This window comes from Colossoma macropomum, unplaced genomic scaffold, assembly GCF_904425465.1.
Source record: "Colossoma macropomum unplaced genomic scaffold, Colossoma_macropomum, whole genome shotgun sequence".
Taxonomy (NCBI): domain Eukaryota; kingdom Metazoa; phylum Chordata; class Actinopteri; order Characiformes; family Serrasalmidae; genus Colossoma; species Colossoma macropomum.
This window is the reverse complement of record NW_023494785.1, coordinates 14,029,081-14,173,259: the sequence shown is the minus strand read 5'-3', so window position 1 is coordinate 14,173,259 and position 144,179 is coordinate 14,029,081. Positions and strand designations below refer to the sequence as shown.

The window sequence follows — 144,179 nt, the reverse complement described above, 5'->3', positions numbered from 1 at the left end:
GGTTCTGTAACTCAAAGCTCTCCGCGCCTCCCCTTTCTCATTACGGCAGGAGGACACGCGGTGCCCACGCACCTCTGCTGAACGCTCATAGGTCAGTGACGACACAAACAACGTGCCAGGCCAATCAGAACGTCTGTCAAGAAATCGAGCACGCTGTGCACGCGATGTTCACATGCAGGCCCAACATGCAGGTAGCTACCTCATGTTCAAAGAAGGCCGAGTGTGTGGCTTAAGAAGTTGCTAAATAGCCCATATAACCGCTGGGGCTCTTTCACTGTTTACCACACTTCCACAGAAGCAACAGAGACAAAAACAAAGCTAGCACCAAAACAACTGATGAAGTTATAAGAGCTTTAAGAGACGTTACACGGGCAGTGAGGCTCAAGTTTAGCAGCGAGAAGAGAAGCAAATTTGAGAGAGCAGCTAACCTAACGGTTAAATCGTGATAATATTTCACCTGCAAGGATGGTTGTGCTGACAAAGAAGCCCAAGACTTTCGAGATTGAGTTCCGTGATCCCACCAAGGCTTTTTACCGCAGTGGGGATAAGGTGGCTGGCAGAGTGGTCTTGGAGGTGTCGGAGGTGACCATAATCAAGGCTGTGAGACTGTATGGAATCGGCTGCGCCAAAGTGGAGTACCACAAAGGAAAGCAGCGCTGCAGGGATGAAGTAGAGTACCTGAGATATGAAGATGTTCTTCACCTTGACCAGCAGCCCACAGGTGAGCGGGCGACAGTGCTTGGCTACGTTGTTGCACTTTACTACAACATCATGATAATTGTTACTCAATTCATATCCCAGTTTTGACTGATCCATTTCTGCAGTGATGCCTGACTGCACTAGATCTGCAATGGTTGACTAACAAGGTTTAATTATTGTCTGCCTTTCAGACTTGGATGGCTCAGTTACTCTCAGACCTGGAAATAAGTATGAATACATGTTTGGATTCGAGCTTCCCCAGTCAGGGTGAGCATCTTAACATACTACAAAGTAAACAAAGCATATCTGTAAATATTTGCCTGTCATTTTCTGAATCAGATGTATATATGATGTATTTATTTTTATTTTCACAGGCAGTTGGTGTCCTCATATAAAGGCAAGTTTGGATCCATTCAGTATTATGTCAAAGCAGTGATGGAGCGGCCCTCCCAGTCAGATGTGGAGAGCAAGAAGTACTTTCAAGTGGAGGAGCCAGTTGATGTTAACACGCTCGAGCTCTCGGTAAGACAGCATAGTCAGTAGTATCCATAGCTCACTTCATTAAAATTCATCTGTAGTAGGCAATGCCTTGTGAAAAAGGCAAAAGAGGGGAAATAGATCATCCTGATTTGCCCGATCCTTCCCTTCTCAGTCTCCAGCCACTGGTGCGAAGGAGAAGAGGCTGACCTGCATGTTCATTCCTGATGGCAGTGTATCCATCACAGCAAAGATCAACCGCAAGGGCTTCTGCGAAGGAGAGGACATCTGCATCAATGCCAAATTTGAAAACACCTGCTCTCGCATCATCATTCCCAAAGCTGCCATCATAGGTACACACACGTACCTGGCCAACGGCCGCAAAAAGGTGTTCCGAGAGAAGATCTCTGCTGTCAGGGGTGATCATATCATCTCTGGCATGTGTGACGTGTGGCAGCGCAAGAGCATTCGTGTGCCCAAACTGAAACCCACTGTCCTTGGCTGCAACATCATCCACCTGGACTACACTCTGATGGTGAGCTCAAGCACGTAACTGTTAGAGCCATTTCACAAGATCACAAATCTAAACTCTTTGAAATAAAGGTTCCTAAGTTATTCTCAGCTTGGACGTATGGTTACAAACCTTTATAAATAAAACATTTACATTATGGGGAGGATGCTGAAACTTTTAAGAAGGTTCTTAACACTTACAAGACACCATTCATCCATTGAAAGGCTGTTTAGGGAAACAAAAATGATTCTTATCCACCTTTATTTTTAAGAATGTATCTCTTAATATACTCTGTGTCTCTTATGTGCTTCAGATTTATGTGCACATCCCGGGCAGTGAGAAGCTGATCTTGGAGCTTCCCCTGGTCATTGGGACCATCCCCTACAATGGCCTCGACAGCCGCACCAGTAGCATGTGCAGCCAGGAGTGCAGTGCGGCCTCCAGCAGTGTGGTATCCATGCCCTCTGCACCTCCAAGTTACAGCGAGATCCCCCGGCATGGCCGCCTGGACAGCCCCCTCACCCCACTCCTGGATGACTATGATGAAGATGACTGCCCCATCTTCATGAATGTTGGAGAATACTATCACACACCCCCTCCTGCCTATACTGAGGTACGCAGATCTAGTCACGTATTAATTTGGCTTAGCTCATAAGGAATCCAGAAGCGAGTTGGCACAGGCAAAGGCTTACCCTTTCCCCCTCTTCTCTTGTGTTCCAGGTGGACGAGGACTGCAATGACAGTGGCATTAACGTTCAGTTGTGCTAAACAGCTGCAGTTGCAAGAACTTTAGAAGGAGATGATGAGACCTGAAGCCAGACTGCAAAAATGTTTTCTACTTTATCATCAGATGGGCAGAGATCTATGTACTGGGAAGTGCTTTGGTGTTACCAGTGAATGTTGTCACACATCACAGTTTGTCAGGCTATAAACGAAAAACAGAGGATGCTTTCACATTTAGGGGAATTAGCCCCTTTCAGAACAACATTAGACTGAATACACAGTCTGTTTTCTTTCTTATATCTGGGGTATCCTCAGTGTTAGAGATCTGAGAGTTTTTCAGATAGAAGTTGACCTTTGCCATATTGGTGTAATGTTAAGCCTGCCTTTATAGTCATTCCAGATCAGAATGTAAAAGAATGAAAGGAGAATGTAGTACATTTTCAGTTTAACTTGCCAGATTAGATTTAAAGGACAGCTTTTGCACTTTCTCACTTTAGCATACAACTTTGTATCAGAGTAAATGGTTTGTTTTGGTTTTTGTTTGTTGTGAAAATCTATAACTAATTATTCTTTGTGTATGTGAAACAACAAGTTTAAGTTGTTCTAATAGTTTGATTTACTTTCGTTCTAGAAATTGTATTTAGTTATAATGCACTTGAGCACAGAATATCTGAATTTTTTTGTTTAGTTATTTGACAGAATTTGAAATTGTGATTAAGAAATTTTGTATGTTTTTTTTTAATTAAACTTTAAGGGCACATTGTAAGTTCATAAATAAAACTGAACAAAACATTCTCTAAATGTGTGTTTTATACTAATTGTAAGACTGCACGCTCATTCATAGTCTTCAGGGACAGTCGAGGTGGTACTGTTCTCTTAAAAGCAAAAGACATAAGTATTCACTGACCCATTTAACGAAGTCGAGACATCACTTTAGTTTTAGTTTCAAGCTTCTGAATTCATTACATTAGGCTTGCCTACATCTTGGTCAGTTCGTGCTGCTTTATGGGAAGTAATATCAGAGGAGAGAATCTGTCTGCCCCGATGTTATGTGAGTAGGTTCGTGGGCAGAGTGCTTAAGTAGGATAGGGCTACTGCAATGTAGGGGAAAGGTCAGCAATAGGATATAAAAAAGTACCCATGACTCAAAGCCATGGCACCCAGTATTACTAAATGGGCACCCCCTGAGTATCATAAGCTATTCAGAAACTGTTGACTGCTATTGACCGATGGGTTTACTATCTGCCAGCAACGTGGTTGGCACCAGGGTGATTAGCCTTATATCCATTTGGGCACACTAAAATAGTGATTGGAACAACAACAAGAACACAGTCAATGTTAGGTACAATATATGGGTTCTTTTCTCTCTTATCTAGTCAAATAATAGCTAATATATTGTAATTTTTAAACTGGCAATAAAGCCAAACTAACCCAATATCTGTGTTAAATACATTTAATATATAGGTCTCTACTCTATTAACAACTGAGATGGTATTGGATACAGTTGAAGGTCGTCCAAAATCTACTGTTCTTATCTGACAGTGTGTTGTAATGTCAAATTTGCTGCAGTCATGTTATCTTAATGTTAAAAGTCATATTTAACTATCTACACAAAAAAGGAATACATTGAAAACATCTATATTTCACTGACAATTTTGAATATCCTGACAATATATAACAATATATTTCATTTGAACTTGGGCTATTTGTTCATCTTCACTCTCTGCACACTTCTTTAGCTCTTGAGTAATTCAAAGAAGGATTTAAGGGTCTTGGTTTTGCCAGGGACACCAGGGAACGTGCAAAGTTGCAGGCAAAGTACGGAACAGGCTTCAGAAGGCATACGAGCATGAGGGCATGCATGCATTACAGCACATGTGAATCGTGTCAAGGGCAAACTCAGTAAGACTACAGCCATCAAATCAGAAACACGACACTGTTGTTTACTCTAATGACTTAATGATTAACTTTGATGGTTATAAGTGTTTGTAATACAAGTTTAAGTTGTTCTTATAGTTTATTTGCTTTCGTTCTAGACGTTGTATTTAGTCATGATGCACCTGAGCACAGAATCTCTTAAATTTGTCTGTTTAGTTCAGTTATTTGAACTAGAAAATTGTTATCAAGAATTTTTGTATATCTTTTTTATTCAGCCCTAAGGGCATGGTATAAGTTTATAAATAAAACTGAAATGAAAACTTTATATGTGTGTTTAATGCTAATTATAAGGGGGCACACATTAAAATGGCAAGTATATATACTGTGTAATCACTCATTCATAGTCTTCAAGGACAGTTGAGGTGGTACTGCTCTCTTAAAATGAAAGGACATAAGTATTCATTGCCGCATCTAATAAAGTCCAGGCATCATTTTAGTTTTAGTTTCAAGCGTTTTAATTCATTGCACTAGACTTGCCTACATCTTGGTTAGCATATGCTGTTTTATAGGAAGTAATATCAGAGGAGAGAATCTGCCTGCCTTGATGACATGCGAGTAAGTTCCCAGGCAGAGTGCTTGAGTGGGATAGGGCTACTGCAATGTAGGGGAAAAGTCAGCAACAGGATATAAAAAAGTACCCATGACACAAAGCCATGGCACCCAATATTATTAAATGGGCACCTGTTTTGTATCACAAGCTATTCAGATACTGTTGACTGCTATTGACTGATGCCCAATAACATGGTTGGCACAAAGGTGATGAGCCTTTAACCTATTTGGGCACACTAAATGAGTGAGTGGAACAAAAACAAGAACACAATGGGTGCTAGACACAATATATGGGCTTTTGCTCCCTTAATCAAATAATCACTATAATATTGTGCATTTTCAACCTGCAATTAAGCCAAACTAACACAATATCTGTGTTAAATACATATAGTATGTGGCTCCTTGCTAGTTAACAACTGAGATGGTCATCCAAAATCTACTGTTCTTATCTGACAATGTCAGTATTGTAGTGTCAAATTTGCTGCAGTCACCTTATCTTAAAATAGTCATATTTAGCCACCTACACAAAAAATGCACTAAAAACAAATCACTATATATTCTATTAACCCTTTTCAATATACTGACAATATATAACAATATGTTTCCTTTTCACATGGGCAATTTGTTCATCTTCACTCTCTGCACACTTCATTAGTTCTTGAGTAATTCAAAGAAAGCGTTTAGTGCCTTGGTTTTGCCAGGGACACCAGGGAACGTGCAAAGTTGCAGGAAAAGTATGGAACAGGCTTCAGAAGGCATACGTGGATCAAGGCATGCATGCATTACAGCACATGTGAATCACGTCAAGGGCAAACTCAGCAAGTCTGCAGCCATCAAATCAGAAACCCGATGCTGTTGTTTATCCGTTCAGCAGCTGTCTCCCTAAACAGAGAGCCTATCTGAAAAAGGAGCAGGATGTATCTTCTCTCCCTCACTCGCTTTCTCCTTTTCTAGCTCTCTTCAACCTACAGCTCCCTCCAATTTTAGCAGCAACCATGGACCAAGCCAAGTAGGAATATGTCAACTCCCAGCCTCACCGTGCTGCACCTAGAGCCTTTCAGATGATTACAAGCATCTAACTCCACTGCATGCAATGCAGTTAAGAAAAACAGCCAGTGGTCAGTCTACAATAGACCTGTGTGGAGACTTGGAAGCAGCTCTGAATCTGCACTGACATTTGGGGCACCGAGGTCGCTATGTTTGCTGAGCCATTCAAACCCAAATGTCAAGCAGGCACTCTCTATGCTGAAGCACAGCCTAACACCCTTCATACAGACACATGCGCACACACACACATGCATACATAGAAAACCACATGGCATGGTCTGTTACTTATTTCAAAGAGATAAGCTACATTATATTCATTGTGCTGAAGCATTTTTAAGCTGACAGTCATATTAAAAAATTCACACATCAGATATTATTTGTGATTACGTAAACCCCACATTGTTTCAGAGGCTGCAGTCTTGCATGTCCTTCACTGACAACACCCCCAGACAGACTGATTGGCATGGTGGGTTCCTCCTTGCCCATGACTGGCTTGGAGCGAGTATCACGCAGGCAATGTTTGGTTGATGACCTGTTTCATGTGCTCAGTGCATGATCTGATTCATAATCGTCTTGTTTGTTGTGGACAATGAAGGGTTGATAACAGCAAGGACCATGGGTAAGTACCAAAAAAATTCCAATTACATATCAATCTAAATACCAATTTGTTGTAGAATTAGAAAATGTTAAGGTATATATATATATATATATATATATATTATGTATGTTATGTATGTATGTATGTATGTATGTATGTACAAACACAGACATCCGACATACATAGAACATACGCTGACATACATACAGATGTACGTTTCTGGAATGTTCTAATTAAAACTGTTACTTTCATCATGGCCATTTCACCCAGGCTGCTGGTCTCTGACTGTGTCTCAGGGAGAATGGCCTTCTCTTTTACTGACAGCTGAAAGCTGCTGCTGAAAACTAACCACAGCCTGGCGTGCATGCTGTAACGTCAGGCAAGAATGAACTGTTCCTGCAAGCTGCTGTCTGTGGGGGGTCACTGACAACTCAACTAGCCCTCTGATTGAAAGGGACAGCAAAGCTTTGAAAATTGCAGCAAACACAGAGTGAACAACAGCCAGTGATTACACAGAATGGTAAAAATATCGTGAAGATCATTACTGTGACCTGTACAGTCGAATACTTTTAAGGTACTGAACTTTTGAAGTACTGGGCCCAAATGTCTAGGCTTTCACACAAAGGCCATGCAGTTTTTTCTCATATAGTTCATTTTTATTTTTCTGCCACTACAGATTTACAAATGACACATTTTTAAACAATTTCAATGAATTCTGACCAGTAAGGCTGGAAGATACCACTCTGATCTTTAACCTTTAAAGCTCAGCTCATACAGTCGATACTGTACTGGCAGGCGGGAAATGATCTCAGCTTTGCTGAGGCATTTTGACTGGCCTCCAGTGCAGCAGGTCCTGGTCAGTCAGTGTCAGTGTGCTGAGACCTCTGTTCTAAATATCTTTCCCCTGCTTAGGGAATCAGCCAACGTGATGCTTTATATCGTGATTCAGCAAGTACGAACCACTTACAGAATGTCTGTCAGCTACCAGAAGGCTTCTAGATTAAAATCAACCCAAGATATCCTCAAATCCAGATGTAAGTGAAGTGGAAAATTGATTAGATAATTGCAGACAATAGACTGGGCCTCATCGCTCAGATTTATCTAATGTTCTTGTTCGTGTGTTGATTGATTCTGCTGATGCACCACCAGTCTGAGTTGTGTGTGAGCTTTTACAGGACAGGTTATGTATGTTCAACTCCTGTTTCAGGCTGGAGTGGTTATGTGACTCTCCTTACTGTAACATCGAGCAGTTGGTGACACTGGCTTGGCATCCATCTCTATTTATATATATATATATATATATATATATATATATATATATATATGTAAACATATGTATTTCCATTAAAAAACAAACAAACAAAACAAAACAAAAACAACAACAAAAACAACCTTTGCTTATACAGTCTTTCACAATTACATTGTTGGCTTATAGGTAAAATGCATAAAGTAAGCCATAAGGTTAAAAAGGTGCCTAAAGGGTTCTTTGGAGCAGTGCCATAAAAGAACCATTTTTGGTTCCCTAAAAACCTTTCAATGTATGGTTCTTTTGTAAATGTAGACATGCATGTACAGTCATAGGTAAAAGTTTGATGTTCTGTTGATTTTCTGAGTGAAAATAGGTTAACACATCCTCTACAGAGAGTATACGTCTTCACATTTTAATGCACAATTACTATTTATTTGCAGAATTTGACATATCGGAAAATGACATGCTGTGGCCTGTGCAAAAGTAATGGCATCTTTATATTTTAGGTTTTCTTATTTCCCCAATATGTTCAATTTGGCAACTAAATAGAGATTGTGCACTGAGGGGGTGTTCAAACAAAGTTTATCACATGAAAAGTGATATATCATAGGAGCACAAGGTCTCTCGTTTATCACTTAACAAGAGAAATAAAGAAAGCACCGTGAAAACTGAAAAAATATGTTTGGAAAATCACTGGAATTTTCCTTTAAGAAGGTCAGTTGCCAAACAGGTTCTAGATATTAACTCTTTATTGTACTTTGGAGTTTGTACCTCACATATACCTGCTTAACACCTACACTTAAAGAACAGTAAAAGAAAGTGTTACCAGCTTATTTAGTTACACTGAGTTGTGTATTGGTATCATTAGCGCTTTGTTAAAATGAGGAGAAAGAGAGATGGGAGCTAAATTAATACATCTAGCTTGAGATAAACAATTACAACTAAATGCATTTAATACAACATGTGTATTGAACATGCCCATATATTAGATTATTATGTTTTCCTAAATTCTGCATTGTTTAATTCAAGCCTCTTTGATATCTGAATGGACTAGACAAGAACAATCTGCCTCACAGGCGCAAAAATATGATCTGCATCTGCATATCACAGAAAGGAATCTACGTATCAGGCACCAAAGCAAAGACTGTTTCTGCATTAAAAGGGTGTGTGTAGTTTAGTAGTTCTGGACACAGTGTTCAAGAGCAAACATCAATTACTGAATAGAAAAACACAGGCTGTTTGAAGGGGACAGACTGGAAAGGAGTGGAGAGTGTCATGAGGCCTTGGATTGCTTTTGTTTTCAGCACACGACCACTGTTCCTCTCTCAGACGTGCCCAGCGCTGAATCTTAATTAAAGGGGATGAAAGACAAAGTGCAGCACTTGTTCCCCTCAGCTGGAATTACCAACCTGCTAAGCGTGGATATGTGTGTGTCTGCATGTGTCTGCTTATTTACTTCACCCCAAGAGGATTCTCTTGTCACTCAAGAGGTCATTTAGTGTTATTGAAATACAGCATGTGTCCTCGTGCATTTGATTGGTTTTACTCCTGAAGAAAAATATGGAAATATCAGTAGTGCCTGGTGTACCTCCAGGAGCATATTGCATTATCTACCTCATGCATAATCTCACAAGCATCTCCTGAAAAATGAAAAACATAATGGCTTAATAGAAAAACTTAATTTAGACTTTTTCACTGTACTGTACATAGCATGATTACAGTTTGTACTGAATGCTAGCTCATATCGTATCCTATTCTCTACTAGATGAGTTCAAAGATATTTGATTGAGCTAAGGTGCAAATTGTAGTGTTACTTTTAATTAACACCACAGGGATTTTGCAGTACTGGTGCTGAAGGACCTACTGGGAGACAGTTTTAGACACCTACGTGCTGCATTTGGGCTCTGAGTTAGCACCTGCTGTACCAGTCGCAGGCTCATGTATCAGTATTTGTGCTGGGGATTCAGACCAGATGCTGAGAAAGCACCAGGGGACATATTCATTAACAAACTGCTCCAGGACCGGTTTGTTCTTTTGCACATAATGACTCAGATAGGCATCAGCAAAGCACCAGTGATAGTTTGGATAATACCCACAGGCTCTAAGGCTTTATAAGGAGTTACGCGCATTAAGAGAAAAGCAGGTCTTAGTACAGATAAGTTATTAAGCGTAACATTGGGATGGAACAGTTATCAGTGACAGTATGGCAACCCCAGGTGTGTGGGCTTTTAAAATAGAGGTAAAGAAAATGCTGAAGAAACTGTGGTGGAATTCCAGTGCAAACTGGAGATAATAAAAGTACTGACAGAATACATACTACTGGAGAGCACCACCGAGGTGTCGTATTATCACATGCGTCATTCCCAGGCTATTTGAAACTGCCCCAAATTCCAGAAATCGGTTTTGAGTCCTAGGTGTCTCGTTAAGCTTGTTATCATTCTGTCAGGCAGTGATGAACATGCTTGAGAAAGAAACTGTAGACTTGCACTGATTCAGCTGTCTTCCTCTTTTCCTCCAGCTGCCACACCCTCTGGCCCTCCCCCGGCTCCTGTTCCACGGCTGCCGTCCTCCACTGGATAAGTTTCACCACTTCCCTGAATAAAAACTCTTAGCCTATTCCTGGAACAACTAATACCTCTAAAAAAGTTTCATTTAGGATTGAGCTTTCAGGTTGTCCCATAGGAGAGCCTTGTTGGGGCCATGTGTGTCACATTTAAAGGGCCCATATACAACATTTTGTGCATTTTATTTTTCCCCCTGGGGTCCACTTATAATATTTGTGTAGGTTTATGTAGCAAAAACAGTCATAATTCATTTTACATGAGCATTTTTATTCCTTATAATTAAACAGGCCGTTTTTGTTACTGTCCCTGTAGGACTGAGGCACATAAATGAGCTCTGTTCTGCCTAGCAATCCTGCATTTGTGCCTCATTCAAAAAGCACCCCAGATGGTAACGCTCCTTATAACTTCAGTGTGAATAGGTGGGGCTTAACTACTGCAGGCAGTTATTTGTAAATGAGATGGTTCTTGGACATCACAGAAACAGTGAATTTGCTACTTAGTTTCCATATACGGACTGCATGGACTGAGGAGCAAACAGTATACTGTGAAACTTTGACAATGTTTACATACACCAAATAATTTTATCAGAAAAAAGCAATGAAAATTTAATTTTGTATGATATTGGCCCTTGAGGAATAACATTGCAGACTTAACTTTTTCAAAGGTGTAATGACAAGATGCAGTTGAGCGGCAAGCACATTAAAACAAGCAGGGCTCAAACTTAATGGCCTTGTTTGGTGTCACACACACACACACACACACACACAAATAATTTGCAAGCTTTTGTTACGGATGTGAGACATCTCACAGTATGACCACAGGCCATAACTAAATTCTCTTTATATGTCGTCATATTGTATACTCAGCTGTGGGCCTACAGACTCCAGACATCCCTAAAACCTAAATCTTAGGCTTATGGTTCAGTAACTATTATAAATTATTCAGTAACGTCTGTGGAACCAATATGTTCATAATAATACATAACAATAAGTTATGTAGTAATGAGTGTGGACCACATACAGACCCTCAGGATTTGAGGGGTTAATGGTAATGTTAAACGTTCTCTTTTCAAAGACTGTCCCTATATGAGCCATATATTGTGTATATCATAAAGTGTGAAGTATAATGTATAAACTATAAGTCTTTTGTACAGCTTATATCCTGCCCTATTAAAGAGGAATTCCACTGACTCTTCAAATTCATTATTAAATGGTTAAAATGTAAACAAAGTCATCCAGTGGTTTGATGTGAGATGTTCCATTTTACAGAAACTTAATGAGTCACAATTGTTCAGAGTGGTGGTGAAAGGAATCAGATGGTCAAAGCATGTGATACCTCTAAAAGTTACACCACAAAAACAGACAGAAACACCACAAAAACGTATTACATGAAATGGTTATGCAAATTTTGGCAAACTTATGGCACAGAGGTACAAGAAAAACAAAACAGAATTTTTTTCAGATTTATCAATATCTTACCACAAATGACGTTACATATAAAAACTCAGAAAACTTGCCTGTGGTTTTGGATAGGAAATAAAATGGCTATTTTTGTGTTGTGGACATCTTGACTCCCGGTTCCTATCTCCAGCACTATAAAGAAAGTCTCAGTTGGTAAGTTTCTCTGTATTGCACAACAAACCACTCTGAATTTTTTTTAACAACTCAACAATTACATTATACAGAAACTTCGGAAATTCAATGTAATTTCTCTTTAATATCTAGAGATGTCAACAGTGGTGAACTGACAACAGTAGTTTGCCATAGATGGTTTCAGTTGCAAATCAAGAGAGAAAAAGGTCAGAAGCTATCCTGTTTTCAGACAGATAACATGAATAATGACTGTTTAAAGATGGTCAAAGTCAGTCAAGGTTAGGCTTATGAAATATGTTGACACACAACTTACTGCCACTGAATGCCAAGCTTAATCAAGCAATTCCAGGTACATTTTAAGGACTACCTCAGACTCACCTTAGTTGAGTCAAAGAACAGTCACCATGAAATAAGTATTGGCAATTACTCATTTGCAAAAAAATAAAAAACAACAGTTTCTAGAAATTTAAAGGTAAGCAAATTTATGTCTGGCAGCATTTTTGGTTACAGAACATAGAAGATATTGTGGCATCTGCCATGGGACACACTGCTGTGAGGAGCTTAGTGGGTAAGGCCATGCAAAGCGGCTCTTAGGGAACACCATGCTCTCAGTTTGGAAAGGAACTGCTCTTGTTGCTGTTGCTGATGTTGTTATCAGAGTAGTTGTGTTGCTTAGTGTAAACTGTGTCCGAAGAGAGTGGCCTTTGCGGTTAACTAGCGGTTAGAAGTGCCTACCCTCCTTGAATGTCCTCCTGCATTACCCCCTCCCTGCATTTCATAACTTGGTTAACGCTGAGCTGGGCATTTCTTGCGGCCATTAAAATACCTGTTCAAAACAGAAGAGCATTTGTCTGTATGTGCAATGTTTTCTACATCTTCTTCTATGCAAATACTACATTGGTGTCAGAAATGGGATATAGCCACTGAGCTGGAAGAAATTGAGGTGTGCACCAACAAACTCAAAGGTGGACGCTGAAGAGGACAGGCGGTATCGAGTGCTATGCCTGCTCCCTCACTGATGGCTTCAATCAGCTGATAGTGAGGTGGCTGGCTGGGGAAGACGGCAAAGGAAACAGCGTGGCAAGACTTGGCAGTGGAGCCAAGCTGGAGCCCGGCGAAAGGGAGATGCTTAACGTGCTTCAACAATGAGGACACCTAGGAGCTGTACTCCGCACAACTGAAAGTGGTCACCTGACATCACTGCTGGACAGCACGATGCAGCTGTGTCTGGCACTTGAGTGGAAAGCACTACAGGAGCTTGTGAATCTGACGCTGGAACAACATGACCAAGTGGTGTTGACCGCATCCCTCCAGCAACGCTTTAGGCAGACACCAGCAGTGTGGCTGCTCCCTGGGAGTCAGAAGCTGAAAGGAGAGTGGAGAAGCATGCTGGTGGCGGAGCTGAGCATGATGGTTCGGCAGGCATACCCATGTTCTAGAAACCTGCACAGGAGGAGTTGGCATTGAAACACTTCCTGAACACACAGCTGCCAGAGGATCTGAGAGAGAGGAATCGGCTCCTGGTCGTGCCGTTGGATGGATCCCCGAGGGCCATGGGCAGCGCACATGAGCAGCACCCTTGCTGGCATCGACGACACAGTGGGCAAAGGAAAAAGCAGAAAGCAGCTGAGAGGAGTGCTGCTGCTGCTGCCGTCACTCCTGTAGCACCAGACTTGATGCTGTGAGCTGCAAGGAGTTCTACCATGCCCAGGCATAGAACACAGGTCTCAGACTCTCCGCTCCAGCGCAGTGTTGGAGATGCTCACGGAGCTGGTGCTTGGCTGCCTGCCAGGGTCAGAGCACCTAAAGCGGGGTACACAGAGGAGCTGCTGCACCAAGAACATGGCCCTGAGAGAGGACTGGGGGTGCCTGTTGCCGGTTGTGTGGCTGGGACACTGGACGGCCCAGGACTCCATGTGGCCCAGAAACTTTGCTTGGGCTGTTTGGGCTGACAAACGACCCTTGAATGGGGGTGCTGTGTGGTGTCTGCAACGGGCCATGTTGCCGTGAGGAGCTTAGGGGGTGTGACGCAAAGCGGCTCTTGGGGGCGACATGTACACATTTTAGAAGGAGACTATTGTTTTTGTTGTTGACGATGTTATCAGTGTAGTTGTGTTGCTTGATTTAAGTTGTATCCAAGATTAGGGCTTTTTCAGTTAACCAGTGGTTAGAAGTGTCTACCCTCCTTGAATGTCATATCCTCCTGAATTACTCCCTCCCTTTGTTTTCGTGCTGTGGTTAATGCTGTTCTGGTCATTGCTTGCTGCCATTGGGGTGCCTTTTCAAAATAAAAGAGCATTTGCCCATTTGAGCGATATTTTCCAACAATATACTGTGGTCTCAAGATGGACATTTGTCAATAAAAGTCTAGTGGAGGTAGTAAGTGCAACTGTCATGGCAAAGCTATGGGCAACTATATATCTTCTGAAATACTGTGGATCATCTTACCAGACATAGCCGAGATGGTCTTTCTGCCATTAGTACTTTTAACTATCGTCAGACACCACCTACCTGCCATTCAAAAGAACTGCTCTTACAGAAAGACTTACGTTTAACAGTGCTCAGAAAACTAACTAAAACTAGCATCTCAAAGGGGAATTCTGGCAGCATATTTGTAGCCATTTCATGTAATAACTTTCTTTGATGTAGCTTCAAGGGGTATTAAACTCTTCAGACATCTGGTTCCTATCACCACCAATGTGAACAGTTCTGACCTGATAAATTTCTCTGAAACAGAGCATTTCACATTATACCACGGAATGATTTTATTTACATCTTAACCTTTTAATTAAGCAGATATTTTTTAAAAATCAGTGAAATTCCCCTTTAAAGAATCTGCCATTGTTTGCAGCCGTTTTTACATCACATAAAAATGATCATACTCACAGTCACTTGTTTAAGACTAGTTAATTTATTGTGCTTACTGTTACTGAGACAAAAGTGTCTTTCACTAAAACCACTACATATAACAATAATACAACCTCTATAATACTTTGAAGTAACTGGAGTGCTGGTGATGCAAATGGAACACGTAATCAATGCAGACCACCAAATCAAAACACTACCTCACTAAAATGTAAAAACAAACAAAAAACATTAAAACATTCAAATGTATAAAATGTGCACATTCATTGTTTGTAACACAATAAATGAATACAACAAAATAATATGACTATTGAGAAATATGTTGCTATTTATAAGAAACAGATAAACTTCAAAAAAAAAAAAACCCAACTGGGTGTTAAAAGTCTACAAATAGTAATACAAAACTGACAACAGGTGTATGTCTCTCATTTTTTTCTTCTTATTTTACAAAATGTAATGCAAAATTAATCTGAAAATGACAATTGTACTTGGACATTGTTCAAACTTGTTGCCATAATTCAGTAATTTGTTAGTAACATACTTTATGTCATCGCTGTAGAAACTTAACCTTGTCTCTCGAAAATGGTAACTTTCCAGGAGACTTAACTTTTAATGTAAGTTTATGTAACACAATTTTGTTCCAAGTAATTTTTAATTTCCTTGTCCATTTGTCACAAAAACGCAACGTATTTGGCAGCTGGCGTTTTCAAATCATGTAAATAAATAGAAAGGGTAAAAATGAAAATACAAGGTTTTGTTCTGACAGCGACAATATGCTTGATTCAATCAAGGCAAGGAGTTTCCATTATATTTTCAATTAAACCTAACCCATTACATTTATAATGTGTTTTTCATTGGCCAGTTGAGTAAAATCAATGAAGTGAAAAGAGCTGATTAAATTTTAAGGTGTATTAGGATTCGTACCTCTCCGGCTTAAAGTTGTACTTCTATTACAAAAGCAGTCTTATAAATCTACTCTGTTCACCTCTTAGTAAAGAGGGGCCTGGATTACACACACAGCTGCCAAATAAAACAGTCAACCATTCAAATGTGCTTAATGTGGGGAGGACTCGAACATCCTCAGCTTAACTTCTGGTAGCTGCCCGCAGTTCTCCAGTTCAGTATCAGTAAATAGCCTCATCCATATTGTCGTCGCTGTCTGCACCAAAATCTTCACCGTTGTCAAAATATGACATTATATAGTCTGTCTCCTGTTATTTGAACACAAACACACCACACATACAAGGAAGAAGTCAGAGTAAGAACACGTCAAGTGTAAGCCCCACCTACAAATTAGAGCTAAAAGAAATCTTACCTCCTCAAACTCTTCCTCATCATACTCCTCCTCACCCTCTGCCTCTTCTTCCTCTGTTTTTTTCTTCTCACCCTCCTCTTCATCAGAACTCACCTCCTCCTCTTTTTTCTCCAATGTCTGATGGATGAAAACATACATCTGTCTTAGAGAATTACTGAATGATCTGAAGCAAGGACAGATCTGTAACAAGTCTAAATAGTTAGTTTTATTGCAATACAGTACAGTGCAAAAGTCAGGTACCACTCTTCATGTATTTAATTTCCACTGTCATGGAGGTATTTCTGAGGGAATTAACTATAGGATAATCGACATGCATAAAGAACTGAGAGGAAACAAGTGAACACAACTGGAGTTCTAAAATAATGAAAAGAAAGAGACAAAATGGGACTTCTAACAACCTGCAAGATCTAGTAGACCACCAAAACTGTCACCATCAGATAAACAGTACTTAAAGCTTTTATCTTTGAGAGAGAGGAGAAATTCAAGCTCCACTCTTGCTTCAGATCTGAAAAAATCCACAGGTTTTTCTGTCCATCCTTCCACTGTGAGAAGAACAACTCAACACTATGAGTCTGACATGCAGCTGTCAAGAAGACGTTACCGAGAAAGGAAAATAGACAAATAAGAAGAAAATTTGCAAAACAAAGAAGCTGCTGGTGTTCCCAATGGACTGTCAACTCTAGATTAAATAAAGGGTCTACCTGGTTTACCTTTGCACAGTACTGTATATAATATACTATTGTACACAGTGCACACAAGGAGAATAAAATTCTACCTCCAACTTGCGGATGATCTCCTCTTTATCCACCCGTGGCTGCTTGCTGTGTTTGGCAACAACTGGGTTCTCTGAAAATCAGGCATTTCCTCATAGTAAGACTGACAAGGCTTAATTAAAAGTAGAGTACAGAAAGGAACTAATTGTGCTTCATTGGATTAACTAAGCACACTCAACCACAATAATCTAGGAAAATACAACTGATACTGTTTCTTTTTCAAAAGTCGCATAGCTTTAAAATAAATATGTTGCTTTCTTCAATGCTGCAGCTTTATGCCGCTCATCACTCTCCTTCCCGCTGCATCTTTCATCCATCTATCCACAGCCTTTCATTTTGGAGGTGCGTGTAATAGCGCAGAGTGCTGTCTTCCTGAATTTCCCCTGAGACAGCAATGAGTCAGAGCCTACTTTCACCACTTAAGGACTAGAAGGCAGGCCGCCTCTTCCATGCGCTCTAATTTATGCCATTTACCCTCTTTTAAGACGTGTGGCTACAGAAAGGCCTGAGTGCTGCAAGAGCACACACAGCTGCAGTGAAAGGCAACTTGTAGTTGATGCCACTAACAAGGAGCGGCACTTTGCTTTTCAAAGAAGTGCATTTAAAGCCTGACATTATTTCTCTCTAAAAGCTCTGCACGCATATTTTATCCTCCCCGGCCTGTGAGGCTGAAGCAGAGGCATGGCTCTCCCACAGAGTCAATGTGGTGTTTCGCTGTGGTTTCTCTGTGTGGAGTGGCTGTAGATTAAGGCCTCGCTCCCTCTGGGAAGAGGAGGCAGCGGGGCTGCTAATCAGCACATATTGGCCGTGCGGAAAAGCTTATCTGGACTGATCTGCGGCTCACTCACTCTCACTCATAGGCCTCTTCGCCCGCACACGCAGCTCTTTCGGAAAACGCCTCCAGTCTAGAATAGAAGGACAGCAATAATTACTTAAACAACTCTCAATAAATATCTGAGTTATGTTATTGCAATTAATGGGGTATGGAAAGCTACAAACAAATCTAATAAAAAAAAGTTACTGATTGTTTTTTTATTTTTACATTTACATGCAAAAGTTAGAAAATCAACAAAACATATAATATGACCAGGGGTGACCAACCCCTGATCAAATTACATGTTTTGTTGATTTTCTAAGTGTAAATAAATTAGCACATCGTCTACAGAGAACACACCTCTGCACATTTTAATGCACAATTACTTTTTATGTGCAGAATTTAACATACTGGAAAAAAACATAAAATGTGGCCTGTAAAAAAAGTTATGGTACATTTTATATTTTATTTTTCCAATGTGTTAAACTCTGTAAACATAAAGAAACCGTGCACTAAAATTTGCAGACAAATGCCATGAAACCTTTTTACCTGTAGAAGATTTGTTAGCTAACTTATCAACAAAATCAACAAAACATGTCATTTGACTAGGGGTGCTCAAACTTCTGCACACGATTGTAGTCTAGTGGTGTGAGAAAACAATGTTTTCCTCCAGTGACCAAACTGATCTGGGAAAAAAACATCACTTTCACTTTGGACTGTTTGGGGAATAGTGGGCCTACATAAACAGGCTTCTGCTGAGTTAGGCCATTTACAGTAAGGACATTTGATTACGTACTCAATAAATTTGCCAATATCCCTCATACTTGAGGTGAAAAATTAAGTTGTGGTTGATGAAAAACATTCTAATCCTGTTTCTGACATACAATACAGCACAGTACAGTACTGTACAGAAAACATTTCTTATAGCAAATGTTTTAAACTGGGTGTGGAAATATCTAGGCACCTCACAATTCAATTCATCTTCGATTAAAGATGCAATCATAAAACAATTCTATGCATGTTAATTTTTGTTTTCTGTAGCCTACGGTTTAATTTTTCCCCCACATTTGTCTATCTTTACAAGTAGTGTCAGCTTAGCTGAATGTGAATGTAGCCCACACATGGCACATTCGTCTACAAGCACATTATGTACAATATTACCTGTAGTGTTTATTTTTCATCAGAAAAAACTGCTTAAGCATGTATTAAATTCCAGTTTTGATGTTTTGTGCAGAATCTTTCCAAGAATCTTTTATTTTTCCCCACTCTACTGCAGACTGATGTTCATCCAGCTCAAAATATCTATTACTGCACTACATCTTGTCACTTGAATCACACAAATCTGAATGGACGTCTGCTGTAGAGAGCTCTGCAGCTAAAGCCTCTCCCCAGCTCCAGCTGTCTGATTGACCACCACGAGCCACTGTGGAACCCGGTTCTTCCGCTGCTGTCTCAGCCTGTCACTTCTAATTTGCCTGACACTATCATTTCAGGCTCTCCATGCTGCCACATCGTGGGTTTAATTAGTGTGCCAAGAACCAATCCTGACTTCATGGTAATTTGTCATTCAATTAATGCTGTTGATTCAGTCTCGGAAGCTCCACAGGAGTGATGATCTAATGGAACAGACCTCGCTCACATCTCTTAATAAAACTCCTGATTGAGTTCCAGTCCAACAGTCAGTCCAGTCCTATCTTATTAGCATTCTGAAATCTATTCAAAACAAATAAGCAAATAAATACATAAACAGGTAAAACACTTACCTGGGCTCCATTCAGTCGTACTGTCGGACGGGTCAGTATTCTGATATTTGTCAGAGTAACGCTCCACATCTAGCAAAAATAAATATACAAATAAATGATTAGCAATCTAATATAAACAGAAGTATACACAGAATATACATTTGTGAAATAATACACTTCGAATTTATGCATACAGGACTGCTTATTGAAAAAAATCATTGCAACAATTTTTTTATTACTTATTAAAATAAACATTATTTGTTTCTCAACAAGCAACATGTCACCAACAAGCAGTGAATTTAAGTTGAAAGTCCAGATTCTAAACTTTCAATCGATAACCAGTCGTGTTTTTGAGTAAAAAGTTTCAAAACAAGAAACTTTTTTATTTTAAATTGAATTTGATGAAAAGTCATTGTTGACCATAAAAGTCCTGTTCTGCAGAACAAAAAAATATCCTTTTACGCTTTTTTGCCACATTTTTGTCATTTTTTTTTAAACAGAAACAAATGGAAGACAAAAATGCAGAAGACAAAAATGCAGACCTTGTCCTGTCAATACAGAATGCAAATTGAATTTAAAAATGTAATTGATTGTGTAACTTATGTAATTAAATAAGAAATTACATAATTGCATTTGAACTGTATAGCAAAATGAAAACAATAACTTTTAAGAGTTAAGAATTCAGAGCTGATTATAAACATAAGATGAACATAAATCCTCTGTTCAAATATATTATAAATTCAGTAATTATATTATAAAAAAATACTACTTTGGACAAACAATATATATTATGTTTGTCTGATAGACAATGCACCTAAATATGCCCCCGAGCTTGTAAGTGAGACTCCTGTTTGTGTGTCATAGTTTACTCCAAAGCTTAATCACTAATGATAAGTGATATAATGCTGAGTAAAAAGAGCCTGTGACCTTTCTTTGGCGCAGCAGGCCGTACATAGAAAGGCAGAGTCTTCATGGCTGCTCTGAACTCCTGCTTCAGAGCTAGCATGTACTCTGCCTCCTCTCCTGTCTGCAAGGGCACTGGCTTATGCTCCAAGGGCTTTGAATTTGAAACAACAAGACAAAGAGAACAGTCAATTAACCATAACAGTCATTACCTCATGTCACAAATATCCAAACACATTTGTTATAGTTATAGTATATTACCACATACAGATGTTTCGCAGATTGCTGAACACACAATTAATGTCTGCAGTAGATAATAATATATCTTCAGTTTGCATAAACATGGCAGTTACAAAGACATTTTTTTAATCACTAGTGAACACTAAATATACGTATATACTGAATATATTGTTGCTGTCTTGAATCTCCAAAAAAGTAATTTACAGAAGACGAAAAAACCTTCTTAACTTTCAAAGTAATTAACTAACATCATTAACCAACAAGGAATTTTCAAACTGCATAAAAAAATTTAAAATGCCAAAAAAGGAGGTGTACGGAGCTCAACAGTAGCAAAAAACCTGTTAAATGGTAGTTGTGGGTGATGATAAAAACCTTTTCAACTGTTCCAACAAATAAAAAAAACACATATATTTTTGTGGTGCCCACAAAAAGAAGGACATACCAGCTTTAGCTAACATGGTTTAGCACAAAAATCAAACAAAGGTAAGCCTATAGAACTTTAATGTCAGGTTATACTTTACTAAGAAGTAGATGTAAATGTCTGATGACAAGATTGAAGGCAAAACCAGCCTGAAACTCTTGAAACCATCAAGAACTATAAATGGCCACATTACAGGCCTGGCAGAGACATCATGGAAGATACCCAGTGCTTGGTGATATCTATGGATCATGTACTTCAGGCAAAACTCAACCACACAGGATAGTACTAAACATGAAAACAGCTTTACTTAAAATTATATTAATCTGTCCAGTCTCCTAAGCTCGTTAAAAATAGCAATTCAGAAAAAAATAGGAACACTATTTTAAGAAATAACTTTCTAAAACAAGAGTATCACTTTCCCCAACAACAGAATAGTAAAATTCATTGTAAGGAACAGGTTCCTCAACAGCTTTATCAAAACACCAGTTTAAAATATTAAGTCATTAACTGCGAAAACCCATATTTCATTCGTTCATGAGTGTGACAACATGCTTTGCTTAAAAACGACTCATGGTGATCACACTGCTGTTACAATGCTGTCATATCTCAAAACACTTTACATCTGAAAAAAGAGGGCTCAGATCTAAAATTGGATCATGCTTCAGTTTATACCAGTTGTGGCATTCCTCACTTTCAGTTCTGGGTTTCCACACTGTTACACTTTGCCCAATTTAAGTCAATTCAATGATTTTTGACACACTGCACTGAAATAAATCCAACTGAACAGGACATAATTATGCTCTGTTTTTTTTAAGTAAGTGTTCTCCAAGTACTATAAATACCCCCTATTTACTCAGAGAAACGTTAATTAAAAACATTAATATATATCGTCATATTGTCACCCAATGTAGTACAATGTAATGTAGTGCTATAATAAAGACATTTTTTCAGAGTCCGTGGTTAGCAAGACTGTTAGTGAACTGTACATTAAATGTAACTCACAGGAAACAGTTGTGTAGGCTGGACAGTTGAAGGTGGGAGATTCTCTCCTTTTCCTATTCCTACAGCCTCCATGCAGAAACTCAGCTGACCTCGTCCTCTTCCACGCCCTCGTCCAGCCATCGTCCAGGCATGTGAAGTTAATAGCAACAATGTGAGTCTTCTGGAAATGGACCAAAGAGATCATACAAAGGTGTAAACTGAGGCTATAACATATTTTAATAATGTTTAGCTAAAGATACTTTAGCTAAAAGTTTAAAGGGGAATTCAATCTATTTTTCACGATTTCTATATATAGGTTTGATGGGAAATGCTCGATTCTAGCGACACTGATAAGAAAGAGATGTCAGAATTATTTAATGCATCGGAGAAAGGTACAGGACATAGTTACGAATATGTTGGCTACATTGTTTTACACGCAGCAGATGTGCATGCAAAACCGCTGCCAAAAGAAACCATTTTTTCAGATTTACCATTTTCACATCAAAATTACATATAAAAGACATCTGTAGGTCAACTAGTTTTGGGGGGCATATAAAATGGCTATATTTGTGTTGTAGACATCACAACCCCAGGTTCCTGTCACCACCCCTAAAAAAATCTGAGTCTATATGTTCCTCTACAATGCAGTATTTTGCATCATAACTTTTGGAATTTCGGTGGAATTCCCCTTTAAAGTGCACTGTGGGTGGAAATCCAGGTCATTTAACCAACTGGAAGAATCACAGAGTAACTTTAGCCCTGTTCTGACAGGCTTAGCTTTCCATGGGGAGGTGGAGTAATGCAGTTTATATTCACAGCAAACAGTCGCATAATATCAAAAGTTTTTCTATAATTTTATATGTTCTGAGATGTACATGGGAGACAGTCCCTATTTGTGTTGTAGACATTGTTACACCTGGTTCCTGTCACCACCACTGTAACGACATGTGAGTTGATAAATACCATCTGAGCTGATAAATACTTGCTTGATTTTAGTCACAGAGAACACAAACAAACGCTTCTTCAAGCCTCAATACTTAAGAAACTCCTTTTTAACACAAATATGATAGCGTTTTTACCGACATGTCGATCCACACAAGAGTAATTTACCCTGAGTTTATTATTTCTAACCAAATGCCTGTTTACTGCAAGGTAAAATGCGACAGGTATTCTAACAGTTTGTCCTACCCGTTGAGTGGTCCTACTGAGCATGCGCATATCATTACTATAGCGTAGTAACTTAATGTTTCAAACGTTTCATTATGTTTTTAATGTTAATTCAGTACAGACTCAGCTTAATATTATTACTTACTCCCTGATAAGGTGATTTAGGCGATCAAAAAATATCCTAATTATTTTTTAAATGCTGATAACGTTTTCTGATAAGAAGATTTAGGCTATCAAACTGTCCTACCTATACATTTCAGTGATGGTAGCATTTTCTGACAGGGTAATTTAGGCCATCAGAATATCCTACCCACAGTTTTATGTAGCGCGCTACTTAAAATACGCGCTACGGTGAAGTACGGTGACGTCAGAACATCGGGATCTTTACTGAAGCGGGAGCGCGCATTCAGATGGGACTAAAATCACTGAAAAACAGCAGTTCAATTTACATTAAATTACCCCACCTCCTCAAGTTAAACAAATCCCGTCCGAACAGGGCTTTAGTCAACTGACCTTGCCCGCTGAACGCCAGTAGTAAAAACACAGAACTTGTTTGTTGCAAAGTTGTGACTTCCAGGAAAACGGTCAGCTCTAACTTTCACTGCTCCGACTGTGAGCTACGTCAACCAGCGGCATAGTTAATATGTACAAACTGCAATCAGAGCATCAGCGCTAGCTAGGTTAGCAAAACAGTCACATATCTTTCATTAAGCCACTCATTTCTGGTCCCACACAGCAGATCATTTCAACAATGAGGCGAAAAACAATCAAACGAACTAAAGAAGGCTAACCGAGCTAAGCGTCATGCTAACGTTACTGTACTGCCGCGACCCTGTTTAGTCGGGTGGGAAACAACAGTCGTCTTTAATTCACGCACTTCAGCCTCTATTTATCGCACGCCTATAATTACAATATTCAGCGAGGTTTCGGCTGAAGTTATGAAACGAAATTCCCCGCCAAACAGAATGTAAACAAATCCGTCTCCGTCTCGTTGCGTTCAAGAATGGCTTCCCTCTAGAAAACACCTTTGATAAATTAGAGTTCCTGAGTCGCTCCTCCAGCAATGCGTCAAGAATTGTAACAAGAAATAATACATAAAAATGCTTATTATTTTTGCTATTGATGTTGTTGTTGTACAGTTATACAGTTGTTATATCAGGGTAATTAAACATATCCTGACAATGTAGTAAGCATTGAGGATGCCCCAGCAAAATAGTTATCCTGGAAACACTATCACTGTTTGTGCTGCAGGTCAGGTGTCAAAGTGTTTATGATTAAATTGCTCCTCATTTATTTTATTTCATTACATATTCAACTCTGGGCTTGACGTTTCAACTAGAAGTGAGAAGTGAATACAGAGGCATCAAAACGTATTTAGACCACTTTAACCATTCAACCACTGGTAAACTTTAAAGAAATGCTTTAGGTTACTAGAGAAAAACATGTAACAAAAGGATTTTTGTTTCAAAGAGACACTTTTAGCACGACTGATAATAGCCTCTTTTTATGGAGAAAACCGGGAGAAGAATTCCAAACTGCTGTAAGAATAAGCTCTAAGAATACTGTAAAACACAGAGGTGGATATGTCAAAGTCTGGGGGCCGTTTGTGTTACAGTGGTGTCTGCGATCTTGTGTTCATTGATGGAATCATGAACTCAGAAGTGTACAAAGGCATTTTGGACAAAACTGTACAAGTCTGAAAATGAAACACACCAGTCGCCACTTAAAAGGATAATTTGCCAAAAATAAGATTATGTTGCATAGTCCGTTTAACCCCGTAAAATCCCAGGCTTATTTCACACTAAGACTTATTATTCAATAACTACTGACTTTAATGCAAACTTCTGAGCTATTCTTAGGTTATAGAAGTGTGTAATAAAACTTTGGGCCTGCTGGTGGGCCCTGGCCATTCAAAGGGTTAAAATAATGCCACTTTGGCTATTTGTTTCATAACACAATAAATGTAATACATTGTGTAGTTGCCCAAATACGTGTCCAAATATGTTTTGGGGCCACTGTATAACAGGTGATGGGACTGTTGCACTGTTAGACTGTAACACTTGTGTTCTGGTGTAAGAGAAATGCAACTGATTGATAGGTTACTTGTGTTTACTTGTAATTCATGAATGCTTTTACAGCTAAAAAAAGTTATTTAGTGCTGCAACAACACTTTTGGATTCTTTACCTTTAGACAAGTTAGAACAAGCTTTCACTTACAATGCTTACATTTAGAACAAGCTTATGATACACTATATGTCCAAAAGTATCCAGACACCTCTTCTAATTAGTAAATTCAGCTACTTTAAGATGCACTCATTGCTGATACAGGTGTTCCATTGCAGACACACAGCTTGTATAATCTCCATAGAAAAGCACTGACTATAGAATGTTTTGATTTTTATAAATAATCCATCACAGAGCAATGTTAAGACTCCTTTCCATATCCTGATTTCAGATTCAAGTCATGTGTCTTGATGCTGTGAAACAGTCCCAGAGGATCCAGCAGAGAGCAGGGAGGTGAATGTGAAACTTGTCCCATAGACAGTCACCTTTTTCAGAGCAGCTCACACTTGGAATTAATTACCTACACATATAAAGAATGTTATAGATACTACAAAATACTCTTTCAGCTAAATTTAAAATACTTAAACTTAAAAGACAATTTGATGTGTCACTGTAATCTATGGACTATTTTGACTTGCACCATGCATGATTGCACAAATTTACAAAACACCCTCTGAGTACAAGTTATTCATTTTTCAGGACATATTTTATAAAATAATCTGCTTGTATACAGAAGAGGGCAGTCAAAGGAAATGAGTTTAAAAAGCATAAGCTTTTTAAAAAAATTAGAATATACAGAAAAAATGGGACTCCTAACAACCATGCAAAACATGGCAGAGAGAGAAGAGAAAATCAAGCTCCACTCTGCTTCAGATCTGAAAAATCCACAGGTGTTTCTGTTCATCCTTCCACTGTGAGAAGAACAACTCAACACTATGAGTCTGAAAGGATGTGTAGCTGTCAAGAAGCCCTTACCAACAACAAACGGCAGACAAAGAATCAAACAAAGAAGCTGCTGGTGTTCTTAGAACAACTGACTGACCACCCCAGAGTCCAGACCGCAACATCATTGAATGTGTTTGGGATTACTTGGATTGTGAGAAGCAGAAAATGTAACCAACTTCTAAACAGAAAGCAAGTCTACTGAAGCAAATGGAAGCTGTAATAAAGGAAAAGGGTGGACACACTGAATATTGAAAAAAATATATTTAGTTATTGTTGTTGAAGCTGTTGAAAATATGTTTTCTACTTTTGTCCTGATACTGAAAAGCAATAACATGTACTTACTGGCCATTTTGGCTAGAGAAATTGATAAAAGGGTGGTCTCTGACTTTTGCACATTACTGTATATTTGGAGTTAAACATATGATTCTTTTACACATTGAGTTTCAGTTCCTGTTGTATTATTAGCTGATATTGTATTGATTAACTCATGCAACAAAGTTAAACCGTCTATAGACTCATATTCGTTGCATATTGATGAGCGTATTTATTGCACATTAATGAACCTCCAGGGAGTTGGTTACTGATGTTATTTTTTGTGAAGAAGCAGGTAGCGAGGGTGACTTACAGACCCTCTGTTAAGAATGCCTGATTGTAGGGCTTTGTGTTAGACCTCAGTGTGTCCTGCATTGCCCCGAGCCATTATTTGTATATTAAATACATGTCTTCATTATAATTGGTGTGTCAAAAATAGATATATGACTCCCATAATCCTTTTTAAAAAGCACTGATTTAGCATCTTTTCAGCTGGTAAATCTGGTCTGTCACTTCACTCTCTCTCTCTCTCTCTCTCTCTCTCTCTCTCTCTCCCTCTCTCAGCGGCATGTGCATGTCACCGTGGGAACGCTTCTGTCGGAATCCACAGAATGTGTTACCATAGAAACTGTGTTCCATAATAGCTACAGTCACTGAGTTAGTATTTATGCAGTCTGGGAATTGTATCGCACCCCTACTTTCTGTGAAGAGTGCCTCAATATTTATTTAGCTCGCAAATTATGAAAAGCAATATTTAAGATTTATGCTGAGCCAAGATGTGCTCTTCAGCAAGATGTTTAAGTGACAGCTGTGGTGCAAATAGTGCTGCAAATCTAAGTCTTGGAATGGTAGATTTTCTCCACAACCCAACCTCCCAACCCCTGCACGTCAGAGGAAAGTGCCAGAGCCAGGGTGGGGGGTCCCATTGCTTGCATATGGAGGTCAAGTGAGACAATCTAAAACCAGAAAAGGTGTATTTAATCTGTAATTTAAGCACAATTTCTAATTGTAGAAACAATGGCAACAACCAGCTCACATAGTTAAGTTTAAGCCTGTTTAGGCTACAGCGTTACACAATTCCATGTGATGAGCATCACATCACCTTGTATTTCTGCATAGCTGCGATGATAATACAATGACAGGCAGTGTACACTATATGTCCAAAAGTTTGTAGACACCTGCTTCTTCTGAAATCAAGGGTATTAATAGGGAGTCTTTCCCTCTTTGCTGCAGTAAGAGCCTCTAGTCTCCTGTGAACAGCTTTACACGTTGCTGTTTGATTGCACTCAGACTCAAGAGCATTAGTGAGATCAGGTACTGATGTTGGACGATTCATTCTGGATCACAAACACCACTTTATACCCATCTAGCCCATGATTGGCATCGGGCATGGTCACATTAGGCTCATGTGTGGCTGCTCCAGAGTGACCCATTCTATTGGCAATCCTTTTCCATGGAGATTATACAAGCTGTGTGTGCGCAGCTGAGCGCCTGTGCCACCTTAAAGCAACTGAATTCACTAACTGGATACTTTTGAGCATATCAGGTTTGGCTGAGAATAATAGCAGATCAAAAAGGTGCTAAATTTTCAGACATTGCCTGGAGTTTTTTTTATGTCAAACTGCATTGCATTTTTAATTGCACAAGCTAAACTGAGAAAGACCTGCAGATAAAACGCAGAGGCGCATCTGCACCGTTGAAGCATGCTGCATGTGGAGTCCGCGGAAGCCTTAAGACACTGTAAATGTGAAATGAGATGAGTGCTTGGCCCCCTCCGCACAGGTTGTGTCAGTGAGCAGCAGCAGCAGCAGTCTGGACGCCAGTCCTTCGCCTCCGTCCGTCCCAGCACACTCCCACTGTCTGCCCACCGGCCGCCCCCGCAGCGCCTGAGAAAACTCGTGGAGAGATGCGATGCGGGGGAAAGGGAAGGGGGACCGATTTAACGCGGAGCAGAGGCAGGCAGCAGGCTCTGCGCACAGCAGCACACGCATGCACTGGATCTCGGGGGCAGAAAGCAGCGCGCCATTGGAATTAATATAAGGGGAAACGCAGCGCAGCCACGGTAAGACTGAGATGTGCTGAGTGTAGAAAGTGGCTGTACCTTGCCTTGTGGAGGCTAAATGATTTCTCTCCGCGTGCCTTGCCGTGGATGTGGCGTGGAGGGGACGTTTTAAGAAACCTAGTTTGATTTTGCACTTATATAAGATGACCACAGTGGGTTGGATTATGAGCTGGTTTTGTGATTTTGATTGTGGTTTCTTGATTCTGTGACTTGAATCCACTTTTAGATTAGATATGAGCCACCAGGTGCTCCGGTTGCAGCAATATCCTTGTGAGATCTTCAGGCGTTTCTTTAATTTAATTCAGTTGTATAATCCCCCGCCCCCCATATCAGGTCTAGGGGTGAGCTAATGTTAGAAGTTTAAAGGACATGTGAATGTATTTCAGACCCTTCTTTTCTGCTCCTCAAGCACAGGAATGCTGGACTGGTCCGCAGGTGTCCTATATTTAGACTGCGTATATTTACTGCTATGGCGAGAAAGGGTTTATTTAGACTGCGCCTGGAAAAAGAAGGAAATTCAAACCAATCTTTCTGCTCATGCTGGCAACTGCAGCCCTGCACTGAGATTAGGAGGCTGGATCTGATGTTTCAAGTGATGGAATGTTTGCTGAGGTTACATAAGATTTCTGTCGAAAAACACAAAATCATAAAAAATCAGCAGTGCAAGCACAGAAGACGTTTTATTTCACTCAAAAACAACACAAATGCAGCAAGCAAGTTCATATCTGTGCGTCTCTTATGGCAACAAAAGCGTCTCCCTTGATGTCACGTTATAAGCTGCTGTCTACCTGCTTCTATGAATTAGGTCCTCTAACAGGCGTTTGTAACGTCATCGGATTATGACGAGAATCGTTCTGTTGTTTCTTCATTAATGAAGAGAAAGCCTACGTCACAGAGGCGGACTGACGTAGGAAATTGACACTAAATTTGACACCCTATGACTATAAATAGCACCCGAGCAAATGATTTATCCTGCTTACTCGTTCGTTTGTGGAGTTACGGCTGTTTAAGTGGTTGATTTATTATGAACCGTTTTGCACAGGTTCCCTTATTCAGCACCATGGACAGTGATGCTCATGTGAGCCAGAGGCCTGATAGAAAACAACGGCTACTGCTACCCATTCCATCCCTTCGAAATGCTGTAAAACACACACACACACACACACACACACACACACACACACACACACACAAACACACACACACCAGACAGATAGACCTACAGATGTCTATCGTTTTACTGACACAGCAAATCAGAAAAACACGACAAGGTACTCAACAACTGCTGAAAATAAAATAGGCAACAAATTAGAATGCAGGTATTTCCATTGTGTATTTTCAGAAATACGTTCCCAAAAAGCAGCTTTTATTGAATCATTTATGACCATTTCTGTTTACTTCTGTGATATAACCAGAAAAAAATGTGTGAGTGTTTAAACAGTTGAGCTGTTGGTATCTATAGCCATGTTTCTCCTGGCAAGGTTCACATCTTAGATTCTTGATTGTGAACATTTTAACTGATGGTCAGCCTGGTTTGGGTAGATGCATATGATTGTCTGAGACGACATATGCATCTACTTGTGCCACTGTAAGGTTCTGGGGTGTGAAGTTTGAATAGCAACTGTACACTGTGACTCCACAGTCACCAGCACCTCAAGATTACTGTGATGTTGCTGTTATTCCCCTTACAGTAATAATGTGTAATCTCCTGTATTTAGCCAGTGATTTGCTGTAAATTGGCATTTTTAAAAAATTGCCTTTAATTTACCAGACTTAAAATGTGTTAATTAAAAAAAATATTAATGACCATATTTATTAACCATGTTCTGCACTGGATATGCACAGAATATCTGAAATATGTATTTATAAATATGCAAATGCACATTTAACAGACATCGTAACTTGCTTACAATTTGCATGCACATGACCAATATCAATAAACAATAACATTTTGTCAACACCTCAGTGTTCAGACATTTAAGCAATAACAAAAATCTATCTTAAAACTTTAAAAGTCTTTAAAACACCAAAACTTGAATCATCACAATGAAAACACTTAAAAAGCATTTATTAAAAACTATTAAAAACACTCCATTTCTGTCATGCTCTGTAATGCTGTGTGATGCAGCTTAACATCAACCTCACAGTAATTTTCTGTGTTATTACAGAAAATATCTGAGTTGATTTCACAATAAGATACAGTGCTTCACCACAAAAAATTACTCTTAAATTTTGTGAAATCCTGGCAATAATTAACAGTGTATGTTTCATAATACACACGAGTACCTATTTAATGAGACACACATCCCAAACAGTGTTATCAGTATGTGAAATAAACATACAAGGTTACATCACATCAATTATTTTCAACTAAGTAGCTTTACTGGCACAAGCATGTTGTAGCTGTCATATGAAAAATATGTATCAGTATATGTTTTTCAGACTTATTTTTCTACATCATCTGTGCCCAGCATCTGTACTTTTGGACATTTAACATTTCATGATAAATGGACCAATAGAAATGTTCCAAAATGACCTTGAAAAAAATCTTGTTACATTAACCTACATAAAAAGTTAAGAACGTGTTTTCCTTCTCCTGTAAAGTTACCACTGAAAAGTTTTGGAGATACATAATTTTATTAGGACAACAATATTCATATATGCAATTATTTCAAAGTATTTAAGTGAGACAGTCAATAACTCTTTTACATCAACAAGGTTATTTTAAAAGAGTCAAATGACCTGTTCCTTTTAACATATATCTTCCTGATTTGGTTCCCTATTATACCTAAAATTGAAAATTGATTTACGGTGTATTTTCTACCTTATAGCTACTGATTTAACATTTAATACCAGTAACGTTTAGCTGATAGAAAATGCATTGACACTACTATACAAAAACATAATCAGAATGAACCCAATCTGCCAGCAGAGAAATAATAGAAATATTCTACTGTTTATAGATTGTAATGTCTAACTTGTACAGCATCAGCATCTATTTTTACTATTTTATGTCAAATTGCTGTAAAATCATTTACAGACAGTGATTTCAAGAAATTGAGGAGGAGAACAAGAAAAGACTTGAGATGATCTAAAGGAGGAAAGTTTGGCTTGAAGTCATAGGATGGCAGATATTCTTTGTTGATGGCCAAAATCCAATAAAGTCCTTTGAAAAGCTTTTAAGAAACAGGGAAGATGAAAAGGAGAAGAAGGATGACAGGGAAAATGTCCACATAGAATAATTGAACACACAGGTTTTGTAAAGAAACATCTAAGAGTGCTCCACAGTGCCACTGTCGCAGCTAATTTAACAGCTTCCAGAACTCTTTGCTGTGCTGGTTTTACATCCTGCAAAACCTAATGAACCACTCTGGAGGTAAAAAGGAGCTTCATTTATCGAGTACCCTTTAACCTCTGTAATGGCCGGGGCCTGCCGACAGGCCCAAAGTTTTATTACACACTTCTGTAACCTAAGAATAGCTCAACCAGTTTGCACTGAAGTCCCTGTAGTTACTGAATAGTAAGCCTTAGTATGTAACGAAGCTGTGATTTTAAGGGGTTAAACCTGAAATGTGATGTATAGTACTGTGAAAAAGTCCTTCATTTATTTTATATCCAGTCCAAATGACAATTAGTTACAAGTTATTCATTTTTTGGCATCAGGAAAAAAGCAGAAAACTTATATTTACACAGATTTTTTTTTTAAAATACACAGAAGCCTTAACAACTAAAAGGAAATCTTCTGTATTTAGTGTGTCCACTTTCAGGGAGACTCGATTTATATTTCTCAATTTATTTTGAAGTCCAGTTTTGGAAACTCTTGTTTTTCACCTATTTTCCGTTGATTTTTGCCACTGTCTCCTTTTCCTTGATGGCCACTTTGACTGTAAATTAATACTTAGTACTGTAAATATTTTTCTTTTTTCTTGCTGAAGAAGAAGTGCAGTGTGATTGGTGTATCAACAAAGCCATAGCCCTTTACATACCTGTGTGTCTCTCAATGCTGGAGAGAGGTACACTCTGTCCCCACCGGCATCTTTGCTCCCTTATAAACCAGCATTATGCCAGATGAAAGGACCCGACAGATATGACTGGGTCATAGGGGCAGAAGGCACAGGGCCGGCTTGGTTTCATCTAAACCAGTCGCATTAGCCTTTTACGCACTGGACACCGCGGCACAACAGAAGAGACTTCTGCAGTGGGAATTCATGGAGGAGCTCTAACGGTGGACACTGTTCTCACAGGCTACAGTGTAGCGCCTTTGAAGAGCAATACATATGCATGGAGCAGTGAGATCTAATGAGCCAAACAGCAGGCAGGAGACAGCCTCTGAGCTCTTTGTTAATTTCTAACAATGCGTCCACCTACGCATTCCAACTCCCCCACCAACCCCCAACCCTCAACTGCAGCACAGAGAACCGCCATCAGTCCAAGAGTCACATACACCCTCTTTCATAAGGTGTTGTGAGGGGGAAGTGAGAGAAGGGAAAGAAAAGCAAAAGCAAGACTGTACAGTGTCAAAGGAGAGGGAGGACTGAGTTTCAGAGTAAGGGTGAAGACTTAAGATTTATTACTGTTTTAATCATCTGTAGACCACAGAGAATTGCATAGGACTCTTCCAGCCAGTATGTTCCGCTTGTTATTTGCATCGCTCAATGCCATTTAATGAGCATGTCAATTAAATGTCAGAGATGTTCACAAGTTGATTCATGTTAGTCCAAGTAAAGTCTTGAGTCACTGGGGTTCAATTCCCTCTGGTCCAAGTCTGATTAGTCTCGAATCTCTGGTGTACGAGTCTGAGTTGAGTCTCAAGTAAGTTTTAGTACGTTTTGAGAGGAAGTTGCTTTATGCAAGTCCACTTAAAGATGCTGGGGTCTGAGTTGAGTCATGAGTCACTGGGGTTCAATTCCGACTTAAGTCTCAAGTCTTTAGGTCTGAGTGTAAATTGAGTCATGAGTCTCTGGGGTTTGAATGAGTCGAGCCTCAAGTCACTGTGGTCCGAGGCAAGTCTTGAATCTCTAGGGTGTGAGTTTGAGTCAAGTCTCCGGGGTCCAAGTCTGATTTGAGCCCCAAGTCTCTGAGGTGTGAGTCTAACTCGAGTCCCAAGCAAGTTTTAGTACATTTAGAAAAGGAATGTGGTCTGTAATTTACTAAAACATCACCTAGATGAGTTAAACTTCATCTATATTAGCTCTTGCTCTAACTAGCATACTTGCTGTCCATTTCAGGTTGTTGCCTTTAAACACAGTATTTACTTTCTGTAGCGCTTTGTTCTGCCCATCAGTTTGAAAGTTTTTCCATAATAAAAGGCTCATTAATTGAATCCGTATTAAACTGGACACTGCTGCAAGTTGCAGAAGGACGCCATCATAGTAATGACTGCGCTTGTCTGTAAGAATACACAAATAAGATTGGAAATGAAAGGTGTTAATCAATTACCGTATTAGGAATGGCAGTCTTAATTTAATCAGGTGCTCATGCTGAAATTTCATTAGTTTTGAGTCTGAGATGAGTCACAAGTCAGTCAACACGTGTGGCTAACTTGAGTCCCCATCTCTGTTAAAAGCAATAAGAAACCTCTCTGCAGGAGCTCTTCACTCCAACCAGTGGAAGTGCCTAGGTCTGTCTGATTTTGATTGATGTCAAACAGCTCACTACCACCTACTGAAACACACACACGCACACCCAGGTGAAACAGGGACAGAGTGAGCCTGAAGCACTGGCTGCGAGAGACAGAGAGAGAGAGAGAGGGAAAGAGAGAGAAAGAGAGAGGGAGCAGAGTGTCTTCTCTCCTGACTGGTCCAATTGGGCTAATTAATTATACTCGAACGAGCTCACCAGGACAAACATCAGAGCAGTAACATACACACTTCCATCCTTATCCAATATAACCCTGTGATACAGTGTGTTTACTAGACTGTGTTTTAGTAGAGCAGAGGATCAGCAGGTCCACTGGACAGAGTCATTACAGCTGAGAGCCTAGCAAGATTTCTGTCATCATTTAAACAAGCTCACTGAAAGAGAGAGAGAGAGAGAGAGAGAGAGAGAGAGAGAAAGCACTCACCCTCACAGAAAATAAAAGACAAGAGCAAGTCTAAATAGAGGTAACTGAGATTGCTAGATGAAATTGAATTGCTTCAGTGTGGACATCTAGTAAATGTTCTCACCAAAGCCTTTCACAATCCTGATCCGAGCTCTTTCTGGAGATGACTCATCCACAGAGAGTCTGCAACCAGAGAAAGACTTTCTCTAACCTCAGATTCTCATAAGGAAGGTTTTCTTAGCTCAGTGTTTGCATCTAAGAGGCACACAGTTGTTCCTCCACCTCTCTTTGTCTCTGTTTCTCTCTTTCTCTCTCTCTCTGCAGCATATCAGTATGCATAAAAGTGCTCCTCCAGCTTGCTGGGGTTGAGCATGGTGTGGAATCACAGGGAATGAGTAACGAGGAAGCTCAAGTTAGCAAAGCCCAGGTCTAGGGTCTCAGCCAGAGATCGGATCTGCCGAGTCTGGATCCACTCTGTGGGTGTGTGGGTGTGAGACAGAAGAAATGTCAGTGCAGGTACACAAACACACGCTTACACTCGCTCCGTCTTCTGCCAAAGCTCTTCTTCTCAGTCCCTAACAATGGTTGCCATGTACAGGCCCTGGCAGCAGAGCAAAGAAGGAAGCAAAGGAACGCCTGTTACCTCAGAGGCTTTGAACCAGGATGGGAAATGCTGGGTAAACAAGGTTCATCACGTCCGACAGAATCAATACAGAGGGGATCTGCAGTCCACTCAGAGTGGAAATTAAACAGAACAGTGAGGAGAAATCTTGTAGTACGAACGTCAAATGTAGCCTCTCTGCCGGTCCGCATTGGATAGTAGACTCCTTCACCCACTCTATCTCCATCTGCCAGGAGTGGAACAGAAAACGAGGAGATGAAGAGGTGCAGAAGGAGGACAGGGAGTGAGACAATGAATCAATCAATAATGTTTTTCTGTGCCAACCTGCTACCTTCAATATCCTTAGTTTGCTTCCCCTACCAAAAATTTCTTTCTGATCTGTTTTCTACCTTCTTCAATGGTTACTCATTTAACCTCTTGGCAAAAAATGGTTACTCATTTAGCACTCTTGGCAAAGAGGATTATAAACAGTATTAAAGTTTTGACCCCTCTTAACCCTCTTTGGTGCTGCAGAAAACCATTTTTGAAAGTTTATTTTAGAACCATATACAACAGGTTTCCATCGTGTAAAAGAACCATTTATGTATAAAAGTGGTTCTTTGAGTGGTCATGGTTATATTTATAACCATTGCCTTTATTAAAAATCCCTTGAAGAACAATTTTGTGAAGGTGTAATTGGCTTGAATACCTTTAGTTGATGTGGAACATTGTGAATATTTGTAGTTTGAATGAACCTAATCTGCTGGCAGAAACATAAATGGAAATATACTATTATTATTTAAATGGTAAAAGTTCTTAGAAGAGTCCAAATAACCTTTTTTTCCCTCTTTCTATGTCAAATTGCAAGGCAAGGCAAGTTTATTTATATAGCACCTTTCATGCACTGCTGTCATTCAAAGTGCTTTACAAATGCTACAAATTGCTACAAATGAATGTAAAGATAGTGATTTCCAGACTTTGGAGGAAAAAGAGAAGAAACTTGGTAAGAAACAAAGGAGGAAAACTGATGGCCAAAGTTCAATTAAGTCATTTAGGCTTAAGACACTAAGATGATGAAAAAGAGGTGGGACAGGGAGAATAATTTAATTTAACCATTTAATAGTAGAGAAACATAAAGGAATGGCCCTACTTCTCTGCAGAAGAATCTCAGAATCATAAATCAAAGGTGGAAACGTCTATAGATGTGAGACAGTAAAGAACTGGGCCACTGCCTCAGCCCATATGACAGCTTCCAGAATTCTTTTCTGTGTTGATGTATTTCTACACCCTGCAAAACCTGCAGACACCACTCCAGCACATACCTTTTAAGAAACACTTTTGAGTAATGAAGTGACAGGTGTACATAGGCGTGATTGTAAACTCACTGAGAGGATGGAGTTTCAGATTAATTGTATTGCATTGCACAGGTGGATCTCTCTGTGCCACTAGCAAGCAATGACATGGTGCCTCTCTCTCACCCTCTTTTTATCCGTCCCATTCCACTGTCCTCTTAATTGATTTCTTTGTGACAAGAGGTTGTGCTTTCTCCACATGGTCCCTGTGTAAATCTATCGGGCACTTACTTTGCTCGCATTGAATTTTAAATCAGTCTGAATAAAACCACACTATGAATAAATCCACACTAGTGGAACACCCCATGCCTCTGTATCTTTCTGTCTGTTTGTCTCTCTCTGTCCCCCTCTTAATTTCACTCCCTCCCTTCCACCCCGCAGTGCTGTTGTAGTAATGCCTTCCTAATTACCACATCAAGCTTGTGTGTGTGTGCAATGAGCATCTCTCTCTGCTTTCTGTTCCACAAACAAAGATTGATGGGAGACTCTCAGTGCTGTGCACGATTTGTGAATGCTGCCTTTATTGCTTTGATCATCATAATCAGTGCTTTGACTCACCCTACGGCCACAGACAACTGTTGGTTCATTGTCAGCTAATGCTGTGTATTAATGTGGCCATAGTAGAGGGAATATTGATAATGAAGGCAGAGTATATAACCGCATCACTGAAATTCTGCCTCCCAGAAGGCCCTGCAGGTGGGAAATGACTGCTCTTTTCTTTGTTTAACTACATAGTTTGGTATGCATGATTTTGCACTAAAATCTGAATGTTGTGTTACAGTTTTTGTTCTATATATATATATATATATATATTGTTTCTGAATTTGGAAACGGATTAAACTATACTAAGATTATTCAGTGTGTCCCTCTAAGTCATGCAAACTCATTTTTATGATTATAACCCCTTCAGATACCAACCAATGTTTCTACCTTACACAAGAAGTTTCTCCAAACCCCAAAGCACAAGTGCTATGTCATAGTAACATATTCCCATTACAATTGTGTTACATGTACAGAGCAAGAGATATTAGATACTGTAAGTCTCTGAGCCCTTGTGGAAAAGAGACTAAAACATCTAAATGGTGGCATCAATTTCCAGAACTTGACATTCCACAAATATTTAAGAGAGCAAAAAATGAATAAAATGTATTAAAGGTCCTGTACACAATGTTGAACAAGTTTTACTTTCAGCCTCAACATCTGCCATCGCCCTGTTAAGAAGAGAAATTTCTTGCTGATGTTTGACCATGAATGATCACCCTTTCTCATTTGATCAATGGAATTACAGCATTTTATGGACGGCATGTATTAAGCTATTCAATAATTCACAATTCTTGAAATGCCTCGAGTGCCACTGTTGCAAACCTCAGAGTGGAATGGGGTCTTTATCAATCCAGCATCTATTCTGCAAGGTTAAGGTCTATGCCAGAAGTCTTTTCATGGTACAAGAAATTCCATCCAATGTGTCATTTCAAGAGAAGTGTGTGTAAAGAGGATGGAGCCTCTGATCCTACTTCAAATAGTATTTTATACCCTGAGAATTGCATGGTGCCAGAGCTTCACTGAGCTGGATGAATGGCAGTGGTAAAAATGGTAGACCATACTTTCTTTATCACACTCTGCAGACTGCAAGGCTGTTATTTCAAAAATGAGTTTATAAGGCCTTTTTATCTGAGGACTCAAAATCGTATTATTCTCTCCTTTAGTGCCATGCCACAAGCAACTCAGAAAGAAGGAAGCTCTCCAAGCACAGGGACAAATCCAAACATCAAACTGCCTTTTGTAAAGCATTGTTTCTTTGTTTCTTTTGGATACAGGTTGTCCAGGACGGAGCTAAACATGTGCAGGCACTGAAGAAGAGGAAGGCGAGGGAGTAGTCGGCACCATGGGTGACGGAGGAGCCCTGCGTACGGAAGGGAATGCCCTGCTGAAGGCTGTGTTCCAGGGCAAGCTTCGGCTTGCGCGTCTGCTGCTGGAGGGGGGAGCGTACATCAACGAAGGCAACGAGCGAGGGGAGACACCCATTGTAGCAGCTTGCCTGGCTGGGTATGATGACCCACACACTCGTCAGAAGATGGTGCGGTATCTACTAGAAAAAGGTGCTGACCCGAATATCCCTGATAAATCAGGGAGGACTGCCTTGATGCATGCATGTGCAGAGCGTGCAGGCAAAGATGTGGTGTCATTGTTGCTGGAGAACGGAGCAGACCCAAGTCTTAAAGACTACTCTGGGTCCTCAGCTCTGATGCATGCCATCAACAGAGGTGACAGAGAAACACTACAGATTCTTCTAGATGCCTGCAAAGCCAAAGGCAAGGAGGTGATCATCATTACCACAGACACCTCCCCTTCGGGCACCAAGAAGACAAAGCAGTACCTGAACTCTCCACCTTCTCCAGGCGTGGTGGATAAACTCTCGCCTGCCTGCATGTCCCCATCAGAAGTCGAGATCCGCACTTCAAGCTCCCCCGCTGGAGAGGAGGAGGACGGCATCTTCAGTTTTGCTCTCACCTCTGCCCTACCACTACCTTCCAACAGACCACCAGGTGAGAGGAGACCACCACCACGTAAACTTCTCAAAAGGCTGAACTCAGAGCCCTGGGGCTTGGTGGCTCCGAGCGTACTGGCTGAGAGAGGAGAGCGAGTGGAGGGCGACCTAGCAGAGGAGGAGAAGGTTACATCCGAGATGAATGGCCTGTCAATCTCTGGTCCAGGCAGACCCCTGCTCTCACGCAGACACAGCATTGAGACACATGACCCCTGTTCCCCAAAGCTGATCGATCGCTCCTGTTCTGAAGACTGTGCGGCTCTATGTGGCTCCTCCTGGGCAGATAAAGTCCAGCAGCATCAGTCACTGTACCGCAGGAACACAGCACCCGAGTCACAAGAGAACGCCAGCCACCCTCCAGGGGGCACCCGTACTTTGCCTCACCCTAAACTCACCCGCATGGAGCACTACGAGTCAGACACACACCTGTGCCCTGAGTCCATCCCTGGATCTCCAGACTCTGGCCGTGTGTCCGTGGAGCGCCGCAAGTACAACGCTTCACCATTGTCATTGCTCACCAGCTCCTCCCGAGAATCACTGGAGAGTATCCCCAATTCTGTGTCTCCCATCACTATGAGGAGGAGGCCCCCGGGCCTGCTAGAGCGCAGAGGCTCAGGCACGCTTCTCTTGGACCACATCTCGCATACACGGCCTGGATTCCTCCCCCCACTCAATGTCAACCCCCAGCGGCCCATACCAGACATCCGGGCCAATGGAAAGCCCACCTCACCTGTGCACTCCGGCACCAAGATACTGCTACCTGTAGCCCCCTCATCACCAAAGCGTGGACTGGACTTCAAGATGAAAAAGAAGCTGTTGAGGAGGCACTCCATGCAGACGGAGCAGATGAAGCAGCTCTCCACCTTTCAGGAGATCCTGGCAGAGAAAGTTATGGAGGTCAATGGAGACTGAAGCTTATGGGAGAGTGTGAGAGATATATAACCTAAATACAGAGAGAGAAATTCACCTCAAAATCAGATCACAAGACATTGACAAATCAAAAATGCATAAACAATAATCTTAAATCGGACAATGCAATTTATAATGCTAATGCTTAAAATCAATGACACTGAACAGCCGACAATTGGCATTATTCAAATGATATGCTAATTCATATGGCTACTAGCTTCCATTCATTGCTTGCCACATTAACATATTCCTTTAAATCCACACCATTTTTATTTATTTTTGGTTTCTTATTTTTGATGACCAGTTCTTGTCATTTAAAATATTCATGTTTAAGCAAAATTCATTTTCATTTTTTACTTTCCAGGCATGAAAAGTGACAGCTGGGATGCACTGTACTGTCCAAAAGTCAGACACCATCCTTCATTTATTTAATTTCCAGTCAAAACGGCCATTAAGTACAAGTTATTAATTTTTCAGGAGATCTTTCTGAGGAGATTTGATATAAGAGAATCCGCTTATATAAGTTAGGGGAAAGTCAAAGGAAAATAAGTGTAAAAAAAGAGTTTCCAAAACTGAAGTTCAAAAAGTGATTAAAATACACAGACAAAATGTGTCTGTGCAAGACCTAGTAGACACCAAAATTGTCCCCATCAGATAAACAGTTTGTCAAGCTCCACTCTTGTTTCAGATCTGAAAAATTCACAGGTGTTTCTGTCTATCCTTCCACTGTGAAAAGACAACTCAACACTATGAGTCTGAAAGGATGTGTAGCTGTCAAGAAGCTGAGAAAAGACAAAAAATTACAAATCAAACAAAGAAGCTGCTGGAGTTCTCAGAACAGTGGACTGACCGCCCAGAGTCCAAACATTACTGAATGTGTTTGTGATTATTTGGAGTGTGAGAATACAACCAACTTCTAAGACTGGACTCAGGAAGTGTAGAAAATATCCCTAAAGATTTGAAAACTGAAAGCAAGTCTCCTTAAAATGAATGGAAGCTGTAATAAAGGCAAAGAGTGGACAGAAGAAATACAGAAAAAAATAATATTATATTTAGTTGAGGTTTTTGTGTTATTTTCTGTTATGAATATCTTGTACTTAACGGCCGTTTTGACTGGAAATAAATATAGGGTGGTCTCTGACTTTTGCAAAGTACTGTAGTTCCAACAAAATGTTAGCGAGGTGAATGCTGCAGGCAGATTGATGCAATATTCTCTGATGTGTCTCTACAAAAGCAGCACTAGCAAGTCACAGAGGAATTTAAGAATATATAGAATATAAGTGGAATTAAAATATAAGTATCTTTTCTAGGTGTGGAACGGCAGCATTCAGGTTTTGTTCCTAAAAACAATAAGCCTCATTCACCAACTGTTCTTAAGAAGAAACTTTTTCTTAAAACCCACTTATGCAGTTTTCATGAAGATTCTGACATTCACCAGTGTTTTCTTATTTGGGATTTGTTCTTAGGTAAGAACAGAATCTACACACACTCAAGAGCATGAAGGTGCAAACAGTTCTGCAGTTTAAGAACACGTCCTGAATCTGGTATACACCTTTTCTTACTTTTTCTTAGGACCTTTCTTAAGAACAAATTTAAGAAAAACTTATATTAGAAGATATTAGTGAATAAGGCTCAATATGATGTACCTGTTACTAGCAATGGACCTCATTCACCAACAGTTCTTAAGATGAAATTTCTTCTTAAAACCCACTTAGGCAGTTTTGACGAAGATTCTGACATTCACCAAGGTTTTCTTACCTGGGATTTGTTCTTAGGTATGAATAGAACCTATACACACACTCAAGAGAACAAAGGTGCAAACAATTCTGTGGTTTAAGAACATATAATGAATCTGGTGTAGACTTTTTCTTAGGCTCTTTCTCAAGAACAAATTTAAGAAAAAACTTAAGAAGGTATTGGTGAACGAGGCCCAATGGCAGTTTACTTCTTTTTCCTTCAAAATGGTTTTAGCCCATGACTAGTCACTTTGATGAGGCCTGTTTCTGACCATTTCTGCTTATTTGTTAAGAGTACAATCGTGACAGCTGAAAACGGAAACAAAAATCCACTGATTGAAACAACTGAACATTGCAGGGGTGGAGAACGGACGTTGTATGTATGGTTTTTAAATGAAAAAAAAATGAAGTGCAATTCTCAACTCAGAATCCCAAAGAAATTCCATGAAACCCATTCATGTTTACTGTACCAAAATGGGAGGGAGGGCATGGAGAACCTGAATGTGAAGGACACGGCTGCTGTGCCTTGTGTGCAGAAGAGGCAGAGTGCACATGTAGATAATGTACAGATTTCACAGGCAGCAAAACAACAATTTGTGTTTCAAGTATTTCGTGTGCAATATTCTGTGCTGCAAGATCTCTGGTTTCATATTATCGTGGTGAACGTTGGGTGATCATTATATTTGCAGCACGAAAAAGCAATCTGCAGTTCTGGGGAACATCGTGGCGTGCTGAAGAACAAAGTCACTGAAGGGAAACAGCAAAGTTTACCCTCGCAGAGAGAAAATACACTCATTTGAAATGAAATTAGTTTCAGTGTAGTGTTTGTCAGTGTAGAGAGGAAAACATATATACGAATAAACATAGTTTAACAAAGCTTAAAATGTGGTTGATAGTCTTGCTTCTGTTTTATTAAAGTTCAATTTCAGTGCTTTTAGTTAGTTAATTTATATCTGTGGATACAACTATATGTACTTTAACATGGAAAAAAACAGAGTAATATTTTTCTATGCCTGTGTGATGGAACCCATTTTTCATCATTTGTTTCCAACATTACAAACCAGAATGCATATCATTTCACTTGTAGTTGCTGAGGTGGAAATTATCTCTACTTTCAGTGTGGCAGTTTTGCCCAGAGAAGATCTTCCCATGATGTTTCAAAGAGAAAAAGGGACCATAAATATTGATTATGTTCTTTAATGAAAGTATTTTCCCACAGATAAATGTGTGATCAACCATTTAACCACAAACCATTGAAAGCCACCTATTTAAAATGTATCAGGTGATACTCTGTATTTCATTTGAAAATGATCTAATTTCTAACATCTCATTCATGTAGTATCTTACCACCCATGTAGGTCTTTCCTGATGCTCCACAGAGCAGTGAGTAGTTGCACTGAGTTTTATCTGTTTCTGGGTATGTTTATAAAAGAGAACACACAACCTGCTGTACAAAAAAAAGATCCCAGTAAACTTGTATTAAATTGTGCTCAGGTATGTTTGACCAGACCCAAAAGGAGGAGGAGGGTCTTTAGTTGTTTCAGTCGCAGTACCCAGAGGCCATGTGTCATGGCGTGCTGCTAAGTTGTGTGGGTGATAGGAATAGCATTACTGCACATCCAAGTGTCTTACTCTGCGTGTTTCAAAGGGATAGCAGTTACCGTTATCAACATCTAGTTAAATTGGTTCAATATTTATCGTAATTTTTGTATGTTAAGTGTGGTACACTGGTAAAAAATGTACTGAACTGAATACTTAATCGCTAAAAAAATTAGACTTTTGTGTTAGCAGTAAGCCGTCCTGGGTGGCAGGCAGTAGTGTCCGTGTAGTACTCTGCACAACACGATGGGAAACAGTCTTATATTCATATGAGACATTTATGGTGCTTTGAATAAAGGCATGACTAAACCAATATATTCGTCTCTTATGCAGTTATTTACCTTCACGTTATCTCAACAGACTCCATATTGAAATGTCACAGAGAATACTCTGACTGAGAGATAGAGAGATTATCTCAAAAAATCAACAAGAAGAGGAGACTAGGGGGGCTTTCATCATCTCACACCATCACAAACTCTGTCACAGCTTCAGAGAGCTTCATCTATCCTCTTGTTGTAAAGGCTATGGATCTGTCGACCCCCTGCTCTGCTCATCATGAGTGTGAGACTCAAAACCCTCCATACACAAGCCAGGAGTTTCTGCACATGCACACGCAGTGGGCCTAAGGGTTCAGCTCTGTCCTTGGTATAGTGCTCTATGTGTGCTGCACAGTGAGCAGTGCTGGCGTCATGCCCATGTAAGGGACTCTGGGCCTAAGCAGTTTTTCTTTACAAGAAAAAGCTAATTGCTGCTGTCATGTGCTGTGGTAACAAAAATGTTTCAAAGCTAATACATTTTGTCTTTCAAACAACAGACATTTCTTTTTGGTGACTTCCCCTGAATGTCATTAAATCCTCTGAGTTATGAGATCATCACATAGTCAAAATACAAATAATGCTACATACATGCTACAAGCAAGCTAACACTCTTGCACACTGAAATGATGTTGCATGAAAGTAAGTTTATTTACTTCAACGCTATTATATAAGACCCGCCTGGCTATTATACAATACACCTTAAAGGAGATTTTTCAAAATTTCTGCATAATTCTATCGCTGAGATGCAAACAGTGTCATTCGGAGTGGTTTAATATGAAGTGACGCATCATAGAGAAACATACCGACTCGGTACAGTGGTGGAGGTACGAATCAGGGGTTGCAATGTCTACAACACATTTTAATTATTATCTAAAAATGACCTGTGAACCTGTACGTGTCTTCTAAAGATGGTAAAATAGTGGTCTAAATCTAATGTACTGTTTTGCCTTACATCACCCTGCATCTACCACTCTGCTATGATTGTTTTTAAAATTACATTTCAGACCATTTAATCTTGAAACTGTCATAAAACAATGTCCCAGGTATCAGGGAAGGCATTCATAACCATTTTGTGTAATGACTTTCTGTGAGGGAGCTTTTAGAGGCACAACACTATGGATGTCTGGTTAGCATCACCATCACTGTGGACAATTCTGACTCTATGGGTTTCTCTAGAATGGGGCATTTCACATCAAACCACTCTAAATGATGTTGTTTATATCTTAACTATTTAATTATACTAAAGTTTGGAAAAAATCACAAGAATTCCTCTTTAACCACCACTTTTAACAAAGCCTGCTGGTTTATGTGGGCTGTTTTGGTGAGGTTGCCAGCTTGCATATAACAATATACACATTTAGTCTTAGTAATTCAATGATATATGGTATTCAGAGGAAAAAACAAAACATATTGGTTTTGCAATATTTGTGTTTGCCACAGAGTGTGATAAACAGGTGATGGGAAAAATACTTAGACCTGGCTTTCACTGTATGGACAAGTTGGTAACTACAAACTGATGGCATGACCCCAGAGGTCTATTACAGCCCTTTTTATATGTTCAGTGTTTTTGCGTGTCATCTGTATCAAATCAAATCAAATCAAATTTATTTGTATAGCGCTTTTTACAACTGATGTTGTCACAAAGCAGCTTCACAGAAATCCGTTTAGAACAAAGTTTCAACATGAAATGTAAATCCTCCAGGTGAGCAAGCCAGGGGCGACAGTGGCAAGGAAAAACTCCCTCAGTTGAGGAAGAAACCTTGGGAGGAACCAAGGCTCACATGGGGGGACCCATCCTCCTCTGGTCAAACTACGTACAAAATTATTATTCTACTAATATTAATAGTAATAGTAGTAATAGTTAGGAGACTTCAGTGTAGAGTGGGCAGCCAGTCCAAGGCAGGTGGCGGTGACTGGGTTGTGGGTAACTGGTCTGAAGCGGGTAGCCGGAGAGCTCTACAAACAATCATCCAGTAGTGTCCGGCCGGACAGGTGAGCAGTCGTTTTCTCGGAAGAAAGGTAGGGAAATGGAGTTAGTTTATTTCTGTATGGGTGTATGTATAGTAGTATGTAAAACATTTCCAGAGTGTGGCTAACGACTCCGGCAGATCTGACTATAACAGCTTAACTAAAAGGAGAGAACCAAAAGGGCACACAGACACGGGAGCACCCTGAAACAATCTGGCATTCCTCCGCTCCACCGTCCACAAACCTGAGTGATCGCGTGTGAGCGGCGGGACGACAGCACCAGCGTCTGTATCATTGAATAATGTAATAGTTTAATGCAATATCCTGAAATAATAATAATAATAATAATAATAATAATAATAAAAAAATAGAAGGCTCATTTTATAGCTCCAACATGTAACTCTGCATGTTACTGAGTGGCAAGGGCCCCAACCTTGCCACTCAGTAAAGTATTAGCAGTAGCAGTAATACAAACCAATTAGCATGCAGTAGCAGTAATGCCAACCAATCAGCGCTCAGTAGCATAGCGCTAGCATCCTATTGCCTGTTTGCTGTATAAAAATGCAGTTAGGGTTTACCAGTTTTATCTGCTTTTTGAGTGCAATACATCCTGTTTTCTAAAAAGGAAGGTAGGTTCTGGACAAGTGGTTAGAAATTACTTTAAATTTAAAAAAAACTTTAAATTAAATGTTTAGCTCCACTCACCCCCATTCATTGAGGACTCTCTCGTGGGCGCCCTCTGGCATTTTGCTGACATGTTTTTGATATAACGGGAGAAATATGAAGTGGCCAGGCTCCCATTAAACCAGCTCCGATTGTGGATTGAGCTCGTTTCTTGTGGTGGCGTTTGATGCACTAAAGTGTGCCCTCTTCTGGACACTCTGGTTACTGCGCACATACTGTAGAAAAGTGACACAAGGCTATCAGCCACAGTGAATGATTAGCCATTTAGGTATGTTGGCTGTGCTATAAAGTTGATAAATTGACAGACAAATATTGTGGCACAATAATAACAATGACAATTTATTTCAATATTTAAAAAAAAAGTTTCAAGTGCAAAAGCTCTCATTTTTTTCCACTGAGGGCTACATCCTAAACATAAGGATAAAGATCTCACCAGCTGAATCATCTGAACTCATATGTGGAGTCTCACATTCAACCTCAATCTTCAGTCATCTATTAGTTATTTATTCTACATGTTCACATCGTTACTGTGAATGAACTACTAAGAGTGCACTACTCTCATAACTCTGATATTTCTCTTTCCACGGCTAATCATGTACAAAAAATGAATATCTAACTTAAAACATCTGCCAAGAAATGGACGGGAAATTTCCAGTTGGGGAACTGGATTTATCTGAATTTCCTAAATCGACTGGAGTGAAATTTAACCTCAGCCGTGATGGCAGAAATATCCCACCCTTTCTGTTAGTTCAAAGCACTGAAGAGCTGAAGTGTTTCACCACTGAGCTGCATTAGATCAAAGATCTCAAAGAAAGGAAAAAAGCTTCTATCGATCAGTCAAAGAACCCAGTACTTTACATTTAAGAGGCAGTTAAAAAAGATAAAATTTAAAATGAGGTCAGTGAGCTAAGGAGAGTCCTCTCACCTGTTTACAATATAATAACTGTTTTAAAACAAATATAAACATATGAATTAGAATCAGTTCTATAGATGAAATGTTCCTCTGTGAAGAGAAATACACCTGGCCTTGTCCTTCTCTCATACTAGAATAGTTCTTTTTGTTAGATACACATATAAGAGGCATGAAAACCAACAGAGGGTGCAATACTGAAGTGGAGCATACCCCTCAAAATCCCCTATATTGATTTTTGCTGATTTTTAATCTAGGTTTGGATGCAATACAAGTATTCGGTATATGCATTCATACATGTTGCTGTTGAAAAGGGGACACAGTATCACTCTGAAAAAAAGACTATAGTTTCTACTTTAAAAGCATAATTTATATATGTTTTGTTTTGACAGTGTTGTCACAACTTGGTGTTGCATCATAAGATGTTGAGTTGTTGCTGCAAAGTGTTTAAGCTTTACACAGATGATTTCTAAGCAGTCTATAGTCTTATATCTATGATGAATATTCGAAGGAAATAAAAATCTTAAGTAATTTTTCTAAGAGTGATGAGGTCCAAAATCTACAGTATACTGATATAATGACCTGATACTGACCCATATGTTGCGCTTTAGATGCCATTAGGCTTGTCAACCATATACAGAATTTGTGCTGTTTTTTCCTCAATAGTGTTTTGTTTTCTTTTTGCTGTCGTAATTACTGTGAACTGTGTTGCTATTGTTCGTGTAGTACCACAATACAGAAATCTGTATTTATACCATGCTATATTTCGAAAAAGCAGTAGCCTATTGTGAATCCAAAACATGCACCAGTCAGCCACTTTATTCAGTACATCTGCTTGTATCTAAACTCACTGTCCATTTTATCAGGTCCATGTTGTAGTTCTACAATTACAGACTGTAGTCCATCTGTTTCTCTGCATACTTTGTCCCCTTTCACCCTGTTCTTTAATGGTCAGGGCCCTTCCGGACACCCACAGAGTGGGTATTATTTGGGTGGCGGATCATTCTCAGCCCTGCAGTGACACTGATGTGGTGGTGGTGTGTTGGTGTGTGTTGCACTGGTAGGAGTGGATCAGACACAGCAGTGCTGCTGGAGTTTTTAAACATCTCAGTGTCACTGCTGGACTGAGTAGCCTGGACATTCTCTAGTTCTTCATCAGTGGTCACAGGACAAAGGACTAGAGTATGACCAACACAAACTAGGCAGCAACAGACGAGTTACTGTCTCTGACCTTACATCTACAAGGTGGACCAACAATGTGTATCTAATAGAGTGGACAGCAGCACCTTTGTGTCTGATCCACTTTTATCCAGATAAGGTGAACTTTTTAAATGATTCACAGGTGGAGACCAGCTGTAATCCAACTGTATATTCATTAGGGCAATATCTGTTCTTTGGGTAAATTATAAGCTCCCATAGTGCAGGGGTTGAATACTTACGCAAACAGCAATTTTCAGTTAGTATTTTTTGTCAGAGAATATTTTCTTTATAAACCAATATCACTTCAAATTAATTAATTTTGAGGGTCAGTCTTTTGAAACCAAGCATAACACAGCACAGAATATCCAAGTGTCATTTAAAATCCAGACAAATCTGATTTATTTTATGGGGGTTGAATACTTTTGCAAGGCAATGCATAGTCTTAGCATTTCCCTTAGTATTTCCCTGAACCTGGAGCTCCCTCAGTAATCCCTGCCAGAAAAAACAGCATAGACCAGCATGATTGGTCACCAGCAAAACCAGTTGAATGCAAGCTACACACTGAACTTCACCAGCATATCGCTGCTGTTGAGACAAAAACCTCATATCTCCATTTTTGTCAATTTTCAGTTTCTGACAAAATCGGAAAGCACCAGTTGCCCTTTACATTGTCTGTCAATTTCACGATGAAGGGACCAAAAGAAATGGCCCAAAATGACTTGGAAAAAAGTCTGGTTCCACTGACTTACATTAAAAGTAAGTAGTTTTTTCCCTTCTCCTGTAAAGTTACCATTTTGGAGATACGAACTTTTGTTCTGACAGCAGCAATATGCTTGGAAGTCTGAGGTTCGGAAATCACTCTTGATCAGACCAAACTGCAGCTTAACACGGTTCTCAAAGTTCTTAGGTTCTGTAACCAGGTAACCAGAACTGTGTTGTTTGTTTGGCAGGGAGGTTAAACCCACACATGAATTAGTCTAATTTTTAAATTTATTACCTTGATTTTTTAAACCACTTGTTTAATAAATATATGGCAGTGCAAAATATTGCGCCCTAGATAAACTTCATGGCTATTCATGGAGGAATCCAGATCATTCCAAAAGGCTCCTCATGACAGTATAAGACCCAAAAATCCTGATTTCAGGCAATAAGCAATGAAGAAGTAGAGATGAAGGAAATTAAAATACACTAAGCTGTGTTCAGAATTGGATCACGTCTTGCAAGAGCCGAAGCATAAAACATTAAAACCGCATTTACAAAGCCACAGCTGATGCATTTCCTTTATTTGTCTTTATTGTAAGCTTATTTACTGAAATTATATGGAGCAACATTTGTCCTGCAAGAAAACAAGTCTATTTTCTTCACTCTGCTCAGTTTCCACATTCATCTTGCTATCCATAGCAAATATAGCATGTTGCTTTTGTAATGAGAAAACATACAAAAGAAAGTGAAGAGCAAGACCAGGTTGTAGCCCTGGGGTTGACTGATCATAAATGACCATTTCCAGAGAACAAACGTGAAAAAAGCACTGAGAGCATCTCCGACTGTCAGAGACAACAGAGTTTCATTGAGTTGTCTGAGCCTTCCTAAATCTCACAAACATACATTTTAAATGTACAACAACTTAATGTACAAAGGGTGGTGTGTTAACTTAAAAAGGACCAACTTTCAACAAAGACAATTCGGTGAACTATTGTGGCCGAGTCTTCTGATAGTTCAGCAACAGAAGGACCCAGGTGTATGAAGCACATATCACATAGTACAACCCATACAGAGGGGACAAAAATATATTTGAGAATGAATCAAAAAGAAAAATTGTAAATCTCATACATTTTGTGTAATACTACACAGGGATCACATGACAAAATGACACTCACAATATCAATGGCTTTTGGTTTCTCTATACAATGTACAAATGTGTTGATTTCATGTTTTGAGCCCCAGAGGCTGAAGAGGCATATTTACAATACATTATTAACAATGTCTTCCATGCAAATAAGTATTTTTAATACTTGTTATAAGCTGAATATTCATAAAACCTTGACCAGTAAAGATACAGGGGGCATTACTGACAAAAATGACTTAAATTTCTAGCAGTTGTTTTTTACAGGTATTTTGTAAGAAATTTTTTAAAAATCAGCTTTACAGATACGAATCTTTTTTTGTTTTTTTCAATTTCTTCTTCAGTCAACAAATGTACCTTGGGGCACATGGCAGATTAAAACACAAGTTTTCTTGGTAACATACTACAATGTACATATTTAACAAAAGAAAATAAGAGAAGAATCTTTATAAGAGAGAAATTGGAAATGAGTATTTGTCCACCATGGTGCACGGGCAAAGCAAAGTGTGAATTTCAATCAAATAAATAAAATCAACGTCTTCCCTGTGTCTCTCAATATTGCACTGGTCTCTTAAAGGGGCAGTGCATGAGAAATTCCTCTGTTCAGTCAAGTATACAATGAAGAGAGGAAAATCTGACAAACAGCACCTTTAAAATTCAAAATACTTACCATCCAAAAGTGATTTCACTTAGATATTATTTAACATCAAAGATGGACCGTCATCAACTTCATTTAATCTGATGAGAAACGTGACTGATTAATTTTAGAGATCACTGTAAAATGAACGATACACGACCAAATGATCTTACGTAAAGTGCGTGCATGTGTGTGACGAGAGGATGAGGAGTTACTGTGTGGCAGCTCAGAGGTCTCACAGACCCGGCTTATCCATGCTGGTTGAAAAAGAAAAAGAAGAAAAAAAATAATAATAAAAAAACGCAGAAACTGAAAGAGCCCTAAAAAGATGCTGCAAGCTGTTTCCACGAGAACCTTCACAGACCAGAACATTTACAAAAAGCCATCCAGTCTTTAGGAAATGGTGAATAGGTATTGCAGAGTCAGCTAAAAGTAGCCATGAAACCAAAAGCTCTCCATGTAAAGTGATATAATAAGGCTTCTTCATTTAAATTTCATCCCCTTAAAAACACTGATATTTGCTTTCAGGAAAAAAAAACGATGATCCATTTAAATTCATTCAATTCAGATTTACAAAAGTCTCAATGCACAAAGCCCAGGGATTCCCTCCCTCTCTCTTTGCACATGACCACCACACTCACACACACACACACATTCAGAACAGCAATGCTGAAATCAAAAACACGTCCGAACTGAAAAGCGCAAGAATGTACAAAACACGTCCACATGTGGAGTGGTGGTGGTGTGGAGGAGACCAAAAGGGGAAAGCAGTGTTGAGGAGAGTTTGCATACTTGCGGAGAGTGACTGGAGTCTCAGCACTTACAGTCACTGATTGTGTTACACAGAAAGATTAGCTGGTTAAGCAGACTGACAGGCACTGCATGCAACAGGGGACAGAGGAGTGTGTCTGTGTGTGCATGTGTGTGAGAGAGAGAGAGAGAGAGAGAGAGAGAGAGAGAGAGAGAGAGAGAGAGAGAGAGAGAGAGAGAGAGAAGAGAAAGAGAGAGAGAGAGAGAGAGTGAGTGAAAGACAGACAGAGAAAGAAAGAGAGAGAGGGAGGGAGAGAGAATGTTTGAGTGCATTTGTATGTGTGTTGGGGTTAGGCGTGAGGGTAAAACTTGTTTATTTCTGTCCAGTAATGGACTGAGATATAGAACGAGGGGGGATCATGTCCAGCAGGTACTCGCGCTGTCTATCTGCTAAACTCGACTTATGACCTCCAACAGTGCCTGGACTCAGGTATGCAATGTTCACTCCTACAGAGATAGATAGATAGATAGATAGATAGATAGAGAGATAGAGAGAGAGATAGACAGAAATAGACAGATACATAAAAGTAGAGACAGAGAGCAAAAGAGAGAGGAAAAAGGGCAGAGGAAAAAAAAAAGAAGGTGGAACAGAGGCATGGGGTAGACAGAGAGGAAAAGAAAGAAGACAGATAGACAGACAGAGTGACAGATATATAGAGAGAAGAGACAGACAGTTAGACAGAAGAAAGGGAGGTTGGGAGGTAGAGAGAGAGAGAGAGAGAGAGAGAGAGAGAGAGAAAGAAAGAGAGATTATTTGACACAAAGTCAGGCAAAACTTTGAGTAATCAACTCTAACAATTAAGTGCTATTAAATTCTACAAAATAAGTTTAGTTTTGGCAGCTGATTAACATACAGGTATAATTTTACATTAAGCTAAAACATTTGCTTTTAAATTGTATTTCTGTCAGCAGGTAAACACATGATTTCACTTATTAAGCTCATTTAACTCAGCAACAAAGATCATGCAAAGGACAACAAGCAAGTCTGAGATTCAGCAGCGTATTATTTCATCTAATTACAAGGGATTGAGTTGTACTGCTTAGTCTCTTGTGCAGACACTGTCCAATGTGACGATGCACAACATACTGACGTGCAAACACACACACACACACACACACACACACACACACACACACACACACACACACGCATGCACACATACCAGGGATGCTGTATAGCTGATGTCGGCTGTCGTGCTGTGCCCGGCTGCTGGAGCTCGAGCAGTGTTTGCTGGTCATGCCCATAATAGCAGTGGGCAGAGCGAGCTGGGAGGCCTGGGCAAAGTTGGACAGCACACCCCGTGCTGACCCGGAGCCTGCAGAGTTTGCACTGCGCTGCAGAGACACCTGGGACTGAGCAGCCTGTGACTGGGACGCCTGCGCGGCAACACACACAGAAAAAAGATCCTTCTTATTCAAAAAATACATAGATTAGGTGCACCTGATTTTACAATGCCGAGTTTTATCAATAAGCATAATCCGGGCTAGATAACAATGGAAAAAATAGATAATCTGAGCTTTGACAAATAATATTCCTCAAACATGGTCTTATATATGTGATTATTTATGTACGATTTCTTTAAAGCTAAATGTCTGCTTTAGTTTGCGTGTATCTACCTGTCTGATGGTGTGGTGCCTGATCATGGACTCAGCTTTGCTCACACTGGCTGCAGACACTGTGGGACTGGTGGACAGCGCAGCTTGCTGCTGCAACCGCTGCTCAATCTCCTATCAAACACACACAAACACACCCACAACAAACATATGCTTCATCACTGCAGTTGGATCAAAACCTTGTTTTTAAAGCATCTCTTACAGTAGGCCTTTGTATAGTATGTAGTAATGAGCTGTAGCTGATCAGGGCTTTATCATTACCTGCTCTTGCTGCAGAGCTTTCACAAAGGCATTCTTCAGCCTGTTGGTGTGCTCAGCTTTTAAAGCCCTCTTCTGATTGGATGTCATGCATGTCTCACAGAGGATGCGCCCACCCTTCTCCTGCTTCCAGTGAGGGGTGAAGTCAGTCTTACACTGAGCACAAACAAAGGGCTCCAAATGACCCAGTGACCCACGCAGCTTACCTACACACACGAACAGACACACATTTGTTATAACATATTAAAAATATTTAATAAAATTACCTTTTTAAACTACATTAACATACTACACATGACCTATACACCGATTAGGCATAACATTATGACCACCTCCTTGTTTCTACGCTCATTGTTCGTTTTATTAGTGCCACTTACTATATAGGTGCACTTTGTCCAAAAACAAAAATCAAAGGAAGGTGAAAGGTGCCTTGGACCATGGTCTGGACCAAAGAACAAAAATTTGGTCTGACCAAAAGAGGTGATAAAAATAATATGCAGTAGCACAAAATGTCAAATGTCAACTTGAGAAACACACAAATTGCTGAAATTTCTCTCTTATTTTCGGAGAGGATAAGAGAGAGGATCCGACAAGACGGGAGAACAATGCCATCTAAAGATACAGAAACAACGGCAACAGTATTAAATCTGTTCACGCTACCAACCGAACTAACACGCCAATGTCAGGTGCACGCTCCTCTACAAACCAATCATTGTGAAGTATCGGGAGACGCAGCCCACGTAGATGATGATGACAGGACATGGGTTTGTCATGCAAAGTTCTTTAGCGCACTCGCTAAACTGCAACGTGAAGCCAAACTAACCAGATCAAATATATACAATGTAATGAAAACATTAACCTTGGTTCAGACCGTGGTCCTGACTTTTAGACATGAAAACGCCCAATGACACCTTATGCATTTGGGCCATTTCAATTATCCTACAATTATAACCCTCACCCTGGCTGTCGAGGACACACTGTACAACCTCCTCCAGGCCCAGCAGGTAGATGAACTCAGAGTTGGCAGCTGAGGGAAGGAAGTGGAGGAGTGGCGCTGGTGGTTTGGGTGGTGGGATCTCGAGCAGTGTTTTCTCCAGCTGTTTGCGAAGGGCCAGTTTGGCTGCAGCCTGACTGCTGGCCACGTCCTGAAGAGATGTGGAGCTAGCACTGGCCAGCGAGGATGACCCCACGGCGCTCGCCATCCCAGATACGCCCACCGCCGGCATGTGCGCCAGGTTCATGTAGATGGAGGAGGAGCTGGAGCGCTGGGCCACAGACACCTGCTGACTAGACGCCTGTAAAGCACACACACATTAAATGTGTTAACTAGAGTTTGAAGTGCAAAATGTCTTGTGAACAGCTGTTGGAATCGTGTGAAAAGAAAAAAAAAAAAGACTGGAACAGTGTAACACACACTAATAGGGTTGTATAGTAACCCTCACACACTCCTTAAAGGGCTCACAGTCTGCATTTTCTGGTCATTTATTTGTCACCTTTCTTTATTTCTCAATTAAAAGTTTTTGATTACTGTGTCTTTAAAGGGGAATTCCACTGATTTTCTCAATTTCTGCTAAATTAAATCATCAAAACGTAAAAAGTCAAATTAAGTGATTGCGATAGGAACCAGATGTCCAAAGAGTCTAATGCCTCTGAAAGTAACATAACAGAAAGTTATTACATTAAACGGTTAGGAAGTCACTGCCTAATGTCTGAGACACTGTTTTACATCATTCGCTGGTGGTGTTGGATGGTAAATAAAATTGCCATATTTGCATTGACCTCTAAAAAGAATGCATTTTTACCATAAGAGATATGTCAGTTACTGGAAAAAGTGCCCTATAATTTTTATACATGCCAATTAATGTGTGTCAATTTCAGTCATTTTGTTCTATCATAAGAAGAAATAGTTTGTGGTGCAGACAGAAATTTAAACAAAGGCAGCAACCACAGGAGACCAGCTCAACAAAGCCCACAAAAGTCACAACACAATGGAATGCATGATATGCAGAATTGGAAGAAGGGTTTCATAGCAGCATGACAACGATGCACAAACAAAAGAAGTACCTGAGTCCCGACATGTTTTCTGCTCTCTGTGATATTGGGAAAGTGCTTTAACTAACTAGCCTAAGAAGAAAATGTCAGATCAGGAAAGTAACTTTAGGCTACATGTCAAAACAGAACGTCTCAGAAAGAGAGGAATATTTCAGTGATCTTAAGTACAGCGTAGTAAAATTAATGTCATAGTACATATTTAATAATTAAAAAGCTAAGGCTCCAGACTAACTCTGTCCAGTCCAAGGACAATAAATCAGTACAGGGGTTGTGGTCTCAGGACGATGAAGTTGTATATGTTAAAACTTAGAATCTGTAAAATATACAGTCATAAAATTAGCAATGTGCCAGTTTATGCCAGCCATAAACATAATACTGTTTAATGTAGAAACCCTTAGCCAGTGATGTATAAGATGTCAGCATTTAAGACCAACACAGAATCATGTAAACGGTGACAAAACTGGGAAATTAATGATAAAATGTGTGCTAGAACTGAGAAAACAGAAAATGTGTTAAGCTGAAAAAAAATAACAGCCAGTAACTGATAAATGAGGAAGTTATATAAAGTTACATGTTTTTGTATTTTTTCCAACCATCTTTCTGTTTCAGCAACTTATTATCTTACATTTGCCACTTAACATTTCATACAGAAGTACATGAATTTTAACTGAGAAATAAATATAAACAAAAGCCATTTATTTTTATATCTGTAATGATTCATTTTTTAAATCTTTTTTGTGCTATTATTTAAATGCATCAACTTAAACTTGAACATAATTATAAGATGATTATTCGAAAACTAGTAGACAGATTAAACAATTATAGAAATAGCAATTGCAGCCCTAGTTGTGACAAACAGACTGTTTCTGCAGCTTGGCTTTCATATATGGGCTGGAGAGTAAATGATACTTTAAGAAGGTTTTGCAGTGCATGAAACTGTTTTATTTTTAAAAACAAGGAAAATTCAGTATTCTTTGGTATAGGGCCCTTTAAAACACAAGCGCACACGCATACACTCTCTCATACACACACACACATGCACCGTACCTGCTGGTAGCCGACAGCACCGCTGATGTTGGCTGTGGGAGTGCTTATGCTGCTGGGTTTGGGCTGCACTCTGTGGCCCTGCAGCTGCCCTGGGCTTGGAGCAACCACACGCTGTGACATCATCATCTGGGGCACAGAGGCGGTGGCTGCAGACCGGATCACACTCTGACCCTGAGGAGAGCAAATCATCACACAAACACTACCGTATAATCCTGCTACACGTTGGTGATTTAAGACTGCAGTTTTACATGCAGCCACAAGATGGCAGTCATGCACTGTGCATTTCTGTTAATGTCTCAGAGACTCATTTCTTAGTCACCTGATTAGAAAAGGCTGCCTGTACTTACAGCCTCAAATCCAGCTCTCTTATAGGGCCACTGTAAAGGAGAGCTCAGCACTGGGGTAAAATGTAACATGGACTTTTTATTTAGTTAAACAGATTAAAACAGAATGTGCTGTTGCTGAGATTCAAGATGAAGACTTTACTGCACCATGAAAACAACTTTTTTTTCCCATTTTTCTTGTTATTACTTACTGAGATGCGAGTACAACTTACAGATTTCACACCTCTTTCACTTTAAGCACCCTCTTCGTGCCTGTTACCTAGTACAGCTTCCAGACGGTGGTGTTCATGGCATTCATACAGCGCTAGAATTAAGTAATCCATGCAAAACAATCATATCTACATATCCATTTAACATAAATGCAAAATAGTTATTTTTGAAAGTATGTTTGTGCACACTTTATTTACTTTATTCATATAATTTAAACAAACTATATTTTACAAATTTTTATTATATTAGAGCTTTTACTTTGCAAAGTTTAACAAAGCTGATCATATTTACTTTGATGCATATATTTCTACATATTTAGGTTTGTGTATTTAGAAAAGCTCATCTGGTTGAAACAACATAGAAATGTATCGGGTTAACTGCTTCTGCATCAATTAACCAGTTACAACCAGTCCTGACCACCCCTCGATCTGTTACAACTTCCCCTTCGGCAGGATTAACTATCGTTTGCACTTGGCCGTTTTCACTGAACTGTTCACAGAAGTTTAGAGTTTAGAGAGGTGCACTTTTTAAATAAAAATAATTAATAAAAATAATTAAACAATTACATAATTTAAGAAAAACACGCACATTCAGCAAAACCAAAATGTGTTAGGTTGTACCCTGCCCTATAGGTGTATCTGTCCATAATTTGTCACCCCTACCCCACTGATCACTGGTACGTTTCTGACCACAGCTGAGCACTGACCCAATATTACTGAAACTGACCACTGATTAAGGGCTTGATGATGGCAAAAAAAACACCTGTGCAGGGCAACACATGGACTACAGTCTATAAGTGGCCAGTGGGTTTGTGTTATATAGCACAGAAAGCCCTACAGGTTTGTGAGTGCAAGTTTTTGCTGTGTGTGTGCGTGTGTGTGTGTGCATGTGCGCTCCTGACCTGTGCAGCACGGAGGTGCTGGGGGTCCGTGCTATGATGTCTGTGACTCGCTCCAGTGGGCAGCTTGCTGCTGACATGGGAGCTGTGGGCTGAAGGGTGCACAGAGGATGAACTGCTCTGGACTACAGACACCTGGTGGAGAGAGGGGGCAGGAGAGAGGGAGAGAGAGAGAAAGACAGACAGACAGAAAGAGAAAAAGAGAGAGAGAGAGAGAGAGAGAGAGAGAGAGAGAGAGAGAGAGAGAGAGAGTGAGAGAGAGTGAGAGACAGACAGACAGACAGAAAGAGAGACAGACAGAAAGAGAGACAGAGAGAGAGAGAGCGAGAGAGAGCGAGAGAGAGAGAGAGAGAGAGAGAGAGAGAGAGAGAGAGAGAGACTGTCATGTAGACACAAGAAGGCAAAAGTGTGGAAACAGGCAATAATGTTTTGAAAAATTTATTAGAATTAGTCAATTTACCAGCAACCAACAAAACATAACATGTTTACTGACTGATCTACTTAGACCAAAAAAGCTTTCCGAGAATATTCAATTAGTTTCAAGTGATTATACGGGAAAAGCCTTTACAATCCTTGTTAAACAGTCAAAACAAAAAAAGTGTTCTGTTAACAGTCTCTTACAATGACCAGTTTGAAATGACTTAAATTCCTAATTGAAGTCCTCTGATTCAGTTAATCAAGCCTTCACAATGTGAGAAGCAGGTAGATTTGATTAGAGCTGCAGTAAAACTCTGCTAAAGAATCACAGTGAGCTAAACAACTGAAGAATCAGTTAGTTGTAGATTATTGCTGCAGATATGAAAAAGAACCCTGTTTATTTTTACAAAATTAAAATTCAAAGTTTTGGCCTGTAGTGCACGTTCACTGCTACATTCCAGTTACTGATTCTGACAGGTTTCAGGCTGTTTTTAGAAACGCACACCTACACGAATTTGCTGTGTTATCTCCAAATTTAAATGACTTGCACTCAGGATTAGAAACAAGCGCTTTGAAGCTTTTGTACCAAAATTACTGACTAAGCCTCCACAGGCACCACTGTTACATTCACAACCTCACCAGGCAGATTACTAAAGAGGTTCAGCTGAGCCCCAACATGGTTTGAAAGTTTATATAAGCAAGGGATAAATGCTGATAGCACCACCTCACATTAACTAAAGAAACAGGTTTAATATAGTTTAACAAATATAAACAAGTTCTACATGCATGTTCAGCAGTATAGCACAGGGCTAGACAGGTGCAGTATTATTTCTGTTTGAAAAATGTTTTATATCACACTTAATTGCTTGAAATAGCAACAGAAAGAACGTATTTTCCCAAAGCAGTAATAAGCATTAGTACAATATGTAGGATAAAATGGGGATCGGTCCAGTGTATCCCTAATTATATAAAATATAGGCTTGGATGGATTAAAGTCCAGAGAGCTTTTCTTTTAATCATGACGCATTTATCATGGTTATGAAATGGTTTAATATTTAATCATTTAAACTAGGAACGCAGGAAAAAGCACCCTAAAATTCACACTCATCAGTCAGTTCTGGGAAGCCTTTGTGTTTCAGTGGTAATATGAAGCACAAAGGCTTTCCAGAACTGAGAATGACCACCCAGAATTATTTCATGTTGCATTAATAGAAAGTTTTATATGACAAACCTTGAACAGGTTATATTGTTTATACATGCCATAAACATGGGGAGTTTGAGTGGGACAGGGTCCACTATTTTATCACTTAGTTTGAGTAGAGACATGTGTAATAACCATAACACTACATTGCTATACTTTATTTAAGCATATGCACATGCTGTTTCTCCAAATTGGGGAAACTCTAAATAACCAAACCTACACGTCCCACATTCTTGAGCTTCTAAAAATAAAGAATGCGGAATTGCTTGAATAAAAAATGTTCCGAGACTTAATAGGCGAGACTTGTGAACTATTGCAAATAAAAGACAGAGGGAGAGACAGAAAAAGAGAAAGAGAGTAACCTTGTGGGAGAGATTCTCCTTCTGTAGTTGAGATTGTCTGAGTTTCTTTAGCAGAACCAGGCGAGCCTCCTCCAGCCTCAGCTCCTCTCTCAAAGCCTTAATCACCCTCTGACGCTCAGCTACACTCTTACCCTGAAACACACACACAAACACACACGTTTTGATACAATGGAAGGACATTGATCAAATAATACATATATACAGTATGTCAAATGTATTATGTTATGGAACATAATATAACATGGGATAAATGGGGTATTATATTACGTATAATAAATACCTATGCTATAACAACGTAATGCATTTACGCAAATACCTATGTGTTATTTAAGCAAAAGTACACGAGAGTGTGTGTTCTTGCATTGTGTGGTTGCAGGCACCAAAGGCAAGTACTATAAATCATCACAGCCATGATGTTATCATGATAACACACCTCAAGAAAAAAGTAGTAGCCTTTTGCGTTACGGATAAACCCATAAAACCATCACAATACAAGGTTCTGCTCAACTTTTTAAATATTTGCCACATCAACCTGAATACTCCAGTCAGTCTGTAAAGCACTTTACAGCCCATCTTGTTTGCTGAATTGTACTCAGTTGCACTCAACAGTAATTGTACTGGGGCTAATGCAAGTTTGTTTAGCTGTTCTGCCGTCACAGAACAACTAACTGAAAAGTTTGCTTAGGATCAACGACAGGTTCAGAATTTAATGTAGACCAACTGGGCTGCAGGTTGGAAGTTATCTAATATATATTTATTTTCTGTTTTGTATGTGCTAAAAAATGTAGAAACTTAGTGATATTTAGCTACAGCATAAAGTGAGTTGTTACTTAGGAACCAGTGCTCAGCGGAATGATACACTTATTGTGGAAATAATGTTGTCAAAACAAACTTGTTGTATAAAATAATATATCGCACATGTACTATAGTCCTAACAATCTTAACTTCAGTAGTAATTGTAACGGACAAACGTACCCAACACTCAAAGATGAGAAATGCGGTGCTACATCTAAATACAGACTTTCCTTCTGCTGCCTCTTTACCTTGAACATGTCCAGGTTTACAGGCTTCACTCTTTCCTCTCTGCCGGCTCCTTTAGGGCTGGATGCCTCATTGTCAGACAGGACAATGACGTCAGGTGAGGGAGTGTGACGGTCTTTATCCACAACACTGTCATCATAAATATGATGTGAAGGTCAACAGTCTGCCACTGTCAAAACTATAGACACTATAGACACATTCACATACTTTTTTGGCAACAACGGTTTCTAGGTAATTACTAAACATAAAACATCGCATGACAGTTATGACATGACATGACAACAGGATTTAAACAAACAAACAAACCAAAACACTTACAAGCAATGAGTGAGCTGGATTTGACAAGGTGTAAGATTAACATTATCCTTATCTATACCTAGTATAAAAAAGCAGGGGTCAGTTTCTATGGTACAACTGAATATCCTTTCAAGCTTTATTTTAATACTATTCCAAAAAGAGACAATCATGGGGCAAGACCAAAACATGTAAGTATGTACCCACCTCTTTTTTGCATTTTACGCAAGCTGAAGATTTTAGGCAGTATAACTATAAACGACATATATATATATATATATATTTTCCCCCCCAGGTGGATAAAATTCAGCAAATAGCCTTGCAGTCTCGACAGACAAACACTGGCAGTACAATGGGTCAAACTGATGAGCTCAATGATTTTATACATGGCACTGTCATACAACACCGCCTCTGCCATAAGTCAGTTTGTGAAACGTCTGTCCTACTAGATCTGCCCCTGTCAACTGTAAGTGCTATTATTGTGAAATGGAAGCACCTAAGAGGGACAACAGCTTAGCCTCGAAGCGGTAGACCACGCAAACTCAGTGGGGCCGCTGAGTGCTGAAGCGCACAGTGCCTATTCTCTGTTGAATCACTTACTTAAGAGTTCCAAATGACCTCTGGAAGCAACATTAGCAAAAGAATTGCGTTTTAGGAGCTTCATGAAATGGGTTTCCATGGCCGAGCAGCTACACACAAGCCTAAGATCAAAATGCACAATGCCAAGCGTCAGATGGAGAGGTGTTAAGCACACCACCACTGGACTCTGGAGCAGTGGAAACGTATTCTGTGGTGTGGCGTATCACGCTTCTCTATCTGGCAGTCTGATGGACGAGTTTGGGTTTGGTGAATGCCAAGAGAACGTTATCTGCCTGACTGCATTGTGACAAGTGTAAAGTTTGGTGGAGGAGGGATAATGCTATGGGGTTGTTTTTCAGGGGTTGGCCTAGACCCCTTAGTTCCAGTGAAGGGAAATCTTAATACTTCAGCATAAGACATTTTGGGCAATTGTATGCTTCTAACTTTGTTTGGGGAAGACCGTTTTCTGTTCCAGCATGACTGAACCCCAGTGCACAAAGGAAGGTCCATAAAGGCATGGCTGGGTGAGTTTGGTGTGGAAGAACCTGACTGGCCTGCATAGAGCCCTGACCTCAACCCCATCAGACACCTTTGAGATAAACTAAAAACAGAGATTGTGAGCCAGGCCCTCTCATCCAACATCAGTGTCTGACCTTACAAATGCTCTTCTTGATAAATGGGCACAAATTCCCACAGACACACTCCAAAATCTTGTAGAAAGCGTCCCAGAAGAGTGGAAGCTGTTATAGCAGCAAAGGGGGGACCAACTCCTTATTAATGTCTATGGATTTGGAAGGGGGTGTACAAGTTTCTGTAGATGTAATATGTAGGATGTGTTTTATGCCCATCTGGGTTATAAAGTGAACTTGTTTTAAACTGCCAAAAGCAGAGAAATAAAACGGTTTAGTATTGATGTTGGTACTGGCCACAACAAGGTATTGGTCAACTATTGGTCATCATTACTGGCCCCCAAAGTTATAACAGTGCATGCCTACTCTGTATGTGTGTGGCTACACAAGATCAGTCTCTCTCTCTCTCACCTCCTCTTGGCACTCATGTCCACGGGCTCATCATTAACGTTCTCCTTGCCACTGCGGCCCATCAGAGAGTGAGCCATGGCCGGTGCTCTCAGGCTGCCATTCAGCTTCTCCTCATAGGCGGCATATCCCAGCGTCACATGGCTGCTGCCCCCCGCACCTCGCAGGTCTGCCAGCGCCCCCGAACTGCCCTCCAAACCGCCCAGGTCCTTACGCTTCAGCAGAGCCAACATCTTCAGCCGCTCCATGGCCTCATGGCCCTCCACCTTCAGCCTCTTGGGCAGAACATCATCCTGAACCCGGCTGCGCTCCTCCGCCGGCTCCAAGCCCCGCTTCAGCAGATTCAGCCGCAGTGCCTCCTCACTCATGCGATCCATCCTGGATGAGAACACACACACAGCAGTTAAAAACTTTTCCTACTGCCAAAAACAAAGTGTGATTTTTTTAATTGATTTAAGACCTATCATTTCATTTCTGTCTCCTATAAAAGCATGCTAACCTGTCACAAATTAAATTAGAGGCAGCTTTGTGGAAATTTAATAGATTCCAGAATATAGCTTGTTTCATCACTCCTTTGAGACACACTGTGTATTAGCAAAGTGGGTTTTATATTGCAGAAAATATGTGGTATACAGTGCAAATTCTTCACAGTAATACCTTCTCGCTCCTGGGATAATTAAATAATTTTTTCTCATCAAGAGGTAAGACTTTTATTTAATTCTTCACAAACAATAACAATGTAAACAAACAAATCTCAGCTTAAAGTGGAGGTTTTTTTTTTTAGATCATTTTCTTATCTCATGAACTTGCCCCATGAATTGTTAAGAACCAGAAATACCCCTCATGTATCTACTTATTTTTGGTTCCCTAGAGAAAATTTATATTATATTTTATTAAACGTACATTGCCTAAGAAATAGTTGATAGGTGATAAATTGAATTTGTGTATGAACTCTATGTATAGCATACATTAATGTGTTTTTTCTGTTTAAAAAACAATTATACTAACATATAATTACATACATATTGCATTTCATAACCTCATTGCCTCACCAGATAGGATAGTTGTAATAGTTCTACGTTTTATTTTCCATGGAAAATTTCTCTTATTGATCATGTCCCCACTATCAAATTTCCCACTATCTGGACTGATGAAGGATCATTTGAAATTCACGGGAGAATGAACAGGGAAGCTGATAATTTAGCTTAGATTTGTCTGCAGAAGCAAAGCTACCTCAGACAGCAGAATTAAAGTCTCAACAGTCATTCCTTCTGTCTGCTACTGGTATTGTGACAGAAGCTGCCATGTCTACTCTGAACCCCCTTGAGTCTGTCTACACCAGTGCGCTCACATTTGTTACTGATGACACGTCCCCTTATTCCCCACCACCAGGGTTGGGATTTAAGGGAACACAAATATTGAGAATACATATTCAGAATACAGAAATTAAGTATCTGTATTCAGCCAAGTTACATTTTGTAAAGTCAGTATTCAGAATACAGTTATCGTTTATATTTTAGGAGAACACTTTTAGAATACTTATCCACTAAAAAAATAAAATTTAATAAAAAAGCTCTTTTAAAATCAGCGCACGGTGTGTAGCAAATATGCTTGTTAGACAGACTCTAAAGAGGACCTCAATTAACGGCTTCTTTACAAACACTGAAGTTCCTGCTAAAGCCTGAGAAGACTGATAAATCGATGTGATGAGCCAGTTATTAATATCAGCGTTACTGAGCTCTTCTGAGGAAAGATCACATTAACAATCTCCTCAGAAGTGGACATGTTTGCAAGTGATGAGCTAAGCATTGGTGTTGTACTGGACTCATGAGGATTATGGGAGCAGTAGTGAACTGAAGCAGGCAATGAGAGAGAAAAAAAAATGTTGAGAATTTTTAATTCTCTAAACTTAAATAAAGAAAACTGCCAAACAGGAACAGGAATAGTGCGAATTAAGTGGAAAAAAGGCTTTTACCATGTACTTTAACTAAATATTTTATATGCATTTTAAATGAATTCTCAATACATTCGTTTTTATGTGTTATAATGGAATGTGTTCCTGAATACATTCAGGCCAGTGTTTTCAGTAATCAGTTATCACTACTTTTTCAAAATATTTTGCCCAACTCTGCTCACTACCGGACCCTGACTATACCCTGGTTTGGTATGTCCATTTTGTAAAGACAAAAATCCAGTTCACTTCCAGTTTTGTAAATCATATACAAATACTTCAAAACACTCAATCTTCAATACTGAGTAAAAAGGACTGAAGGACCTCAAAACAGGTGGGAATTGCACTTTATGGTTGCTGCTAAAATGCACAAAATAGAGCTAACAAATACTAGACAACACTGACATCCCTATTTGATGGAACAGAATGTGTACTGTGGATATTACAATGTTTATTCTTAAATAAATACCATATAATTAGCACTAGGCTTCCCCTTTTTGTGTAATCAGTTGTGGGGTTATCGGTCAACTAAGATTCTGTCAGTTTGATTAATTGCTTTATTTCCTTCTTTATTTATATATTTACTTATTTATTTTGATGAGTAAATTATAGCTAAAACTACATATTTCTACACATTGTTTGTATCATGTACCTAGTGCATCTTCATCAAGTCCAAGCGTTGTTTCACTGAACATACCACACATGCATCTGTCATGCAACACACTAGTTATTCAACAGCAAGGCAGGTGTAGGGAAAAATATGATGTACGTTTAGCCTCAAACTGCCACTGTCAATACATCCTAAGGATTATTATTCAGTAATTACAAGGAGAACAATGCAAACTGGCCAAGTTATAGGGGTGAGCAAAGCAGGTCTGGAACCACCAGCAGTTCTTGGAGTTTAAGAGGATAAAAACATGTTTTGTTTCAATGCCTTAAAATGTGCAACAAAGTATTCAATAACATACAAAGTGAAATGAAAGCTTACAGTTAAAGTGCAATCTAGGTTTAAGTCTTTTAATCCAGATGTTTTCCAATGATTATTAAATGATCTATTTTAGACAATTAAAAAAACCTTTAATCATACAACATACATGTTTTAACACAGAGATTATCTGGAGCAACAAACAAAACCTTCCTCTACTGGTTACACATTTGAAACTGTATCCCAAAAACTGTTTGTTTTCTATAAGCTGGTTTCGAGAATCTGGGGACAGTGAAGTCACTGACCTAATCAATAAACTCCTTCTCACTGCTGGAGCGCTAATCTAGTGTCCTGACTGCTGCTACACTCTGGTTCTGAAACCACACTGAGCTGAATGCCCAGTAATACAGGCTATTCTACAACCAGGTCACAAATCAAAGAATGTCTCTGGACATGACAGTGCCACCTCACTTTGAAGGAAGAACAGACATAAGGATAGAAGGATGAGACGATGGACAGAAAGATAAAAATGGTTGGATGGATGAATAATTCAAATTGTAGCGAAACTCCCTGTGGAGCAAAATCTCTCATATCTATAACACATGACCACATGTGAACTTTTCTGGTATCTCTTTCACTTGAGCTTTCATGCAGTGAGAACTGGAGTGCTTACAGAGGCAGTGTTTTACCAATGGAGGACTGCATACTGATCTACAGATTCTGAGACAGGAATAAAGGAATTGTTTGGTTAAAATAATCAAATTTGATACATTTTCTTCTTACTCTGAATGTACCCGATATAACAGGACATGTTTGGTGTCTGAAGTTTGCATCTCCGGTTTTGCACTGGAGCTACAAGGTTAATATAGTTAAGTAATGGAAGCATATGCCCCAGTAATTAATTAGCACTGTGCAATCTGTATTCCTAAATCACTGAGCACTTGCTTCAAACTGTGTAGAGCTGTTAAGTAAACTCAGACTGTATGTGGTTTCAGTGTATGACTATAAAATGTACATACTATAAAAAAACAAAACATACTATAAAAATGGACAGTTCAGGTCTTAAGATGACTCCTACTACTACATTTTTTACCAATGCGACATCGTTGTGACTAGTGCAAATCTAAAGAAGCAAATTTAAAGCACTAAAAGTGTCTTGGCAGATACACCGTATTTGGGAAAAGGGCAAAACTAGGACTCGGTATCAAAAGGCTTGTTCCAAAATATAAAATGCTGACTGGCTGTCAAAGTGACATTCTGTAAGGATGCAATTAATATGAGCACTTTATTCCAGAATTGTTATAGTCAGTACATACTTAGCACCTCACACTCAGAGACCTCTAAAGTTGTGTTGTGATTCTGTAGTCAGCATGGACTTCACTGGATACCCTGAACTGCAAGGTGGTTAAAGAGCTGATATATGAATATGTCTATAAGCAAGCTAACACTGCTATGCTCTAAATTGACATCATAAGACTGGCACAAAACAGGGGACTCTGTCAAGTCCAGTAGCTAAGTTTCTCTGGCAGTAGTAGACTACAGTTTAAGTAGCTGGAGTAGATCTTCATGCGCTGTCACTTGAGTGTGCAGGTGTGTTACCTGTTTTTCAGATAGCAGGAGGATAACAGGCCAGTGTTGGCCCACTGATGGCAAAGCTGGCGGCCCACTGGCTTTTTGCTCAGTGTTTTCTGGGTGGCCCAACGGTGATTAAGTGTGTTAGACAAAATGTCACTTTCCATCACTCATTTTCCACTCAGTCCAATTTACTGATTTTTCCTTCATTTCCTTTCGTCATCCTCTTTGAATAATGAAATAATTTTACCTGTAATTTCACAAAGGTTATACAAATGTAAACAATATAGCACAGTGTCAACAACATTTTCAACTAAATCAATTTATATTAGCCTATTTAATAATTATTTTTCTCTCAACTGTTTGTAATATTTGTCATATTTTATTTTCCATAACACACAAAATGTATCGGCTTTGAAACTTTTCCCCCAATCACAGGATTTGAAAGTGGCTATTTTCAAAAACACCATTCATTTTGCCTCATATAGAAAATCTGCTTAGATCCAGAGCTCCTAATATGGTCATTACACCAACTGCAGAATAGTGCACAACTTCTGGGGTGTATTTCTTGTTTAAGCCACTCCTACTTCTGATGTAAATGAAAGGAAAATATCAAAAATCATTATCTATCATTAAGGAATTAGTATATAAATCAAAATCAAAGTATCAGTTTTAGCACAAATATTTTTAACACTACCCAGCTCTAGACCAAACTGAATTTCTTGCTGAACTTTCATTTTAAATGGTAGATGCACTGCTGGTACATAGAGTTCTATGGAACCAGTTTAAAAGAATGTCCTCTAAGATACAGGATAAAAGGAAGAACCAATTCACATCAAAAGTAACCAATCAGAGCTGCCTTCAGTGTACATGCATGATGCATCCATCCTCAGAAACCCACTCCAAACGGTCCCTCCTCTTCCTCTTCTTCTTTTGAAATATGCATTCATTGCTTAGCTCATACCCAAATCAACGCACACTCTCACTTTTTTTTAGCCAATCAGGTTACTACTTTCCTGCCACACACACACACACACACACACACACACACACACACACAACTGCATCAACTGCATGCACACATGCGCGTGCACACACACAGCTCTGGGCGCTCAGCCAGTCAACATAGTCCTCACACGCCTCCAGCAGCTCTGGCACTGCGAAGAAAAGGAGGTGCTAAGATGGAGGGATGGTAAATGACAAGATCAGACACACAAACACACTCCTATGTACACAGCCACAGTCCATCACTTACAGCAGATCAGGACTCATTTTATACCAATTTCACCATCAAGGTATTATCATACCCAAGACATCTGAATGAGTAACACCTATAATGTGTTATGTGTATGTAATTTGTAATAATGCACAAACCTGATGTACTAGATCAGTATCGGCACCAATAATAACCTTATCAAATGGATCAGAGAGCGGTCAGATGTGACTTATGTCAAATACTTTCCCACTGTCATTAAAAAAAGTTAACGGTACAATCTGTAAAAAAAAAAAATAAATAAAAAAATCACAAACAGTGACAACAGAATTCATAATGGAGCATAAAGGAATTCATTACCCTGGATGAACAAGTTATCTGGTATTGAGGACACTTTATTTTGTGGTACAAACTATAACATACATACATACTGTAATAATTTTAGTAACTTTATTTTATATAAACTGTTTACTGTCAGCTTTTTTTGCAGTTTTCAGGTTTGACCAGGAATTGTTATTTGTCTGCTAGTGATGCCCTGAAATGACATCATGATACCTTAAGACAATTTCATAAATGACATGCAGAGATATTACATTTATATTAAATTAAATGAGATTTGATTAGTTGTAACAGTAAAAACGTTTTTATTCAATATTTCTCATAAATTGCTGCACTAATTCCAGTTAAACAGAACTCATTATGCTCTCTTTGTAATGAAGTGTGCAGTTGATAAGTGCTCTTTAAGTACTGATGATATACGCAGTATGCTCAGAAAAGCTTACTGTGACGGAATAGGACAATTTCTCACAACACTACTGTTTTGCTGTTGTATAGTGTCTATTCCAATATACTAAATGTGAGAAAAAATAGATATCATGATACTTATCATGCATCATAATAATATCTTGTGAATTGTAATATTACATTTTGCTCGCCCACATTACCAGACTTCAGTGGCACAAATCTGATTTTCTGCCTTGATGTGACATAGACTGATTTTTCCAGAGTTATGTGGACATGCAAATGTGATCTTTTGACTTTTGTTTGTAGTCCTAGATCAGACACACATCTGATTCATGGCCATATGGCCTTAATGAGAATGGCCGGATCAGAAGTCTTGTGGGTTTTATCACTGCACATATGCAGTCATTCAGCATTACCATGGCAGCAGTGCCTAACCTGAAGTCAGAGTCAGTAAATGCTGCAAAATCAACATATTTGACCCTTTCACCCCTTAGTTTTAGTTTAATAATGAACAGCCAAGTTATTTCACGTTATTGATTAGGATGTGTGCATGCAGGTTGTTTCTGGACACAGTTATATTCACATTAATTTCACATTAACACACTTAATAATTCAATCACAACTGGATTTCTGCAGTTATCTGATTACTCAAGTGCTGATGTCAACAGCATACACCTATTTCTTAGATTGGATTAAGGCCTCGAAATCCGCTCAGCTCAGTAATCGGGTGTTTCGTGCATGTGTGCCTTCACTTTGATTTCTTTCGGTTTTCTCAGTCTGTACATGTGTGAAAATAGCAAGCAGAGTTTAAGACCACACCCGTGAGATGGCAAAAACACACTTCTGCAGCGATGTTAAAACCAAATATTTGCTTGATGAAATGAAGAATTTGAATATACTTCATCTTCTAGATCAGGAGTGTCAAACTCTAAAAGAGCCGTATTAAAAAAAGTTCAACAAATTCGTGGGCCAGTGAACTTTTATGTTTATGTTTCATTATTTATATAATGTTTTGCTATAACATGAACTGGCCATGGTTTTTCATTGTATATATTCATAATGCTGAACGAATTTCTGACAAAATCTGATTTTCTGCAGTTATCAGACTATTAGGTGCACATAAACGCACTCAGTGACAGATCTGAGTCACAGATCAACACAAATGTGAATTATCAAATTACAAAAATCAGATCTTATCAATAAAAAAAAACAGAAGTGAGAAATGAGGTTTGTGATGTGAATGTAAACTTACTGTAAATGACGTTACTTTGCCGCTATGAAACACAAGTGCCTTAACAGATCACTGGCATTGGATGGTTATGTGGTGTCAGCCTGAATTCAGATATGGCCATCAAGAAAGAATAAAAAGGGATCGCTGCATGCCAAGTAACTCATCTGGGTTAGCGGAGGCTGGTCAGGAGGGAAAGGAGAAGGAAGAGACGTGCATGATGATTAAGCTTTAGCAGCCTGAATCACTTTACTAGTGGAGCGCCACACAAAGAAACATCTACACAGAAACCCAAGTCATGCCAGTGTGCGTGCGTGTGTGGATCCTTTGTTAGCCCAGACCACCCCCTCCCTCTACATGCACTCACTCACACGTTCACTTTCTGCTCTCTCGCTCTTTCTGTTACATACAGGCCTTCACATACATACACACTCTCACACACACACACACACACACACACACACACACAAACACACACATATAAGTGCAGTTTTAAAATGTTCTAAAAATGCCACCAGAGCAGAAAGATCTTCTCTGTCACTGGCACACACACATGTGTAGCGATACCTCCTCCTGCCCCTCCCCCCATCCCACAATCCTCTCTGCATCTGTCTGCCAATCAAAAGCGCTCGCTCTACTCTACTGGGCAGTTTGGACTCAATAAACCCAGCCCCCACCTCACTTACTATACAGAGTCTTACAGAACTACACACACACACACACACAAACACACACACACACACCGCCTCCAGCTACACACAGCAATGTTTCCAAATAAGCCGTTAGTGATCTGATGAAACTGTCGTTGCCTCTGTCCAATTCATTTATTCACATGACAGGAAATATTGTGAACGCTGAAAAAACACGCTCTGTTGAATTTCTCTGGAAATATCTGTGGTAGCTGAATCTGGGATGCTTCTGGAAGCAACCAGAAGTTGTTATAAGACTTATTCAACCTTGCACTCATTCCAGTGTCAGAGAAGTGTTAAAGAATGCAGGACAAATAAGTTTAATATGATTTTACGTCTCTTAAGGGGGGTTTTGTTGCCTAGTTAAAGTGAATTAAAAAAAAAACACCCTACAAAGAAGATAAACAATTATTTAGTGGTGCTCACTCCAGACTGTGCCACTTCACAGAGAGCTCCAGAGCCTTTAGAAATGACAAAAAGTAAAAGTTTAGTTTAACTAAAAAAAATAATGGAATTCATTTCCTTGGATTACCAACTGTTCTCTGTTCTTGGGGACATTGGATTTCATGGCATATACTGTATGGTTATTTTATGTAATGCATTTTATGGCCCTGCAATGGACTGGCGACCTGTCCAGGGTATTTCCTGCTTTCCACCCAATAACCACTGGGATAGGCTCCTCTGCGACTCAGAAGGATGAGTGGCTTAGATAATGTGTACCTGTGTTTTTATTTCGGTTGTGGTTTTCAACCCATTGTGTCCTGAATTACGGTTTCGGTCAAGGATTTTCATTATAGTTGATTACTAACAAAGTTAATAATTGTACACGATTTTTATATGTTTTACTAGGGGTGGGCAATAGGGCACAAATATATCATTTGAAAATTTGGAACAAAGACACACAAAAAAATACTACGAAAACTAAGAATACAGTGATTTTTATTTAATGTTTCAAATTCTGTGTTGCACAAAATCCAATTAAACAGCACTAACAATGCTCTCTTCGGAATGAAACATGCAGTCGGTGCCTTTAAGCACTGACGATATACACAATATGCTCAGTGAGGCAGACTGTGACTTAATCATTTGTAACGCTAGCAACAAAATATAATTATATTGTCCATCATAAGGACTTTTGTTTTGCAATGTGTCCATTCTATATCAAACCTCAGAAAAACAAAATGTTGTGATACATAAAATGTATCATCAAAATGTCATGATGTTATATTTTTGCCATATTGCGCACCACTAATAGTGTCTAACTTTCTGTACATGATGTTACATTGCTATATTGCACAAGAACCTTAATACACAGTGATGTGTCCAAAGAAGCTGTTAGTGATCTGATGAAACGGTCGCTGCCTCTGTCTGACTCATCTATTCATATTCGCATAATGGGAAAAAAACGCTGTTAAATTTCTTTGGCAATATCTGTGGTAGCTGGGTCTGTGATGCTTCTGAAAGCAACAAGACGCTTTGATAAGATTTATTTGACCTTGTACTCAATTTAGTTTCAGATAAGTGTTAAAGTAACGCAGGAGAAATAAGTTTAATATGACGTTAACCCCAAAACCCTAAAAGGTTTTGAATGAGTAGACAGAGTGTCAATAAAATGTTATCAAAGAAAATATCCTACAAAAGCAGCTATTTCAGGCAAGTTTATCCTGCTAAAGAAACCCTTACTTTTAGTGAATAAACAGAAATTCTGCTGACTAATATATGTGAGAGGCAAATATTGAATATGTCTACAACACAGAGAGTTTATTCGCCCTCTTGTGGTCATGGTTATTGATATCTAGGCTGAAATCAAAAATGCTTTTTCCACAGGCCAATACAGATTAAAGCTCATGATGCAGAGGGGCAAAGCTCACATAAAGAGCACAAAGTGTTATTGTAACGCAGACAAATCTGCTGAGAACTCACAAGGCCCTGGGACAATGTGACGAGAGAGAGAGAGAGAGAGAGAGAGAGAGAGAGAGAGAGAGAGAGATATAGAGAGAGAGAGAGAGAGAGAGAGAGAGAGAGAGAGAGAGAGAGAGAAGAGAGGGAGGGAGAGAGAGAGAGAGAGAGAGAGAGGAGAGAGAGAGAGAGAGAGAGAGAGAGAGAGAGGAGAGGGAGAGAGAGAGAGAGAGAGAGATCAAAACCACACTGTATGTCCAAAAGTTTGTAGACACTTGTTCACTCTTCAAGGATATTAACAGGAGTTTGTCCCCTTTTTCCTGCAACAACAGTCGGTACTCGTCTGTGAAGGCTTTACACTAGATGTTGGAACATCGCTGTGAGGATTTCACTGCATTCAGTCACAAGAGCATAAGTGAGGTCAGGTACTGATGCTGGAGGATTAGTTCTGGATCACTGAAATTACTGAAAGGAGGACCATCACTCCAGACACTGCTAGCTGTCTTGACGGAGTATGGTGACCTTATCCTCATGTGCGTCAGCTCCAGTCTCATTTCATTCGCAGTGCTTTTCTATAGAGATTGTACAATTGAATGCCCGTGTCAGCAATATAAGGAATGTCTGGATACTTTTGGACACACAGTGTATTTCTCAATTTACTTCACCAAAAAAGCATGTTGAACCAAATATTTTTTGTCCCAAGAGAGCCAGGACTCAAACAACTTAGATATAAGCAAAATGCTCAGATTTTAAACCATAATTGTTTCATTATTTATGAAAATCAGATTAATCTCTAGCAAGAAATACACGATTTTCATACTTTGCTAATCTTTAGTGGGTGCACTTTTGTTAAAGCACTTCACAGCTCTGGTGAGGTGGACCCTACAGACAGAGGTTTGATTCCCAGTCACATCATGTGCTGTGTTAATGGGCCCAAATGTTCAATCATCCATATTCTCACTACAAGAGAAAGACAGCAGGATCCCTCTCTTGCCCTTTGTTATATGACATACATTCATGCTGGGCACTTAACATTCTCCTATAAGCACACTGAAGCACTTCAGTGACGTGTGAATAGTAATGCATAAAGACTGAACAGATTGGTGGTTCTGCCATGCAACAGGGTTTACAATGAGAAAAAAAAAAACGGAGATAAAATGACAATGTTCAAAAATCAGTTTTCCAATGTAATTATATTGGTGATATGTACCTGTTTCTAGGTCCAAATGATTAAGCCTAAAACATCAAGGTTAACACTCCAAAATGTAGCACATCTCTCTTTCTTATGCAGCCACACGCTCACAAAATTTGTTGAGAGAAGCTTATCTAATCAACAAAAATAAAAAAAGAACAGCATTTATATTGAACTGCAGGACACAATATGTAACTTTCATGGCTATTGACCATTTGCAAAGTAATGACTGACACACCTCTCAATCACAGCCACTCTCAAAGCACTTTCTCCATCAAGTGAAGCAGAACAAACCTGCAGTGAGAACAACGGCAATAGTAAATGAATCAGAAATATTAGGCTAAAAGATAAATAGGTAAATAAAAACGGAGTATTTAATTCAAACAAACTATCCATCATCTGGAGCGTAGTGCTTTTTTATTTCTGAAGCTGAAAACATTCTGAATTAATCGATATGGAAGATCTCACTCACAGCTCAATGACAAAACTATCAACAGACAGACTTACGCTGGCTCTGAAGTAAGCTAATCTTTATCTGGGTTACTGTATGTAATAAAAATCAATTAAATATGATGTCTCACAAAAACACAACGTTGAAAATGTTTGAAACGTTCTCCTTTGTGTGCTCCAAAAATTTCCTTTGTACTACTGGCCTTTTCCAGATGCTACCAGGTGGCCTGAATTGTAAATAGACGGATACAATGACTAAGAAACTGAGGCACATTCATTGCATTAGGGAGGCGTCTACATGGACTTGGCTAGGGCTGAACGACTGTGAGAATATCTAATTGCGACTTTTTCTTATATTGCAATTTAAGTGCAACAGCGTTTTTTTCCACCAAGAAAATTAGTAAATCCATTTTATGGACTCGAATGCTGAATGTGGTCTAACAGACTGCCAGTTCTGGTGTTATTAGGTTACATTTCTCTAAGTGAAATGTAGAATAATGTAAGACAGAATTAAAGTTGCAGCTCTTGCCAATTGAAAATTCCGATTTCAATATAAAAATGATTTATCTGTTTAGCCACACACACAAACACATATGCGCACGCACACACACACACACACACACACACACACACACACACACACACACACACACAGGAACAGAGTGAGTGGGCAAGGCAGGGCTCTGGCAGAGGTCAACTTAGTCCCATAGTGCTCCTTTAAGCTGAGTTATATAACAAAGCAGCTCATGACATGGCCAAAGGAAAAAAATTCCACATCATACTGCACAAATACAGGAGAGAACAGCAAGTCACAGCTAAAGAGAGTGAAAGAGCTAAAACCTAAACAGCTCGATCGGACCCCCCTCCCCCAGAGGATCCACTCCTATTCTGCTCATTCAGATTCTACAACAAAACACAACTAGAGCCTGGAACCCACTGATGCTCCTCAAAACGCTTCATACATTCATTAACCTTTAACGCTGATAGTCAAGAGCTACACACGCTCTGCATGGGTGCCATTTCAGAAGCACACAATGCTGGAAGGTGAGCAAAAACAAAAAGCGCAAGGAGGGCACAGTGAATTCACTGTATTTTCTTTTTCTGCTGTATTTTTTCACTAAGAAGATCAGTACATTCATTTTTCAGATTTGAATGTCACATGGCTCACTTCACTGGCCTTGTACTGATGATAGAAAGCCTGAACCACAAGCATATCAGCACCAATTCTAAATCAAACCCAATCACACAGAGGGTGAAGGGGGCTGGTTAAGGAGAGGGGAGGAAGTGTAATCTAATCACATCTTACAATATGAACATGAATGGAGATCAAATTATAATACAAAAAATAAATAAATAAAAGAGGCCAGTCACCAAACCAAACTGGATCTGGCATGAGCACCAGAGCCTCCAACTGCTCTCATCACCATTCACTAACCCTCACCCACACTAAAGCAGCACAAAGTATTATCTGTTAATCATTATTGCAATATTTCAATACTAATATTGCAGAAGGCTTCAATATGCAAATGAACCCTCTAACATCACACATTTTTTTAGCGTGCTGTGAGAATTCTGACCAGGTCCAGATGACTTTATGTGGGCGTGTTGATGAATCAAGGCTTTAAAATGATCCAATAAACATTAAAACATTTGTATATAGGTAGCAGCACTGACTCCAGTTTCTGCCAGCTCAATATCTTTGGACTTTTTACACTCTATTTGCACTGGCTTAAGGATATGTTTCCACTTAGACAACAAAGCACTTCTGTAAGTCTTTCTGGATAAGAGCGTGCATTAGGGGTGGGCAATATAATATTTAGCATTATTGTGATAAACTGTCACAATCTTCTCTAAGAGTTTTGTGGATATGATCAGTACTTAAAGAACGCTGATCAACTGCTTGTAATTGCAAAGACAGCATAACTAGTCCTGTTTAATTGGATTTAGTTCTAGTATTCATAGTATTTTTAGTACTACTGTACCAGTTTTTCAAAAACAGAAAAAAAAACAAAATACCGTGATGAATCATGATGTCGCGTATTATGAATATGACTTTCATTTTCGTGAGGTTATATTCTTGCCATATTACTCATCCCTAGCACTCATCAAAAGCTGTAAATGTAAATGTAAACAACTGTGGTCAAAATAATGCAGGCCTACCTTTAATCATGTCAAAAAGTAAAAATAAACAATGCTTCATATTTGAACAAGCAGGTTTAGCAGGGAACTGGTCCCACTAGACAGACAGACTAAAAAACAAAGTGTACATCTGAAAACAGCAGCATAGCCAAACGCTAAGTTTTTTTTTAAGACAATAGCACAACTACAGCAATGTACCTTTCATCCGCAAGCGATAAGACAGACAACTTTTTTTCTCAGAGAGAAAATCCGAGGCATGGCATTGTGTGAAAATCACACATAAGAACTTTACAATTAGAACTTGCAGTAACTTGTAATGAGTGGTTAAAAATAACTTTAGAATACAGAACTTTCAGTAACCCATGATTGTATATGGTAACTGTCCAAAAAAACATGTATCTCCATTTTTTGTAGGAAAATAAAAACAGATATCATTTGAATGCAAATGATGAATGAACCAAAAGAAATGCTCCAAAAGTACCTGGAAAAAAATCTAATTTTTGCCTTCTCCTGTAAAGTTACTATTTTGTAGATATCTCTTTCCCCCTCAGAAAGCAACGACATTCATGTCATTTTTGTCAACTTTGTAGTTTTTGGTCACGTAACCATGAACACTTGGTTCAAGCCATGCTCCTTCAAAGACTATGTTTAATATGGTTATGGGCCGTTTACTTCATATACATGCTTTTGCCTGGACCCACCTCTCAATACTACGTTCCATGGTCCATACAAGGAACATTTTTTAGTGTCTCAGTGTTTTAACACAGAATTCAGCTGCTGTGTGCGCTCTTCGCGTATTTTACAATGGCTTGGAACAAGGCTCAGAACCAGAACTATCAATATTATATTTGATATTTTATTGGGTCAGGTCCTTGATTATAGTTTTGATAGTTAACAGTACAGTTACAGGTCAGAAGAATTTGCCAAAATTTGCATCCCTAATTCCAATGTATAGCAGGGTATATCAAAATTGCAACATAAATTAACATAATCACAATCTGGTACTTTTTTGATACAGTACTGCAATAACCCACACACACATTCAAACGCTTACGATGACAGAAGACTGACAGCCAGGAGAATAGGCAGGCTGCTAATTTGTGCAGAGAGGAGTCCAAAGCCTGTCTTCCACAGGCTGGAGTGGAGGATCTCGCCACTGTTCTCTCACACATACACCTCTCTCTGCTGTTGCCTACATCTGAGCAGGCAGACTTCCCCAGAGAGGATCTCACCTGGGGGCGAACCACAGAGAAAGATACTAAACAGATTTTTGCATGAAGAAGGGGAAGACGCTGAGGGTCGACCGAATTACAGAAAAGAGACAAGAAGAAGGGAACGGCCACGTAAAGCAGGCTGAAGCCGGATTACTATCATGAGCGAGAGAGAGCTGCTCGTCACGCAGCTTTGCGTGTCTCTCTCAGTACTACAACACTTAAGCACAGGTCTTCATCAAACAAGGCAACAACTCCGGCCCAGGGGTTGCCATGGCAACCGGTACGTCTATTTTTAGACAGTACCACTAATCAATTTAATTTCTGCGGTAGCCCAAGGCAAACACAGAGAGACTGGCCTTGGACAGAGAGAGCAAGAGAGAGGGAGAGTGGAGAGAGGGGGACAGGGAGGAAGATGACAGTGAGATGAAGAAAGCTAGAGCTATGAAAGGGTTAAGCTGAATGAAGAGAATTCCCTAAAACAAAAGCAGAGCTTTCTGTCCAAGACTCAGAGATGCAGGGTGCTGCGGAGGCCTAGGAAGCTGGGGGTGAAGGACAAGGCACTTGCCCGAAAACACATGACACCTAAACAGATGGATTGGCAAGTGTGCATATTAGGGCTGCACAATATAAGGTTTTGTAATTTCTATTCCGATATTGGCAGAAAGCTTCCATATGTAAATGAGGCCTCTAATCAATCACTAAATGCTTTATGGTGTCCTGTAAGCATTCTATAAAACTTTAGATGCCCAGTGAGTTTCTGCGGACATAATTTTATTCCAAAATAATGCAGGCCAACCTTTAATTAAGACAAATCAAAGATTAGCAGATACGGCTTTAATGTACTGTAAGTTTCAAAGTTGCAAAGTTGCAATATGAATTTCATCTATCATGCAACTTCTAGTGCAGGGGTGCCCAAACTTGAGCCGAGGGCCAAAAAGACAAAACAGCTAGCTTTTTAGCCTTGAGTTTTCACGTTATTGGTATATGTGGAAAAATTTGGAACATGAGCTTTCATAGTGTCAACGAATGTTGTATTCTTTAATGCTGAGACAATTACTTTACATATGAAGCAGACTGTTTTGTCTCTAAATTCCCTGAAATGGTATTGTTCACTCCAGTGGTCCCTAAACTCTCCCCTCGTCCATCTGCCTATTATGACCATTGTCCATTTTCTGTCATTTGCTCATAACTAGTAGGTTGTTGTTCCATCTGTGTTGTGAACAGAAGTGACTGTGGAGTGTTAAGGGTCAGTAAATTACTATTGTTTTAATAATAATAATAATAATAATAATAATAATAATAATAATAGACTATGTTTCGTTACAAGAACAATTTAAAAAAAAATCAAATCTCAAAAGAAAAAGTTAAATTGAAAACATTTTGTTCTCTCACTATGTGAGGGGGTGGGGGAGTCAGGGCAATGGTGAGGGTGTAACAATTCAAACAGTGCCTCAAAATTTAAAACTGTATTGCTGATACATCCTCAATCTCATATGAGAGTCTCTCCATGTCTTTCATGGGAACTACTGTCAACAATCAAAAATAGACGTCTGGGTGCATCCTATCAGAGTGGGCAGGGAGAGTGGAGGGGCTTATGTTATGTTATGCACACAGCTACACTCACATCCCTGGGCTTTTTCTAAATCAATGATGAACTCTCTAATTCTAGAGATTTTGAATTCTAGGATTATTTTGTTAGAGGTTGATGCAGCAGGCACTGAAAAAGTTCTGGGAACTTTTTTTTTAATCTGAGCCAGACCAGTTTGTGTAGTTTATAATTAGAGCTCCATATAATCATTTTTAACATTTTTAAAGCAGCACTACGTAAGGTTTTTTTGTTAAAACTGAAAGAAGTAGCTTTACTTTGTTGGAAAAAAAACACAATAAAATATGATGTGTGTGCGCTGTTGCGAGTCGCACTGTAAAGTCGAAGGTGTTGGGGGTTGGATTTTGTGGGAGTTTTTCTGATCACGTCATATCTTTACGTAATAATGTCACACGCACAGTCTCAAAAAGAAGGTCCAGCTCAATGATTAGGTATCAAATGCAAAAATCAACATTACACTGATGGAGTTATGATGACGACAGTAGATAATTCACTTACATCCTTCAAAGATATGTCCTTTACAAAGTTTTGACTGAGTTCTATTCAAATACTCTTTAAACGAGCTTGCAAACATCAGATTTATCTGCTAGCGAGGATCCAAGACACAACCTATGTTACAAAATGCTCTTCCACACACTGCGTGCTATTACACATTTCCACCAGAGAGGTCTCCAAATCCCCAAAACTTACATAGTGTAGCTTTAACACACAACCTATCGAAAATCAAACTGAACCTTGATCTCCTGAGTATGTGCACTGGTATGCCCATAGTGTGCATGCATGTAAGCTATGTGCATGAGGCAAACATTAACACATGAACATTACCACATGAACAAATGAGACTATTTCAGGCACCTTTTATTTTGGCTATATAAAAAATGTAGGTCTTTAGACACAAGTTTGAATCACCAACTTTGGCCTGTGGACCTCACTTTGGGCAGCCCTGTCCCACTGCATATGGGTGCTACAAAAGTCATTGTTGCCCCAGGTCACAGGTTTCAGCACCAATCTGGCTAACAAAGGCTACAAAAAGGTGCTCGAAAGATCTCTTTTTTAGCGAAATAAACAGTTGTTTGGCAAACTAACCGCGCAGCTCTGGTGTTGTTTGTGTGCAACAGCCTTGGGAAGCCTTGTCATTCTGGTGTGTAGCAGCGCATTAGGCAGGCCACTGTGGGCCTGGGCTCCAAAATGGGCCTCCTGTTTTCGATTAAGCGTGTGAGAGAGCGAGAGGGATTAGGACTGATCCCAGACACTGGAGGGGCGGGGGTGAAGAGGGTCATATGATCAACTGTAAGTTTACACTTGAGGTCTGCGTGCGTGTGTGCGTGTGCGTGCGCATGCACAGTAGAGGTGGAACAGCTGTATGTGTCCTGTATGAGCAATGATCAAATGTGGCACATTCCAATGACATGAGAGACTCTGGCTTTAAACCTCAGTTAAAGTAGGCAGAGGGAGAAAGGGAGAAAAGGGGGGGTGGGGGGAGAGCGAGAAAAATCCCTGCTGTCACTACGCTGCTTGTGTTCCTGTTCCTTTAAGACCCGCCATTCACTAGTCTTTGTCTTTTCATACCCATAGTGCCAAGCAGAGTCAAAAATGCACGGTCCAGTTCAAGCTGGTTTCTAACCTCAGGACACAGAATTATCCCTCGACATAGCCATTAGTGGTCAGCACATAACATACGCATGCACACAAACAAACACACACATATACACAAGTGCAAAAACACACACTTTCATACACATCTGTCTGGATGAGGCATAGAGCAAAAGAAAATCTGGAATGGGTACTTTAAGAAAAAACTCAGAGCTAAACTTCAGCCCTCAGGGCATCACACAGCTTAGACAGCAGCTTACACTTCCAGAAAAATAAAATAAAAACAACTACAGTCCGATATATTGGAAAAGATAGTTGGTTTTGATTTATAATTCATTCTAAATCAGTGCACAGCAAAAAAATCTCAACAACACAAAATCTAAGACTTCAAGGCAACCAAAAACCTCAAAGCACTTCACATATAGTTCCAAGGAAAATGGCATCTTAGGTTACACATTTGCTGATGTCAATCAAAGACATATATAGGCTGGATGCTATAAAACCATCAAGAAATCTATCGATGATCATTCAGCACTTCAGGTATTGTAAAGTATAGTTTCTCCTTATAAACTGTTCTCTTTACTGGTCTGTTTCACATAGAATTTAACATGACAACCCTTGTGCACAACATGCTATGCATAGCATACATTTATAACAAGACTTCTACTGTATAGTTTTCAAGCCTGCGTGTGGGGTTATTCTTCTGGGCTATGTATTGTATAACAAGGCAAGCATTCACATAATAAGATTATCCTGCAAGCGCCACTCATAGTCACCAAGTTCACCTAGAGCATTAGATTCACCATCCAACAGTCACACCCAGACATATCTCACTGGCATTTTGAAACAAAATGCTTTTTCAAACATAATAGCCTTTGTTCCAAACACTGTCATACTAACACCTGATAATAAAGATTGATGGATTCAACTAAATCCAACTAAAAAAATCAGCAAAGCCAGTGTACCATGTCTTGGTTAAGCAGCATTTACGAGTTCAAGTTCAAGTGGCTTTATTGTCATTATAGCTCAAGACCCCAGTGAACTCAACTTTGAAGTCAACTTTCAGTCCGTGTACAGGCTACTAGCGGAAATGAGTTTGTTAGATACTCAACCATTCAATTATCCTTACAAGTATATATAATGTTATGATTTCTTTTCAGTACTTGTTCAAGATCTACTTTACCATGGACACTCACTCCAGGATTTTATTGTGAAACAAGTTCAGAACGATTGAAAAGGCCAGTTTGGCTAATTCCTAAAGGCTGTAGAGGCAACCAGCCTAAAGAAACACTGGGCACTTCACTTGGTCTAAACATGGTTTGCAAGTATTCTTTCAAGTACACAATTATTTTACAAATTATTTATCTATTAAAGACTCAACCATCCAATTACTCCTACCAACATACATAATGTGATATGATTTCCTTGTATTAAATTTTTAAGACCTACTTTATTGTGAGTGCTCAGTCCAGACTTCCTAAAGTCTTGTAGAAGCGACCAGCCTGAACAGAGTCTGGGCTCTTCACTTGCAATGTAATCCTGGTCTAAAAACAGGTGGTTAAGGACTCAACTATCCAATTATCCTTTGAAACACAATCATTTCACATATTTCTTTCTCTTTTGTATTTTCTGGGTTCTTTTTTCCATGGACAAGATTACAGTGCAAGCCCAGAACAAGCTGTTCCTATGGAAGCAACCAGACTTAGAAAAACATCAGATGAACAGCCACATGTCAAATTCACTCTGTTAACTGAGGGAAGTCTGTTTGATGCAGGCTGAGATTGACCCACCACCAGGAAGATGAAGTGTAGTAAGTGCTTGGCAGTAGTAAGACTCAGATGGGTCTGCTGACTGTGGAAAAAACTCCGAATCCTTCCTTCCCCCTGGGCTTCAAACCTTTGGCCGGAATTCAGCTTCACATCTAGACCAACGCACACCTAACAGCAGGAAATTTTAACAACAACAAAAAAAGCAAAGTGAACTAAAAGTAAAGTGTCAAAGTGGCGCTAGTCGCTGTAAAAACGTGTCAAAATCCGTGCCAAGCCACTTTCTGCCCGTCTGCCTTCTTCCACGATCAACCCCACCATCACCATCGCAGTGATAAATAGGACATTACAAGGTAGCCATTTGCATGCTCTCGAAACAAGTTGAGGGTGAACACGTCTCCACTTACGTAAATGGCTGATGGTGTGATCTCTCTATTTCATCCCACAGCACTCAGCCGTGAGCTCTGCCATCCACAACTTAACGGCGACGCACATCGCAGCAAATCAAAGTTAAATTTACAGATATAATCACTCCCGGTTCGCCTGAAATACTAAAATTACGCACACACACCGCCGCTCGGCCGTGTTTACAGCGGGGCTACTGTACTTGCGCAGCAGGGAGACGGCTTTTTTCTCTCCAACCAATCTGGGTTTAACCCCAAGAGACACACGAAGAAACAATACAGCCCGATCTGAGCGCAGCGCAGCACAGGAGGATCAAAATCATCCGAGTGCCAGAAATTTGTTAGTGAAAAAACTTGCAAGCATAAAGAGAAGCACAAAAAACATCCAACATATACCATATTTGCATAAGCAGGCTGATGGTGCCTATTTACTTCAACAGGATTGTCAGCACCCCTCCATGCGATCTTTTAAGTAACTAAAGAAAAAAACCCTCACTGTATGGAAATATCCAGTTACGACGAGCTGTCGTGCGTTAGTGTAAGTGTTATCACGCCTTTCCGTCCGTCACTCTCTGGAAACAGCCCTCGTTATTCTTATTTTCCTTTTATTTACTCTGTATTTTTCTCTGTGTAGGGGTCGCCTCCACTCTGCCACTCTGCACGGGCCGCGACTGCATCCTCGGTCTCACCTTCCTCGCCTTCAGCCCGCAGGTTCCTCTCGCTCGGGTTGTGTGTGGGGATGCTGAGACGCTGCCGTTACCTCCGGCCACTCGCAGTCCCAGGCACCGGCGAGCCGCGCGGACACTCCGATTGGCCCCCGCCGAGCGCCAGGCCCCGCCCACCGTGCCGCCGATAGGCTGGAGCCGGTGACGCGCTCACGTCCCTGTTTGTTGTCGTCTCGGAGCGGAGGGGGAGGAGACAGGCGGAGGGTGGCGGAGGAAAGATGTGAATGGGGCTGGCGTGGATGGAGTGGTTGAAGGGAGAGTGGACGAAGCGTGGGTTTAGGACCCTGACCAACGCCTCAGCAGAGGTCAGCCTCACCAGGTTAGTGTTTCACTGTAAGTTGGTCTGCTGAGTTTCACTGGCTTTCACAAGAAGCCCCCCAAAAGAATGAATGGGGATCCAGGGGGTCACGAGGTACAACTCTGTTGTTAGCCCACATGAACTACACTTTGAAAAGTGCTTTAAAAAAGGGTCCCATATTATGGAAAATCAAAATTTCTTTGCTTTATGGAAATAAGGGTTTGAAACAGTGTATAAGTATTCTTTAACGTATAAAACTTAAGTGTTCACTCCACAATTCATACAGTCCAATTCTAGAAAAAAAACTGCCTTTTTCTATATACAAGTAGGTATGCACCAATACTGGAATTTGTTTGGGCAAGAATTGGGAACAGCTTATTGGAAATCAGCATTACAGAGAAATATAATGTGGTGTCTGCAGAGAAAACATGGAAATCTTAACTAACAAACGACAACAACAGCTGAGTGTGTGGCATACTTTCACCACGTCAAGGGTCAGCTGGTATGGCAGCCCACACAGTCCGAACAAAGTCTCTGAGGTGCACTGGAGCACATCGCCCCTACCACAGCCTCTCTGTGGCTGGGTTTTGGAATGTCCATTGTCCTGGTCAACACAACTGCCACAGGGCATGGTCTGCTGCAGGCGCCCCTAGTCCACTTTAAGGGCTGCGTCTTCTGACCCTGATAGACAGCAGAACTGCAGCTTCATGGGCGTTGACACCACCGGCGCACCAGAGCAGAGAGACAAGAGAGCTCTGCATCCTTCTCCTGAGCGTGGCAGGACTCATAGAACACTGCTTCAAGTCTGGCGCTACTGGGGATGACATCAGCAACAGCACTCCTCTTTGCCATCTTTAACTTAATCCGCCATCGACACTGGCGAGGGTGCTGTTTGTGTGTGCTGCCCCGACTCTCTGCCTCAGCTCCATCGCTAGCTGCTGTGACCAGCTACACTTGTCCTGCCAAGTCCAGCATTCCTTCCAAGTCCAACCCGAGAATGTACATGTCCTCTATAGGCATGAGCCAGAACTCATGCAGTCGGCTCAGGCCCCCCACCGCGACTAAGAGCTGCATCCTCCCTCAGACATTAGCTCGGCCACCGGTGATGAACTCTTGTTGGATGGTTGTTGCTTCCCAGTTAGAAAGTGTGCTGCTCGCAGTGCAAGGGAGCATGCCTGGACGTAGCAGCGACACCAGCAAGCCAGTCAATGAGAGCAGTGACGTGTATCACATCTATGCTGCACTTGACCCAAAGTCCGCGGCAGCAACCAATCTTCCTAGCTGCTTCTGTTTTCCAACCGGCTCATGTTGGCAGCACTGTCTGGTGCAGTGCCCCTCTTCCTGCATCACCGTCATACTAGTCGTGCCAGCGCTCAGCAGTCTCCACCTCGAGCTCCTCCGCCTTATAATGCTGTGTTGCTCACTGCAGCACTTCCATGCCAAGGATGAGTTCTGCCCTCTGCCTCAGCGACAGCTGCTTGGAGGCTGGTGGAGCTGTCCCACTTCTGACACCACTGTGGCATCAGCATAGAAGATGCCAAAAGATTGCACATACATGCAAATGCTCTTTTATTAAACAAGTACTTCAACAGGCAGCAAGAAATGCCTAGTGCTACTGAATAACATCAAGAATAGCAGGGAAGGTCACTGACAGCCATGTAATTTCACTTCATGGTAGACACTAAACCCACACCCCAACACTATAAAACAGTCAACACAGACATATCTTAACCTACCAACACTAACATTAACAAAACAGCAGCAACAAATGGCCTTTCATTAGAGGGGGAAAGGGTCGCATGGTGCAGCTTTGAAAACCACGGCCCTAGAGCCCCTTCTGTATACACATTTGTATGTATAGTGTATACTTACCATATAGATACACTTTGTAGTTGTACAATTACAGATTGTGGTCCATCTGTTTCCTTGCATACTTTGTTATCCCACTTTTATCCCATTCATCAATAATCAAGAGAATAGGATGAAGTGGGCTATTAAAGTATACAGAGAAACAGACTACAGTCCATAATTGTAGAACTACAAAGTGCATCTATCTGTTAAATGAAGGCAATAAATGCAGATACAATGTGCTCATTGAGTGTATGTGTGAACTTATATTAGAAATTTTGTTCCAAAAGTGACAACATATCAGTCTTAAAGGCACAGTAACACAGTCTGCTCTAAAAGATAAAACAGAGGTTGAAGAAAAAAAAAAGATTATGTAAAAATGAATGATTACGTACCACAAAGCCACACAAATGTTGTAAATGGACTAATAAAATTATCCTTCTGGGTCACGGGGGTTGCTGGAGCATATCCTAGCACTTATTGGGCAGAAGGCAGGAAACACCCTGGACAGGTCGCCAGTCCATCGCAGGGTAAACACAGACGTATGCAATCACACACACATTCACACCGAGGGGCAATTTAGCATGTTCAATTGGCCTGACTGCATGTCTTTGGACTGTGAGAGAAAACACAGACACAGGGAGAAAACTCCACACAGAAAGAACCCTGCTCACCCAGCATTACATAAACTGATCTGTTCATAATATTTTTATTACAACACAAATTAAGTATTTAACAAACAGGTTTAGAGAAAATTCCCTTTATTTTAAAATAGTTAGGCATAAGGAATACCAAAAGTTTTCGAGTAACACAGAGTGATGAAATGAGGAACAGAATGAAAAACACTTTGGAGGAAAAAGTGGACAGAAAATATTTACAGTAAAGACAATGTGATAGCAATACCGGATAACTATGAGAACACTTGTACTAGAAGTTACAAAACAAAAACACTGCAAGACATTAAGTCTACTAAAATGTTTAACACCAGTGTTCAACAGCACTGCCAAACAACTTTACACCAAACTGAAATGGAGCCACATAATTGCTGAGCAGCTATGCAATTAGTGCCGTGGAACTCAAAACCTGTTGATTAGCAGCTGAGTTGACTGCAGTGGCTGTAAAGCGTGGGTGTCTGAGCTGACTGCACACACAGTCAAGCTGCCCATCATACATCAACATCTAAGCCATTAGGAACAGGAACATGGCTCGGGGCTGGTTGGAAAAAGCACAGACCACTATAGAAAGTGTACCACTGAATTGTATATGTAGCTTAGGAGTACAGCTTTGCTAAGTGGAGGGACAATTCACCAATACTGCTGGACTGGAGTGTTATATAGACAACAGGGAGTGTTCGGTTTAAGTGCCAGCATTTAATAATGCACACAAAGCAATGAGGCTTATAATAAAGAAATGGAGTGATAAAATGAAACAAAAATATCAACACATTACATAAGTTATACAAAACACAAACAGTACAATAAAAATAGACATCTGACACTCAGATCAGGAAAAATACAAATATAGAAGATTGTCCTTTTGGTACAGTATAATGGCTATTAAAAGATACTCAACAATATCTGCTTAATTGATATAAAGATAGATAACAGAGTGTAGTGTCAAAGGGGTCCGTAAACAGAGGTATGATAACCCACACCTGGGATTTTATAAAATATACCCCTGCCAAGCTGCTGTAAGGGTCTTGTCCCTCTGAAATACAAAATGGTTGGATCAATGCCCAAGTAGAGCATAACCATAAAGAGAGACAAAAAGGCAGCTCACACATGTATACAAATGAGAGCTGTATTATTTCGATTATATTAGCCATTTTTGGCACGTTCAATTATAATCATGTAATAAACCAGTTAAGCTTTTCCTGTACCTAAAATCATTTCCCTTTTTTTCCCCCCACAAGCACCCAATAAAGTGCAATTCCCATTATATGAAATAAAGTTAAGCTATAAACTGTATTGTAGTTTCATTATAGTTATTGTAGTTTATGGTAGTAACTGTGAAGTGTTTGTGTATAGTGTTGGATGACCTGACCATGACTGTTCCACATCACTTTTTGAAGAATTTCTTATTGAGGAGAAAGATAAGGAGATTGACATTCACTTTGGCCTTATCAAACATCTTCATCACAGCAACACCTTCATACTGGAGCTGCAACAAGTCCTGCACGGCACACACACACACACACACACACACGCACACACACACACACACACACACACACACACACACACACACACACACACACACACCAATCTGTAAACTTTTTCAAAATAACAGTGCTTCTCAATACAGTGGAAAATACCACCCACTAAGTTAAGTGCAAAAATGTTTATGTAACATTACAAGCTAACAGTGAGTTCTCATGGTTAACAGTCAGAATATCACAAATGTTTGGATGAACAGTATTTTGTGCATAATTCTGGTAATTACCTGATATTTCAAGGGGAAGCGTTCCATGTCCACTCCCAAAAATCGAGCCTTAACCAGGAAGGTGCCTCCCTCCTCACTGGGTATAATGTCAAAGATCACATTCTTAAACCTGCACACAGGACAGAGTGAGAGACCGAGACAAAGAAAAACAGTGGTTTGAAATGTACACTAAACAAATACTCAAAGATCTTGAGGGCAGCACTCTTGCTCTGAGAGTGTGCTCATCTAGGATCAGGGGTCATACTGATCAAATCGGTCAGAGCAAAGATTTTGGCTTTTCCTGAGAGCTAATCCAAGATCTGCTTTTCCTATCTGATTTTATTTATCTAGACAGAGATTTACTGTGTAATGGGCAGGTCCTCTATCTCCAGCAAGACTCCTTTCTCATGAAGCCGGGCAGCGGTGTAGGTGAGTGTAGGCTGTTTGCTCTTCTTCCCTTTACTGTCTGCTGCCTTCTTCCCATTCACCTGACTGAGGACCAGAGGATACACTGAAATCAGCACAGATCTCTTCTCCTTACAAACTCACCATCTGTTATGCGTTTCTCTGCTTGTGGATTTCTTGATAATGGGTAGGACAGCGTCTGCATTACCTGGCAGTAAGGTTGCGCAGGCAGGTGGAGATGTATTGGCTGTAGTAGTCAACCTGCTCAGAGTGGAAGGAGCTCTTGCAGTGCAGGCTGTGCAGCGTTTGCTTGAGCTTCACCAGCTCAGCCTGGCGTCTCTGCCTGTACAGACGCTGGTGACGAATATCCTACAGAAGAAACAAGAGTGTGTAACTAGGGCTGTCAAGTAATAAAATAATTCATTCCAATTAATCATGTTATTTTGTGTACTTAATCGTGATTAATCACATTTGTCTTGTTTGCTCAAACTCTAAAAGAACAAAGACCTAACAGTGCACTTGGATGCAGCTATAAGTGAACAAAATAAGCTTCATCAGGATGTATTTATTGCTTCCAATAATTTAATAACATAACCTAAATGAAGCCCTAACCAAAGACACCCACAAAAATCTTTTATCTCTAATTCTTAGAAATAAAAGAATCTTTTATTTTTCACCCATGTTTTGCTGTATTTGTGAGGATATTTGGTAGCATAAAAATAGAGTGCACACCATCTACAGCTAGACACACTAATATGTTTATGCAACAGGGATATAAACCTTTCCTTTGAAAGGGAACATGAGCGTGTGTGTACCTTGGCGATGAGCTGCAGGATCTGAGTCTCAGAGTCTGGTGGGGTGAGCACTCCCAGAGCCTCCAGCCTCCTCAGGCTGCGCTGGATCTTACGCTTTTTCTCCTCCAGTGTCAGGTTGCTGTCGGCTATCAGAGACTGGTTCCTCTTCATTTTTTCTGGGGTGCGGGCATCCCGCTGTGCCCTACGGTGCATCATCCAGCCATGCTGCACCTCCTGAACACACACACACACACACACACACACACAGAATTAACATTTCTAAGCAATTCTGTCTTCTACTCACCTGTGTGCACTTAAAGTATGGAGGAAAAGAAAGGGAGAGTGAAACAAACAGAGGGAGGGCAGTAAGTTCACATCAGGTTCTGTATACCTGATCCTGGGAGACGGAGGATCGCAGAACCTCACTCAGTGTGTCGCCAGGCTGAGCTCTGATCACATCGATTATCAGCTGCTTGGTGCTAGAAAACAGGATTAAAAACAGCATATACTTGATACACTGTCAGCTTAAGAGCTGTCTACAGAACATCACCATCACGATTTGCAGCTTGTCTCTTCAACAAGACAGACAGCACTGACGTCCCCTCAGACTTACCTGAGCAGAATGCCTCGGGCGTCAGGTTTGTCATCTGAACTTTTAAAGATGTCGAACTTGCTGGTTAGGGTCAGGGACACTTCCATCTTATTGTAATGAGCCAAAGTTTGCTCCAGGTTTGGATCTGCAGAGTTGATAACCCCTTCACCTGTGTCACCATTCAAACAATAAATTAACAATTTACAAAAAACAAAAACTTAAAACAGAAGAATCCAATGTGATAAAGGAAAGTTATTAAAGGGTAATTCTGCTGTTTTTTTTTTAAAATGTTTGCATAATTAAACTGTTTAAGATATAAAAACAAAAAAAAGTCATTAAGAATGGTTTGCTGAGAGAATTCTAGAAAAAAACTAACCAAGTCAGAATTGTTCACAATGGTGGTGCTGTGATCCAAATGTCTTGAGTGTTTAATAAGCTATGTTGGGTTTTGTTTATCTGTTTATGCAAGAGTACATGCAGGATGTTGTATGGCAATATAGTAACAAAAGCCAACTTTATTTGGATTTCCCATTAATTTACCATATTATGAATATTACATATAAAACCCCGGGAGACGTGTAGGTTGACTGATCTTTTTGGACAGTAAATAAAATATTTGCACTTTAGACAATGTGACAGCTGGTTCATCACCACCACTGTAAAGAAATTTGAGGCAGCAAGTGTCTCTACAAAGCACCATTTCACATCAAACCACTTTGAATCTCTTTCATGACTTAATTATGCAGAAATCTGTGCCCTTTAAGTCACACAGCAAATTACATCCACAGTTTCAATGCCTATACACTTGAGCAGCAGATTCATCAGTTCTTTACATACAATAAACAGGAATCATAAATGTAATATGCACTGGCAGTGAAAGAACATTTTGAGATGTTAAAGAAGGTTAAACTATTCTGAGAACAGTGGCATGAGAATAAGGGTAGGTGGATATTTGGGGACAGACTGACCGACGAGGGCTTGGACAGAGGGCACCTTGCCTAGGTCCCTGAGCAGCAAGAGGAGAGGGTCATTTTGTTCAGGACACAGTGCTTCCTGGTGCTCCAGCAGCAGCTAAATACACACACACACACACACACACACAAAATTAAAGTTTCTAAATATTTGTAAAATTATAATAAGTTTATACAAGTTAACATGTAACACAGCAGAGACAGACAGACTGAGAATCACATCACAATACGCAAATAGAGAAGTGCATAAAATGTGAGAATAAAGAATAAGTAAGAAAGAGTCACACCTTGTGTGTGTTGATGAGCTCGCCAATAGAAATGTAGATAACAGGTTTGTTGAGAATGACCATCTCTGAATACTCATCAATGTTAAAGCGCTCCTCAGGCTCAGGAACATCACACACTGCATGCAGGAATTTCCTGTGAGAAGAGCGGAGAACCTCATTCAGCTGCTCCAGACACCAGGATCCCATGTAATCATATAAGTCATATTAGGAACATTTAATATGTGAATATAAGATTTCACTGTCAAGCTCTTCACCTGAACTTGGTGTGCGTGTGTGTGATGTAGTCATTGAGGGCGCGCAGGTGTGCAGAATCTCCATGGAAGTGCTTGTGTGCTGCACTGTGCTGCAGGATTCGAGCAACGGAGCCAAGAGTTCTCCGCTGGTCCGGCAGCAGAGTGGAACCCACCCCAAACTCCACCACATCAAAACCATCTGGAGCCACCACTGCTGGGTTCATGTAGCGGTAGTACACCAGATTACCTACAATCTGTCCACACCAACATTGATTAGGCACATTCGCACATGTTCACAACTCACCAAATAATTACCTTTAATGACAAACCCGTAATACAAAACCAGACTGTTTTCAAGTAGCAGTAAGCTTACTGGGAGGGTTGCTTACCTTGTACATCTCATCTGCACTGGCCTGAGGGAACTTCTCTTGCAGGGCATCTCTCAGAACCTTGGCAGTGTAGCGCAACCCATACCTAAACACATAGAATCATGAGTACTTCCTCATTACAGCCAATGGACTTTATCAGAAGGTTTTGGCTTTATCAGCAGTCTGATGAGATAAACATACGCGACTAAGCCACTCTCACATTTTGTAAAGCACCTTGAGCTACATTTCTATGTATGAAAAGTGCTATATAGAAATCTTATTTTTTCTTTATTACTATTACTATTCTTCTTCATCTTCTTTTTCTTATTATTATTATCATCATTGTTCCTACTATTGTAATCATCATCATCTTGTCTTGGATAGTTACATCAACTGCATCACTGAAGCTTTTTATTGTTATAGGTGTTTGAAAAAAATGTAGTCTAGATTCAGGTTTAGGCTTATATCTACACACACAGACACACAAACGAACACACACATACACACACACACAGGTTTATAAGTTAGGTTTATATATACATACGGCAGTTTATGGATGTTGCTGGTGATGGCATTGAGTATGCGGTCAGTCAGACTCTTCAGGTTAGTGATGGCGATGTTTAAACGCTGCTGTACCTCTGGGTGGCTCAGAGCCTGCTCTGCACTCACCTCATATGGCAGGGAGCTGGGTATACATACGTATAAAAATTATTAAATAAAATTACCACACAGACATGATGGCAACATCAACATGGTAACATTTGACAGATATCAAATACTAAACAAATACTCGTTCTCAAAGTCACCCTAATAAACAATATTTAAATTTTATAATTTGCCATAATTAAGTATTTATGTTACTACAAAAAATATCCAGTAGGCAGCAATAATGTATTAATATTGTATACTAGTGACAGTGCAAATGAACTGAAATCACCGGTGGTGTAAGGATAGCCTGCCAAGCAGTACTTAGATAAGGATCACTAACCTTATACTTGAGATAATGCATCAAACTTGTCATATCTCTGTTGTATACCAACCTCTTATCATAAATTTAGCATCAAGCATTTTTCTAATCATCTGATAATTTAAAATGCTTTCACATGTGTTTTCTTAGCTTCAACAGCCACATTGAAAGTGGTGAAATTTATCTATCTAAAAAGGTCTTTGCTGATTAAATGTATTGTAGTTTAGGCTACAATACTGTGGCCTCTGAATGCTAAATAGAGAAACAAATACCAACACAAAATGTCTCAATCATCCACTGGCCAACTTCAGAAGTTTAAAAAAAATAAATAAATTAGAATCAGAATTGGCCACAAAAATTCATGATCAGTGCACCCCTAGTGAATACTGTGTGTCATGCTCATCCAAATGTCATTTCTGTGCCTGCACCTGGTACTGACCTCTTGTGGCCGGTCTGGCTCTCAGTCTGGTTGATCCAGCTCTTGTAGATGTCCACAGGGTCAGTGCGGATACTGAGCGTGCGATCCTGCAGAACCTCACGCACTGCCGGCCCCAGGATATCCCTCAGTGCATTCTGGCCACGAGCGTGACGGTAGAAACTAACCAACATCTTTATGACTGTAGGGTTCCCTGTCACTACCTCCTGAGGCTGGTCCACCTTCAGTCTGTCAAATGCACACACATACATTCACTATGGTACATGTGGATTAACAGACCTCTAATACTCTAAACAGACCATTCAACTCAACCGTTCAACCAGTCACTCAATTTAATTAAGGCATTGCAGCAACTTCATGCTGATGTTAAATGAGATAGTAGGTGTGTGTGCGCGTAAGCTGTACTTGATCTCATGGCGCAGGGCTGCAGTAAAGAGCTGCAGCAGTAGGTAAGCCTCTCTACAGTCAGAGCCGTAGTTAAAGAGAGTGAAGATCACAGTTTCCATGAAACGTGTGCTCTTATTCTGTGGCATCAAGAAGATGAGCTGGGCCAGATATGAAGGCTGGGTCTAAAAGCCACACACAAACATTATCAGTGCATTTAGCCGAGACAAAAGCAGAAGATATTGACACATCTTGTCCAAGAAGAACTATATTCTGGAGATCCTTCTACAGTAAACACCTGCAAATACTTACTTATTAAGTTACGCTTTTCTAATACAAATATCTGAGTAAAGAATCATATCCAACAGCGAGAGGAGTAGCAGTACCTGCAGCAGGTAGAAGAGGTGTTGGTATGCCTCCAGTTTCTCTCGTTTGTCTTTGCTCAGAGACTTCAGGCCTTTGTGCTTCTCCAGGGCCATCATATCAGACAGCTCTTCTTTGTTCTTCTTGGTGAGTTTCTTATGGTGTGAAACCACCTCCTGCATCCCAAGAACCAGACCACACAGAACATATTACACAGAAGTGTCAGAAGAAGTTATAGTAGACAGACATACTGGAGCTGCAGGTAAGCATTGAGTTCATAGTTACAGTATTGTGATTTCACGATATTTTCCACTAATCAAACAAAAACGACATCACAACAAATAAACAAGGTTCCTTCTTAAACTTATTAATCCAAACCGAGAGTTGCTTTACTGTATAAATGCACTCTAGTAGCATCTACTGTTCAGTAAACACAGAATTAAGGATGAGTGAGGAGAAAAAAATTATTTTTAGGACAGGTTGTAGGACATCACAGAGGTGAGCACGGGTAAAATGTAATATGGATATTTCCTGTAGTTAAACAGATTCAAGTAAAACATGCTTTTAGTTTTATAATAGTGTTAGTGTATAGTATATAATAGTGTTACAAAGACCCTCAAAGTAAACAAATGGGAGAACTCCAATTATCCCATATTAATTCACAAGTTATATTTTTATGTACAAATACATCAAAAACGTGTTATAGATGTTATGTAACACATTTCAGTTTTATCATGCTGATGTTTCCTCTTCTACTTTGTAGTCAAACATGAATTTGCCTGTGACATACACTCTTTTCACTAATCAGACTTATTTTGATGCAGCTATTTTAATGTCTTTAGGTTGGGAAGCTCATCTGGTTCAAATATAGAATTGTATTGAATGAATTGTTTGCATCATTTTACCAGACTTCTTCTAACAACTAGCCTCACCCCCCTCTGAACATAGGACAAAGTTATACTATTTGCATACATGCCATTATTAGTGGAACTGTTCATAAATGGTAGATGCTGAAAAAATCTAATTTGTATCAGATGTTTAATGTTTGGATACAAAAAACATCAGCTTTGCTCAAATACTTTTAAAATTACTTAGTGAAAACCAAAAAGGCACTAGGTTGCACATAGCACTCCTTAACCAGTTTTCACTTTCATACCTGAACACCTGTCACTCCTAGCTGGCACCCTGGATAATTAATCTTATCTGGTAGGCAAAATTAGAACATGTCAGCAATCTAAAAGTGAACATCTCCCTGTATGGTTCCAACCTGCAGTGTAACACGGTTGCGGACCAATAAGCCAATCTTCAGGTCCATAAGGTCCAGGTCTGCCTCCAGCTGCCTGTTCGAGCGAATATTGCGCACCACCTCCTCTCGTAGGCGCAACAGCTCCCCCTCCTGGCGAATATCATTATCCCCTAGCTCCAACAAGTGGGCAAACTTGCGCACTACAGACAGAGGCGGAGTGCTGGAGTGCACTACACCCACAACAAATAATTAAAAAAAAAAATTTAATTAAAAACTGAAAAAATAAATGATCAAAATAAAGATCAGAAAGTTGTTGCAAAATGATGAACAAGATTTGTCCATTAAAAATAAAACAAAATCAAAGACCATACCCAGCATGTTATACTCTTCACGGGCTTTATTGGCTCTGAAGAAAGCTTGGATCCTTATAATGGCACCAACCTTGTAAATAAACACAACACACACCAGGATTGTTATATTTTCTCCCTGGACACAGGCTGATGGCTGACTCGTAAAACTGGATAAGACTTACATGTCTTCTGAAGTAGCGCAGGCGAGCTTGGTATTTCCTACGAGCCAGCCACATCTTAACTGTAGCCTGGATCTAAGAGAGAGTTACCAATCACATTATCAACTCCTCATGCAAAACAGAACTTCTACATACTTCGGAAAGTGAACTAAGCTCTTACCTTGACCACTGCTCTCCAGTTCTGATAGAGGTACTGCAGCCTCTCCCTATAGGCCCTCTGCTGCAAATACCTCCGCCAGTGAGACTGAAAAAGAAATAAGGATCAGTGCCTTTTATAAAACACCTGACTGGACAGCAAAATAAGCCGTCTTACTCCACAAATCCTATGGGACGACATTATGAGCAGCGTTCAACACATTGGTTTCATATCAATAAACTTGTTGCAGCACTGTACAAACAGTACAAAGTGATCTCACCTGAATAGTTATGATGGCAGGTAGTTGGGTGTTAAGGAAATGCAGACGTTCGGCAAGTTTCTGTCTGAGGAGGAAGCCACGTGCACGGGCCTGCAGCTGCAGCACCAGTGGCTCACTGGCTTGCCACTGCACCTCCCTACTGTGGGCCAGAGTTACACTACTGCACACTGCCTGCAAGGGGACAATTAGGAGGGGGTACATATAAACAGACAGTAACCAGAAATACCTCCATTTTAATCACCTACAAACAAATGAGATCTATCAGAAAAAGAGGGCTTATCTAAATATTGGAGAACGACACATCCTGACAAAGGTGCCTTAATTATTGATGGATGCAGTGTCCATGGTAATGGTCAGGGCAGATACCTGGATCTCTTCATGATTGAGAAAGATGCTGTTCTGGACAAAGCCCTGAGGTCTCTCCCAGAAGCCCTCCAGCTTCTGCAGATGGAAGTAGTAAGAGCTGCCGTCTTGAGTTTTAGTCCTCAGCCATGGACTTTTGTTATCACCTGGTCAGAAACAGATACAACTTGGACAATCACATAGTGTACTCTCAAGATCTAGGCTCCGGTAGTCTATTAGGAACTAGGGATGCACAAAGTGTGTCAATGTGTAATTTGCTATTAAACAGGGGAAACTAAAAATTTGGGAAATTATTGATCAGATATTAGAATTAGAATTATTATACTAAAATTATTATAATCAATAATATAGTGCCCTGTTTTAGCTCACATGCCGTGATGTGTAGTAAGTACAGTTTTTCATGTTATAGTGGATAACACCACGACCAAAAAACAAACTGTACATGACATTTATATTAATATATATTAAATCATTGTGATTAACAATTTAATTGTCTCTTCTTGCTCATCATATGCAACTGAAAGTATAAGCCTAAAGTGGTCAAATTAAGTGATTAGCTAGCTTGCTTATTAGCAATGTTTACGTAGCAGCTGACACTGGTTGTACTGTCAAAATTATACACTACATTGTTGTCTACAGTGACACAGAATCATATGTAATCAAGCAAAGCTACATTTAAGCAAAAGCACACTAATTTTGCTAAACTATATGCTAAAAACATTAGAATTAGATATTAAGTGAGAAATAAACATTACTCAGCATTGCCTTCTAAACATGTTAGAGCACCAAGCTGAAATGCATGATGCATCTCAATGACCACATTTACTCCTTTTTATTGACTTTTATTTGCTTCAGCTCAACGCACCCAATTAACATTTTGCTTGTTGCAGCTTAAAACAATTGTGAAATCTAGCAACTGCGGAGAATACTGCAGTCAGCATAAATTGTTGCAATTCTTTTAAATAATTGCAAGTATGTGACAATTATGACAGGTCTAAACAGAAGATTGGTGGTTCAACTTCCCATCCAGGCAAGAACACCTAGAGCAAGACTCCCTAAGCCTACTTTCACATTCTGTTGTAAGTCACTCTGTGTAAGAGTGTCTGCTAAATCTAAAATATTTACACAGTGAAATATTTACAGTAAAACAATATAAATGTTCTCAGCGATTCTCGAACTAGCTGTGTGCTGTCTATGTTAAATCAATAAATAGCTTTAACCTTTCTTACACTCACTGCACTTCATTTATGGATTACCGTCCAATGCAAAAAATGCTACATTACTGGTTATCAGTTTTAGTCACAACAAGTTAAATATCAGTTATTATTGTTCGCCCAGAAACTCCACATCATACTCTGTAAAAACAGTACAACAGCTCTGAAGAGGCACAGCAATATCATAGCCAAAAGTATTGGGACACACCTCCTAATTATTGAGTTCAGGTATTTCAGCCATACCCATTGCTAACGGGTGGATAAAATTAAGCACGCCACCACTGGGCTCTGGAGCAGCGGAAACATATTCTGTGTAGTGACTAATCACACTTCCCTATCTGGCAGTCTGACTGATGAGACTGAGTTTGGCAAATGGCAGGAGATCATTACCTGCCTGACAGCTCTATCTGAACTGTAAAGTTTGGTGGAGGATAATAGGATAATGCTATGGGGTTGTTTTTCAGGGGTTGGCCTAGACCCCATAGTTCCAGTGAAAGGAAATCTTAATGCTTCAGCATACCAAGACATTTTAGACAGTTCTATGCTTCCAACTTTGTGGGAAGGTTTTGGGAAAGGCCCTTTTCTGTTCCAGCATGACTGAGCCCCAGTGCACAAAGCAAGGTCCACAAAGGCATGGCTGGGTGAGTTTGGTGGCCTGACCCCAACCTCAAACACCTTTGGGATGAATTAGAGAGATTGCAAGCCAGGCCCTCTTGTACAACATCAGTGTCTGACCTCACTAACGTTCTTCTGGATGAATGGGCAAAAATTCCCACAAACTCTTGTGGAAAGCGTCCCAAAAAGTGGAAGCTGTTATAGCTACAAAGTGGGACCAATTCCATATTATTGCCTATGGATTTAGAATGGTATGTCATAAAAGCTCCTGTGGGTGTAATGTGCAGCTGTCCCAATACTTTTGTCCATATAGTGTATCACAGAGACACTGACCCTCCAAGGCTTTTGCACGGAGCAGGGAAGCCAGTTCCATCTGGTAACCATCTGTACACTCTGCCACCACACTCCGCAGCGCCACCTCGGGGAGACGTAGTACTCGCAGGGTCTGAGACGGTTTTCCTTCCTTAACTGCCTGATTGACAGCAGCCAGGCCAAGAGACACTGACAACATAAATCACACAGATAAACATCTTGGAGCCATATTTAAAGCCATACAAAGAGATATTTGTGTTCATGTAAATGGATGATCTGTCTAAATGAGTAATGCTTCAGTGTTAACATGTATGTGTATGGATATACTCACTCTTCAGTGCCCTCTGAGTGTCCTGGTTGGCCAGTCTCACACCCTCCTGAATGTCAGCTAACCACAGCTCTGCTGCAGGGTCCCGGCTCAGCTGCAGGTAAAAAAAAAATGCAATCTGTAATATTTTGTCAAGAAGTGATTTTTATACATTTAATATATTATACTTACTAATAAATTAAAGAGAATATGTTTGTTCACCAATGCACTGTTTCTATCTCCAAATTACTGAATACCACACCTCTGCTTTGTGTTTCTTGATACGGGTCAGCACGTCATGGTAGCGTTTGCCGTTTTGTGGTAGTACATCCTTCAGGCCACTAGAGGGCAGCAGCAATGCAGATAAAGTTTTCTGAGGATCATTGCGACAGAGTGCCTGGTTAATCAGTCCAATAGTCAAGATCTCTATAGAGAAAGAGAAAATACATCAGCTTAGTACAACACATCAATACCAAGAAAGAGAGGAAAAAAATGAGTGGAAAGTGCAAAGGCGGCATTCACTCACGGTCATGCTCCTCCTGAGCTGCGATATTGACACTGTTGAGTCCACTCTGCAACTCATTCCATGTCAAGAGAGCTCTGCCTGCCTTTCTCTTCAGCTCACACAACTCCTCAAAGTACCTGAGCAAAGAGATTACTCAATAGATAACCTATGTTCATCTACAAACATAATGCTCTTATGATAAATAACAGATACATACAATCTTCAGAAACTTGTCTTCAGACTAGAACATATGAGATGTAGTAAAATGAACTGGTCATTTGGCCATGGAGGGAAAAAAATAAACCTTCTCAGTATTGTAATTTAATGTCTGACCTCTGCATTAAGCTGTCATCGATGTCAGAGAGGCCAGCAGCAGGGCTGACGAGTGTGGCACAAAATGCTCCTACATCCTTAGCCTCCAGTGCCTGGTTAATCAGAGCCACTGCAGACAGCATCTCTACTGCTACAAACAGCTCCTCCTGCTGCAGCTCACCCTAAACATAACACAGCAAACTCAGCATGGGAATGAAATCTTCGTTTTTGTTTATGTAAAAAAAAAGAACTAAAATAAGCAAAAGAAAACTAAGAGGTAGTGCAATAAATAAAACATGTTTGCAGTCTCTCTGTGCCTTTGTTCTTCTAAACTCTCTAAATACTTCTATTAACACTACACACCTGATAAAACATCCTACTTACACTGTGTAAAAGCCAAAATAATGTAAGAATTAAAGGGGAATTCCAGAATTTTTTTACGCATGTCCACCAAAATTTCTGCATAATCCAATTCTTGAGACAAAGTCTGGTTTAATGTATGATGGTACACTGCAGAGAAATTTAGCTAATTAAATGTTTTTGTCTGCATGTCTGCACTGAACCAAGGGTTTCTGACGCAAATATAGCCAATGTATTTACTATCCAAACAAATTAAATATATCTTCTGAGTTGACCATGGTAAAATATTGGTAAGTTTATTAAAAAAAATGCTTGTACCTCTCTGCCCTATATGGATTATCTAAGGCATTGTGGCATAACTATATTTTGTAATAAGTTCATGCGAGGTAGTCTGTAGAGGCATTAAAACATTAAAACATCACCACCTCTGTGAGCAATACTGATGTTGAAGTTTCTCTAGAACAGCTCATTTCACATCAAACCAACCTGAAGAACTTTGTTAACAGCTTAATTTCATTATGAAAAAAATGTTTTGGTGGATTTTTTTCTTTAAGTACTAAAACTTAATAGCTTTTAGATTCTGTGCAAAGCACAACTGATAAAAGTCTATGAGCTATGATAACCACCTGAGGGCACTGCTGCTGCAGAGGGGAGAGCTCTCTCTGGTAAAGCTCAGCTGCGAAGGGATAGACATCTGGGAGGTGGGCATCTGGGTTCATTAGGGCACGCACCGTCTGACGTGCATCACCAAGCCGCAAAACCTCATTGATTTTGGACACCGCTTGCAGCACTGTACACACACACACACACGCACACACACACCATCAACTGTTGCTAGTTATACGCACTGAAAGACAACATTGATTAAGCTGCACTTGGGCTTGCACTGACTTGTTTGGGAGCGCTGAGCGTCCTCATTGGCCACACTGACACCTTCCTGCAGCTCATCTCTCTCCAGAGGGTCCACACAGCCAAGATCCTGTAAGAAAACACGCACATACGTATAGTGACACAAACTTTCATTAACACTCTTCTTTACAAGTGTCTCAACAACCTGGTGCCGACCAACCACAAAAAATGAATAGGTTATAATTATGTACAGCAACGGTCCTTCCAGTCTCCTTTCCTCTAAGCTCTAATTACAGCAGACAATTAGGGAAGCATACAGCACAACCTAATACAGGGTAAAATGTAACATTTTTATTTTATGTAGTTAAACAAGTTAACAAAGAATACCCTACTGTTTGCCTTCTAGGCTGAAGCAAATAACCAACTCACAGTGAGCTAGCCAGACTATAGTACAGCCTCCACATGACAGGGTTAGCTGTAATAGTGTTTACAACAATCTGCCCAACAAAAACAATGGGGGCAGTTAATTTCCCATTCATAAAAGAATTCATCAGTGTTTGAAACACTCTTTTTTAACCGTTTATATTTATTTTCATTCATATACAGTCTTAATCAGAAGTTTGAAAACCCCTGTTCGAATTGCTAGTTGATCTTTTAAGTAAAAGTAAGTTAAAACATCCTTTACAAAGAACGCATAATTTCTATTTGCCACAGGCCACATCTAATGTTTCCCTCCTTCAATACGTTAAATTCAGCCATTAAACAGTAATTGTGCATTGAATTGTGGAGAAGTAACTGTTACAACTAGCCCCTCATTTTTTTAGTAGCCTATACCAATAGAAATTTGTGAAAGTACCATTAAAGCTGAACATATTTTGAAGCAATATAAGAGTATAACTGAAGAATAGCAACAAACTCAGCTTTAAAAACTGGATCCAAACGAATTTTGGAACGTGTTGCAGAAATCATTTCACAACTGACCCAACTTTTTTCCTAAAATATTTAAAACAATTATTTAGCAAAGTCATGTTAGGATGTGGCCTGCACTCTCCTACTCAACGCAAAGAGAGTTCACGTTCTGCTTCAACTCTATAGAACCAAGACCAAATGTTCACGCTGCATGTAAAGGCCAGTTTCTCACCAGGGCTTTCTGTTCTCTGTCTGCTGCGAGCTGTACCAGGTACCAGTCAGCGTGGTCTCTGAGCAGCCCTCTGAGAGCCAGGCTGGGACTCTGCAGGGCCAAGATCAGAGCCAGAGGATCGCCACACTCTAGAGCCTCATCCACACGCTCCACAGCTGCTCGCACTACACACACACACAAACACACAAATATTAGGAATTGCACAGACATCTCACTACAATATAACAGAAACAGCACACATACACAAAGTGATTACATTCAGTAACTCACCATTAACTTTAGTGATGTTTTCTTGAATCTCACTCTGTGTCAGATACTCCTCATAAATGTCCTTCTCCATAGAACCATTCACCTGAACACATATCGATAATTAATTAGTATCACACTGATCTGGAAACTTTCAGTTTGGATAATGCTGATTGTAAAACTAAACAGAAGGCTCAGTCTCCCTCACTTTAGCAGATGCCTGGGCTGCTTTGTGAGTGCGAGCCTGGCGCAGCATCTCCTGATAGATGGCCATGAGAGGTTCCTGCAGGTTAGACAGCATGGCGTTGGGGTTACGCAGGGCCTGTGCTGTGTCCTCCACACAGCCCCGCTCCACTGCCTCATTAATGGCTATCACTGCTGCATGCACTGGACATAAGACAGGAACAGTAAGCCAAAAAGAGCAAAAACCATAACTGGTGCAAAACTTTAAGTAAATAAACTCTGCAGATGGATGGGGAAGAGAGCATTGCTATTTAATGACGGCCGAGTTATGCTAGTTCAGGAACTTCAGTACTTTAGTTCAACTTTACAAAAAAAAGACCATTTGGTTTATTTTAACTTGAGCTCCTCATCATTTACTGCTTATGCAATACATTTCCACACCTCCACAACTTTAGAACTTTAGTCTGTTGGAGAATATGCGGTTGGTAATGTTCACATTTGCCGGTCAGGTGAAGTGATCAGTGTTGTTATTGCAACAACCAACATAGGGCTGGAATTTTACTTTTTTGTCCAGAAAACCAAATTATTCCCAGGCACTCTGAGAGGCACCAAAATTTCCTAGTGACAAAAAAACTGCCTAATCTATATGCAAATAAACATTCACACAGACACCTGTAAAATCACCATTATGTTAAGCCTAGATTTTATGAGCCTTACCAGCAGCCTCGTCTACTGACATCTCATTGGCTAGGATTCCTCCGATCTTGCTGAAGGCTGGCATCTGGATACCGTATTTATCCAGTTCCAGTTTCATGTTGTTGATCTCCTCCTCTAGGGAGGGAAAAAAAGGGTGAAAGGTGCCATCAATATTGCCAAATAACATCTCTTCAGGCCAACTGAGCTCAAGAAAACAAGCTGTCTAATGAGTCTAACACTGAAAATAACAGATTTTACCAGTGAACTTGACTTTGCCGCACAAGTCATGGATCTGAGGAGCCAGACCCAAACGAAAGAGGTAGAGGCTAGACAGAAAAAATGACAGAAGAGAATAAAGTAAAATATATTGCAGTATAATTCTAAATAAATCTGCATTGTAATTCATTTTTGTAACTAACATTAATTAGAATCAAAAAAATTTTATATAGGTCTTGAACAGAACAGCAGGTACAGACCTGAGAGCATGAATACAGTAGACAGTTCGGGGCATATTCTTCTTGTCATAGATGTCTGTGGTTTCAGGATAGAAAATCTGGGAAAGAAAAACATAACATTTTTATTAAGGGTTGACAATATATTGATTATTATTTGCAGACATTATGAGGTGGATATTATCAGACACTCACTGACATTTATTTTCATACACATTTAGTCACTAATGGTGGGAATTATATTTTAAATATTTTAATTTTATTTCAAACAAATGAGTGGCATAATGGACAACAACACCACCTCACACAGAGAGACTAGGGTTTGATTCCTCATCCAGGTACAAACGCCACTGATATAGTACTAGGAGAGATTAAGCAAGACTTCCTAATGTTACTTTTGCACGCAACTGTGAATGGCTCTAGATAAAAGGGTCTGAAAAATAATGTAAAACATTTACATTGAATCAAAAAAATTCAGAATTATTCAATTATCAGTGGTGTAGCTAAAGTACAAGCTAATGTAAAGAGTTTTAACATGTCTTATAGTCACTGCACACACAATACATAGATCATTGTGTGAACTTGTTTTAAAATGCAAATAAAGTGAAATTATTGATTGTTGATGTCAATGTCAGCCACAAAAAAATTATCAGTGATTGTATTGGATCAGACATTCCATATTTTTTTGTATCGCTAATTCTTACATGACTGTATGAACCTGTAGTTTTCTATGTACTATGAAGTAAATGATGTACACTTCAAGTCAAAAAATTGGATACAGCTAAACGAATATCCATTTTTCACTATCTTAGACATTTTAACCTAAAGGCTTATGTTTGAATGAAACTGACAAACACAAACAATGACATTGATGCATATGTACTAAAGTATTTCCCAAACAAATGTAACATTTACATAAAAAAGAAATGTTTTTGAAATGTTCCCCAACAAGTTGTTTTCAGCAACAACAAGGCATCAGCATTTGTTTATCTTACGCAGTCCTTGGAAAAGCTTCCCAGATGGCTCCTCATGAAGCTGATTGATAGAATGTGTTTGTAAAACTGCGTCAAGAAAAAGGGGGGCAACCTTTCTAAAGTAATCTAAAATAAAAAGATAAACACTTGTGTCTCTGCATGATTCCATATGTCTTATTCCATATTTGTGATGTCTGTTATTCTAAAATAGTAAAAACAAAGAAAATCCTTCTGTGAGCAGGTGTGTCTAAGCTTTTGACTCATCCCATTTGAATATTCAATCAGTGAGAACATGCAGTCTCATTTTACCGAGGGTAGTCCGACCTCCACCATTGCATTCCTCCAGTGGTTGATGTTATCAGTGTGACGGAACTGCAGCCCCACCGCCTGTAGACACAAAGAGATAATGCTAATAAAACTGCATTTGTTTGAGTTTGTGGATAAGTAGGTATTCAAGTGCAATTCTCCATTCTTCAAGTCTTAGGGCCATTTGGTACCATTAGGACCTAAAACACCACTTCAACAGTAACGTAAATGTATATGTTACTTCGGTGGACTCGTCTTTCTGAGACAGACCTTGTAACGTTCCTGGTCAATATCATAAATCTTCTTGATAGAAACTACATTTGGAGCAAAGCAGTGGCCAAGCTTTGCTAACAGAACTCCATTCCTCAGTGCCTCCTCAAGCTCAGTTGGTGCTGGGAGTTCCTCATTCAAACAGGCCTCCATCCACCTAACATAAGGGTGAAAAATAAGTCAGTTACATTCAGAAAAAGCTGAAGTGGGGATAGAGATGTAAAGCAAGCAATGTAGTGGCAGGTCTTGTCTTTATTCTTAGGAAGAATATAGCTATAGTCGAGCGCTGTCTTGCCTCTTTGCTTCCTCCAACCGGCACAAATACTGGTATGCCACATTTTGGATGCGTTGCTCATCCATTTCTTCTGCAGTCAATCGTTCATCTTTAAAAGATGGGCAGTAGAAGCACATGGAGTATAAGTACACACAGCTTCACAACTAGGTGTCAATGCAAGACTAAAATCACTAACTACACAGCCCAAAAATCACTGAACAGTCAGCCCAAATCACTATGCTGTAATTTAATCACAACAGTAGTCAGTGATGTTTAGAGCTGGGCAATATGACAATATTTATCGCTATCATGACAAATTACACTACAATACACTTTTCTGAGCATACTGTGGACATCGTCTGTATTAAAAAACACTTACTAACTGCATGTTTGATTACAAGGATAGCATAATTAGTCAAGTTTAATTTTATTTACTGCATCACAGTGTGGTAAATGTTGAGTACAAATCATTGCGTTTATTTTTTTAAATGTAAGCTAACTTTGCCTGTTCTAACTTATGAGACACCAGAAAAAAATTAATATCGTGACGTACTGTGTATTGTAAAAAAAAACTTCTTTAAGTATCGTGATGACAATTTTTTTCATACCGCCCATAACGTTAAGATGTTTATTTTGATAAGAGATCTAACATAAGTTTGAGTATCGTTTTTCAGTGTAGAGAGGACGTTCGAAAGGTGCACGGTAAAACATAGTTTCAAACTAGAAGACATTATTTACTGTTTACATTACAGCGACTTAAACAGCTACTAAATCAGCTACTTACAGCCGGACCGGTGTTGAACCCCGGATTCTCCCATTTCTCCTCTGTTCTGATGTGGACCGAGCAAGTCTTATTTTCGAAAGGTCAGCTAGGTGAACTATAACACAGACACCTTTTCGAGACACAACGCAACGTTACGAATGCTAAAGTTAGCTTGCTAGCAGTACCCGTGAAACCAACAGCTACACCACAGACGCTATTAAAAGACAAGTTTAAACTAGTTCGCGTTAGTTAACGTTAGTTACGTAAAAATAACAAACGATGGTCTTCAAAATAAAGACTTAGTAGTTCGGCGCCGAACTGAGACGATGAAAGAGACCACCTGAATGGAAAAAACAACGCAGTGACTGAATGTTGAAGTGGCTGTTTACTCTTCGACAGGTTTGAATGTCCCGCCGCGATCCCATTGGCTATCAGCCGGCCACGCCTCAGACACGCCGTGCATTGTGGTTAATGTAGTACACCATTTTAAGCGCTGCTTCTGGGTAAACGGGCTAAAAAAAACAACAACGTAGTAATCTGGATTAGCAAAAAAACACATTAAGGGCGTAGTATATATTTTCCTTTATTGTTGCATTCGGTGTTCACTTTTTCTTTTTTGGTTCGCAATTGTGTCTCCATGGAAACTGAGGTAAACAATCCTACGGTCAGCAGAGCAGATGTCAGCACCTGTCATGAGGAGGTCCATCAGTGTCGAGCTGTTAGTCAGCCTGGCGACGAGTGTGTGTTCTCTAAAACTCACCTCACCTTTTTCGGCATTAGAGGAGGCTGTATCATAAACCGAGGAGTTCTGTGAAAATGCCAGAACTTACGAAAACAGTAAGTTGAAAAGTATAACGTTACCGTTACTTCATTTAGGTAGCTAGCTAACGTTAATGTACGCGCTAGCTAGCTAACCTAGATGTCGTTAGCCACAGCACCCGAGTGAATTAAACTTAAGGCTTCAATATCATCTTCAAAAGCCTCATGATTACAAGTAAAAAATAAAATGTAGTTTACTGGATAATATTTATTCCTGTGATGCAGAACCCCTTATGAATGCTTTGGCGACTGTGTGGGGAGTGATACCTAAGACTAGTGATAAAACATTCATTAGTGAAGTGTGAATCCTAGCAGCTATTCATGACCACAGTGTAGTTCGTATTAATACAATCTGACTAGGAACACTAGGATCATATACTGCTTTTTAAAGTGAAACCACTGTAAAGAATATGATAAATTTGGGCAAATGTATCATTCTGTCTTTGTATCATTCTCTTTTTAGCATTATGCATCTACACGACTGTAATCCATTGTTCCTGTCATGGCCTCTGATGGTTCGCCATCCCGAGATTCTCAAAAGAAGAAAAAGAAGACCAGTAGGAAAGGGAAGCGAGAAGATGCTGAGGATGCACAGGTCCAGGTGGACATAGAGAGTCTTACAGCATCTGGACACCATGCTCTACAGCAAGGAGACTACTCTGAGGCCCTTGAATACTTCAAGAAAGCTTTCAAAGCTGCTGTGGAGGTAAATAACACAGGGCAATTTGACAAACACAGAGCAGCGAATGAATAAATTAACCTCTTAACACTTGCAAGTTCCATGAAAACACAATTATACTGTGGTCTTGTGCTTTGCATTGGCAGTACTGTAAATGGTGTCCTTATTCCTCTTTCCTCAGCTCAAGGAGACAAAAGTGCAGCGGGCATGTGCCTTTAACCTTGGAGCAGCATATGTAGAGGCAGGTAAGCCCCAGAAAGGGCTAGATTTTCTCTCGCGAGCAGAGCCAGGTGAGAGAGGAGAGCGGGTCGCAGACCTGCAGTTCAATCTCGCAGCAGCCCACGAGGCTCTGAAGGACTACGCTCAGGCAGCCAGGCACTACCTGCAGGCTGCACAGCTTTACCGCTCACAGGGAGATGGGAGCAGTGAGGGGGACACCTGCATTAGACTGGCCCACTGTCACCTGTGCAGGAAGGTGAGTGCTACTGTTACAGAAAAGAAAGAGGATTTAGACTGTCATTATAACACGTACAAACCTTACACTCAATCTGAAATCAAAATTGACCTTTTTTAACTTGTCATTTCATGTCCCTGGTTGTCTGGTCATATTAAGAACAATTCATTATATTGCATAATTTAAAATGTTTGGTCAAAGTGGAATAACTTTTGCCTGCCTTTACGTCTTAGGAGTTTTAGTCATCATGCACCAGTGGATGGGAAAAAATAATATTAACCAATACTGCTCCCACCGCCCCTACATATCAGTAAGCAAAACCACTGAATTAAGAAATAAGTGGGGTGCACCCATATGGGAATTGTGGGCAGATGCCAATATCCAATATTTTTCTATGTACATATCAGCCAGTGCATAAACATTTATAAAATGCCACATCGGTGACTAGGAGTCCAAGAGATCATAAGTGGACTTGCTATCTGTAGATGGGTAGATGGACCTCCCTCTCCCAATCACTCAGCATGATGCTGGTCAACTCGGGCGTCTGTTAGCTAAGGTAACTGAATTGGTAGTAACCATTCTCCTCTGCTTGGTTAGCGGCAGTTCGAAAAAGATGCGGTGACGCTTCAGGTTACTTAGACAAAGCTCGTGCTAGCTTTCACTCTCTCAGTTTTGGTAGTATTGTGTAGTTGAGGGAGAACTAACTAACAGGTATAATTGGACATGACTAAAAATGGGAGAAAATGTGAAAGCATAGTAATCTCAGTAATCAGTAATCTCAAACAGTTTTGCTTATGTGGTTTCTGAGACTGCATGACATACTATTATCTATAAAAGTGGAACAAAGTCTAGATGAAATTCTGGCTACAAATTCAGTCTGCTACCACTGTTTGAGTACTTTTGCTAATTTTTATCGGTGACACTCATACAGGGTCAGAAACAACATAAGCAAGTCTGCTTGACATTATTAACCTCAAAGCAATTTGAGACAAGTGAAAGTTAGGTTGATGCCATCTCTGTATTCAGCATGTTTATTTTTCAATACCGTGGTGGCATCAACCATCTTTTATGGAGTGGTCTGCTGGGACAGCAGCATCTTAACTGCAGACAGGAAGAGACTTGACAGACTCATTAAGAGGGCTTGCTCTCTCCTGGGAAGTCCCCTAGACCCAGTGCAGGTGGTGGGAGACAGGAGCATGTTAGCCAGACTAGTATCCATGCTCGAGAACAGCTCCCACCCTGTGCATGAGACTCTGGCAGCACTAGGCAGCTCCTTCAGTGACAGGCTGCTTCACCCCAAGTGTGCGAAGGAGCGATAGCTATCGCAGGTTCTTCCTTCCTGCTGCTGTTAGACTGTACAACCAGCACTGCTCCCAGTAGAGCCCCCCACCCCCCCAGTTAAATCTCACCTACAGCATGTAAACTGTGAATTCATCACCATTTCCTGTGTGGAGTATAATCGATATTCCATGTGCAATATGTGTAAAATATCTCTATAGTGTAAAGATTTTCCTTTCTATTTGTAATGTTTATATTGTTAGTTTTATCACCATTCCCACATGTAATATAATCAATACTTCATGTGCAATACTCCATGTGCAATTTGGGTAAAATACCCTTACAGTATATATATGTACACACACACACACACACACACACACACATATACACATATACACTCACACCTAGGGGCAATTTAGCATATCCAATTGGCCTGACCGCATGCCTTTGGACTTTGGGAAGAAACCGTGGGGAAACCCACGCAGACACGGGGACAACATGCAAACTCAACACAGAAAGGACCCTGGTCGCCCAGCCAGGCCCTTCTTGCTGTGAGGCGACAGTGCTACCCGCTACGCCACCACCATATATATGTATTTTAATTATAAAATAATTATAAAATATATAATTATTTATGTGAAGGATAAAGTTTAGATTTTCTATCTTATATTTTTTATCTTTAATAGTATATATATCGTCTATCTAGTCACCTGTAACAAACTGTAACCTTGTTAAGTAATTGATAAGGTTAATTACTTTGTTAATTCTCTTCTTGTGACTTCTTTTCTTGAGTGCCTTGCTATCCCTTTGCTGCTGTAGCACTGTGAATTTCCCTGTTGTGGGACTAATAAAGGATTATCTTATCTTGTCAGTAGAATTCTAATTGTTTTTGTATAGGTAATTCCAGACTTAAATGACACCATGACGAATTTCTCTGCGTGTTGCAGGAGTGGGCCGAGGCAGCGGAGAGTTACCTGCGTGCAGCAGAAAGCTATAAGGTGGCAGGAAAATCAGCCTCTGCTGCCATCGCCCTGAAAGATGCTGGGAACCATATGCTGCAGTGTGACCACTTCACATCAGATGATGTCATCGCTGTGCTGACAGAGTGCTTGGAACTGAGCGCCAACATCACAGAGCAAGAAACACTTGGTGAAGTATAAAACGGCATGATGATTTAATCCTTTAATGCAAAGTCAAAAAGCAGCTATTTCTGTTTATTTAAATCCACTCTCTTCTTCTAATAAAATGATTTCTCTGACCTGTTTTCACAGTTTCTTGACCTGTAAAAACAAGATCTAACAAATCTAAAAAATCTTGATTTTTACCCATTTACTTGTTTGTGTCACAGACTACCATTTTGAGCAGCAAAAAAATTAATAGTAATATACTTCACACTTTAGTTTCTCTGTACTGTAACAAATTTAAATACAGTGAGGGACTTGACAGTGTGAATTCTGTTCTGAATGTGTGCTCACACTCACTTAGAAACTATTGTAGTGGATCCAACAAAAAGGCAGCATGGTGTTTCTTTTTCTTCTTTCTATTATATAGTGATAGAAAACAAGGTAGCACACAGAAAGTTCCAGTTGCACATGCTAACGTGGACATGCACACAGCCCAGCTACTCTAGGAGTACAGTTAAAGGTGACAAACCTTAAAGTTTCTGAATGTATCACTGACAATACATTAGGTAAGATTAATCTGAAAAGTAGAGATGCACATTATAGATAATTTAACATCTATATTTATCTATAACCTCAGTTCAGCACTTTTGGTGCACCAGTTATGAATGATAAAGGGAAATAATGCACGGTTACACTTCATGGAGTACTCTGTGATTATGTATAGTCAGTTTTTCATTACCAGTTAATTACCATTTATCCGATGATCACACAGTATGTACCGTACATGCAATATGTTGGAAATCACTTTTTATCAGGCTGTATAGGATACATGAAGTTACAGACAAGAATATTCCACATTGATATTATTTGTAAGCAGAGAACAAAACACCCCCATTACACCCATTGTACCATCACCCCTACTACATGAACGATTTAGAGGCTAACTAACTTAGTGCAGAGAGGTAGACTATGTGCTTCTGATGGATCGCTCTTGTCGCCAAGGGGTAAAATATTTGGAAAAATTTGATGCAGTCTAATCTGTGTGTAATCTTAAATTGGATATGATGATGTTAAAAATTGATTGAACATGTTAAAGAGGAATTCTACTGTGTTTTTTAAATTTCTACATTACTTAACCACTGACATGTAAGGAAAACATTCAGTGGCTTGATATGAAATGGTGCATTACAGAGAAACATACTGACTGATTTTATTAACTGTACAGAACGAACAATAAAACTACGCATGTCTTCTGAGTTTATATATGTAAAGTTGATGATGATAAAATAGTGGCCATGCCTGTATTAAAATAAATGGATTAACAAGACGCTTTAGGCAAAAACGTTTAGCACAAAACTATCATAAAAAAATGTCTCAGACATCAGGCAACATTTCATGTAATAACTTTCTGTGAGGGAGCATTTAAGGGTGAATGTCTGGTTACAATCACCACCACTGTAAACAATTCTGACTCTGAGTAAGTTTCTACATAATGATGCATTTAACCTCAAACTACTCTGAGTGACTTTGTCTTAATAATTGAATTATGGAGAAATTTTAAATTAGCACAATACTTCATGCAGGTGTCCCACATAATGCTTGGAAATCTTTGCCCCCAAGTTTTCCTACTGTATTGTTTTTAAAGCCATTTGGTTTTGATTTTATTTTAAGATGATCTGTTTGACATGTAGTATTTGTTCTCTGGGTTTTCCAGGTAAACTATATAATGCTGTGGGTCTGAGTTTCTCCCAGCTGAAGCTGTTTCCTGAGGCCACTGAGTGCTATGAGCTGGCTCTGCCGTTGGTCCACTCTACACCACGCAGGCTGGCTGTGGTGCTACAGAACCTGGGTGCGGTCCACAACATCCTGGCACAGTACCAGCAGTCCCTGGAATACCACAGAGAGGCAGCTGCTCTTCATGGTCAGCAAGTTAGAAACACCAGAACATCCGCAGTTTATGTGTGTCTAACAGAAGCACAGTATCCAGCTACCTCAGCCACTTCTCCATGTTCAGATATCCAGAATATATTTGATATTCAGATTTATTCTTTCTCTCTCTGAAGTACACACAAAAGCATGTAAACATTTTTTTTCCACACAAATTTAATGTGCTAATATGCTTTTTAAAAAATGAGTCACCTCTCCTGTAATAGCTCTAAGTGTGTGCTGTTATTGTGCTGCCCTGGTCAGCAGCAGCATCACTGAAAATCAAATGCGTAGCTGCTGGCCTTATGTCAGTCTCAGGGGAGATTGAGAAAAGGCTGATGGCAGCATCTCTCTCTCTCTCTCTCTCTCTCTCCCCCTCTCTGTTCTTTCACAGCAACGCATAGATACTCACGTAGCTCAGGCTGCTTTTACATCAGAGCTTCTCCAGACAGAGGCTGGTGTGTGGCATTAGATCCACTGCTGTGTTTTATTGCCGTGTCCCTCATGTTTTATGATAATCGTATAGGAGGAATGTGTTTGGGGAGCAGAGCATGTACGGCTGAGTGATGAGGGTGACAAGTTATACGAGTTACACCATCTTTTTCTGTGCAGTTTATGTAGGCCTATCCACAAGGGAATTTGTTTAATTCAGGCATAACTAAATAACTAAATGGTGAAGATCTAAACAAAGTCATTCAGAGTGGTTTGATTTAAAATGTAACATTCTAGAGAAACTTACTGAGTCAGACTTGTTTACAGTGGTGGTGATAGGAACCAGACACCTGAAAAGCTTAATGTCTAGAAAAGCTATCTAACAGAAAGTTATTACAGAAAATGGTGACTAATATGCTGCATGATACCTGGGACATAGTTTGTTGTTTGCTTTGAAATAAATTGTATGTTTAAAAATACATTTCTGGCACAGAGACACACCACCACTGTAAAAAAATTTGAGTCTGTAATTTTCTTTTTAATGCAGCATTTCACATCAAACCATTCTGAATGACTTGGTTTACATCTCAACAATTTAATTATACAGAAATAAAAAAAACACAGTTAAGTTCCCCTTCAATGCTCAACTGAAGCACAACAGATGACTCATGATCATGCATACTGATGCAGCAGCGGAGGTGGGTAGTACACTGTATATTTCATTGTTGCGATTAATTGTTACAATACACTTTTCTGAACATATTGTATCATCAGTAATTCTATAATACTGAACTACCTCATGCATCATAAAGACAGATTAAGACCAATTATAGAGAATCTGTACAACAACCACAGCTAGTAAATAGTGTATAGTAACTGCATAAGCTGTAGAGTGTTTGATTGGATGTTGAGCCATAATGCTACTGTTTATTCATGTTTTTTTTTTATCAAGCATTTCCTCCTGTCCCCTCTTAAATAGTTTATTTCTGCAAATACATAATATATAAATCATTGTACTCCTAGTTTTTTGTAGCCTATTTTAAATGTGCCACTGATGTTTTGCTGGTGCCTTCTGTCCATTCTAACTTCCATATATCTTCAAATATCACAGTGTTCTGTTTTTGCCTGATCTGATATTATTGTTTATGGTACTAGTTATCTGCGCCATGCTGTGTTGGCAGGATCACAGGGCAGCCGTCGGGCTCAGGGCCGCTGTTTCTGTAATCTTGGCTATGCTCTCAGCAAGCTGGGGGAGCTGGAGGAAGCCGGAGAGAGCTACCTACATGCTCAGCAAGCTTTTAAAGATAGTGGTATGTACCTTAATTTCTCAATATTTTCATTCAAAGTGAAGCTTCAGGACCACTATGTTAATGAAAATGAAGCTAATATGAAGTTATATAGTTAGGAGAGTGAGGAGCTGAAGTGTGGGCCCATATATAGGCCCTTTGGGCTGAAGAATAACCCACTTGCCAACTCTTCTCTATCCCTCTATCTTTCTCTCTTCTTCTACAGATGACTCCTCAGGGCAGTGGCAGGCATGTGAAGGTCTGGCTGGGATCAGAATGAGAATGAGAGAGCCAGAGAAAGCCATTATCTACTACAAACAGGCCCTAGCACTGCTCTCCAAATGCAAGGTTAGAGGCCTGCTCCCAAGCAGAGCTCATTAGAGTTTCATTAAAATACTCCTACCTGTGCATCCAGGTACAGTGGCCCCAGTAGAGTGTTTGGACACATTAATGATTTAACCATTGGTAAACTTAAATTAGTTTTTTTAGGTTACTTCATAAAATGTTTAATTACAAAATACTTGCTTTAGAGAGACACTTTTAGCGCAACAACAAACTGATGGTAGACTCTGGAAAAGAATTCTAACCAGACTGCACTAAGAGTACTGAAAAACATATAGCTGAAAACATCAAAGTCTGTTGCTGTTTTTCTTACAGTTGTGTGAGTGAACTTGATCATTGATAGGAACATAAACTTAGAAGTCTACAAAGGCATTATGGATGTAAAGTTGTCAAAGTCAGCAGAGAAACTGCTCAAACTATAAAATCAGCACCTGTTGCCTGTTGAAACAGTAGACAATTACAGTTTTGGAATGGTCTGTTTAAAATACTGGTCTGCTTAAAATTGCCACTTAGTTTGACATTGTATACCGTGAAAGTGAATACATTGTACCATGATATGAATGACATGAATTTTATCACATACCAGTGGATACCATTATGTTGTTTCATTGTGTAGCTAATGGTGGAAATACCAACAACATTTTTCACCATGAGCGCATCCTCAAAATTACATTTTTACCCTTTACTTTTTCTGATCTATTTAATATGAGTAGTCTAATTATTGAATTGGTCACTGTTTTTTGCCTCTAGGATGTCTCTAGCTCTGTGCAGGAACGTCTGGTCAATAAGCTGAGTGAAGCTTTGCAGCTGAAGCTGGCCGTGCAGCAGGTGAACTAATCGTCTGTGCTGGGGTTAACATACTGAGCTCTGTGGCTGTGTTGCTTTGGTCCAATTACAGCATAAGTTTAGCACTGAATCATCATTCTTGTCATAAAATGCCAAGTGCAGTGATATTTTGAAATGCCAGACTGGAGTCTGAACATTTCACTGCGTTGTAACATATTCCCATACAGAGAGCCCCCCCTGCACGACGAGCCATCCAGGAGAGAAGCTTCCACAGGCAGCAGCTACGGTAATACCACACAGCACTGATAATACTGCGTCTTATTTCCAGATGGAGTTTACTGTTCCTAAGATGACTCTTTATGTACTATTCCGGTGTGTTAAATGTAGGTGTTTGAAAATACCTCAGTGCATCATGATTCGTAGTCTGAAGATGGCTATACAAAACGTTAGAACTGATTATTATTGCTAATAATTCTGGGAAGTGTATGGTAGTTTTTGACCAGAATAAAATGAAAGCTATTTCCAAACATAAAAGTAAAAAACGGCTTGGTGTACAATTTTTATTGCCTGTATTTCATTACTGCGTAGATACCCCCTCCAGGCACGTTTATTCAGTGTTCTGTGAATGTTTTAAAAATAATTATTATTCCTACCAAAGTAACAGAATAGAATCAAATTGTGATGAAATTTGAAACTTCACAGAGCACTGAATAAAAGAGAATTGTAATCAAATTGGGAGGTCAGAAATGGACACACCTGGTTATCTGTCTTCTGATAATGAGAGTTGTTGTTAGGCTTTACCACGCATGAATACTTTCTTATCATACTGTATTCCCTCAGCATGACTGACACGAAAAATGCTGATGAAACTGTGGATGAGCAGCGAAGAAGAGAAGTGCTGAATAGCCAAAAGATAGAGGATAGCTCCCAGGGTAAGGCACGCCACACTGACCAGTTCCAAACTGAAATCTGTAAATTGTAGGGGTGTAACAAGACGCATACTTTAAGGTGTAAAATGGCTTCCAATTCTGAGGTCATGATTTAAATAATGTTTCAGTATTTTGTGTTCTAAATATATAAAGCTCTAATACTGTACCCCAGATTGTAATTGCTTAGTTAAAAAAATGTTCTCGATTTATTACTGTTCTGGCCCTCTAACAAAATAAATGCCCAAACAGACAACCCATAGTATTTATAAGCAACTTCAGAAAAAGCCCAGTCATTTGAGCCGGGTGTATGCATTAGCACATGCCCCTCTCCTCTCCTCTCACTTTACTGTAATTGGCAGTAGTTTCCACAAAAGACAAATGAGAGACCTTCCCGTGAGACAGAAGCACTGAAACAGTTTAAATTTCAATACACTGTTCAAACATTTCAAACATTATGTTTTAGATTTTTCAATACTGTATTGAAATTGTTACACCTGTGCATTTGGCCTTTCAGTATGATAGTATCTCATTGGTCCTGTGCTCTTCTCCACAGTAGATTTTACTAAACAATGGAGACCGACGGAAACATATGAACGCAGGAAACCCCGTGGAGACATGATGATACCATCAAGAATAGCAAAGACAGAACAGCCTGCTTACCTGAACGCACTACCAGAGGCCAATAGGTACATACATCAATCAGCCATAACATTAAAATCCTTGTTTCTATACTCATGGTCCACTTTATCAGCTCCACTTACCATATAGTTCTACAATTACAGACTGCAGTCCATCTCTTTCTCTGCATACTTTATTAGCCCCCTTTTATCCTGTTCTTCAATGGTCAGCACCCCCACAGAGCAGGTATTATTTAGGTGGTGGATCATTCTCAGCACTGCAGTGACACTGATGTGGTGGTGGTGTGTTAGTGTGTGCTGAGTGGATCAGACACAGCAGTGCTGCTGGAGTTCTTAAACACCTCAGTGTCACTGCTGGACCGAGAATAGTCCACTAACCAAAAACACCCAGCCAACAGAGTCCTGTGGGCAGCATTCTGTGACCGCTGATGAAGGACTAGAGAATGACCAACACAAACTGTGCAGCAACAGATGAGCTACTGTCTCTGACTTTACATCTACAAGGTGGACCAATAAGGTGGTTGTGTCTAATACAGTGAGTGAGTGTTAAAAAAAAACTCCAGCAGCACTGCTGTGTCTGATCCACTCGTACAGGCACAACACACACTAACACACCACCACCCCATCAGTGTCAATGCAGTGCTGAGAATGATCCACCACCCAAATAATTTCTGCTCTGTGGTGGTCCTGACCTTTTTAGAGAACAGGGTAATAGGTGGCTAACAAAGTATGCAGAGGAACAGATGGACTATAGTCTATAGTAAGTGGAGCTGATAAAATGGACAATGAGTTGTAGAAACAAGGAGGTGGTTTTAATGTTATGGCTGTTCGGTTTACTCTCGATATATATATAAATGTTACTAGACACTAATATGGTTCAGTCTGTCTGTTTATTTCAAAGGTTTGGAAAGCCAAGAGGTTTGATTTACATTCTTGTCTTACTGTCCAAGTATATAAAGCTTCTTTATTTTGGAACCAAATGTGCTTCATCGGCATGTAGTTGCTGCAGCAGCTGAATGAATGGGAACAATAAACAACAGCCTAGTTAATTCATACATATTTCACACACAACACTTTGCTGAGATTTACAAGAGTTGCATTTGGTGCCAAGACAATTATAGTGGCCATTCAGCTGTTGAGGCAATAATACAAGTCTTTCCTTTTCTTTAGTAGCTTATAGTTGTTTCAGAACAACTATAGCTGCAGTACACCATGCGCTCTCTGCTCAACCTCTAAGCGTTTTGTATGAAAGACAGTATTGATTTTCCAGAAACATTATGATTGATTAACCTGTTTTTTATGCTTTATTACCCTAAAAATCAATTAATCAATCAATCAGTCAATCAACTGATAAAATTAGCTTTCTTCTTTTCAAGAGCACAACAAAATGCATGTACCCTGATTTTGCAATAACATGGTTAGAGGCAGATGCATATATAACAAAAGAAAACCTGATTGGCTCGGATGTAAATCCTTTTTTGTTTATTTAGATCTATCCAAAAGTCATCAATACACTGTCAGACATTGTTACCACAGATTTTTAAAAAAAATATAGAACAATTGAATGGTCCTTGTCAGCAGTTTTCTCAGGGAAAAAGGTACTAAACCCTCAAGGGTACGTCTTCAGTACCTTTAGTTAGAGAACATAATTGTTCCATATTCCATTGCAGTTATATTTTTAGGTGTTTGTGTTCAGTCAGTGTAAACATACATTTTCATGTAAAAAAAATTGTTGGGACCATATGTATCTACTGTTGTGACCTTTACTTATACTTTTAGATCCTATTGATTCAATTCTAATCTACTAAAATAAATAGTTTGTTTTATTTTGTGATTCCCCTGTAGATGCTTTGTAGATGCTCAGTTTGTTTTAATATTCAATTAAATGTTAAATACAACTAAAAAATGCAACTAAACGTTAAGTCTATTAACCCTTAACCTAAACCTAATCTTAACCTTAACTTCAACCTCAAACCTAAAACCCAACCCTAACACTGTTGTTTCACCAGATTATTATTCACCAGTTTATTTACAATTCGAGCATCTGTAGATAGTCTAAAATAAAGTGTACCCCAGTTCATTAATACTGTTACATTAGCCTTGATACTAGCAGACATTCCTGAATATGCTACAATTTTACTGTGTAACTAAGCATAACATGAAGGGTTATAGCCTGCTTAGTCATCCAATAATGTCTGGCAGATAGTATTAGAATATTTCCTCTTCTGTAGCTTTTACAATTCCCTTGGATATTCCCTGTAATTAACTGAGCTATTATCAAAGATGTTTGATTAAGAGTGGCAAAATAGGCTTTGTCCTGACAAAATCACCAAAGTCACCCTGAGGTATTTTTGTGCATTTGGGCAGTCAATGAATCTGACTTGTATTTTAGCAATACTTACACTCTGAAAATGCAGAGGGCTGATAGACCTGCCATTTACTATTATCTTTGCTGCCATGTCAAATGAACACTAAAACTCAGCCTTTAACTCGGTTTCTTGTTTCCTGCTTTATATACATACACTGCTGAACTGTCCACGTGTTTGACCTCAAAGTGCCATTGAAGAGAAGGAAATTCCCATAAAGACTTTTGGTGTTACAGCTTATTTATTTTGGCTTGTTTTGACAGAATAAGATCTAATATTGATTTGTGATGTAAATGTCTTATCTGTGACAGGAATCTGAATAACACATATGAGAAACCTGATGTTCATTACCAGAATCCCACAGACGCCCAAATCATCTCACAACAGGGTAAGTTGCTACACACACACACACACACACACATACACACACACACACACACACACACATCAGACCTGATATCTCAATTTAGATCTGCTCATTATGTTACAATTAGAGCTGTCACCACTGATTATATTAGTAATTGATATTAGTAACTGATGATTAATCAAGTAGTCAGAGTTTTTAAAAAAGGCCAAACAATATATTTGTTAAGATTTAACTGAACAATAACAAACTGCATAGCTTTTGAAAGAATCAAAAATCCTTTATAAGAAAAAGATTCATAAATAACGATGGCCAACTCCTCTTACAACGTTAGTATGAGCAGATATTAGCGATCCCTGCATGTTATTGGTATTGGGAGATAATATCACAGCTAATTTTTGGTTTTTGGTCACAGCATCGCAACAAAACACCATCAGGGCAAGGATTACCAAAACATAAAAAATGCATCCAAAATTAATGTTTAGCATGACAATAACATGCTATTACACACACAAAAACGTTTTTTAAGAGAACTAATGAAAAACAAGAGCAATAAGAGGTGACGAACAGAAACCAAAAGCACAAAGTGTTCAGGGTAGCTCCGTCCCCAGTGCTACAATATTTATGACACTGTAAGTCTGCTGTTTATTTGAGTTTAAGAAGTGTAATAACTGAGAACTGACAATTATATTATATAAATTCTAAATATAAAATGCTATCAGCCGATATTATTTGAGTTTTAAGCCCCCTAAAATCAATATTGTATATGTAATTTTCATATCAGTCTGTCTCCATAAAAATAAATAAAAACTTCAGAAAAAATATAAAAGCACTATGTGGCAAGACATGCATATAAATGAGTGCTTCAATCAGGTGCTTACATTAATTTAGACCACTAGGATAGTTGAAAATATGCAGTATTATCATGCAATTTCCCAAATAGTCACTACTGATTCAGTCAATTTTAATCAGTTTTTTTAATAAAGCAGTTGAGGTAAGATTTATAAGAAGTAATATTGACAGCTCTTATTGAGATACTTAAATATTGCAGTATTGTGTGTCATGCGTGTGTGGTTGCATTAAATAGCGTGTATTATTGCACTGATTTCACTGGACTGATATGTGCTGAAAAATCTTCTTTCTTGCTGTAGATCAGCCCATGTGTGAGAGCTCTAAGCAGAATCCAGATGAGTTAACTAGGTATGTGTCTTTTCTCCTGCTGAGATGCTGTACTGGTTAACCAGATGTGAGATTTGATGAATGATGCCCTGATGTGTCTATTTTTAGTGAGCCGCTGTTGGTGGAAAGCACTGAGATCTCGCCCCCTGCACAGCTTGACAGCGGGGACGCCACACCCTTACACAGAAGATTAAAGTCCAGATTTTGTACGGTTATGTGACCTCTGCCTGATTGTATTTGTCTGTCCTTTACTGTGGAACAACGTCAGTTCACTTCAAAAGAAGGATTGTTGATTTTTTTCAGGGAGAACCTGAGCTGAGACCTCTCTGGAGAAAGGAGGACATCTTTGCTCTATTATTAATATTGACTGAATCTGCTGATGCCATATAAAATCTGATCTAGGCACAGTGCTGTCTGCGCATGAAAGAATTGTTGATTCTCTTGGCCTGATATTCTAAGCATCCATTAGCACCTGCCGCGAATGAGGAAGATATAATGCATCAGTCAATGACACAAATCACATAGTATTTCCTGTCATGTCCATGTGATGGAAAATCGCCCGAGACTGGGCTTTGGCACTTACTACATTATAAATGAATGCTCTACCCGTGTCCACAGCAGCAGTGCTTCTTGATGTTGATATTTTTCTCATCTCGCTCTGCTGGTGTGACTTTTCTACTGGAACAGTCATTGTGCTGGCTTTGCTCTCGCATCATAAAAAACAGCATCTGTGATTCGCTCTGCTACAAGATACTACAAGTGAAAACTCGGCCTGATTGTTGTTTGCATGTTGAATTGCTTTTCTGGGATTAAAATATTGGAATATTTAAGATACTTTGATCACAGATTTGTAAAATATATATTTTTAAACCTCTGTTTTTTATTCACCATACTTTTTTTTTTTTCATTACACAATAACAACTTTCAGGCAAACCAAGTTTTTATATTGGCAGATTTTGTTGCTTTCAGTTTTTGAGCCTGATTAAAGATAACTAAAGGCCTTTAAAGAAAGTTTGTCAGTTATATTCATTCCATGTTTTCAGGGATATTTCAGCAGAGGATGAATTAATCTCACACTTATCTACCTACATGTCGTGAGGAAACATTTGGGCTCCGTTGGTCAAATTTCATGTTTTATTACACATTTTAATGCACAACTACTGTTAATTTACTGAAGTTAACATACTGGAAAAAATAAAACATAAAATGTGGCCTGTGCAAAAGTAATGGCACATTTTCTGCTTCATGTTTTATTTTTTCTGACATGTTAAACTCAGCAAACAAATAGAAGTTGTGCACTAAAATTTGCAGAAACGTGTCATATTCAAGTGTGTTCTCTGTAGAGGATGTAATTTGACCAGGGGTGCCCAAACTTTTAGCCTAACAGGTTTTATGACTTACAGCTGGATCTGTTATAACATTGCATAACATAAAACATAATTCTCCCACATTTTTACATTTAGCTACATTTATTGTAAATGGTCTCTATAACTGTGAATAACTACACTCTTAAAAAAGATGATGGTTCTTTAACGGTTCTTTAGCAAAGACAATGGTTCTATATAGAACTATAATGATCAAAGAAATGTCTGCATGCTTAGATGGTTCTTTGCATGGTGAAATGGTTCTTCAGATTGATGGCGAATGTGTTGTATAAGGTTCTATATAGAATCTTTTTGAAAAGCTTGACATTGTAACAATAGCAGAACCCTTTTTGGTGCTATATAGAACCATTTTTAGAAAGGTTCTATATATAACCATGTAAAACACATTCTCCAACTACAATTTTACCATGCAAAAACAATTTAAGCATACAAATCGTTCTCTATGCAGAACCAATCCCTTTCCTAAAGAACCCTTGAAGAACCATCTTTGTTTTAAGAATGTAGAAATAATGAAATGAAAGTTGTTTAAACCTATTATATATTTGCCTTAAATGAATTTTCCTCTTAGCCCAAATGTAGTCAGTTGACTGAAACATATTTGGTTTCTGAAGTTTGCTTCTTTCCATTTGTACAGCTCCACTCCAGTGTCACAGGAGTGATATCACCCGTGTAGCTTCTGTCTGAATGGTGAAATGGGGGCTGGTACAGCTCTCCACTGTGTCCTGTGAGTGTTTTATTATTGAGAAATGTGGACTCTCAGCAGAATTTCCTCTCGCTGTATCCTGATGAGCCCAGTGTACAGAATGGATTTTTTTTTGGACGCTATGTAGCTTAATAGTGGATAACAGAGCTTAGATAACAGCGTTCAGGTTTGATGGCGGTCTGTAATACTGTATGAACTTATAGCTGATCGTACTATAGCAGCAATAAATCCGCCGCTGTCTCTACGAATCTGCAGGAGTGTGCATGTATTACGCTACTCCTAACGTCACTAAAGCAAATGTGGTCAGCAAGTTCGGTCTCCAGGTTTCTACACGTGTGTTTCGCCTCTGCCTCTCCGGTGTTGCAGCTCTGATGCTGATTGAAGAAGAGCTGAGACACTGAGCTGCTGCTGAAGCTCAGCTCCGCCCTGCTGCTGCTGCTCGACCATCTGAGATTCAGCACTCAGATCACAGCAGATCATCTGCAGCCACTCCAGCCAACAATCAAAGCCTTCGGGTTTTGGACTTGGATTTGAGACCCTCACCAAGTTCCCTCCGATGATGATGAAGAGGAGCTTTTAGGATGGAGAAGCGAGCAGAATGGGGCTGTATCAGTGAGGAAGAAGAAACTAGATGTAGTTCAGGATGATTGACGCGCTTCTCTGAAGGTGAATTCAACACTGCGTGAGGTAAGATTTTCCCTTTCCTGCTGAGAGCGAGTGCTGGAGCTCTGCTTATTTAGTAGAAACTCAATCCACTGAAAGTGAATCAAATATCGCTTTTGTCGGAACAAAATCCCGTTTTTCTGTTTTTGGAGTAATTTGAAAATGCCTGTCGCCCTTTATATGTGTGTAAATTTCATAAGGAATGGACCGAAAGAAACGGCCCAAAAAGTCTGGTTGCATTGACTTACATTAAAAGTAAAGTATGTTTTTTCATTGTGATTTTGGAGATAAGAGGTTTCTGTGTTTCTGGTGCTCTTTACTGGTCAGTATGTAAAACTGCAAGTGGTCCTAATCAACTTCTTAGGTGCTCATTTCAGAATTCACTACTGACAAATGAAAGTAACTGTCGTTTCTGTCGGCTCCTGATGCTTTTGTAATGTGTTTTGGCTTTTTTAATGGGTTGATATCACACTGTAAAGGATCCTAATGATTTAACAGGTGACCACTGGCTGATTCTAAATGCTTTACTAATGGCATCTAAAGGTGTTCTACAGGAAAACAGTGGTCAGTATTGTAAACCATTAAGCCAATTCCCATCAAAAGGCAAAACTATTAGGTTTTAATCCAAATGGTTTATAATAGTCCTTTTCAGCAGGGGTAGCTGACCTCACATTTTAGCTGCTCTTGACTGAAAGTAACTACTTGAGATCTAATAGTGTTCTTCATAGGCCAGCCAGCCAAGGCAGTTCACGCTTTTGTCCTGATCTGTCTGATCAGTCTACACAGTTCATGTGTCCAGAAGTAATGATATAATTGCAATTTTCTTCCAAAAGGTTCATTTAGGAGAAATTTTCAAACGGACAAATTAGTCAGGTGGCCCAGGTAGAAACACTTTACCTTTATTTTATTTATTAAAAGTGTGAATGTCAAGTGAGACAGAATGGTGAGGAGCCACATAACATTTTTAGCTGTAGCCCTCACAGGCATGAGCTCTGCAGCAGACGGCTTACTGAAAATAGACCTTCACTCCTGTTGTGCTTAAGCTCGGAGCCACGAGCGAAACATTCTTGCTTGCATCTACAGACTATGGTGCTTTAATTAAAGGGGGAATTTAAAGCTCAGGAATTTTGAATAGGAGGTGGGAGGCAAAGCCATTAGGCTCTGCGGCATGGGTCATGTTGAAGTCTGGGTTGTGGCTGGTCATCAGTGGTAAACTTTGCTCTGTTTGATATGCAGCATGATCTCCATACACTCCTTGAGTGTGAAGCAGTACCTTAAACTTCTTGCCAGACAACTTAGATGTTAGATAAGCATGCATAGAAAGGTGACAGGTAGGAAGTGGATAGATAGATAGATAGATAGATAGATAGATAGATAGATAGATAGATACATAGATACATAGATACATAGATACATAGATAGATCCTTCACTAGAGCTTCCATTCTTTTTGGGAGACCAAATTTCAGTTTTTTAAAGAAATCTGCTGGGGCATTTTTCCACAGCTTATTATTATCCAGGTGATCCCTCATTATCCGAGTAATCCCAAACACATTCAGTGATATTGAGGTCTGGACTGGAGTGGTCAGTTCATTATTCTGAGAACACCATTTTCAAATTTTCTTTATTTTTTTGTCTATTTTCTTTTCTCTATAATGGCTTCTTGACAGCGACACCTTTCAGACTCATAGTGTTGAGTTGTTTTCTCACAGTGGAAGGATGGACAGCAAAACCTGAAGCAAAAGTGGAGCTTGATTTTCTCCTCTCTCTCAAAGATGAAAGCTTTCAGTACTGTTTATCTGATAGGGACAGTTTTGGTCTACCAAATCTTGCTTGGTTGTTAGGACTCCTCCTTTTTCTGTATTTTTCAATCATTTAATTTTCACCTGTTTTAATTTGATTTTCCCTACCTTATGCAAGTGGATTATGTTATATCTAATCTCCTCAGAAAGATCTTCTGAAAAATGAATAATTTGTACTTAATGGCTGTTTTGACTGTAAATTGAGTGGTAAATGATAGGTGGCCTTTGACTTTTGTACAGTACTGTCGACAGATAGATAGATAGATAGATAGATAGATAGATAGATAGATAGATAGGCTTTAGCAGGACTGATGCATTGATGGGACTGATGAGAGTTTATATGACTTTAAAGGGACTTTATTTAATGTACCTCAGAGCAAATGTATTATCTGTTATTATCTGTTTTAAAACTGGTCATTCTATGACAGGCCCTACATAGCTAAATAAATCTATAATCACTAAGATAATACACTATTTAAAATGACAGTACTTCTTAGCTAAGTACATTCACTTTAAACTTGTCATTGCAGACCTCTTTTCTCTTTGGCTCTTCAAATCACATTGCAAGCTAACAAAAGAACATGGCACTATAACTGAATTAAATTCCTCAGGCTTAGGGCACAGAAGCTCCTCATGGGTACATACTGTAATTGCCCAATGTATTATGTTTGGCATGGGCTTGGTGGGTGTCCAGTTGTTTTATGAATCAGATTAGGAGTTTAACTTAAAATCACTTCTCAGCATGCAAACTCCCTCGTTACTCATTGTGAAGCCTGAGCCGGTTTAGAGCAGGCAAAGTGGAAGACAGGGTCTTGAACTGTTGTTTAGATGGGAGCATTCAGGGACACAACACTGTTCTTAACTATACAGCCTTCAGCTCTGTTAAGCCTGGCCTTTCAGCATACAATGTGAAAGGCACAGTGCAGGCCAGGCTCTGAGGGGGAGGACACAAAGAGCATCAGGACAGGCTTTGTGCTGCACTGTCAGTGCTATCAGCTCTTCATCAGGCTGAGTGACGGCCTGCCTCAGGTGAGTATGCAGCACACGACAGAGGGGGAGCGTTAGAGAGAGAGAGAGAGAGGATGAGAGAGGCCCATATAGCTCAGAACACAGGAAATGCACTAGAACTACTAAATAGTCTACAGGTTTTATCTCCATTACACATTGACACAAGTTGCCTCTGGCATTCAAACATTAGTCAGGCCCACCATGAGGTGTTCTCCTGCGTAGGGTTTCTTGTAAGTGACTCTACATAAAGCTGTCTAATTAAATAGAGAGTAGGTCTAACAGGGCATTCTAGCAGCAGAGCAGGGCTAATTAAAACGTCTTCATTTCTGTGGATGGGCTCCTGCATGACAGCAGTTGTCCTTATTAACCTTGAAGGATAAATAAGTAAAATGTTTAAATGGGGTGTGTGTAACAACAAGGGGAAGAAATCCTCTTTTACATTGCATTATAAATGAGTGCACTACCAGTGGACCAAGTAGATCTATTGTTGCATCTACTGATTATTTAGGAAAGTATTAAATTTTAATTTAATTTTTAATTAATTAGATTATTGAGAAACAGTCCATCTACTAGTCCAACCAATCTAGTTTTAGAAAGGTCTAATTGATTCTTACATCCAAACCCTGATGTTGTTTAATTACCATCTTCAGATTAATGCATCATGTACACTAAATCATTTTTATATTTTTGCCTATCCCATTAGCATAGCACACTCTATACATGCTACCATTAAGCAACATTCATTTTCCAATCATTTCAGTAAGTTTCAATAGTGAATTAAAGTCAGTGAATCTCTACCTTTTCTGAATGGTCGAAAAGGATCATCATTAGTGAACACATTTTCTTGTGCTGGGTTTATTGATTTGCAGTCAATTGTAAACTAATTAAAATGGTAGACATCTGACAAAGGAACTGTGTAGTCTACTGCACACAACTCACACAAAACAACGCAATCTTTTACAGCTCTAATAGCTACAAAAAGTAGTTCAATAACTACTTTTTACACACTGACTTTCTACACATCAAAGAAACATGACAATGTTTCAAACCATTAGACTATAAAAACAAATTCTGCTGTAAATTCTTCTTTTTCAAGTTTTACAGTACTGTACAAACTGTACAAAGTCAGAGACTTTTATTTATTTAATTTGCAGTCACTTATTTCCAGTTCCAGCTTTTCCAGTAACTTGTTTTTCAGCATCAGGAAAAAAAGAAGCAGGCATGTAGTTAAAAGAAAATCACACAGAAGCCTCAACAACTAAATATACAATCAATCCAGAGACTTGCTTTCAGTTTTTCAACTAAATTTATATAGATACATTTTTCCCCACACTCCAAAGTTCAGTCTTAGTCTTTGGTTTTAGGCTCTGAGGTTTTCTAAGAACACCAGCAGTGTTTTTGCTTGATTCGCAGATTTTCTTCCTTTTCAGTAACAGTTTCTTGACAGCTTTGAGATCCATGGTGTTGAGCTTCTCACAGTGGAAGGATGGACAGAAACTCTTGTGGATTTTTCAGATCTGGAGCAAAAGTGGAGCTTGATTTTCTCCTCTCTTGCAAAGATGAAAACTTTAAGTACTGTTTATCTGATGGTGACTGTTTTGATGGTCTGCCAGATCTTACATGGTTGTTCAGAGTCCCATTTTCTCTTTATCTTTTAATCAAATTACTCCAGTTTTGGAAACTCCTGATTTTTTTACTTCTTTTCCTTTGACTTTTACAGAGGATTCTCCTATTTAAAATCTCCTCAGAAGTATCTCCTGAAAAATGAATAACTTGTATTTAACAGCTGTTTTGGAGTTAAATAAATGAAGGGTGGTCTCTGACTTCACCACAGTGCTATATTTGTCATGGTGTACTGTGGAGTTCACCCCTACTGAGCTTATTACCTTTGCTGCTTTTGCATGTCTACTCACTACATCTGAGGATAATATTTTCTCTGGTTATTAAAATAGTGACACTGTTCACAGGAGCTTTTCAGTGAACAAGAAAAAGGAAGTTCAGTTAAAGAGATCGTTCTTCCAAAGGGTTTGACAGCAGGTTCTGTGTTCCTGTCATGAGACAGACAGTGGATAGACGATGGCATGATATTCTCAAGACACCAAAAATAGTACAAAATGCATGCCCTCTTCTGTACTGTAGCCTTTTCTTAGTGTAGATGTCAGTAGCACTCATCCACACTCAAGTCATAATCCTTCACTGGCATTACATTCAGTACATACAATACCTTACATACAGTCTGTGAGCTTCCTGTTTCTGTTACAAACCCCAGTCACTGAATCGACCATCTACACCGATCAGGCATAACATGACCACCTCCTTGTTTCTACTCTCATTGTCCATTTTATCAGCTCCACTTACTATATAGGTGCACTTTCTAATTCTACAATTACAGACTGTAGTTCATCTGTTCCTCTGCATACTTTGTTAGCCCCCTTTAACCCTGTTCTTCAGTGGTCAGGACCTCCATGGACCCTCACAGGGCAGGTACTATTTGGGTGGTGGATCATTCTCAGCACTGCAGTAACACTGACGTGATGGTGGTGTGTTAGTGTGTGTTGTGCTGGTCTGAGTGGATCAGACACAGCAGTGCTGCTGGAGTTTTTAAACACCTCAGTGTCACTGCTGGACTGATAATATTCCACCAACCAAAAATATCCAGCCAACAGCGTCCTGTGACCACTGATGAAGGACTACAGGATGACCAACACAAACATTTGCAGCAGCAAATGAGCTATCGTCTCTGACTTTACATGTACAAGATGGCCTGACAAGATAGGAGTATCTAATAGAGTGGACAGTGAGTGGACACTAAAAACACTGTCTGCCTATTTGCACAGAAAAGATCTGCATTCCGTTAATGCTGCTGAGACAATTATGCCACATACACTGAGTATGTGGTATAATTGTCTCAGCAGCATTAACGGAATGCAGATCTTTTCTGTGAAAACAGGCATACTACTAGTGTACTGAAGTTAGAGCTCATAGGCAGTTTAAACAGACACTCAGTGGTGTCTCAACAGATGTTTTTGAAATCACATTTTTATCTATTATCTTGAAAGAATTCACAAATTTGTTTCCTTTTTGCGTTTTTATGCATCGGTGTTCTCTAACTACAGTACCCAGCATGCAGTGCCCAAATATGCCATGTGACTGTTGGAAATACCCCCACTGCAATAAAGATGAATACAGTAATATCTACAAATGTGTTGTTCAGGTTCCCAGCAGTAATGTTAGCTATCTGGCTTGCTTCTGCGTTCCCTAGCTAGGGGGAAAAACTGTTCAAACAGCCCTCCTATATCTACCCCAGAGCTCTTGTAATTTTTTGTAAGTTCCTCACACTTTCATGATGCATCATCTGAAGGGGGTTTTCTAGTCGTTAACCGGACAGATCTTACCTAGGGACTTGAGACATGTTTCCAATAGATGTAGCACTGGTTAAATTGTTTATTTTGGCAAGGGTGTCCCTTTAAGTGAAGCGCTTTTTATTTTTTAAATGGCTAATTTTAGATTGCTAATTTTTAAAGAAAATGGTTTTGGATCAGCATTGCTATTTGCCAGTATTCAAGGTTTCAGTATCGGTATTATGTCTAAAGAAATGAAGTAAAGTAAAGCACTTACGTACGTAAAACTCTGAGATTTAAAGCTCTGTTTATCTATTGTTCATCTAGGCCTGAGCTCAGCTGCATAGTTTTTTTGTAGAAAACAACCTCAACCTGTATCACAGCATTCACTTTTATGAAACTCACTTCAGCAAACTCCTAATATTACAAATGCATCTCCTGAGGTTAAGGTTACCTCCAATATAATATCAGTGCAATGTACTTTTGCTCAAACTAATAGAAAGATTAGTTTATCCCTCACTTTCTCTGCTTCAGTGAGTCACATTTCTCCTCTGTAGATGTTGAGAAATCCCAAATGTGGCTCCACTTTAGCAGGAATGATATTACAGCTCACTTCCAGTGCCCTCTCCCTCCTCTCTGCAGATAAATGGGAGTATTTCAGAGTGAGATGTAGGCTCAGATTAATGACAGTGAGATACAGCCTCTCAGTAATTACTGTCTGGAAAAGTTTAGTCAGGAGATTTGTAGATGATGCATACGGCCTTTGATGCCTTGATTGAGACAGTGGCTCCGTTTGGCAGTGCTAAATAAATTAGAGCTAATAATTCAGAGCGATGCTGCTGTCTCTCAGTAAGTATCCACATTCCCTCCACATCTTCTCCCTCCTCTTTTGCATATTGATTATGCTGTGAATGTATAGTGTGTTTAGTTTTGTCACATTGTATAAATGACAGTGCTCACCAACCAACATCCTGGAGATCTGCTTTACTGTTTAGTTCCAGGCATATTCCACTACAATCTCACCATCTAATGAATGTATTCAGAAGAGGTTTTTTCAGGTGGGGTGAGAAAGAGGTGGGTCTGTGTAGCACGGCATGTGCTACCCCGGGCTCAAGGAGGACGCTGGAGGCAGGGTTTAGGGTTGCAGCAGCCATATTTATTTAACCACACACCACAAAATAAACACAACTCTAAACCTTAACCAAAGGTACGCTGGCCACTTTTCAGTGGCTTCAGTCAGTCTTTTTACTCAATCCTTCTTCTAAGCTTTTCAGCTCTTCCTCAGTCTTTTGCTGCTGCTGCTGCTCGTCCCTCTCTCTCCCTCCGTTCCCTCTCAGCTCTTTTAAAAGGCGCTCACGCACCTGAGCCGAGAGGGAACGAGAGCTCGCTGCTCCGGCTCCTTGTCACCGCCCCCAGCTGGCAGCTCAGCCGCCCGGGTCGAAAGTGAGGTGTAATGTAGCGGCCTCGCTGCGTAACAGGGGGCGGGGCCCAGGCGGCGGAGCTCGGGACTCGCTCCTTGTCCTGGTGCCTCTCGTTGCCGGCACCGTCGTCGTCTTCCTCCTCCTCCCGCCGTCACTCGCGTCACTCGGGTTATTCGGAGGAGCTCCGGCTTTGCGCTCCGCCCCCTCCCCACTCGCGGCTCTCTCCCTGCCGTCGCGGCCGAGGTTCGTCGCCGCTGGGTGTTCGGGCCCCGCCTTCCTGCCGGCTCTCGCGGCCGTCATCATCGGGGCCCAGAGGGCGGGCGCATGCCACAGTCTGTTTTTCCATTTTCTGATGTTAAGATTCGATTCTGTATTGTATGCAGTAATTGTACAGAGCTCAAATTATAAACTCGACAGATTGATTTGGCTAAAAAAATAAAAATTTCATTTAAGAACAAAAGATCCAAAGTTGCCTGTCCTCATGCAATCTAAATTTTCAGCTTCTCAGAACTGAAATATCAACATTTTATATTTTTTTACGTTTCATGGTTTCCACAAATGAGCCCTAGTGGTGTATCAGTGAGCAATTAAATTTCAAAACACTATTCTGAACTTACTGTTACTTACCAATACTGTATTGTGTTGGAACTACACGCTGCAGGACGAAGCTTAGTAGTCAGTGGGTTATGATCAGGTTATAGTGAGATGGGAGAAGTCTAGGGTTCTTAACTCCAGTTGTGGGGAGCCACTGGCCTGCACAGTTTTCACTATTCCCTGTCCTAGCACACCTGACCCATCTTATCAGGTTTTTGAGCCCTTTGAGATGGATTAGGTGAATTAGGGCAGGAAATAGGCTACGTCAAGCTATGCAGGAGAGTGGGTGACCAAGACTACAGCTGAGAGCCTCTGGGGTATGTAGTGGGGTGGACGATGTAATAACACAGTATCTTTATTGTGATAAATAGCATCACAATATATTTGTACTGTGGGTTTCATCAGTAGGGTTTCCAGCGTGGGGTACTTCAACACCAGAGTTGGGAGCCACTGTTCTGGACCAGTGATCAACTGCATGTTTTGAAGCAGCTTAAAGTGTTGACAGTGTTTAATGTTTGATCGTAGTGTCAAAAGATTGCAAGTTTCAATCTTGATGATGCCAAGAGTCCATCAGAGGATAACTGGTTAATTAACAGTTTTAAATGTGGCACTACTGATGCATGTAATATGTATGATATGTACACTCTTAATAAGCAGTGAAGATGAAACATTTAAACAATGTCTTATGAAAATGATAAATGGTTAGATTTTCAAATGTAAGAAAAAAAGCTGCAAACTTTAACTAGTCGTAATTTAAACAGCTAAAAAATTGGTTAATTCCCATCTTACAAATTTTCAATCAAACATTGGCTACAGGTGTAGATATAGAGAGTCAGTGACAGTAATCAAACATCTCCTTGTTTAAACAGTCACAACAATGTTTTTATTTACTTGTTTAACTTTTGTTTAATCCAGTCCTATGTATTGGGATGGAAAAAAGAGGGGTGGGATACTGAATGGGGATTTGGCTCTCTATTTTCTATTACTATTATGCTATAACACTTATATTAAATAAAATAAAATAAAAAACAATGAATTGCAAAAAATAAATACCTAATTTACTGCTATATCTTCTTCAGATAGTGTGGGCTGGATGTCGAGGAACAGATCTCTCTTGTTGTCCCCTCAGCCAGACGCCTCTCCTCAGGATGTCTCCAACACCTCCCTCTTCCCTCCTCTGGATGAGTGGGAGGCGCCCACCTTCACGCGGGCGGCCCAGTTCCGTGTGGCCGCCACGCTGGTGCTCTTCCTCTTTGCGGCAGTCAGTAACCTGGCTCTGCTCATCAGCGTGTCACGGGGGCAGGGGCCGGCGCCTGGCCTCCCACCTGCGGCCACTCATCATAAGCCTGGTAGCAGCTGATCTGATGATGACGTTCATCGTGATGCCACTGGACATGGTGTGGAACGTGACGGTGCAGTGGTACGGCGGTGACGGCCTGTGCAAGTTACTCAGCTTCCTCAAGCTATTTGCGATGCAGGCGTCGGCCTTCATCCTGGTGGTGATCAGCCTGGACAGACACCATGCCATCCTGCACCCTCTCGACTCGCTCAACGCACATCGCCGCAACAGGAGGATGCTGGTGCTGGCCTGGAGCCTCAGCCTGCTGCTCGCTTCTCCACAGGTGGGATACAGCACCCCACACAGACATTAAAGACACATTAAACTAGACTACTAAATTCTTTGCAGTGATGCTATAGAAGGACTACTTTTCGTTTCCCTAAACAACCTTTCAATGGATGGTTCTCTAAAGAAGCACTTTTTGTAAATGAGCATGTGAAGAACCTTTTGAAAGTTTCAGTCGCCTTCAGTCATGACTCTGATATATCAAATAAAAAATAAGTGATTAGAGATCTGAATTCAGTTCTGAATGTGTGCACGTGTTCACTTAGAATCTATCACAGTGCATCCAACAATAAAGCATTGTGCTTGTTTTATGCAGAGATAGAAACTTGTACTGCACTTACACTGAAAGCTCTGTTTCTGCTGTGATGCTGTTACATTTTACTACTGCCCAACATACATGGATTTCAGCAGCTCTGGGGTCGTTATTTAATGAGTTAAAGTGGGAAGCAAGATGTTAGGTTTGTTAGGTTAAAGAACTGCTGCATAATGTTAAGGTTCTATACTATATATTGTTTTTCCTAAAATTGTCCAAGCCAAGAACCATTCGGAAAAGTGTAGTGGTGGGTAATGTGGCAATATAAAATGTATTCATTTATTAATATGTTATCATTATATATTATCATAATAATCTTTATCACAATATGTATCATGGGTATCTTCTAGAACACTGAACAACTGCAATATTGCAATTTTAGAGAGCCTGTAAACAACAACAACCAGTGTATACCAGCCTAATATGTTATCTTTTTTATTTTATTTTTTTACCAGTTGCATGATTCCTTTCTCTATTTGCTTCTTAAGTATTTTATTTTTAAATTAAAAGTAAAATAATTAAACAATAAAAAATTCAGTGCCATATCGCTAAAAACTACGGAAAGATCTTATTTGATGATACAGTAAAATGAATTTTGACATCTGAACTGAACCTAACAATTTGTGGTACCATAGAGTCCATAAACTTTTAAACACTGTCATATTATATTATTTTATTATATATATTATTATATTCCAGAGAACTCTAAAGAATTCAGAGAACCGTGTCTTTATTATGCTTGTACAACACAACCCTTTTAAGATCGCTTTTAACCGAGAGTGCTGAGAACTGAATATATGAATATTAATGAAGTCTGAAAAAGTCCATGCATTTGATGCTGCTGTTACATATGCTGTTTCTTGCTGTATGTCGTGACCCAGGGTTGACAGACTAGAATCTCCTAACGTCATACGGTCAATATAAAAATAGAATTAAGTAATTCCACTTGCGATTTGACATGCCATTAAGATGCAGGCCGAATTGTCACTTAGGGATCATATCATATCTCACTTTCCCCTTGCACTATGTAAACTCACCCTGGTCTAGTGCTGCTCAAGTACCTATCAACATCATAAGATCCCTAAGAAGTCATTTAGGCTTGATTTCGTTCCTTAAATATGCTGGGGAAGGGTTTTCTAAATGAGAGGGAATTGTAAATATTGCACATACATTAATCATTGCGATACACCGACACTGATTTCATTTACATATTCAGCACCTTGCACATGCAAAAGGGCTTTACTGGTGGGTGCTCTATCAAGTGAGAATTCAAATGCCTTACACTACAGCATGCTTTATTATAAACCAGTGATGGTGAACTGAGGGCTGGAGTTCAGCACAGTTTGCTTATTTCCCTGCTCAACACATCTATCAAACCTGACAATTAGCCACTGAGCTGAATCAGGTGTGTTTAAAAGGGAACCTCACCAAATAGGTACTCCTGTTTTAAAGCATGCCACAAACACCCCTAGAGCTGAGTAATCCTCCATATAGATCTAGAAACAAAAGCACAATCATTCAGCTCAAATGATTTCACTCAGTAGAGACAACAGACCTCGAACAGATATCTCTTTGAGAGATGTGTCTCTAGAAAAAATCACTCAAGTTGAACTTCAGACACCCTTAAAAATAAATGTGCCAAAAAGGTGGACGCCACGTGCATGACGCCACAGAAGAACGCTAAGAAATCTTTGAATGGATGATTCTTTGGAGAGCCATTTTTGTAAATAAGAAGTATGAATGTGACTCTTTAATAAAACTAAATATAAATAATTATAAAGTATAGAAGCTTTACAATAAAGCGTTTTGTAGTCTCTCTCAGCAGCCCTTGACATTAAGGGCATTAAGATATCTTTAATTTATATAAGCAAATCAAATACTTAAAAAACTTAATCCCTGTGACATGTTCATCAGATTAACTAGAACACTTTTATCCCTCTGTGTGTGAAATGTTGAGTGACTCTGTTGAGCTGTTAGAGAGCAATGAGGGACAAAAGGGGAAGACTTGGAACCTTCTGCTGAAAAAACAATTCACATCTCTCCACAAAGACAACTGTGCTGAGATAAAATGGACACTAAAACTGCAGTTTTCTTGGGGAAAAATAACTGACACAATAAAAAAATCACACTTCTGAACTGAATGTTGGTTGCTTGTTGACCTACTAAGATGAAAATCCATCTTTTCTGGTTTTGTAAATCATACACATTTCCATCAAAATACATTCCATAAATGTTACTGAAGGAAAAAATATCGCATAGTTCAACTGTGGGGCCTCCAAAACAGGTGGCATTTGCATTTTGTGGCGCTGTAGTCTTAAACCTTTCAAAACATCTTCACACTTAAACATCTCTTTAACAAACATGGCTCTTTAAGGAACCAAACGTGGTTCTTCTATGACATTTTTTAAGGAAGCCTTTGTGGTTCCTTTTTCAACATGCAGCCACATGTTGAGGTCTTTAAGTCAAAGAGTGATGGAAGAACTAATTATAACAATTTCATATGAAGGGTTGATAGCTCATGACATTGAATTCTGACATCTGTATGATGGATAATTCCTATGCATTAAAAGGCGATTTAAAATAGCAGACAGTATATCTGCTCATTATAAACTCCTCCACCCAATAAAAGACACATGTATAGCACCCACAATATAATTAGTGTGTGTCTGGATAACAAAGAATAATGACAGAGCAGGAAATAAAAGTATTGTTAAATAATTATAGGACAGCAGTGTGTGTGCATGTGTGGTGCGTGTTTGTGTGTTAGGATGCTGTGTAGGGACTAAAATGTGCCACCACTCCCCATGAGATTTATGAATGATAGGAAAGTAAGGAGTGTTATTTATAGCAGGGGAGCCACCAAGCTTTGCTGACAGCTTTATATGCACACCTGTGGATGGCCTGTGATTGGACAGGACACCTATAGTGCCTCTGGCGCTTTCTTCCTAATCTAATATTCACCCACTGCAGAAGGACAAGTGGAGGCGGGGAGGGGGGTATGATGCAGCAGAAGATGGGGTGATGAAGGGTGTATACAAGTGCACCAAAGCATAGGGACTCACAGCAGTACGCCTGAGCTTGACTCACACGCAACGGCTCTGAAGTGAGAGAGACGTTCTGTCTGAGTCAGTGAAAGCAAATATAGTGCCTTGAAAAAGTATTCATCTCCCAAACTATAGGGAGATATAAAAAATAATAACTTAGATTGTACATAATAATAATAGTAATAATAATATGATTGTAAAACATAATGAAGCAGGATTTTTTCCATCTACAAAATAGTAGATATCATATCAAAATGCACATACAGTACTGTGCAAAGGTCAGAGACCACTCTTCATTTATTTAATTTCCAATGAAAACAGCCATTAAGTACACGTTTATAAAAACAAATTTATATTTCGCAAGACATTGCAGAGATTTGTTATAAGATAATTCACTTATCTAAGGAAGAGAAAGTTGAAGGAAAATAAGAGTATAAAATGTATAAAAAGGTACCGAGAAAATAGGACTCCTAATAACCGTTGCCATTAGATAGCCAATACTTAGCTTTAATTTTGGAGATTTTGTGAGCTTTGGATCTGAAAAAATCCACAGCTGTTTCTGTCCATCCATCCACTGGGAGAAGACAACTCAGCACTATAGATCTGAAAGGATGCGTAGCTGTCAAGTTACTGAAAAAAGGAAATAGACAGAAAATTAGCAAAAAAATGCTGTTGATGTTCACAGAATAATGAAATGGCTACCCAGTCCAGACCTCAGCATCACTGAATGTGTTTAGGATTAGTTGGATCATGAGATGCAGAAAACGCAACTACCGACTAGACTGAAACTGCGAGTGTGGAAAAATATCCCTGCAGATTTCTTTGAAAAACTGAAAGTAAATCTTCCAGTACAAATAGAAGCTGTAACAAAGGGAAAGGGTGGATACACAAAATACTGAAAAATTGATAATATATTTAGTTTATTACATTTAGAGAGGCTTCTGTGTTTTGTGCATTGTATGCGACAGTTAAATTACAAGCCTAAAGTGATTAGTTATCTTGCTGCCTAGCTCTTAAATGAAGACAGGCACAGCTTAAATAAACAAAAATACTTGCTGCCAGGTCTTACAGCACCAGTCAGAAATTAGAGCTTTTGTTGTTCTCACAAGACTGATGATGTGTCTCAAAGAATATGTTTTCTACTTTATTTGCTGTTATATCTGCTATAAGCGATATGTAATTTATAAATAAATGTAATCATAAATTTATGACTCCACATCAGACAGGTTTCACCATCCCCGCAGTAAAGCATGGTGGTGGTAGCATCAAATAATGTAAATGCTGAAGTGGAATTTTTTTTTTTGCATAAATGCTAAGCAACATGTATGGTTTAATTCCAAGATTCCACACATCATGGTGATTTATGGGCATGCTTTTGAGCAGGAGGGATGTGCAGTCTGGTCAGGATGGATGGGAGGATGAATGATGAACAGTACAGAGGAATCCTGAATAAAAACCTGCTGCTTTCTTCCTAAAAGCTCAAATTAGGAGGAAGCTTGTCTTTCAACAGAACAGTGACACACACTGCCAGAGGAGTGTCTTAAAATGAATGCTGTATCAAGCATCTTTAGAGAGACCTTAAAGTTGCTGTCCACTGTCTGTCCCTATTTAACCAAGCTACGCTTTAGCGATAGACAATGCTAACTTCATCACATCAACAACCTTGATTAACTTACACTGAAAGATTACTGGCTGTAATAGCTGTGAGAGTTCAACCAAATACAATGGATGATGAATATTTGACTTTAGTGTTTTTTCTTTTAATGGTTTGTAATTATTTTTCAAATTGTTTTGGGTCTATAGTGGACAAAAGTGTCAGATTTATCAAAATCTTTAAATGTGGTAGATATTTATGTGAAAAACCGTGTCTGGAGCTGAGCACTTGTCTAAGGCACTATAGACAGAATCAGATGGAATGAGTAGGAGTGAGTGAAAGCTTATGAGGCAGCGTGCCAGCAGCATTAAAAGTCCTGGCTATTAATTAAATTGGCGAATGCAAAGAAGACAAATGGAGAGGTTTAAAACAACACCCACACACAGAATGGCACTTCACCTTCTCAGCTTTTTTTAATGAATATCTACAAATGCATTTTGCAAAAAGCTTGCCATTTATTAGTACTGTACTGCTATACATAAAGCTTTAATTTTCATAATTATGTTTGAAGCTGTGCAAATAGAGCTTTCATCACTTTTCAGAGCTTTCTCTCTCGCCCTCCTGCAGCTGTTTATCTTCAGAACAATCAAAGCAGACCATGTCGACTTCACTCAGTGCGTGACCCATGGCAGTTTCCGTGAAAGATGGCAGGAGACCGTCTACAACATGTTCCACTTTGTTACTCTGTACGTCATCCCGCTGTTGGCCATGAGCTTCTGTTACACTCACATCCTCATCGAGATCAACCGACAGGAGCACAAAAATAAAGGTAGCCACAGCACACCTTATATGCTGCTTCCTGAACACAGTGGACAGCATTCATTCATTAGGTCTTCGGCATACCATGCAGCTAATTATCTGCAAGTCACTTTGTTGATGACCCAGGATTCTACCTTATGCTTAAAACCTAAAGGGCCCATATCTAAGCCGAGTTTTCCTGTGTTTTGAAATGAAGTAGTTTGAGTTATAATGTAACCACTGTTGTTTCCGAAATGTAGAGTTCACTCTATGCAGTTCAGTTGTAGAAGTTAAGAGGCAAAAAACTGCCCATTTTGAATTCCTTATGAATGTGATGTCACAGTCAGGAACACATTTACATACAGTATATGTTCAAATGTTTGTAGACAGTAGGGCAAGAAGGTACAGTCAGATCCATAAATATTTGGATGTTGACAAAGTTATTGTTATTTTAGCTGTCATTTTTAGTGGCTCAAAAGTAATTGGACAATTGGCTGCTCAGCTGTTTCTTGGCCAAGTGTGTGTTATTCCCTCATTATTTCATTTACAAAGCAGATAAAAGGTCTAGAGTCGATTTCAAGTGTGGCATTTATATTTGGAATCTGTTGCTGTTAAGTCTATTATTATCTCAATATAGTCCAAAGAGCTTCACTGCCTGTGAAGCAAGCTATCATTAGGCTGATAAATCAAAACATACCCATCAGATATATAGCAAAAACATGGAGTGTGGCCAAATCAACTATTTCGTCAATAGAAAGAATGCACTGGTGAGCTCAGAAACACCAAAAGGCCAGGAAGACCACAGAAAACAACTGTGGAGGATGACAGAAGAATTATTTCCCTGGTGAAGAAAAACCCCTTCACAACAGTTGACCAGAAGAAGAGCAACCTTCAGAAGGTACATGTATGTGTGATAGTCAAGACTTCATCAGAGTAAATACAGAGGGTTGACCACAAGATGTAGTTCATTGTTGAGCCTCAAGGAAAGGAAGACCAGTTTAAAGGTTGCCAAAAAACATCTAAAAAAGCCATTTCTTGAACCACATCTTATGGACAGGTCATCTTATGGATGAGACAAAGATCAACTTGTGCCTGAATGATGGGAGGAGAAGAGTATGGAGAAGGAAAAAAACTGATCATGATCCAAAGTATACCTTCTTATCTGTCAAACATGGTGGAGGTAGTGTTATGGAGTGGGCATGTATGGCTGCCAATGGAACTGCTTTCCTTGTATTTATTAATGATATGACTGCTGACAAAAGCAGAAGGATGAATTCTGAAGTGTATTGGGCTATATCATCTGCTCAGATTCAGCCAAATACTTCAAAACTCATTGAACAGTACTTCACTGCAGACAGACAATGACCTGAAGCATAATGCAAAAGCAATTCAAGACCTTTTTAAGGCAAAAAGTGGAATGTTCTGCTATATCTGAGTTAATCACAAATCTAATTGACATGTATTTCACTTACTGAAGACAAAACTGAACGTAAAAGAACAAGCAGAAATTGAACATATCTGGAGTAAAGGTGTGTTAGAGCATCTGGTGATATCTGTGGGTTCCAGAGTTCAGGTAGTCATTGACTGCAAAGGATTTGCAACAAAGTGTTAAAATATGACAATTTAATTTATGATTATGTTAAATTGTCCAATTACCAGCCCCTAAAATAGAGGCGCTATATATGAAAATGGATGTAATTCCTACATGATTACACATGATTATTCACCTGATTTGGATGTCAGTACCCTTAAATTAAAGGTCTACACTTCCACATTTAGACGACTAAAATAACAACAACTTTGCTGACTGTATATCAGTCAATAATACAAATTTTCATTAAGTTGTGGAATATATACCTTGCACAATTTAACACTTGTCAGCAATGGGTGCACCTGAATACTTTTGGACATATAGTGTATGACAGCCATTTCAGCCTACAGCTGTTTAGCCAGCCCATAAGTGATAAGGAGTTGTTGCAATAATGTTTAAAAAGTAAAAAGTTTGTGATCCAGAGTGGGATTTTCTGTGTCCTCTGTGCAGCTGGCGAGTCGTGTCTCCGGCGCAGTCGAACTGATATGATCCCCAAAGCACGTATGAAGACCCTGAAGATGACCATCATCATCGTCATGTCATTCATAGTGTGCTGGACACCATATTATCTGCTGGGCATCTGGTACTGGTTCCAGCCAGAGATGCTGAAGGTCACTCCCGAGTACGTCCACCACCTGCTCTTTATTTTTGGCAATCTGAACACCTGCTGTGACCCGGTCATTTACGGCCTGTACACGCCCTCCTTCCGCGCTGATCTGGCACGCTACTGGGGCTGCCGCAGGTCGGGAGACTCACCTCGCTCTGTGGATCGACTGTCCGCCCGGCAGGGGCCTCACAGCGGAGAGCAGGAGTCTGACCCGCCCAGCGTTAAAGGGGCAGAGGGGTAAAGAGATACATATGGACAGGGTTGTCTACTGAAGCATTATACATAGTCTCAACACAGAACCTGATGGTGAAGAGCACTGAGGGTCCAAGGGAAGCAAGCAGTGTACATGTTTCTAATGATTCAGGTCACGCATCCCTGCTCCCATACAAGCTCTTTCCGTGATGCAGTGACCACCCTTTAAACATTGTAACACTGTTATTTGATAAATTGGTGTTGCAAAGCATTCACAGCAACAGATCTTTAGGAATACCTCGCTCTTGCAGAGTGGTCTTTACTGCATGAATCAATTGAGTCTCCATTCATGTTTTCAAAACTGAAGGTCACTGCTCTCTTGCCTGACCCGCAGGAGTGATCCCACTGTGCTCAGATGAGCGGCCACAGTCTCTGCAGTTTTAATAACCTTGCGCGGTGTGCAGAGTCCGCAGTGACTGATTAACAGGGATCAAGGGTGTTTAAAGCCAGCGCGGCACTTCGCCTACAGGCCATGGGCATTAGCACATTGGGCAATTTCGAAAGAATCTGATTTCATACAGCGCTGCATTGAAAATGGCTTAGCACGGAATGAAACCAGAGATTTTGTGCAAGTCTAGATTAACTGCATGGTCCTCAAAGAACCACTAGTATGCATATTATATGCACTGCAACTTCAGTATGCCTGGCTTCTGGATCAATGTAGGTATATGTGTATATGCGGCCCGCATACTGTGACCAGTGTAATTCAGTAGCACTGTTTTTGACACCCTGCCTTTACTGTGTGTCCCTGCACTTTTTGTACATTGTAGATTTTGTTCTGTAAGAGTGTGGCAAGAGTGCTAGACATTTTTGTTGTGTTCTTCTCCTGCAGTAGCGAAAACGGCTCTGAATATTAATCCCAATGAATGTGCAAACGTAGTGATCTATAAAGGGGGCAGCTGAATTTTGGTAAGCACTAATCATTAATATTCATACCTCATGGGGCTGCTCTTCCAGACACAGGCTAAGCAGAGTTCTGGACTGAAAATGATTTTCTCAGCCAAAAACTGACCCTAAAATAAAATAGGATGAATCACCTTTTTGAAAGTGCTGCAGAGAAACTGAAAATATGCATCAGTAAATTTGTTGTTGCTGCCTTTTAGTGAGCAGAGTGTCAGGTGGGTGAAATGTGTGCTCTGTGAGATTGTAATACATCATTCTCAGATAAGTGTTAGCACAACAGTCTAATCAACTGCTAGCCCAGTGCTGTATACTGCAGGCCTTTCAAATGCTGTTTTTGAGTTTTACTGTCTACCTTATCAGCTGGCCTGCACACTGCCCAACAGCACCAAGCACATGTGATTCAACAGGGCAGATTGTAGCATCTGTCCAGTCTGAGACAGAAGAATTGGACATATGTAGTGTAGCCCATTCACAAGGTTAGTTATTTCTGGATGGTTTTGTGGGGATTGACACGTGCTAGATTAATAAACCTTTAATGTTCACTGACCTGTCAGCAGTCCAGAGTTTCATTCCTTGCTCCTATAAACTTTTGCATGGATGCTTGAAAGGGGAATTCCTATAAGTTTTCAGAATTTCCATATAATTAAATGACTGAGAGAAATGTAGAAGTCCTACATTTAAAGGTAAATGACACCTATTTTTAAAAGTATCGCATAATTAAATGGTTAAGATATAAGCAAAGCCATTCAGAGTGGTTTACTGTGAAATGCTCCGTTCTGAAGAAACTTAACTGAGTCGGAATTGTTCACAGTGGTGCTGATAGGAACCAGACGTCCACCTCCCCCACAGAAAGTTACTACA

At 39.7% G+C, this 144,179-nt stretch overlaps 6 protein-coding genes, 1 long non-coding RNA gene and 1 pseudogene across 13 annotated transcripts; 5 read left to right on the top strand and 3 right to left on the bottom strand.

Moving 5' to 3' along the window:
* Positions 1 to 189: 189 nt before the first annotated feature.
* txnipb (thioredoxin interacting protein b) lies at positions 190 to 3,206 on the top strand. The gene is made up of 6 exons (XM_036583346.1): positions 190 to 721; positions 891 to 966; positions 1,074 to 1,221; positions 1,352 to 1,711; positions 2,001 to 2,300; positions 2,408 to 3,206. Exons 1-6 carry the CDS (start codon positions 466 to 468, stop codon positions 2,453 to 2,455), a joined length of 1,188 nt encoding a protein of 395 aa, XP_036439239.1. The 5' UTR covers positions 190 to 465; the 3' UTR covers positions 2,456 to 3,206.
* Positions 3,207 to 6,373: 3,167 nt separating this feature from the next.
* LOC118813456 lies at positions 6,374 to 10,593 on the top strand. Its single transcript, XR_005007647.1, has 3 exons — positions 6,374 to 6,563; positions 7,455 to 7,576; positions 10,310 to 10,593. It is a non-coding gene; the product is annotated as an uncharacterized LOC118813456 (long non-coding RNA).
* Positions 10,594 to 14,835: 4,242 nt separating this feature from the next.
* Positions 14,836 to 24,177, bottom strand: polr3glb (RNA polymerase III subunit GL b). The gene is made up of 8 exons (XM_036583305.1): positions 23,682 to 24,177; positions 22,023 to 22,182; positions 20,384 to 20,513; positions 19,478 to 19,546; positions 17,749 to 17,805; positions 16,903 to 16,973; positions 16,128 to 16,244; positions 14,836 to 16,023 (listed from the first exon to the last, which is right to left on the bottom strand). Exons 2-8 carry the CDS (start codon positions 22,140 to 22,142, stop codon positions 15,937 to 15,939), a joined length of 651 nt encoding a protein of 216 aa, XP_036439198.1. The 5' UTR covers positions 22,143 to 22,182; positions 23,682 to 24,177; the 3' UTR covers positions 14,836 to 15,936.
* A 4,220-nt stretch (positions 24,178 to 28,397) lies between these two features.
* LOC118813448 (ankyrin repeat domain-containing protein 34A) lies at positions 28,398 to 40,258 on the top strand. The gene is made up of 2 exons (XM_036578795.1): positions 28,398 to 28,551; positions 38,365 to 40,258. Exon 2 carries the CDS (start codon positions 38,433 to 38,435, stop codon positions 40,005 to 40,007), a length of 1,575 nt encoding a protein of 524 aa, XP_036434688.1. The 5' UTR covers positions 28,398 to 28,551; positions 38,365 to 38,432; the 3' UTR covers positions 40,008 to 40,258.
* A 10,386-nt stretch (positions 40,259 to 50,644) lies between these two features.
* LOC118816707 (transcriptional repressor p66-beta-like) lies at positions 50,645 to 84,450 on the bottom strand. 7 transcript variants are annotated; one of them, XM_036583284.1, is made up of 12 exons: positions 83,651 to 84,113; positions 83,268 to 83,414; positions 63,066 to 63,440; positions 61,155 to 61,281; positions 60,112 to 60,243; positions 58,135 to 58,266; positions 56,680 to 56,850; positions 54,539 to 54,875; positions 53,584 to 53,786; positions 53,326 to 53,436; positions 52,872 to 53,085; positions 50,645 to 52,155 (listed from the first exon to the last, which is right to left on the bottom strand). In XM_036583284.1, the coding sequence occupies exons 3-12, from the start codon at positions 63,437 to 63,439 to the stop codon at positions 52,022 to 52,024; spliced, it is 1,935 nt and encodes a 644-aa protein (XP_036439177.1). In that variant the 5' UTR covers position 63,440; positions 83,268 to 83,414; positions 83,651 to 84,113; the 3' UTR covers positions 50,645 to 52,021. The 7 variants fall into 7 exon arrangements, with proteins under 7 accessions (XP_036439177.1, XP_036439148.1, XP_036439160.1 ...); XM_036583255.1 differs by lacking the exons at positions 83,268 to 83,414; positions 83,651 to 84,113 and adding an exon at positions 84,337 to 84,450; XM_036583267.1 differs by lacking the exons at positions 83,268 to 83,414; positions 83,651 to 84,113 and adding an exon at positions 84,261 to 84,435.
* A 2,856-nt stretch (positions 84,451 to 87,306) lies between these two features.
* On the bottom strand, positions 87,307 to 107,127 carry iqgap3 (IQ motif containing GTPase activating protein 3). The gene is made up of 38 exons (XM_036583235.1): positions 107,094 to 107,127; positions 106,331 to 106,418; positions 106,036 to 106,192; positions 105,769 to 105,846; positions 104,510 to 104,586; positions 104,292 to 104,359; positions 104,055 to 104,168; positions 103,363 to 103,541; positions 103,179 to 103,260; positions 102,909 to 103,072; positions 101,810 to 101,897; positions 101,545 to 101,708; positions 100,580 to 100,740; positions 100,268 to 100,383; positions 100,004 to 100,167; positions 99,766 to 99,856; positions 99,456 to 99,623; positions 97,297 to 97,439; positions 96,931 to 97,101; positions 96,675 to 96,758; positions 96,518 to 96,589; positions 96,357 to 96,426; positions 96,007 to 96,215; positions 94,763 to 94,915; positions 94,398 to 94,561; positions 93,996 to 94,220; positions 93,134 to 93,274; positions 92,611 to 92,695; positions 92,243 to 92,475; positions 91,989 to 92,121; positions 91,699 to 91,801; positions 90,752 to 90,899; positions 90,530 to 90,617; positions 90,160 to 90,372; positions 89,553 to 89,713; positions 89,303 to 89,431; positions 88,961 to 89,069; positions 87,307 to 88,690 (listed from the first exon to the last, which is right to left on the bottom strand). The coding sequence occupies exons 1-38, from the start codon at positions 107,125 to 107,127 to the stop codon at positions 88,577 to 88,579; spliced, it is 4,941 nt and encodes a 1,646-aa protein (XP_036439128.1). The 3' UTR covers positions 87,307 to 88,576.
* Positions 107,128 to 107,689: 562 nt separating this feature from the next.
* Positions 107,690 to 122,421, top strand: LOC118813442 (tetratricopeptide repeat protein 24). The gene is made up of 14 exons (XM_036578782.1): positions 107,690 to 107,909; positions 108,355 to 108,597; positions 108,752 to 109,045; positions 111,253 to 111,454; positions 113,144 to 113,350; positions 114,969 to 115,097; positions 115,300 to 115,421; positions 116,166 to 116,243; positions 116,429 to 116,487; positions 117,042 to 117,133; positions 117,687 to 117,816; positions 120,446 to 120,522; positions 121,650 to 121,698; positions 121,786 to 122,421. Exons 2-14 carry the CDS (start codon positions 108,394 to 108,396, stop codon positions 121,895 to 121,897), a joined length of 1,755 nt encoding a protein of 584 aa, XP_036434675.1. The 5' UTR covers positions 107,690 to 107,909; positions 108,355 to 108,393; the 3' UTR covers positions 121,898 to 122,421.
* Positions 122,422 to 124,263: 1,842 nt separating this feature from the next.
* LOC118813435 lies at positions 124,264 to 143,864 on the top strand (annotated as a pseudogene).
* The last annotated feature ends 315 nt before the right edge of the window (positions 143,865 to 144,179 follow it).

Excerpts from the sequence above, each read along its gene's own strand:
- txnipb (XM_036583346.1), top strand. The coding sequence starts at position 466 with ATGGTTGTGCTGACAAAGAAGCCCAAGACTTTCGAGATTGAGTTCCGT. Across the intron at positions 1,712-2,000 it reads ACCTGGACTACACTCTGATG|ATTTATGTGCACATCCCGGG; the intron begins GTGAGCTCAAGC and ends TATGTGCTTCAG. Across the intron at positions 2,301-2,407 it reads CCCCTCCTGCCTATACTGAG|GTGGACGAGGACTGCAATGA; the intron begins GTACGCAGATCT and ends CTTGTGTTCCAG.
- polr3glb (XM_036583305.1), bottom strand. The coding sequence starts at position 22,142 with ATGGCTGGACGAGGGCGTGGAAGAGGACGAGGTCAGCTGAGTTTCTGC. Across the intron at positions 20,514-22,022 it reads AGCCTACACAACTGTTTCCT|CCCTTGGAGCATAAGCCAGT; the intron begins GTGAGTTACATT and ends TCAAATTCAAAG. Across the intron at positions 19,547-20,383 it reads GCCTGCTGCGCCAAAGAAAG|ATGTGGAGCGTTACTCTGAC; the intron begins GTCACAGGCTCT and ends TATTTTTGCTAG.
- LOC118813448 (XM_036578795.1), top strand. The coding sequence starts at position 38,433 with ATGGGTGACGGAGGAGCCCTGCGTACGGAAGGGAATGCCCTGCTGAAG.
- LOC118816707 (XM_036583246.1), bottom strand. The coding sequence starts at position 67,677 with ATGGAAAGTGACATTTTGTCTAACACACTTAATCACCGTTGGGCCACC. Across the intron at positions 60,244-61,154 it reads TAAACCTGGACATGTTCAAG|GGTAAGAGTGTAGCTGAGCG; the intron begins GTAAAGAGGCAG and ends TGTGTGTTTCAG. Across the intron at positions 56,851-58,134 it reads AGCACCTCCGTGCTGCACAG|GGTCAGAGTGTGATCCGGTC; the intron begins GTCAGGAGCGCA and ends TGCTCTCCTCAG.
- iqgap3 (XM_036583235.1), bottom strand. The coding sequence starts at position 107,127 with ATGGGAGAATCCGGGGTTCAACACCGGTCCGGCT. Across the intron at positions 101,709-101,809 it reads CGCTCAGCGCTCCCAAACAA|TGCTGCAAGCGGTGTCCAAA; the intron begins GTCAGTGCAAGC and ends GTGTGTGTACAG. Across the intron at positions 89,714-90,159 it reads TCCTGCAGCTCATCGCCAAG|GATATTCGTCACCAGCGTCT; the intron begins GTACACACACGC and ends TTTCTTCTGTAG.
- LOC118813442 (XM_036578782.1), top strand. The coding sequence starts at position 108,394 with ATGGCCTCTGATGGTTCGCCATCCCGAGATTCTCAAAAGAAGAAAAAG. Across the intron at positions 115,098-115,299 it reads GCAAGCTTTTAAAGATAGTG|ATGACTCCTCAGGGCAGTGG; the intron begins GTATGTACCTTA and ends CTTCTTCTACAG. Across the intron at positions 117,134-117,686 it reads GATAGAGGATAGCTCCCAGG|ATTTTACTAAACAATGGAGA; the intron begins GTAAGGCACGCC and ends TCTCCACAGTAG.